Source organism: Durio zibethinus, chromosome 23 (assembly GCF_047325235.1).
Source record: "Durio zibethinus cultivar Kanyao isolate XHJ-2024 chromosome 23, ASM4732523v1, whole genome shotgun sequence".
NCBI lineage: Eukaryota > Viridiplantae > Streptophyta > Magnoliopsida > Malvales > Malvaceae > Durio > Durio zibethinus.
In genome coordinates, this window is record NC_143184.1 from 5,075,153 (window position 1) to 5,214,589 (window position 139,437).

General features: G+C 34.0%; 16 protein-coding genes and 6 pseudogenes across 29 annotated transcripts in view; 5 read left to right on the plus strand and 17 right to left on the minus strand.

The window, feature by feature from the left end:
• Positions 1–3,408: 3,408 nt before the first annotated feature.
• Positions 3,409–4,513, minus strand: LOC111313425 (transcription repressor OFP16-like). Its single transcript, XM_022914103.2, has one exon. The coding sequence runs from the start codon at positions 4,382–4,384 to the stop codon at positions 3,635–3,637; it is 750 nt and encodes a 249-aa protein (XP_022769838.2). The 5' UTR covers positions 4,385–4,513; the 3' UTR covers positions 3,409–3,634.
• Positions 4,514–27,250: 22,737 nt separating this feature from the next.
• LOC111313075 (late embryogenesis abundant protein D-34-like) lies at positions 27,251–28,654 on the minus strand (annotated as a pseudogene). Its single transcript, XR_016332373.1, has 3 exons — positions 28,247–28,654; positions 27,804–28,094; positions 27,251–27,691 (listed from the first exon to the last, which is right to left on the minus strand). The product of XR_016332373.1 is annotated as a late embryogenesis abundant protein D-34-like (transcript).
• A 1,686-nt stretch (positions 28,655–30,340) lies between these two features.
• Positions 30,341–30,997, minus strand: LOC111313076 (late embryogenesis abundant protein 3-like). The gene is made up of 3 exons (XM_022913797.1): positions 30,722–30,997; positions 30,457–30,597; positions 30,341–30,415 (listed from the first exon to the last, which is right to left on the minus strand). The coding sequence occupies exons 1-3, from the start codon at positions 30,995–30,997 to the stop codon at positions 30,341–30,343; spliced, it is 492 nt and encodes a 163-aa protein (XP_022769532.1).
• A 1,718-nt stretch (positions 30,998–32,715) lies between these two features.
• On the minus strand, positions 32,716–33,706 carry LOC111313077 (late embryogenesis abundant protein 3 pseudogene; annotated as a pseudogene). The gene is made up of 3 exons (XR_016332374.1): positions 33,647–33,706; positions 33,200–33,481; positions 32,716–33,100 (listed from the first exon to the last, which is right to left on the minus strand). The product of XR_016332374.1 is annotated as a late embryogenesis abundant protein 3 pseudogene (transcript).
• Positions 33,707–38,919: 5,213 nt separating this feature from the next.
• LOC111314235 (flocculation FLO11-like protein) lies at positions 38,920–41,874 on the plus strand. Its single transcript, XM_022915387.2, has 3 exons — positions 38,920–39,193; positions 39,320–41,392; positions 41,490–41,874. Exon 2 carries the CDS (start codon positions 39,690–39,692, stop codon positions 40,323–40,325), a length of 636 nt encoding a protein of 211 aa, XP_022771122.2. The 5' UTR covers positions 38,920–39,193; positions 39,320–39,689; the 3' UTR covers positions 40,326–41,392; positions 41,490–41,874.
• A 2,180-nt stretch (positions 41,875–44,054) lies between these two features.
• On the minus strand, positions 44,055–46,163 carry LOC111314237 (FCS-Like Zinc finger 8-like). Its single transcript, XM_022915388.2, has 3 exons — positions 45,398–46,163; positions 44,484–45,311; positions 44,055–44,367 (listed from the first exon to the last, which is right to left on the minus strand). The coding sequence occupies exons 2-3, from the start codon at positions 45,257–45,259 to the stop codon at positions 44,298–44,300; spliced, it is 846 nt and encodes a 281-aa protein (XP_022771123.1). The 5' UTR covers positions 45,260–45,311; positions 45,398–46,163; the 3' UTR covers positions 44,055–44,297.
• A 5,881-nt stretch (positions 46,164–52,044) lies between these two features.
• Positions 52,045–55,224, minus strand: LOC111314239 (uncharacterized; annotated as a pseudogene). The gene is made up of 9 exons (XR_016332347.1): positions 54,819–55,224; positions 54,538–54,701; positions 54,240–54,420; positions 54,100–54,153; positions 53,940–54,010; positions 53,526–53,604; positions 53,361–53,420; positions 52,867–53,029; positions 52,045–52,544 (listed from the first exon to the last, which is right to left on the minus strand). The product of XR_016332347.1 is annotated as an uncharacterized LOC111314239 (transcript).
• Positions 55,225–55,453: 229 nt separating this feature from the next.
• On the minus strand, positions 55,454–58,553 carry LOC111314238 (F-box/kelch-repeat protein SKIP30-like). The gene is made up of 2 exons (XM_022915389.2): positions 58,321–58,553; positions 55,454–56,751 (listed from the first exon to the last, which is right to left on the minus strand). The coding sequence occupies exon 2, from the start codon at positions 56,664–56,666 to the stop codon at positions 55,629–55,631; it is 1,038 nt and encodes a 345-aa protein (XP_022771124.1). The 5' UTR covers positions 56,667–56,751; positions 58,321–58,553; the 3' UTR covers positions 55,454–55,628.
• A 1,569-nt stretch (positions 58,554–60,122) lies between these two features.
• Positions 60,123–61,255, minus strand: LOC111313426 (non-specific lipid transfer protein GPI-anchored 26-like). The gene is made up of 3 exons (XM_022914104.2): positions 60,728–61,255; positions 60,554–60,601; positions 60,123–60,417 (listed from the first exon to the last, which is right to left on the minus strand). Exons 1-3 carry the CDS (start codon positions 61,059–61,061, stop codon positions 60,284–60,286), a joined length of 516 nt encoding a protein of 171 aa, XP_022769839.1. The 5' UTR covers positions 61,062–61,255; the 3' UTR covers positions 60,123–60,283.
• Positions 61,256–62,404: 1,149 nt separating this feature from the next.
• On the minus strand, positions 62,405–63,782 carry LOC111313427 (non-specific lipid transfer protein GPI-anchored 5-like). Its single transcript, XM_022914105.2, has 3 exons — positions 63,396–63,782; positions 63,197–63,310; positions 62,405–62,751 (listed from the first exon to the last, which is right to left on the minus strand). The coding sequence occupies exons 1-3, from the start codon at positions 63,712–63,714 to the stop codon at positions 62,621–62,623; spliced, it is 564 nt and encodes a 187-aa protein (XP_022769840.1). The 5' UTR covers positions 63,715–63,782; the 3' UTR covers positions 62,405–62,620.
• A 1,701-nt stretch (positions 63,783–65,483) lies between these two features.
• On the minus strand, positions 65,484–70,291 carry LOC111314240 (non-specific lipid transfer protein GPI-anchored 15-like). 3 transcript variants are annotated; one of them, XM_089752613.1, is made up of 7 exons: positions 69,817–70,291; positions 68,728–68,777; positions 66,861–68,235; positions 66,647–66,770; positions 66,109–66,447; positions 65,923–66,012; positions 65,484–65,796 (listed from the first exon to the last, which is right to left on the minus strand). In XM_089752613.1, exons 5-7 carry the CDS (start codon positions 66,419–66,421, stop codon positions 65,678–65,680), a joined length of 522 nt encoding a protein of 173 aa, XP_089608739.1. In that variant the 5' UTR covers positions 66,422–66,447; positions 66,647–66,770; positions 66,861–68,235; positions 68,728–68,777; positions 69,817–70,291; the 3' UTR covers positions 65,484–65,677. The 3 variants fall into 3 exon arrangements, with proteins under 3 accessions (XP_089608739.1, XP_089608740.1, XP_022771126.1); XM_089752614.1 differs by lacking the exon at positions 68,728–68,777 and having other exon boundaries at positions 66,647–68,012; positions 68,084–68,235; XM_022915391.2 differs by lacking the exon at positions 68,728–68,777.
• LOC111314241 (non-specific lipid transfer protein GPI-anchored 16-like) lies at positions 67,051–68,481 on the plus strand. The gene is made up of 4 exons (XM_022915392.2): positions 67,051–67,435; positions 67,543–67,569; positions 67,942–68,007; positions 68,119–68,481. Exons 1-4 carry the CDS (start codon positions 67,108–67,110, stop codon positions 68,340–68,342), a joined length of 645 nt encoding a protein of 214 aa, XP_022771127.1. The 5' UTR covers positions 67,051–67,107; the 3' UTR covers positions 68,343–68,481.
• A 2,571-nt stretch (positions 70,292–72,862) lies between the features above and the next one.
• On the plus strand, positions 72,863–75,232 carry LOC111314245 (uncharacterized). The gene is made up of 5 exons (XM_022915394.2): positions 72,863–73,052; positions 73,143–73,238; positions 73,325–73,428; positions 73,516–73,652; positions 74,934–75,232. Exons 1-5 carry the CDS (start codon positions 72,993–72,995, stop codon positions 75,014–75,016), a joined length of 480 nt encoding a protein of 159 aa, XP_022771129.1. The 5' UTR covers positions 72,863–72,992; the 3' UTR covers positions 75,017–75,232.
• A 239-nt stretch (positions 75,233–75,471) lies between these two features.
• Positions 75,472–78,360, minus strand: LOC111314244 (anamorsin homolog). The gene is made up of 8 exons (XM_022915393.2): positions 78,180–78,360; positions 77,738–77,882; positions 77,265–77,431; positions 77,103–77,192; positions 76,463–76,622; positions 76,218–76,354; positions 75,865–75,939; positions 75,472–75,746 (listed from the first exon to the last, which is right to left on the minus strand). The coding sequence occupies exons 1-8, from the start codon at positions 78,180–78,182 to the stop codon at positions 75,708–75,710; spliced, it is 816 nt and encodes a 271-aa protein (XP_022771128.1). The 5' UTR covers positions 78,183–78,360; the 3' UTR covers positions 75,472–75,707.
• Positions 78,361–78,419: 59 nt separating this feature from the next.
• LOC111314243 (pentatricopeptide repeat-containing protein At1g03100, mitochondrial pseudogene) lies at positions 78,420–83,377 on the plus strand (annotated as a pseudogene). Its single transcript, XR_016332425.1, has 2 exons — positions 78,420–82,091; positions 82,623–83,377. The product of XR_016332425.1 is annotated as a pentatricopeptide repeat-containing protein At1g03100, mitochondrial pseudogene (transcript).
• Positions 83,378–90,494: 7,117 nt separating this feature from the next.
• Positions 90,495–95,892, minus strand: LOC111313078 (type I inositol polyphosphate 5-phosphatase 4-like). Of its 2 annotated transcripts, XM_089752909.1 has the most exons (13): positions 94,815–95,892; positions 94,630–94,717; positions 94,153–94,221; positions 93,909–93,996; positions 93,720–93,824; positions 92,987–93,614; positions 92,706–92,899; positions 92,454–92,562; positions 92,189–92,337; positions 91,728–92,029; positions 91,563–91,648; positions 91,139–91,206; positions 90,495–91,048 (listed from the first exon to the last, which is right to left on the minus strand). In XM_089752909.1, exons 1-10 carry the CDS (start codon positions 94,842–94,844, stop codon positions 91,804–91,806), a joined length of 1,686 nt encoding a protein of 561 aa, XP_089609035.1. In that variant the 5' UTR covers positions 94,845–95,892; the 3' UTR covers positions 90,495–91,048; positions 91,139–91,206; positions 91,563–91,648; positions 91,728–91,803. The 2 variants fall into 2 exon arrangements, with proteins under 2 accessions (XP_089609035.1, XP_089609036.1); XM_089752910.1 differs by lacking the exon at positions 94,815–95,892 and having other exon boundaries at positions 94,630–94,723.
• Positions 95,893–97,932: 2,040 nt separating this feature from the next.
• On the minus strand, positions 97,933–103,192 carry LOC111314247 (uncharacterized; annotated as a pseudogene). Its single transcript, XR_016332735.1, has 9 exons — positions 102,934–103,192; positions 102,732–102,845; positions 102,360–102,639; positions 102,148–102,261; positions 101,587–101,659; positions 100,544–101,445; positions 99,967–100,010; positions 99,743–99,854; positions 97,933–98,694 (listed from the first exon to the last, which is right to left on the minus strand). The product of XR_016332735.1 is annotated as an uncharacterized LOC111314247 (transcript).
• A 554-nt stretch (positions 103,193–103,746) lies between these two features.
• Positions 103,747–108,057, minus strand: LOC111314249 (homocysteine S-methyltransferase 2-like; annotated as a pseudogene). Its single transcript, XR_016332375.1, has 12 exons — positions 107,879–108,057; positions 107,759–107,781; positions 107,452–107,516; positions 107,316–107,379; positions 107,089–107,157; positions 106,898–106,980; positions 106,532–106,645; positions 106,258–106,471; positions 105,957–106,082; positions 105,506–105,713; positions 105,002–105,073; positions 103,747–104,299 (listed from the first exon to the last, which is right to left on the minus strand). The product of XR_016332375.1 is annotated as a homocysteine S-methyltransferase 2-like (transcript).
• Positions 108,058–108,371: 314 nt separating this feature from the next.
• Positions 108,372–112,470, minus strand: LOC111314248 (serine/threonine-protein kinase 52-like). 2 transcript variants are annotated; one of them, XM_022915396.2, is made up of 7 exons: positions 112,081–112,470; positions 111,437–111,750; positions 110,626–110,747; positions 110,131–110,339; positions 109,873–110,047; positions 109,551–109,685; positions 108,372–109,231 (listed from the first exon to the last, which is right to left on the minus strand). In XM_022915396.2, exons 1-7 carry the CDS (start codon positions 112,155–112,157, stop codon positions 109,028–109,030), a joined length of 1,236 nt encoding a protein of 411 aa, XP_022771131.1. In that variant the 5' UTR covers positions 112,158–112,470; the 3' UTR covers positions 108,372–109,027. The 2 variants fall into 2 exon arrangements, with proteins under 2 accessions (XP_022771131.1, XP_089609037.1); XM_089752911.1 differs by lacking the exon at positions 112,081–112,470 and having other exon boundaries at positions 111,437–112,072.
• Positions 112,471–124,763: 12,293 nt separating this feature from the next.
• On the plus strand, positions 124,764–132,892 carry LOC111314250 (protein NETWORKED 1D-like). Of its 3 annotated transcripts, none has more exons than XM_022915403.2 (5): positions 124,764–124,905; positions 125,214–125,302; positions 125,416–125,638; positions 126,062–130,307; positions 131,011–132,892. In XM_022915403.2, the coding sequence occupies exons 3-5, from the start codon at positions 125,536–125,538 to the stop codon at positions 131,111–131,113; spliced, it is 4,452 nt and encodes a 1,483-aa protein (XP_022771138.1). In that variant the 5' UTR covers positions 124,764–124,905; positions 125,214–125,302; positions 125,416–125,535; the 3' UTR covers positions 131,114–132,892. The 3 variants fall into 3 exon arrangements, with proteins under 3 accessions (XP_022771138.1, XP_022771134.2, XP_022771137.2); XM_022915399.2 differs by having other exon boundaries at positions 126,062–130,302; XM_022915402.2 differs by having other exon boundaries at positions 125,214–125,242; positions 126,062–130,302.
• A 107-nt stretch (positions 132,893–132,999) lies between these two features.
• On the minus strand, positions 133,000–135,044 carry LOC111314253 (protein ANTAGONIST OF LIKE HETEROCHROMATIN PROTEIN 1-like). Its single transcript, XM_022915406.2, has 2 exons — positions 134,691–135,044; positions 133,000–134,333 (listed from the first exon to the last, which is right to left on the minus strand). The coding sequence occupies exons 1-2, from the start codon at positions 134,836–134,838 to the stop codon at positions 133,261–133,263; spliced, it is 1,221 nt and encodes a 406-aa protein (XP_022771141.2). The 5' UTR covers positions 134,839–135,044; the 3' UTR covers positions 133,000–133,260.
• Positions 135,045–135,262: 218 nt separating this feature from the next.
• The window catches only part of LOC111314251 (sulfate transporter 3.1-like), a 5,228-nt gene continuing 1,053 nt past the window's right edge, over positions 135,263–139,437 (minus strand). Inside the window, exons 3-12 of one of the 2 annotated variants that reach the window (XM_022915404.2) lie at positions 138,941–139,112; positions 138,256–138,321; positions 137,786–137,899; positions 137,198–137,314; positions 136,789–136,915; positions 136,372–136,658; positions 136,075–136,265; positions 135,867–135,952; positions 135,685–135,761; positions 135,263–135,581 (exon numbers count right to left, since the gene is read on the minus strand). In XM_022915404.2, coding sequence (XP_022771139.2) covers positions 135,396–135,581; positions 135,685–135,761; positions 135,867–135,952; positions 136,075–136,265; positions 136,372–136,658; positions 136,789–136,915; positions 137,198–137,314; positions 137,786–137,899; positions 138,256–138,321; positions 138,941–139,112 — 1,423 coding nt within the window. In that variant the 3' untranslated portion in view covers positions 135,263–135,395. The remainder of the gene's footprint in view (positions 135,582–135,684; positions 135,762–135,866; positions 135,953–136,074; positions 136,266–136,371; positions 136,659–136,788; positions 136,916–137,197; positions 137,315–137,785; positions 137,900–138,255; positions 138,322–138,940; positions 139,113–139,437) is intronic. The other variant, XM_022915405.2, reaches the window with a different exon arrangement.

Here is a 139,437-nt window from a genome sequence, read left to right on the forward strand (position 1 = left end):
CAATGAAGAACCAACTCACTAAATTTATTCCGGGGCCAAAGAAATCACTACTGAAATGGAAGAAATTAGATGAAGCTAGCTAGCAATGATGAAGTTTGCACTAGAATCGATGGCTTAAGCGAGGAAATCCTCCACTCAAGAAAGTCCTGCTATCGTGAGCCGAGAGCTTTTCCTAATCATGCACCTAAAATCAACTTTTTCCCTTCATTAGGGTTTCTCTCAATTTTAATTTTTGGTTGAATATAATAACTGATATGATAATTTGACCTTATTTTTGCATTTAATCAATCAAATATTTCCCCCCTCCCTTTGATTGATAGATAATTGGTTGGATATATAATTTATTGTTAGAGTGTAAACGTTCTTAGCATATCCATGCAAATATTTTTTTCCTATCATAAAATTTTTTTTTTTTTCAGAATGCACTCTATGAATATCCAATCTTTGATAAGAAAGAAAATGTGAGCAAATATGGAGGGAAAATGTAAAGGAAAGTACAATATAAAAGGACAATCTTGCTCATCATACTACCTTCGATTAGGCTGATGCCTTCGTACAATAAGCCGTAATAACGCTAAGCCCCAGAGCCTAATAAACCAAAATCCCAAATTTCTCTCTCTCACACCTATAATACCCAAAATTTGAAACGCCATGGCAATGACTTTCCAGGTTTCTATCTCGATATTGTAATACAACACCGTTTGGACGTTAGGATTCCGTTCACTCTGCTGCATTGGGGGTAAGGTTCGTGATCACTTTATGATTTGATTTGTACGACTCTTTGGTATGTTGTTTTCTTTTTTTTTTTTTTTTATTGTTGATTTCCTTTGGTTTTCAAATTTTTGGGTTTTGGTTTTAAAGTATAGTGAGATCCTGCTGAGTAGTTTGGGCAGTTAAATATTTTTGTGGCCAAAGTGAAACCAATGGGACTTGTTTACTTGTTTTGTTTTGATATAATTCCAGTGAGATGATTTTGTGAGCCAAAAAAAAGGAGTATCGTTTTTGAAGCTAGGGTTTTGTAAGAGATGGGAGGGGTTTTGGGATCCGGCTTTTTGCAGGTGAAACCTGAGGAAGATGAGGTTTTGCCAAGCCAAGACACTGAGGAAAACAAAGGGGTTGAGTTGAAGCAAAAGGTTTTTGATTTGAATGACGACTCTGAAGTTGCTTCTTTGAAAGAGGGTGAGATTGAGAAAAAAGAGGAGATCTAAGAATGTTGGGGAGATGGTGAGGTGGGAAATTTAAAAGTTGGTGAATTGAATGAGAATGAGAAGAAAAAGGGTAGTATGTAGGACAATGAAGATGATAAAAAAGATAAAGCGTGAAGGAAAAGGTGAAGGAGGAAGGCTTTGAAGGTAAAGTGCAGTTTGCTGGCATAGTTTGCAGTCAAGATTTGCACTGAAAAATGGGAGTGAGAACGGAGGTGATAAGGGTGAGATTGGAGGTGATAAAACCGGTGATAGCAATAGTTGTTAGAAGAAAACAGTTGAGATGGTTAAGGAGGAGAGTGATCACTCTCACAGTGAAGCAAAGGAGATGCAGAAAAAACCTGGGAGGAGACCCGGAATGAAGTGCAGTGACGGGGATGAAAAGAAAGCTGTTATTGTAGAAAGAGGACAGAGCAATTGCTCTGATGGAGGTAAGGTGGGTAAGATGGTAAAGTGTAAGCGTGGAAGACCACGCAAGTTTAAGGGGAATATTGGATTTGAGAAGAAGACAGTTGAGCTGCATGTGGGAGAAAATGATTACTCAGATGTTTAGTATGATTTTGAAACTTTATAAAAAAAAGCGTTATATGAATTTATTGTACATTCTTCCATTGTGTTACATTTATATCTCGGCTTCATCAGTTTTTGGATTTTGACTTTTGGCATGATAGAGAAGGCGAGTTATCAGCTGCGGAGCTTCAGAACCTTATGACTACGGTTGCATGCGAATCCAAGACAGTTGAAAATCACAGATTAATTTCTCAACTGGCAGAAAGATTAGGGGGACGGAAAGTATTCTCAAGTTGTCTCCAATGGTATTGGATATGATACGAAGCTCTTATTTTGAACAGCTCTTTTACCAATTTTGTTCTTCTCATAATATGTATTCAATTTGCTTTATATGTGCTAGTAATTATAATAATTTCCCTCTGATAATTGAATAGGAAGTCAGGAACTACCATGGTCTTCCGTCATCAGTGGGGCCTTCGGGTGCGTGGGCAATATATATACCAAAATGTCCAAGACTACTGGCCTTAGGGGTAGACTGTTAGTGTCTCCAAAACCCATAACTGGATTCCCCACTGTCAGTTTCTCTGTATTAAGTTTGTTTTGATTATCAAGCCTAAAGGGAACGGATAAGAAATGTCCATTTCTAGTCGACAAGGCTAACTTCCGTTGGGTCTTGAGGTGTTACTGCATTGTGGAGAATTACGTTTCGGCTGGAATATTGAACGTTGGCCTGGTCTGGTTCACAGTAGATGGTAGCAATTTGACATTGGCATTCTTTTTTTTTTTTCCGCTGCAAGTGCGTGGAGAATGGAAAAGGCGTTTGCTTCGTTCATTAGGCCCAGCTCTTTATAGCTTCGGACATTTTGATGGGTCTGTCATACACAAACTTGGGCCACTAACTTCCCCTATTATGCGAGGGAGTAACTTAATCTTGGCTTTGATGCAATTATGCAATAATTCGTTGTTTAAATCAAAGTCAGATGTTGAAAACCAACTAACATTTAAAGCATTGTTTGCTGTGTTTGATAACTAAAACAATAACTATAGCTACGACTCTCAGGACATCCTTACCCCTTGGGTGTGACATGACATGAACATGTGATCACTCATTAATTCAAAATTCTAATCTTTGGTGCAAGATGGACCAATGTTCGGTCATCATGTAGACAATTATGAAGCACCTAGAAAAAAATATAAATCAAAGTTGCAATGGGACAAGTCATCATGTCCTTTTACGGGAGGGAAAAAAAAGGGACAAATTCAAGATTCCCTGGTCCTGTCGGTTTTAATGGTAATTTTTTACTGATTCCAATTTGGTTTGGTTATTTTAATCCAGAAATTGTCTGCATTGAAAGGATTCTTATAGGGAGGGTCCTGGAAACTTGTTAAATGATGAAATTTTTTGGCTTCATCTCAATCACACTTGTAAAAGACAAAGGACTCTGCCTCCAAAAATTTATCTACTGTTTAATCTGTCCATTTGACGTAATTCTACGAGCCATTGCTATCCATTTATGATTTTGTGCATTAGACCAACGTTTCTGATTCCAAGCTCACATGGAATTTGAGGTTTTTTAATCTTATAATTATAATGTACGTTCTCTCAGTTACTTCGAAAGAAACGACAGGCGAGGCGTGCATGCAAAAGACAAAAGGCATGGCTAAAATTTAAAAGGAACATAGTAAAATTCAACCTAACTATATCAATGAACCGCAGATAAATTGCAATGTTTTAAGCACGGACCGAAGGAACACAGTGTAGAAGATAAGGTGATAGAATTGTGGAAGTATAGAAGACAAAAAAAAAAAAAAGGGACCAACTTTTAGTTGCCCTTATGTCTGTATTACTAGATTAAATGTAACAAGATTAGATAATCATTATTTTGATTGGAAACCAAATTGCACATTTTTTACTTGCACTACCCTGGAATCCTACCGCCGGTAATCTCAGTGACGTTTCCGTCGTTGCCACCCCCCTCTGCAGCCATTAGGCTAACAAGAAGATCAGCAAATGCTCCTATAATAAACTTGTGAGTAGCTTTGGGATTCAATGCAAGATAACACAAAAGAAGCTCACGCAAGTATTCCCAGTTAGCCTTGACCTCGATTAAGTCGCGCGCCTCCACCATCTCCTGCATGGATCTCCTGAAATCCATGTATGGGTTAGGAGAGAAAGTTGTGACAGCTACACTGTTTTTAACAGTCGTTGAAGGGCTACTATGTCCGTGACTCGGTTGATCACAGGCACAACCGTCTTTTGAGGATTGATTTGCGGTACTGGTGGGACTGGAACTGCTGGCCACTAGGGTTTCTGATGAATCCGGAGTAGTCGCAACTGATTTCGGGGTTGGTTCAATGATGGAGTTGGAGCTGCCTGGAGAAGTAAAAAAGAAGCGCTGTGAGGCAAAAACGGTGGCAAAGTCGGGTTCGGATTGGGATTCAGGCTCAGGCTGGGGATCAGAAGAGAAGGAGTTGGAGGTTGAGTAGTCAAAGGAACTGTCATAGAGGGAGTTGTAGCTTTTGAAGAGGAGTGATGACGCGGTGGCGGTGGAGGAGGGCAGCAGACGGCTGTTATCATCTGGGGAAGAAGAAGAAGATTGGGAAGTTAATGGGAATTTCATCTTGGTGAAGCAGAGATTGAGGTTTTTTCCTAGGCTACTGCTTGGCATAATTTCACCCAAGTTGTGATCAGAGACAGAAAAGGAAAATGAAGTGCAACGCTCCAACTTAATTCTGTTTGTATAGAGAGAGAGAGAGAGAGAGAATGCGTACAAGGAGAATGAAGGTGAAGCTCCATTAATAGATTTGTGAAGTCAGGGAGACAGAGAGAAAGTCCACTAATGTCTACTACTGATGGCCAACTTCTTACAAGTTCTCGATAATGCCCATCATTTCAATTCACGATAACTACTACCACGTGGTAAACAATTTGATACATCGACCAAAATTCATATTAAAATATCCAAAATAAAATCAATTGACGATGAATAAAAAACTTAATGTGAATATAAAATCATTAAAAAAAATTCAAAATTTAATAGATGCAAAATAAAATTAATTACTTAAAAAAAATAAAACACAAACAAGGCATAGTAAAAACGAAACCCCTACATATGGACAAAAACACTTCAAGATATTGTTTAATCATTTTTTTAACATGCTTCAAAGAGAAGAATTTAATTAAAATACTAGTTTTTCTTTACATAAATATAAATACTGTAAGATAAATAAAAATTAAAAGTTAAATTTATGTTTTACGTAAGGTGCACATGCAAACTATATATCGTGGGAGGCATGGCAGAATCAGAGTTTTGGGTTTCTGTGCAAAATCACTTTAAAGAAAGAAAATTAAAGTAGTATTTCTTTTACTAAACACTGATAAATTAAAGCTAACTTTGTGTTTTACGTAAGGTGCACATGCAAACTATATATGCAAAATCACGTCAAGGAGTAGTCATGATAGGTGGAACTGTCCTCTGATTATCAAATAAAAAGAAACTGATGGATCAAATGTCTTGGCTATGATTATCTTTGTTTTTGGGTCCTACAATTTGCATTGTTAAGTGTTACAAGCAGGGTGCAGTCCAAGGATAATTTTGGTAATTTTTGCTAGCCAAGCATCTCTCGTCATTTCATATTAGTAAGTAAGTGGTGATAGATAAATTCATTTCTCTCTTGAATTAATTTATTTTCGCAATTTTCAACCCACCCATCCTGATAGTTATGGATGCCAATTTCACTATACCAGATCGGACCATGAGTGAAAATATGCGTTCAAATTACAATAAATGTTTTATTTAACCCTATGTTTTATTATTCGTATCAATTGAAATTTTAATTTATTCCTAATAGATGTTCAATAAATAGTATGGGGAAAAGGCCCTTTTGGTTACTGAATGGAATGCTGGGTACAGAGAAAGGGAGAGGTCAGGTAGGCTACAAGGATGGTCCAACTAATGTTAAAACGACCACAGCTAGCACATGGTGGGGAGCCCACAGGTCAACCAATCCAACAAACCTTTTGCTTATGTTTGCGTCCAAATGACACCCAACCACCGGTTCAGGTAACGGTATGCATCATCCAGTAGTTTTGAAGCTAATATACGTGTGTGTATATATATATATATATATAATAACAGCTCCTAATTCAGGTTGCCTAGCCCCTTCATATGAGTTTATCCCACGTTATATAAGTTTTTACTTTATTTTAATGTCTATGAAGTTTGTTTGATTTCAACGTACTTTGTATGTTTTACTTGTTATAAGAAAGTAACGTCTGACTTTTTTGCAATGCGTGAATTCAAATCAATTGAACCAAAAACATGCAATTTCCTTTGGGAAAGCTGAAGCATGCACATGCAGTGGTACTGTTGCTGTAGTATTCAGAGGAAATTGCAACAGAGTGTCCAGTATCCACTGCGAGATAAGAAAAGTTGTGAGAAATCAACGTCAATTTTTGCGCAGATGACCAAACTACTTCTTTGTGTAATGACCCAAATTTCAGTGAAACTAAAAAATGGCCTGACCACTCAATCGTCTAGACTAGCCAGTTTTATCCTGCTTTTTCCTTCTTAAGGCTAAGCGCAGGGGGTTTGCCGCATGAGTTCGTTCATTAAGAGACAGGCATGAAAATAGCCATATGCAATATGATAACATCGGAGACATCAAATTTATCCGATTTTTAGTTAAATCTCGTTTTAAAGTTTATCGTGTGTATTGAGTTTTTAGGCTCATGATTTTGATTTGACTGGGCCCTAATCTCGATTTCATCCTAATACCTGAGCCCTTCATCCTAATCCCTACCTAACTAGCTAGAGCCCAAACCAATTCAACCATCCACAAACCCCTACACGTACCATCGACCTCCCACATCCAAAGACCCATACACACAAATACCCAGCCACAAAAGAAAAAAAAAAATTTAACACAATCCTCCCATAGGGAGGAATCCAACGTCAATGAGGTACTTGTAAAAAAAAATTTAGTTTCGATTTATTTAAAAAAAAAAAAAGAAGACAAAAACTTTAAGCCCTAATCTACTTCAATCGGGGCTGTTTCTGGTTTAAAAAAATTAGATCTAAAATGAGGACGATGAAAAGAATCTTTTGAAACTTTTTGGTATTTTTCGACCACCAGCGATGACCCATACGACGGTCGACGCAGTGACAGTACACCGAACTCTGATGAAGCCAGAGAAAACTTCTGAACTAAAAACTTTTTTTTCTAGAGAAGTGAAAAAATAAGTTAAAAAAAAGTTGGCTTTTACATAAGAAAAACAAAGCCCAAAACGAGGTTGTATTGGACCTAGGAAAATCCGCACGTCTACCCGAACCTGACTCAATATTTGCGTAATCAATCAGGTGACCCGTCTTTCAACCAACCTTGAACCGGTTCAGTCGAACTGCCACTCAACCGAATTGCTTGTCAAACCTCCCCTATTTTCAGCCCAGCCGAACCGTCGTTGATCGGATTGGTTCAGGTAAAAAAAATTTTTTTTTCAAAATTTTTTATTATTTTTATTTTTATATATTATTTATTTATATCATTTTTAACATTATTATTATTATTATTATGCATGCTTTAAAACTTTTAGAGTTTATTAAAATAAATACTTTTTGATTTATGGTAATAATTAACAATAATAATAATTAAATGACAATAACAATAATAAAATTCAAACGTTTTTTAAAAACCTTTTAATTCCTATTAATTTTTTTAATAATCCAAATATTAAATAAAAAACAATAAAATATGCATATAATAATAATAATAATAATAATAATAATAATAATAAACTTTTCCCTACCTAGATGTTGGAGGGAATATAATTGTATTTTAAATAATGATAATTTCACCTAAATGTTGGAGAATTATTATTAAAAATAATAAATAATATTAAAACTAAATAAATTAATATTAACTATTCATAATAAAAATTTATTTTCTTGAAAATCATAAAAATTGAACTTGCTCTAAAAGTTCGCCTAAAGGTTGAGGATTTTTAAAGATGTTCGTGTTTTTTTTAACCCTAAAATTCAAAATCTCAAACCCTAAGAGTCTAAACCCTAAATTTAGCATATACCCTCTAATCATTCCCTAAAAATTATGCAAGCCCTAAACCTATAGACTAAATCTATTTCGAAACTTTAAGGATACGTGTGAAAATCTCACATGAAATGATTTGTTCCCGAATACTATCTAGATGATGGGGTATTTAGGAAACTTTATTTCATTAAGTTTTTTTTTCACACGAATTCTTAATTCGCATTAATAATGAGATTAATAAATAAAAAGTATAATAGTAAATTAGGATTTTAAATATAAATAGTCGCACCTAAGCTCTGCCTAAATGTTGAAGAGTTAGGGTGGTCTCATTATACTTAAGAACCCAACTTTAAAATTGCTTTTCATCATACATAATATTCATTGACATACATACATTAGTATGTTATCGTTGGCAGTCATTTGCATTCTTTTGTCTTTAATTTTTACTATAGGATGATAAAGTATTTTATAATAAAAAGAGACAATACATTCTTTTAAAAAAATATTTGTGATATTATAAAATAAAATAAAAATAATATTTCGAAGAAAATAATTTTTGGTACTCTGCCTAAATGTTGGAGAGTTATCAACAATTATCTTCTATAAAGAGTGTTATTTCATTTTAAGGATTGTTGTGTTAAATCTTAAGCAAAAAAAATTATTTTAAATTCTACCTAGATGTTAGAGAATTTTAAAATAATTCTTTAACTTAGAGATTTTCTTGATACTCCTAAATAAAGAATTTTGATAAAATTAATTTAAAAAAATAAAAAAGAATTTATATTATTAAATATCAAATCGAAACCATTTCATCCAACACTGAAAATAGGCATAATTAAATGGTACCAGTTTATGGGCGTCGTAGGGGTGCTAATCCTTCCTCACACATAATTGACTCCCTAGCCTAACTTGATTTTTTGAAGATTAAAAACAATCTTTTTGATAAACTTTAAATCCGATTTTATAGTTTTATTAAAATGATAAAGTTTTGGGTGGCCAATCACACCCTAACAAAGATTGGTGACAAACTCCTTTTATTTTTTTTTATTTTTAAAATTCTTTACGTCTGGCAGTCTCAAAATTGTTACGACAGTTTGGTGACTCCGCTTGGGAGATTTGAGAGTCAAGCCAAAATTTTAATTATGCGCTATTGACAAGGGTTGGATTTAATTGGTTTTATTTTATAGTTAATTTAATTCATTTATTTCATTTTTTAAAAATTAATGAATATAATAAATTGTATGTTAGTTATTATTTTATTTTGATTTTGTGTTATGATTTATTTATGTTATGTTGATTAATACATCACTTTGCACACATTTTGCATATTCATTCGCATGTATGAACTCTAGACCTGTGCTCTGTTCTTTCTAGGAGGAAGTGAAGTAGTTATGCTTTTGTGAGATGATAACCTTTGCATTTGCTAGTGAAACGCTTTCACTCAGATTGAATCTTTTCCATTAGTAACCTATAATGGGTAAGGATCGAGGAGTTTTACTAGTTTATAATAGACAATAATGTGAAGAATAGTTTGGGAACCTTTAGATATGTAAATCTTAACCCAGTATATAGTGAGCCATAAGACTTAACCTTAGAATAGAGCCATGCCATCATTCTTTAGAAAATTACCTAAAATTAGGATACTATTTATTCTATTCTGTCACATACTTGTTTGTTTATTTATTTACTTCTTTATTTATTTGTTTTATTTACATTATTGATTTGTTTAATTCTTTTGTTGCCTTCAATTTTGTTGCATGCATCATATAAATATCACATTTCTTAAGAGGGTATTGTTTTGGATCAATCTTTAGCAAGAAACACTTTTGAGAAACCTACGAGATGTCATCCGTGTGTAAGAGTTACTTAGAGGTTAAAAGCCAATCAAAAAGTACTCAGGAGAAAGAAAGAGATTGTTTAGTAGATGGTTATATAATGTCACTATCGTAGTCAGTGCATATGGATCTTAATCAAAATGACACATTAGAATTAGAAGCTATCTAGAAATAGTAGGGAACAAAAAAAAAAATTTTTTTTCAAGAAATATAGGGATGTGGCACTACTCATGTTAGTAAAGATTGATGAACAGCTGATTAGAGCAGTAGTATAATTCTGATATCCATCTTGTTGATGCATTGTGCTCAACCAAAAAGATTTGGCCCTTACAATTAAAGAATATTCATCTTTATTTTGGATAAAGTTTGCAAATCAAGATAAGATTTATTGGAAGGAGCATAAAATCACTGGATATAGAAAGAGATTAGCCAAGATCATGCAAGTAGGGGTTGAAGAGATAGATAAGCACAAGAAAAAAAATGGGGTTGAAACTATTCCATCAATTTTTTTATTTGAGTATATAAAAAAGTATATTGATACTGATCAAGGGTTGGATGCATTTGTTTTGTTCGTGTATGGATTGATAATATTCCCTAAGGTGTTAGGACATATAAAAGCATCAGTGGTTGACTTTTTTGAGCAATTGGATAAAGGTATAAACCTTTCACTAACTATTTTAGCAGAGACTGTTAGATCACTTAATTTTTATCAAAGAAATGGTGAAAGGTGATTTATAGGGTGTGCTCAGTTACTTTTTGTTTGGCTCAGAAGTCACTTCTGAGAAAAAAAAAAGATATCATTTTGGTCATTCTTCATTCATTTCGTCTCATCAAAGAGTTTGTTACTAAGGAATGAAGAAGGGATTGGATAAAAGGTCAGTGGATATCATTCTTTCTGAAACTCACTAGTGAAGATATAACATAAAGGGCACCATGGATGTTTTTTATGGGCATCTTGTATAGTTATGGAGACGAGTCATGGGTACCCTTGTTAAATGATGAGCAGTGAGTTATGCACCTCTTATGGTTCAAAGACACTCACTGCAGTTCATTCTTATAACCTATAGACTCAGTTCACTTGAGTTTGATTATGGGGCACCCAGTGAAAAAGGTTCGTGAAATCATCAAAGCATGAAAGTAAGTCAACTGAATGAGCTTAGCTAGATTTACAGATAATGTTATAAAAGGTTACCTTGCTTGGATGATAAAAAAGGTTAATAAAATTAAGCCTTTACCAGTCAATATTTTAAAAAAGTTACCAACTTCTATTTTAGTACTGGTATTATCGGTTTTTGAGATTACCCAATACGAATTTGAGATTGAAGGAAAAAATTAAAGAAAGAAAAAATGGCCATGATGGATCAAGTTAACCGACTAAGACATGATTTGATGATAAAAGATGATGTAGTATAGAAGTTGACCAAGAAACGAAAGGTATTGAAAAAAAATTTGTAAAATTTACATCAAAAAAATAAGAAATTAAAGTTGGACAGTAGACCTTTGAAGGGATTCAACAAGGATATGAAAGAATTAAGAGATATGATGAAGTATTAGAAAAATAGAGCTTGAGAGAACAAGAAAATGATCTCTGCACTCATCAAAGAATAGCATGAATAGAAAGAAAAACTTTCAAGAGCTTCTGAAAAGGTAGCCAGGTGCCAAAAAGAAAACAAAAAGCTAAAAGTCAAACTAAGAAATGAACAGAATAGGAACTTTGATTTACAAAATGAGAAAAAGATTTTAGAGCAGAAATTAATGAGCTTAAAGCTTCAGTTGACAAGCAATCAGAGTCACATAGATAAGATTTTGGCTGAATGACAAGAGAGAGAGGATTATTGGGCTCGCACTTGTAATACAAAGGTGGATGCTCGAGAAATGAAAGATCTGAAAGTTTAAGAAGACAGCAATACATAGAACATTTGATCGCTCAAATTTACAAAGCTATCCGAAAAGTAAGCTACATGGTCAAAAAGATGAAAGCACTGAAACATGAGATTATACCGATATAGTCAGAGACTATTAAACTTTTTGTGTGAAGCTAGAGAACAATATGCTTAAATCAAATGTTTTTATGGTTTTAATGTAAGGATGGTCGGATGATGTATAAAGATTTCTATGGTTAATGAAAGTTGCTTTTTGTTCTGATTGATCTAAAGTAATACCCACAATTTACATATCATTCATTCCATACATGCATTTTAATAAAGGTAAATACTAACATTAATAAGCAATGATATTATATCATGCGTTCTAATTCATGATTAATAAACTAAGGTTCAAGGATAGCAAAGCTGAAGAATCTAAGTCAGACAATCTCGCATAGATATAATACTCGTTCTCAAGCTCGAGTTATGAAAAAAAAGAACGCAACCAGATTTAAGAGAGTAAAAAAGGCACAAGAAAAAATAAGAGAAAAAATGATAGAGATACAATAAAGTATCGAAGTCCTGATGGTTGAATTAAGACAATTACGGACTGGTTCATTGAAAGATAAAGAAGTTACTAGAACATCAAAGATAGGGGAAAAAGTTAATACGAAAGAACCAATCTATCCTTCGGGATTCACTCCACTTCAAGCCTAAGCTCAAACCTCTCATGGCATACACATACGCCCACCAAGTGTGCAACCATACCTTTATGTCAATCATTCTGCTAGCCAACAATCAATCCACTTGAATACTAATGTGGGGCTTATCCCAGCTGATCCCACTATAGTATCAAATCTTGATGAACCAGTTAAACAAAAAAAATCTTGTGAAATGTCGGAGCACATTACAAACTCAAAAATACAAAACAAGTATGATCAACTTGAAGAGAGGCTCAAAGCAGTGGAAGGTAATGCTATCTACGGGGTCATTGTCGCTAATGAGCTGAGCCTAGTACCTAATTTGGTTATCCCGACCAAATTTAAAACCCCAAACTTTAAGAAATATGATGAAACAAAATGTTCTTCTACTCATATTACCATATTCTGTCAAAAAATGACAGGTCATACCTAGAATGATAAACTCCTGATATACTATTTTCAGGACAGTTTAACCAAATCAGCAGTAAGATGGTACATGTAATTAGATCAGAGCAAAATTCATACGTGAAAAGACTTAGCCAAAACTTGTATTACTTAATATAAGCATGTCCTTGATACAGCCCCTGATAGGCTGTCATTACAAAATATGAAGAAAAAATTAATGAAAACTTTCAAGAAATATGCATATTGGTGGAAATATACAGCGACCCAGGTCCAACCACCATTGATTGAAAAAGAGATAACTGTGTTATTTGTCAACACACTGAAAGCCCTGTATTATGATAGGTTGGTGGAGAATGCCACCAAAATTTTTTTTGATATGGTAATCTCAGGAGAAATGATAAAAAGTGCTATCAAAAGTGACAAAATTGAAGGGCCCAAAAAAATAGCAAGTTAAAAAAAAAAAGAGCATGAGACATATATTGTCACTCTAAAAAATTTTTCGCATTATCATTTTGTCCTATATAATCCAAACCCTCCATACCCTCCTTACTACCCTATCACTAACCAAATTTCTTAACAATCATTTCATTACCTAGCACCCCAACAACCACTTCACAGACTGAACTTTAGTCCTCAATCATCTAATTATACCCCTGTACCTCCAACCCGACCATTCACCCAACCAACCTACCAAAACAATAATCAAAGAAACCCATAAAATAATAACAATCGAGAAAGACCTCATTTCGATCCAATTCTCATGTTTTACTGTGTTATTTGTATCTTTAATTGGTGAGAGGCCACCTTATCGCTCATTCTTATGTGAAACCATTAAAGTCACCTTACCCGAGTTGGTATATCCCTAACACTAAGTATGATTATCACATGGTGTTACAGGACACTCTATTGAAAATTGCATGGCATTTAAACATAAAGTGCAGGGTCTGATGAATGATGAGCTTTTAACTTTTGACACTAAATTCAAATCAAGTGTCAGTAAAAACCCTTTGTCAGATTATACCGAAAAAAAATTAATATGGTGGGTAAGAGAAAAGATATGAAGATTAAAAGATGTGTGGATGAAGTAAAGATGTGAGACAGACATGATTCAATCGCTATTTTTAGATGATAACGAAAGTTGTTAAGACCCTGATAGTTTTGTAAATACCATAGAAGAATAGTTAGACATTCGATCCAAGTTTGTGAAACCTTTAGATGAATATTATAGAGCTTGATGGATGAGGCCATCATTGAGTTTTATGATGAATGTGATGAAAGCAATGTAAATACAATGGGTAGCGAACATCTTGGCAGGTCTTTTATTCTTAAACCTCTCACTGTCTACTATAATGAGAAATTAAAGCCTGCAGCTGAGAAAACCATTTCTTCTTTTAGGACACCAATGACTATTTATGTCTCTGATCCATTTCCTTACCAAATCGATAAAGCAATCCCATGAAAATACGATTATGATGTTGTGATGCGAGGGATTGATGTGACTTTGAATGATTTAGGTATAAAAAATGCTGTCAACATAACAAAAGTAGGAGGAATGACTCAAAGTGGTCGAATTTACACTTTCAATATGTCAGAAATGACCAGAAAGGGGAAAGGTAAAATAAGATAAAAAGACATAAAAAAAAGTCAAAATTCTCAGCTAGTAGCAAGCCTAGAAGTACAGATCAACAAATCGATCAGAGAAAGAAGCCTGAGTTTTTAAAGATCATCAAGCATAGTGAGTACAGTGTGGTAGATTAATTGAATAAACTACTAGCTCGTATTTTTTTATTATCATTATTTCTGAATTCAGAGCCACACAAGAATGCTTTGTAAAAAATACTTAATCAAACTTATGTCGAACATAATATTTTTGTTGAAAAGATAGATTACATGATCGAAAATATTATAACCCTAAATTTTATCTCCTTTAATGATGATGAAATACCTTTAGAAGGATGAGGTAGCGTTAAGGCCTTGCATATTACTGTAAACTGTAAAACCCACACTATGGCCAAAGTTTTGATTGATAATGGATCTTCCATTAATGTCATGCCTCTAATGACATTGACAAGACTCCCGGTAGACTCTTCTCACATGCGAAATAGTCATATAATTGTAAGAGTGTTTGATGGAGCACGAAAAAAGGTAATTAGTGATATAAAAATCCTATTATAGATCGATCTTTATACTTTCAATGTCTTATTTCAAGTGATGGACATAATTCCTGCATATAGTTATCTACTGAGAAGATCTTAGATTCATACGATCAAAATTATACCTTCATCTTTGCACTAGAAGGTCAAATTTATCATGAAAGAGAAACAAGTCTATGTAGATAGTGAGGATAATTTATTAGTGACAAAGACCTTGACCACTCCTTACATTAAGACTGTAGAAAAAGTAATCGAATGTTCATTCAGAGTTTTTAGAGTAGCAAATACTATTTATGTCAGAGAGGGATCAAAGATACCGATCCTTCAATTATAAAAAACAACAAGTATGGTGATCAAACAGACTGCTGGCAAAGGTTGACGAGCTGGGTAAGGCTTAAGAAAAGCTTTACAAAGAATCATAAGAGCACCATGCTCAGTGAAAAATAAAGAAAGATGGGGGTTATGCTATAAGCCTACGGCTAATAATAAAAAGAACATAATGTTAAAAAAGAAAGAAAGAAGAATGGCATGCCTCAAAAGGCAAGACTCGATTGATAAAAAAAATTATGTTCCTTTATTTGTATGAAACATTCTGTTACGGCTAATAATAAAAAGAACATAATGTTAAAAAAGAAAGAAAGAAGAATGGCATGCCTCAAAGGGCAAGCCTCGATTGATAAAAAAATTATGTTCCTTTATTTGTATGAAACATTCTGTTCAGGCAAGCATATCTATCCTAGATCAACAGAGGTTGAACAGAGGGAACCAGTAATGAGATTAGAGGAAACCTTTTCTCGATCTCAAATTAGAACAGATGAAGGAGTCATGTAAGATAAAGAGATCTTTTTTTTTTTTTAAAGGTTAAGAGACTTAAGAATGGTGTACCATTTTTGTTATCCTTGAACCTTTTAACTTAAAAATTCTAATTACTTTTGCCCAAGAGCATGTGGAGGTTAAATGTATGGGCTTATTTTCATTGTTTTAATAAAATGATAGATGTAATGCATTTCATGTATACCATGTTCTCTATTTTTCATTTTTCATTCCTTTTTCATTGCTATCCTTTTTGCCCTTACCAAGATTAGTATATATGTCTTTGTAATTATACCTATTTTTAGGTTTTCTAATAATGAACATTATGGATGACCAAGGCAATAATATCGGGTTTGATTTTGAAAATTCGATTCACATTAGCGAGCTTGATAATGATGTTGATTTAGAAGACTCTGATTTACCTCACAATCTGCTGAAATGGATGAAGCAAGAGGAAAAAATTATAGAACCCCATCAGGAATTGACTGACATGTTGAATTTGAGAGACGATAAGAATAAGAAAGAAATTAGGATTAGTACTTTATTATCACTGATTGAAAAATAGAAACAGATGAATTTACTACAAGAATATGTGGATGTTTTTGCATGGTCCTATCAAGATATGTCCAGACTTAGCACAGAGGTGGTTGAGCATAGATGGCCTTTAAAATCAGAGTGTCAATCGGTACAATAAAAGTTAAGATGCATCAAGCCAAAAATGTTACTAAAGATAAAAGAGAAAGTAAAAAAGTAATTTGATACTGGTTTTTTAGAAGTAGTCAAGTGCCCTGAATAAGTAGCCAATATAGTTTCAGTTCTTAAGAAAGATGAAAAAGTTAAAATATGTGTGGACTATCGAGATTTGAATAGGGCTAGCCTAAAGGATAATTTTTCGTTGCCATATATTGATACCCTTATGGATAACATTGCTAAACACTTCATTTTTTTATTCATGGATGGGTTTTCTGGCTATAACCAAATCAAAATGGCTCATGAAGATATGGAGAAAACTACATTTATGATCATGTGAGGTATATTTTACTATAAAGTCATACCTTTCAGGCTAAAAAATGTTGGTGCCACATATCAAAGGGCGATGGTCACTCTTTTTTACGATATGATGCATAAAGAGATAGAGGTATATGTCGATGATATGATAACTAAGTTTCAAGAAGGTTAAGATCATGTTGTTAATATTAAAAAGCTCTTTGAAAGATTACAGAGATACCAACTCAAGTTGAATCTAGCTAAATGCACCTTTGGTGTTAAATCTGAAAAGCTTTTAGGGTTCATAGTCAATGAAAAAGATATAAAAGTAGACCCTGATAAGATTTAAACCATTCAAAAATTATCGGTGTCGTACACGTAAAAAGAAGTGAGAGGTTTTTTGGGGTGATTGAATTATATTTCTTGCTTCATATCTCAATTCACCTCAAAATGCGATCCAATCTTTAAGTTGTTTCGTAAAAATAATCTTGGTGAATGGGACGAAGAATACCAAAATGCCTTTGAAAATATTAAAGAGTATCTGACAAGCTCATTAGTGCTAGTACCACTAGTTGTAGAAAGGTCGTTAATTTTATATCTAACTGTGCAAGAAAAATCAATGGGATGTGTATTAGGGCAAATAGATGAAACTAGTAAAAAAGAGCGTGTCATTTACTATTTGAGTAAAAAGTTTATGAAGTATGAGGCCAAGTATCCCCAAATAGAAAAAATATGTTGTGTTCTAGCTTAGACTACTCGTAAACTCAAACAATGTATGCTCTATCATATGACTTGGCTGATATCAAAATTGGATCCCCTCAAGTATATTTTTGAGAAACTATTTCTATCAAGTAGGATAACGAGATGACATGTCATGCTCTTGAAATATGATATTGTGTAGTGACACAAAAGTTCATAAAAGGGAGCACAATCATTAATTTTCTTACGGATCGAAGTATAAAATTTACAAGCCTATGAAGTTTGAGTTTTCAAATGAAGACTTGATGGTGATCTAGCAAGATGAAAATGAAAAGCCTGTAAGAAAAGTGTGGAAGATGTTTTATGATAGGGCATCCAATATAATAGGGTATGGCATTGAGGTAGTGCTAATATGCCCAAAAGGGAATTATTATCTTTATACTACGAGGTTAGATTTCAATTGCACAAATAATATTACTGAATATGAAGCATGTGTCATGGGGTTACAGATGGCCATTGAAAAGAAGATTGAAACACTATAAGTATATGGGGATTCAACCATAGTAATTTATCAACTAAAAGGTGAATGGGAGACTAGGGACTTAAAACTAGTGTTATATTAAAGGCACATAATCGGTTTGATGAAATATTTTAAAGAGATCTAATTTTAGCATGTTCTTTGAGAAGAAAATCATATTGTTGATGCTTTGGCTACTTTGGCAGCAATGTTCAAGTTAAATGATAGTACATGAATCTAACCCATCAGAGTACAAATGAAAAATTCACCAACCCACTGTTCGAAGGTGGAAGAAGAGGTAGATTGACAACCATGATACTATGACATTGTACAGTATATCAAGTGTCAAAACTACCCGAAACAAGCTTCAAAAAATGATAAAATGATCATTCAAAAATTAACAATAGGGTTTTTGCTTGATGAAAAAATTTTGTTAAAAAGAGTCGAGACCAAATCTTGCTAAGGTGTGTAGATGCTATCGAAGCAAAAAGGATATTTGAAGAAGTACACGAAAAAATTTGTGAAACACATGCTAATGGGTATATGATGGCCAAACAAATTATGAGAGCAGGTTACTATTGGTCTATGATGAAAAATGATTGTATCAATTATGCCAAAAAATGTCATAAATATCAAATTTATGCAGATAAAATTTATTCCCTTTCAGTTTCATTACATGTCTTGGTGCCACCATGGCCTTTCTCTATGTGAGGAATGGATGTGATCGGATTCATAATCCTAAAAGCTTCAAATGGGCATTGTTTTATCTTTATGATAATCGATTACTTTACCAAGTGGGTAGAAGCAGTTTCGTATGCTAGTATTACATGATCAGTAGTGTGTAGATTCATAAAAAGAGAAATAATATGCAGTATGAGCTCTCAAAAACGATCATCTCAGATAATGTTAGCAATTTAAATAATAAATGATGAAAAATTATGTGCACAGTTCAAGATAAAGCATCATCATTTAGCATCATATCACCTAAAAATGAATGGTGCAGTAGAAGCTACGAATAAGAATATCAAAAGAATATTGAGAAAAATGACTGATACATATAGAGACTGAAATGAAAAGTTACCTTTTACCCTACTTGCCTATAGAACATCAATTCGAACCTCCATAGGGGCTACCTCATTTTCGTTAGTATATAGGATGGAAGTTGTACTACCGATTGAAGTAAAAATTCTTTCTCTGAGAGTTTTAATGGAGATAAAATTGAATGAAACAGATTGGGTTCGAGATCATTTTGAGCAACTGAATCTTATTGAAGAGAAAAGGCTCTAGGCACTCAGTCATAGGCAAATGTATCAAAGAAAAATCATGAGAGCACATGATAAGAAGATACAACTTTGATGTTTTCGTAAGGGTGAATTGGTTATGAAAAGGATTTTGTCATATCAACATGACAATAGAGAAAAATAGACGCCCAATTGGAAAGGTTCATATGTAGTAAAAAAGAAATTCTCTGGCAAAGCTCTGATCTTTACAGAAATGGATAATGATGAATTACCAAATCTTGTGAATTCAGACACTATCAAAAAATATTTTACTTAAAAAAAGATGCAAAAAAAAAAGAGATGATTCAGACTGAAAACTTGAAAAAAGGTAGTTTGAACCAAAAAAAGTCATTTAAGCTGAAAACCTGAAAAAATAGTTTAAATGAAGGTGAAGCTAGGAGAAAATCTTTCAAAGAATGAAGAAGTGGCACCAAATGGATGAATCATCATCAGAATTAATAGAGATGACTTTTAGGGGGCAAGGTCTCATTAGTCACAAATATGGAGCAAAGATTGGTTGCATGAAATCAAACGTGATAAGATCGCAAATGTAACGAGTTTTTGGAAAAGATCTGGTCTGAGTAGGCCAAAGTTGTTCAAATGTTCATTATTTAGGGAATTGATATTTGATTCTTGAAATACTTTTGAGTTAATTATTTTTTGTGTCTCAAAAGGCTTATCCTTATCTTTTTAAACCCAAAATACCCCATTACTGACCATGTTTCACACTCAACCTTGAACCTGAAATCATTGCATTTGTCATTTAAAATTAAGATAATGATTGATAAAGTTCATAATATACCAATACATCGCTCGAAAGAAAAAAGAATACAATATAAGGATGACAGAAATAATAATACAGGGTCAAAAAGAATGAAATGAAATTGATCGATCATTGAAAATAAAGAAAAAAGAGGAGATAAAAAAAGAATTCAAAGAAGATTTTAGAGCAACTAAAAGCCAAATGGGTCCATCAAAAGATGAAGATTTCTGGAAAAAAATTGAAAGACTTAGAAGAAAAAGACTAATGGAAACGACTTTTAAAGTTTGAAAGAATTGAACCAAAAATTGAATTAACTTGGATGAAAACACATGATATAATTTGTTGATTGCATCTTTGTCTTTTCATTCATCATAATCATTGCATACATCTCATACCTCTTGATAAGTTGCATAAAAGGTTTCTTTATGAGACATCAGGAAAAATAAGCATTTTTCTTTTTTAAAACAAAAATGATGGCCTTGAAGATGATATGTTATCTCTAGCACGATTCTTAAAATCGAAACTATCAATCAATAGAGTGAGCAATCCCTTACTTTTCAACTCACAGCTTAGTCTTGGTCACATTTATTCTCTCAATTCATGGTATAATCCTTATTGTCATTATTTTTTTGACTTGTAGTTCAATCCCAGTCCTTGTTATTCTTCTGGACTCGCGGTTTAACCCCAATCCTCATTATTCTTTGACTTGTAGTTTAATCTCGATTGTTATTATTTTTTTAACTCATGGTTTAGTCCCGATCGTCTTTATCCTCTTGATTTACGGTTTAATCTCAGTCCTCATTATTTTTTGACTTATGGTTTAATCTCGATCGTCATTATTTTTTTGACTCGTGATTCAATCCCAATCTTCATTATTCCTTAACTCATGGTTTAATCCCGATCGTCATTATTTTCTTGACTTATGGTTCAATTTCAATCCTCGGTATTCCTTTAGGCTCGCAGTTCAACCCAATCCTCATTATTCTTTGACTCATGGTTTAATCCCAATTGTCATTATTTTCTTAACTTGTGGTTTAATCCCAGTCATTTTTATCCTCTTGACTCTTGATTTAGTCCCGGTTGTCTTTATCCTATTGACTTACGATTCAATCCCAGTATTGTGATTCCTTGACTCATAGTTTAATCTCGATTATCATTATTTTCTTGACTCGTGATTCAGTCTCAGTCGTCTTCATCCTTTTGACTCGTGGTTTAGTTCGATCATCTTTATCCTCTTGACTTGCGGTTCAATCTCAGTCCTTATGATTTCTTGACTCGTGATTTAATCTCGATTGTTATTATTTTCTTGACTCGTGGTTTAGTCCAAGTCATATTTATCCACTTGACTCGTGATTTCCCGGTCATCTTTTTCCTCTTGACTTGCGGTTTAATCTTAGTCCTTATGATTCATTGACTCGTGGTTTAATCTCGATCGTTATTATTTTCTTGACTTATGATTCAGTCCCAGTCGTCTTTATCCTTTTGACTTGCGGTTCAATCCCAGTCCTTGTGATTCCTTGGCTTGTAGTTTAATAACAGTCATTATTATTTTCTTGACTCGTGATTCAATCCCAATCATCATTATTTCTTGACTCGCGGTTCAATCTTGATCTCTTTACTTCTAAGTTACGATTTAATCTCGATCCTCATTATTTTTCTGACATGTGGTTTAATCTCAATCTCTTTATTTTTTTGACTCATAGTTTAATCCTGATCTCTTTACCTCTAAGTCGCAGTTTAATCTCAATCCTCATTATTTCTTTGAGTTACGATTTAATCTCGGTCTCTTTATTTTTTAACTTGCAATTAAATCTCGATCTCGTTATCTATCGACTCGCAGTTAAGTCTCAATTGTTTTAATTTTCTGACTCATGATAACGAAAAAAAAAAAAAAAACAAAACAAAAACAAAGCAAAATTTTTTAGCTTCGGATAAAATTGGCATCTTTATCCTTGCCTTATTACTAATTCTCAATAATGTGCAAAGAGAGACACTTATGGACACCAAATTTGTTTAATTTTTAGTCAAGTCTCGTTTTAAAGTTCGTATTCTATATTGGGTTTTCAGGCTCAGGCCTGATTTTGATTTGACAAGGCCCTAGTCTCGATTTTGGCTCAACTGGGCTCCTGGTTTAATTTTCACTCAATTAGGCTTCAGGCCCAATTTAATCCAACTAAGCTTAAAGCCCAATCTCATTTTTTAAACCCAAAACATATTTATATTTTATTTTATTTTATTTTTTTACTTTAATATTTATTAATTAAACAAAAATATAATTAATAAATAAAAAATAAAAAGATAAAAAACAAAAAATAGGAGGTTGGTGTACGACGCCGTTATCTAGTCCCATTAGACCAACCACCCCAGTCCCATTAGACAAGCCACGCTTGTGACTTAACTAGACCAGCCACCAGACCAACCACGCTTATGACCTAACTAGACCAACCACTCCTATAAACACCTATAGCCACACCCTACAAACACTTATAGCCACCCCCTACAACCCCTAGACCACCCATTATCTCGAACATATACTCGGCCTTATAAAGAACCCAATTTCTTCCTCTTTTAAGCGCTTGGACACGCATACACAGACACCCTGCTCTTCCGAAACACCAAGCTCCTATTCATACCCAGAAACTAGCCTCTTTAGAGCCTGAGCCCTTCACCCTTATCCTGTACCCAACTAGCTAGAGCCCAAACTAGTTCAACCCTTCACAAGCCCTTGCACGTACCACCAACCTCCTACATCCAAAAACTTATACACGCAAATACCCAGCCACAACAAAAAAAGATAAAAACTAAAAAAATTCAACACAATCCTCCTTGTAGGGAGAAACCCAGTACCAAGGAGGTACCTGTAAAAAAAATTAATTTTGATTTATTTAAAAAAAAAAGAAGATAGAAACTTTAAGCCTTGATTTACGTCAATCGGGGCTGTTTCTCGTTAAAAAAAATCAGATCTAGAAAGAGAACATTGAAAGGAATCTTTTAGGATTTTTTGATGTTTTTTTACCACCGATAGCGACCCATATGGCGATCGGCACTGCGACAATACACCAGACTCCGGTGAAGCCAGAGAAAGCTTCTGAACTAAAAACTTTTTTTTTCTAGAGAAGTGAAAAAATGAGTTAAAAAAAAGTTGGCTTTTATATAAGAAAAACAAAGCCCAAACGATGTCGTATTGGACCCAAGAGGATCCGCATGTTTATTAAAACCTGACCTGAGATTCCCGCAACCGATCTGGTGACTCATCTATCAACCAACCCTGAACCGGCTCAATCGAACCACCACTCAACTGAATCGCTAGTCGAACTGACACTCAATTGAACCACTTGTCAAACCGCCTTTGTTTTCAACCCAGTCGAATCACCGTTGATTGGATCGTTGATTGATTCGATTCAGGTAAAAAAAAATTTTTTTTCAAATTTTTTTTTATTTTTATATATTATTTGTTTATATCATTTTTAACATTATTATTGTTTTTTATGCATGCTTTAAAACTTTTAAAGTTTATTAAAATAAATACTTTTTGATTTATGGTAATAATTAACAATAATTATAATTAAATGACAATAACAATAATAAAATTCAAATGTTTTTTAAAAAACTTTTAATTCCTATTAATGTTTTTTTAATAATCCAAATATTAAATCAAAAACAATAAAATATGCATATAATAATAATAATAATAATAAATTTTTTCCTACCTAGATGTTGGAGGGAATACAATCGTGTTTTAAATAATGATAATTTCACCTAGATATTGAGAAATTATTATTATAAATAATAAATAATATTAAAACCAAATAAATTTTTATTATGATTAACTCTTCATAATAAAAATTTATTTTCTTGAAAATCATAAAAATCAAACTTGCTCTGAAAATCCATCTAGATGTTGGAGATTTTTAAAAATATTCGCGTTTTTTTGAACCTTAAATTTGAAATCCTAAAATCCAAAATCCCAAACCCTAAGAGTTTGAACTCCAAATTTAGCATATACCCCACAATCATTCCCTAAAAATCGTGTAAGCCCTAAACCTATACCCTAAATCTATTTCAAAACTTTAAGGATACGTGTGAAAATCTCAAATGAAATGATTTATTTCCGAACACCACCTAGATGATAGGGTATTTAGGAAACTTTATTTCATTAAGTTTTTTTCACATAATAATTGGATTAATAAATAAAAATTATAATAGTAAATTGAGATCTTAAATATAAATAGTCGCGCCTAAGCTCTGCCTAAATATTGGAGAGTTAGAGTGGTCCCATTATACTTAAGAACCCAACTTTAAAATTGCATTTCATCCTACATAATATTCATTGACATACATACATTAGCATGTTATCATTGGCAGTCATTTGCATTCTTTTGTCTTTAATTTTTACTATAGGATGATAAAGTATTTTATAATAAAAAGAGACTATATTTTTTAAAAAAAAATATTTGTGATATTATAAAATAAAACAAAAATAATATTTCGAAAGAAATAATTTTTGGTACTCTGCCTAAATGTTAGAGAGTTATTAACAATTATCTTCTATAAAGAGTGTTATTTCATTTTAAGGATTGTTGTATTAAATCTTAAACAAAAAGAGTTATTTTAAATTCTACCTAGATGTTGGAGAATTTTAAAATAATTCTTTAATTTAAAGATTTCTTCGATACTCCTAAATAAAAAGTTTTGATAAAATTAATTTTTAAAAAAATAAAAGAGAACTTATATTATTAAATATCATATCGAAACAATTTCATCCAATACTAAAAGTAGCGCATAATTAAATTGTATTCGTGGAGGTGCTAATCATTTCCCACACGTAATCGTCTTTCGAATCTAACTTGGTTTTTCATAGATCAAAATTTATCATTTTGATAAATTTTAAATCCAATTTATAGTTTTCTTAAAAGGATAAATTTTTTATGATCAATCACACCCTAACAAAAATTGGTGACGACTATTTTTTTTTTTTAAATTTTTTACATCTGATAGTCTCAAAACCGTTACGACAAACAATAGTAATAGAAAGCAAATGACTGCATCTGCAACAAGCTAAAGTTACTTTGACTACTGAAATTGTTGCTTAAAATTGTTGCTTCCAACTCTTCGTTGTTGCTAAATGTGACCTGGAAACTTATTTGAATCTCTCAATGAAAATCGATCAACATTTTTGTAGTGACTTTCCTAAATCATTTTCACTAATCAAAATTCAATAATTTAACGACTGATAATTAGAACATGAGGTTGTTATGTATGTTCACTATGTATTCACTTAATTGTTTCCCCTACGATTAATCGATTTTGCCATCACTCAAAGCACTTGACCTAAGCCCATATGAACCTGGTTGTTGCACCTTCTGTTTTAATTAACTTCATATTTCTCTCTCTCTGTCTGTTGTTAATTTCGTCTGGGAGCTGTGAATTCAATAAAACTGAAACGCAGAGAACCCGGTAGAACCATCTGGCAAGGACAGAGATGTATATCTCAGTTGCGCGTAACATCAGATGGTCAACTTGAGAAACGACGTTAGCCTGTTCCAATCTCAGAAGTTTCAAAGCCATAACACACGTAATCAGGGATCATAATGATACAGGGGGGATTGTTCTTGTTGCTTGCTTAACCCATCGTAACGTTAAGTGGCCAGTTCGATATCATTTCTTAATGAAATATATGCAAGAAAACACCAGCGTATACAAAATGACTAATCATTGACCTATAAAAAAAATAGCAGGAAATAAAACCCTTGTTTCTCATGCTTCCCATGTGTGTGATGCAGTGATTAGGTAAAACCTAGAATGAAGCCAAGAAGATTATATGTGGCAGTGCCAATTCAGAGAGCATCCTCATCAGGTTCAGATCTCACAGATGAGCTGTAGAAATTGTCCTGTTTGGGTATCTCTGCCCATAAGCCAGCCAAACGTGTTTAGTCAGTGATACTTCACCTATTGTTGTGTGCTGCAAGCAGGCAGGTTCTGCAAAAGTATAGGATACAGTAGTAGTATATTTTATCAAAATCAAGTTCATTAACATTAACTATTTGTGGCCTCGTCCATGGTTCTTTTATGGCTGCTGTTTTGATTCCCAATGAGAGATTTTATGCAATTACAAAAAATGGGGAAAACAAAAAAAAAAAAGGTTGAAATTTGGCAATTTTGATGATGCTTGAGAAGGTTACTAGTAGAAGAAACCTAGCTCAATGTATAAAATAATAGAGCGTTAATTGAACCAATGGTTACAAATTACTTACAATTACATACACTGTGCTAAATCCAAGACAGGATTCGATTCGAAACAAGACCATGTTCTGGAAGAGTTTCTTCCTTATAGAATTGAAGTGGCCATATAAGTCAATAAAAATATTTTTAGAGAAATGATCGACCAAGCACTAAGAAGGAAAAATAAAAAAAAAAATCATACTTTCCGACCGAAGAATTATCGGGCCGAAAGCCCAATAAAACCAAATGGATGGCAGCCTCTATTTGGGACCAACCTATTTTAGCTTGACGTAGAGTAATTTCCTTTTTAAAAAAAAAAAAATATATATATATATATATATATAACAGTTAATTTATCCCTTTTAGCTTGACATTTTCAAAGTAGAGTATTTTTTTTTTATGAAAAAAAATTATATAAAACGGTTAATTTATCCTATTTTAGCTTGACATTTTCAAACTAAAGTATTTTTTAAAAAATTATATAAAACGGTTATTTTTTTAGAAATATAAATAAAAAAATTATTTAAACATGTCATGTAATCACATTTTATTAAAATAAATTTAAAATTTTTTATTTGGCGACTGCTTATTATTGAAAGATATAAGATAATAAATAATTCATTTTTAATACTGTAATATTAAGAAACTTTAAGTTTATTTAGGCGCAACCCGTGACACGAACCTAATTTTGACGTCCATATTCGGTCCACTTTCAAAAGGAAAATAGAGTTATCCAACCCTTCTCAAACTTACTTGTATTTTAATTAAAAAAATAATTTTTATAATAAATATTAATTATAAGAAAATAAATAATAAACAAAATAAAATCTAAAAACTGATTGTATTAATTTAACGAATTTAAAATTTATTTAAAATTTAACTTCAGATCCATTTAAGGGATAAATTTCAAATCTCTCAAAATTTTGGAGGAATTTTCGAATTTAATCCGACCCTTCTTGACAAAGTCTAATAGAAGGAATATTATTATTATTTTTTAAGAAACAAAATTTAAAATAGGTGCTCATATTAAGACAATCAAATGATAATTTAAGACAATCATATAAAAAAAAAAATTGTAACGTATTTAATAATTTAAAATAATTAATAACAAATATTTATAGATTTACATTTAAAATAACTTCAAATTCAAACTGGAATTCAAAATCAAAACGTTTTTATTAAAAAAAAATCATATTAAAAACAATTTTTATTAAAAAAAATAAATCTTAATTAATTGCGTCAACCGGAGACGTACTATTTTTCTAAATCAGAGACAGACAGAGTCCATGAAGAATTATGAGATATGACAGGAACAAACAGATCAAAAGAAAACAGAAACAGCATTAAATATGAGTATTTCGAAAGCATCTATAGCACATCTAACATAGTTACTATGCATGTTAAGTCTTAAGGGTACTACACATAAGTAAAAATTTAAATTAAGCTTGCAAATAAGACATAACTTTCTTTCAAATAAAAAAAAAAAAAAAAGAAGCAAACCAAGTTGTAAGTATTAGCCAAAGATTTAAATTGTTGAATTTCGATTACGCCTAGCTGCTGTACCCATAGCAGCCCCCCACTCCACCAGGCGTGGTAGTCCTGTCAGGATTATTTCTCAGCTCCCCAGCTACCACCCTGTCAGCATCTTCACGAGTCACTGCCTTATCCTTAGGCAACATAAAAGTAGCATCCTGCCCAAAAATTGAAATCTTGTTATTAAAATGAAAATTAAATTTCAAATCCAATAGGAATTTTCCTTTTTGCCAATCAAAACCAATAGTCAATTCGGTATGAAGTTATTACTGATAAAACGTCCGACAGGGTAGCTTCATCTTCAAACCGCATGGTTCGTGAATTCCGAGTGGCAGCAGACTGGGCTTCGAAGGCGATGCCACCAGGCAGTACCTCGTTGCTGCGAGTCGCTCTCATTTCAGCAGCTTGAATTGCGGCTGCATCGCTATGGTCAACCGGTTTATCGGCAGCAGAAAAGGCTGCCGTCTCTAAAGCCTCTCCAACAGTAATTGGATCAGGAGCGAGCAATGTTTCTGGGGTAGTGACCGCTGAAACTTCTTGTTGAATGTATTGACCGACAACCTGTCTCAACAAAAGAACAATTTAAAGTTGTTAAGAGTTAAGACGCATACTTCTAGAGCATAAACTAAGACAATTAGTATAACTCCTAATAAAGTGACTCGATTTTCACAATATATATAAGAATTAAGAAGTGATATGATCCAATATTTGACCTCTCCACCAACGGCTTCTGTGACCCAAACTTCGCCATCTGCGTCGGACTTAATTGCCGTGGCGCCTTGTTCTCATGCAACATCAGCTTCATCGTGGCTATCGAGGCCTGCTCTTTCATTCGCAGTCGATGCAGATAGCATGACAGCTGCAGGACCATTTTTTCGTGTTTGTCCAAGGACCAATGTCTCAGCCGACTGCATGGCTGCGGCATCCTGTGGTCCAATAGGTTTTGAAGCCAGCTCACCAGTGATGTTAAAGACATCACCAAACTTGATAGGTTCCTGATCAGGGGGTTGATCAGCCCAAGGCCTTCTTGGTTTTTGTTGGCTTATAGTTTCGTTGATCGGAGGTTGTGTAATTGGGTGGGATGGACTGAAAAGGAACCGGATAAGAGCACTGTGGCCGGTGAAGGAGGTTCATGGGGTTCTTTAAGTACAGAGCCTGTGGTGCGGTGCCCCGCACAGCCACGCATAGTCATATTTTTGACACGTGGCTTGAAATTACAAGTGTTGGCGTCAAGGAGAGACTTGTGGAAGCGGAACCACTACGACAGATGGCATAGGAAATGGAGTCAAGACGTACGTGGCTCGGTCACAGGGACCAAACTTAAAGGAAGTTTATGAAATTTTTATTTTTATAAATAATTTTAATAAAAATTTTATTATGGTTAATTGGAATGGGTTGTTATACAATTTTTTGATAAAAAAATAAATAAAAACTGTGACCTAGTAAGCCTTAATCAAACAGCCGCTTTGTTTCTATTTATTAAAATTGAGTATATATTTGTGCTTTACTTTTAAAAGTATTTAATTACTTGAAAATACTAAATTAATATTTATGAAAAAAGCTAATATGTACTATCGTTGTTTTGGTGAAAATATTTGAAAGAAAAGACTCCAATCTTTTCTTTGGTCTCTCCTCTCTTGAAAATCGTCAGCTCTTCTCTTAATTTCTTAAAGTTTGCCCAAATACTTAATCAAGAAAAAATCTTTTCTTTCAATGCTTTATAATCTGCAGGATAAAATTTAGAGAAATAATTTTATAAAATAATATTTAAACCACATAAATTTATATTTTCTTTAATTCATTTAAAATTAAGCCATATCTTTTACCTTCCGTTCATTTCCAGTGAAACATAATCAACCCATTTTTTTCATAAAACTTAAGATATTTTTTCTTTGTATTATAAAAAATATATTATAGTAATTTTAATATATTTTTACTAACTTATTGGGACCAATTCTGAAGATTCAAATTTCAATCATTTGACTTGGATTTGACCAACAGTAATAACACAAGGTTTTGAATTAATGACCAATTTGTAACCACATCTAGTCTATTTCTATATGTCCTTATGATATATATATATATATATATATAATTAACTAAGAAACTACTTTAATTTTGAAACAACTCTACAGCTTCATGCGTGGTCATGGATAGGAGTATAAACGAGTCGAGTCGAACAGTGAAAAGCTCGAGCTCGAGCTCGACTCACAACTCGAAGCTCAATATTCGGCTCGAGCTCGATCGAGTTTTATTTTTCAAGTTTGAGCTCGATTCGTGATCGAATTCGAGCTACTCGAGCTTGCTCGATTAAACTCGATTAATATGTAAAAATAAGTTCGATTCGTATACTCAACAAGAATTCGATTATTCATACTCGAATTCAAACTCGAACTCGGACTCGAAATATTTTATTAATTAAAATAATAAAAATATATTTAAATTTAAAAGTTCGATTAAGCTCGCGAGCTACTCGAGTCAGATATAAAAATACTCGAATTCGACTCGATCGATAAGTCGAACTATTCGAGCTCGAGCTCGACTCGATAATAATCGAGCCGAATTCGAATTTTTTTCGAATCGAACCCGAGTAATTTGCGAGTACTAATGTATTATTTATACCCTTAGTCATGGATAGTGTAAATTCTATATCTTGGACGAGCAAGTTTCCTATCAGAACTCAGAAGGCTATTTTTATTTTAACATAAATGACGATTACTTTTATGAATTAACACTGCTAAATTACTGACGATACGGCTCTAAGACATAATGACACATAAATTTAATTCCATAAAGAACTTTATATGCTAAATGCTATTAACAACAAAGTTGCTCTGCCCGTTATCCGTTATCTTAAAGCCTAAAGCCTCCGATATAACTGCCTTTACTCTCAAAAACGTCATTCCCTCTTATTTCGACTTACCCTAGCAGCTGAAGCCATCGTTGCCGCCACCCCACCAGGCGTTGTACTCTCAGCAGGCTTGACCGTCCGCTCTGCCCGTATTACCTCTTCAGCATCTTCATCTGTCGCAGCTTTATCATGGTGCAACCTTACAGAAGCATCCTGTCAGCGAAGAAGATCACATTATGAAATGAATTAAAAGTTGGATAAGAAAAAATATATATTCCATTAATTATTCTAATAATCTAAACTGAGGGCTTTAAAACAATTACGGAGTTGTAATTACCGGTAAAACGTCAGAGATGGTGATCTTATCTTCGTCTCGCGCTGCACGGGCATTGAAAGTGGCCGCAGACTGAGCAGTTGCGCTTAGGCCACCAAGTTGTCTATCACAGCGGACAGTTGCTCTCGTCTCAGCTGTTTGAATTGCAGCTGCATCACTTGGGTCAATCGGTTTGTCGGCAATAGATAGAGTTGTTGCTTCTAAAGCTTCTCCAACGGTGATGGGTTCCTGGTAGGAATATTCGTCGACCTCAGGCTTTCTTATCTGTTCCAGGCTCATTTTTGTGCAGAAAAAAGTCTGAATATTGAGATTTGAGATGGCTTAATGTTAGAAGGTTTATAACCAGCCAGATATGTTTAAAAGCATATATATAGCCACATTATAATGTAAGTTTACACGTTTTAGCAAGGTAGCGGGACATTTGGAAGTTGCATTGCCAAGTGTTGGCGCCATTTCATGCATGGCTTTGGTGACCCCAAAATTTGCGAGACATATATACAATTATATCTATACATTATATCCAGATTATAAAATTTTAGTATGAATACTTTCCGAGAAAAAGATAAAGATGAATGAGCATGAATTTGCCGTTGTCGCAAACTAGGCAAGGTCTGAGCAACTGAACTAAAAAAGGAGTAGAACAAAACTCTCTTTCGTTCTCTTCATCTTTCAACTTCTTCTTTTTAGATATCTTCATTTCTTGGGGGTAGGGTTTCGCCGTTTTGGTACTAACTTTGCATTAACATTTGTACCATTGTTAATAATCGATGAAACGGAAAGCAAACAGCAACTATGGATAATGCAAATTAATTATCTTAACTTGACTTGTCAGCCGCAAATTCATTCATATTATACTTAACTTAAAGTAGATTCTTTTCCTAAAATGGTAAGTGATTCGGCAAAGATCTAGTCATTCGCCGTTTTTACTTTCAACCCTAATTTTAGTTAGTACTCGATTTCTTCGCTCATAAATAAAATGATTGGTCGTTTTTCTATAAGCAAATCAATTTTGGTTTTCTAGTAGAAAACATCTAGAGTAGGTAATTACCTTTCAATTTTTTTTATCTTAATTGATGCAATACTAAACATTTTTTGCCAAAAAAAAAAAATTTCATTGATATTTGAAGAATATTACAGCTTTCATTATTATAGTTGATTTATCTTATTTTTCTCAGCCTATTATTACAACTCGACCGTCTCTTAGATTCAAATTTGCAAACACATATATATGTTGTCACCTTTTTACAAATTAGAAAATTAAAAAATAAAAGCTTAATACTCAAATGTATCCTCAACTTTTAGTAAAAATAGAATTAAATCATTATTTATCATTCATTATTTTAATTAAATTTTACAAAATAACTTAAAAATTATTCTAATTGGACTTTTTAATTTTTTTTTTTTAATTTTGATTATAATTACAGAAAATAAATGATAATATTCTTATTTACGTACATGCCCTTCACCATTAAAAGAACTTTTATGGACCTCAAAATTGGAAGAAAGAAAAAAGTCTCATCCAAATTTCAAAGGTCAATCCTTGAATATAAGACGTTTAATGATCTTTGTTGAAGACATCAGAATTCCTGAAATTTCACTTATTATTTATTAATAATAAACATAAAATAACAATTTCAGGTGATGAACTTGATAAAATTTAGAAACCATTTACCTTTTTAGTTCATCTTCCCCTTTATCAAGCTAAAATATCATCGACTTGAAATATTAACAATTCATTACGGATTTCTAATTTCTTAGCTCGGATCCACTATGGATCCATATAATTAACCAGTAAGCAAAAAAAAAAAAATCCCTTTTTATTCTATTGATCATCGAGGGCTGAGTGCAAACAATCTCAACTTTGATTTTTTTCCCAGTCAAAAATTGGGGCCTCATTCGTCTATAACTCTTTATAGTGAGAGACCAAGCGCTATTTTTTGGTTTAAATCTTAGTTTTTAATTAACAACTCACAAGAATTTTAAATTAGTTTATCGATCGGAGATTCTACTTTGGACAGCAAGTTTTGAAGAAAAACACCACGACAGTTTATTAATGATTCAAAGGAAACTTCAGAACAGGACCAAGATACCATATATAAATTTTTCGTAGTATATGCATGTCATTTTGTCTGCATGACAGACTCCTGGACTTGCTACAAATTTTAAAGTTATAAACATGTAACAGTGCTACTATAAATTAAATGCATAAAAGCTTCACGCGCTGTCATCTTGGAGGTTTACGCTAGCAGCTTTTGCCATCGTATCCGCCACTCCACCAGCCGTGGTAACTGCTTCGGGCTTGCTTCTCAGCTCCACACCTCTCACCTCTTCGGCCACTTCACTTGTCGCCGCTTTATCTTGAGGCAATTTTCAAGCAGCATCCTTTCGGAAAGAAAAATCCCATAAAAGAATTCATTTACTTTTACTAAATATGCATTCTAAATGAAAGGAAAAGATTTGTTTGTGGTTTCTTAATATTACCGATAACACATCAGAATTTGTTATCTTAGTGACGTCCCGGGCTGCACGGGCATTGAAACTGGCTGCAGCTTGGACATTGGCGCCCAGCCCACCACGTTGTCTATCGTCACAGCCGGCGGCTATCGTTTCTGCGGTTTGTATTGCAGCTGCATCACTTGAGTCAACGGGTTTATCGCCAACGGATATAGTTGTTGTCTCTAAAGCTTCTCCTATAGTAATGGATTCCAGGTCGAAATATTGATCGACCTGAGGCCTTCTTGGCTGTCCCTGGCTCAGTTTTGTCTAGAGAAAAGGGCGTCTTTTGATTTATTCAAACCGAAAATTGTAAAGGGAGACCGGTGAATGCTTTGTAGGGTCATTAATTAGTGGTCTATAAATATACCGTTGCTGGACTTGCGCCCGGTATTGTGAGTGTCCTGTTCATTTAATTTTGACGTGTAAGTTTACACGCTTTAGCTTGGGAGGGAGACGGTTGGAACTATCGTTGGCAAGTGATGGCAGTCTCATGAATGAATCCTAAATGCAAGCTTATTGAGATATGAACAGCAAAAACAAGTTTCTAAGATGAATTATCCAGAGTGTTGGGATATGATTCACATATGACCAGAGAATTCTACATCATTAGAAAATCTAAATTAGATATTTTATATATGCATGAATGATCTAAAAACCTAATAGCTTCTTTTGAGCTCAAATTGTGTCTAACATGTATATATGGACTTTCTGGTGTGCTTCCATAGGCTTCAAATGTGATTTATTTCTCCAACAAATGGTATTAAAGTAAAAAAGTCATGGATTCGAGCCTTAGTAATATTATTGGAGAAAATTATTAGGATATGGTTCACATGTAAATAGCTTAAACTTTTGGACTTTAGTGTTATTTAACATGTATGTATGAACTCTCTGGTGTACTCATATGGGCTCCAAGTATGGTTTATTTCCCCAACAGAGAATTGACCATTTGCTGCCGACTTGGCTAGACCTGAGCATCGAAAGTTTCTCTCCTTTTCCTTTCCTTCTTCTTTCTGTTTAGCTTCATTTTTTGGAGGCTTTGCCAATTACAGGTAATTCTATATATTATTTGAAGATTCATCTCCCTTTGCACATACAAATTATAAATGCAATGTTAAACTGATTTTCATTTTTCAAACTAGATGTAATGTTGTCAACTATTGCATAGGATAGTTTGAACGTTTTGATGTCCTATGCTTTGAAATTTAACTTCTTATTGTCCACCAAAAGACTCATGGATAACTAATCTGAAAGAGATAAGATTTATTTATTTTTTATACAAACATCATAAGAGAAAGAGAGAGGATAAAGACTTTTAGTTAAAAAGAGAGACAAGGAAAAAGGATAAGAAATGAAGAAATTAGTTGAGAACTACGAACCTAATAGTTTAAGTTTTGGGCTCAAATGATGTTTAATATATATATATATGAGTTCTTTAATATGCTCTCATGAGCTCTAAATGTGATTTATTTTTTCAATAGAGAATTGGTCATTTGTTGCTAATTTGGCTAGACCTGAGCGTCAAAAGTATCTCTTATCCTTTTCCTCTCCCTTTTCCTTCTATTTAGCTTTATTTTTTGGAGGCTTTGCCAATTACAGGCAATTCTATATATAATTTGATAGTTCATCTTATTTTGCACATGCAAATTATAAAATGCATTGTTAAATTGATTTTCATTTTTCAAACTGGATGTAAAGTTGTCTAACTATTATATAGGATAGATTTGAATGTTTTGATATCTATCTATACTTTGAAATTTAACTTCTTATTGTCCATCAAAAAACTCAATGATAACTAATATGAGAGAGATAAGATTTATTTATTTTTTATACAAACATTAAAAGAGAGAGAGAAAAGATAAAGACTTTTATTAAAAAGAGAGAGAGGGAAAGAGAATAAGAAATGAAGAAATTTATTGGGGATTAAAAACCTAATAGCTTAAGTGTTGGGCTTAAATAATATTTAATATATATGTATAAATTTTTTAATATACTTTTATGATCTTCAAGTGCGATTTATCTCCCTAACAACTAAATCTGAGCATCAAAAGTTTCTCTCCTCTTTTTCCTCTCCCTCTTCCCTTTATTTAGCTTCATTTTTTGTAGGCTTTGCCAATTACAGATAGGTCTATATATAATTTAATGGTTTATCTCCCTTTGCACATGCAAATTATAAATGCACTGTTAAACTTATTTTCATTAATTTTATATACAATTTGATGGTTCATCTCCCTTTGCACATGCAAATTATAAATGTACTGTTAACTTGATTTTCATTCTTCAAATTGGATGTAAAGTTGTCAACTATTGCACAGGATAGATTTGAACGTTTTGATGTCTTTCTATACTTTGAAATTTAACTTCTTATTATCCATCAAAAGACTCGAAGGATAACAAATCTGAGAGAGACGTGATTTATTTATTTTTTATACAAACATCAAAAGAGAAAGAGATAGGATAAAGACTTTTAGTTAAAAAGAGAGAGAGGGAAAGAGGATAAGAAATGATGAAACATGTTGGGCCTACGATTTGAATGAAACAACATCTCAACCGGTCAAAATATGCAAACAATGTTTTTGTACTTATATGGTTAAATTAATTAGATTGGAAAGAAGCCAACCAGGTATTTTACCTGGATTTAGGTTGAAGTTTTATCGTGTGGATTTGATTATTTAATTAAATTATAATTTATTAATTAATTATTTAAATAATATAATATTTAATATGATTGTAAATATAATTTCAAAAAATAAAAAATTAAATTGAAAAAAAAATCTCAATTATATACTTTGCGCAGTCTGCATAACGTATCACAATCTCATTTCAAAAAGTTTCAAAAAATATTTATTCCAGTAATTTGAATCAGAGACGTTAAATCTAATTTTTTTAAAATTTATATTATTTATTGTTTTGTTGGAAAATCATTTCTAAAATGAATTGATTGCTTAATAATTGAGAAAGTTGTTTAAACATTAAGTGAAATTAAGTAGTGTTTGATTTTGAAAAAAAAATAGAGGTATTTTATTTATTTATTTAGAGAATAAAAAATAAAAGTAAATATATATTTAGTAATGAAAAATAAAAAATAAAAATAAGTTTAAATATAAAAAAATATTTTTAATTATAAAAATAAAGAATGCTTATTATTTTTAACTTATATTTTACAAGATAAGAAGTTGGTTCATATTTGAATACTTTTGAAAGTTACTAATTAATAAATATATATTATATATTTATAATTAGATATTATTAATAATAATAATTTTATAATTATTTTTTATTTTGTATTATTAAAAATAATTTTTATTTTTATTTTTCAAATATATTATTTTAAATAAAAAATAAAAACTATTTCCCAAAAATTAAAAAACAATAAATATTTCTCAAACAAAAAGTAATGTTTGGTTTTCACTGTGTAACAATCTTACTCTTTATTGTACTATATTAAAATTCAAATGATTTTTTTAAAGTTTCACAATAAAAATAAAATTAGTAACCTTTTAATCAGAGAGAGGTGGCGAAGTCAAAGTGATTGAGTTGAAGTTCTAGATTGTCAGACAATGTCTTTCAACAATTTTTTTACATATTTTATGGCAATAAACAAATAAAATAATCAAAACTCATCAAAGCAAACGTCTGTGGGATCCCTCCGTCATGTGCGCGCAATGATAATTTAGGTGCATATATCAGTTTATACACGTTTTGGGGTGAATAAAAGTAGATTTGAATAGATTAAAATTAAGTAGATTTGATTGATTTTATTTGATTTATTTGATTTTAATTATAATTAATTTTTTAAATTAATTAAATTAATTAGTTTGATTAATTTTTAATTTTTAAAATGAATAATTGAATTGATTAAATTAATTAATTTTTTAATGAATAAAAATAAATTTTGAGATAAATATTTTTATTTATTTATTTATTAAATATTATTAAAATTATTAAATTTTTTGTGATTTAATTTGAATGATATTTGAATTTTAATATTATTAAATTAAATTTATAATTAAATAATTTTTTATAATAAAAAAATTAAAAATTTTAATTATTTAATTAAAACAATCGAATCAAATCGATTTTGATCAATTTGATTATAATTAATTATTTAAAAATTTTTAATTAATTTAATTATTTATTAAATAAATATCGATTAAATTAATTATTAATTTTTTCAAATCGCATCAACTAATTACTTACTCTTATAGGCATTCAAAGCCAAACACCGTAAGATCATATTTCAATAAATTGCTTAATAGCACCACTTTTTCTAATATATCATTATAAAAAAAAAAGTCTATGCTTTAGGTGCGTATTAATTATTAATTAATCACAATGAAAGAAAAGCTTGGAAAGAAGACGGTAGTTGTCACAATAAAAAAACCCCAAATCTGACCTTCAAAAAATCATATTCCATAAAAAACATTTACAAAAAAAAAAAAAAAAAAATCACAGAAAGAGGGTATTATGCATTTCAAACTATTTAAGCAGGAGCATTAATAGTAATGTTGAATAATTGGATTTAATTTAATATTAAAAGAAAAAAAAGTAAAGTTAAATGGCAATCTATAAAAGTAGGGAGTTTGGCATAGGCTTGGGCACAATGCAAACCAAAAGTCTCAATTACACTTTTTTTTTTTTTTTCCCTTAACCAGCTTTTAACTTTTTTGACCCAACAAACAAGGAACCACTTGATGCTAAACTCATTTTTCTTCAAAATTTTGATACCAATAGTACGCTTTTGATCGGACGTTGTATAGTAAAAGAGTGGCGTAGATGGACGCCCCAAGATCGGGCACGTGTTAGTTGGTGAATAGTAATCAGGAATCAGCGCCCTTCTCCCACTACACTCCAACTAACCGAGCTTTTTAGCTTTATCTTTTGTCGGGACCAACTTCATTGCCTTCAACTTTTATGCGTCCGATTCCGACATATAAGTCCTTTCATTTTTACTGAAATACCCTTGATTTTTTTGTTTTTTGCATTTTCCCCATCTAATAATGTTCCATTAAATGGGACAAACCTACTTACCAAGTCTTAACGATGTGATAAATGCAGGGCAGCCTAAATTACTGTAATATCCTTTTTTTTATTTGATGGAATAATAACTTAAGTGCAAATCGCATAAAAATAAATTAAAATTTTAAAAAATTTGAAGAAAATATCATCCCAATAAGTAGTACATTTTTACATAAGTGTGAAACTATTTATGTAGCTCATTTTGTGTGGATTTTTTTTCATGTAGCTCACTTTGTGTGGATAGAAGAAAAAAATTATTTTGATAGGAAAATTAAATGATTAGTTTTTTAAGGAAAAAAACTAAAAAAGAAAGTATCGCACTTGAATTTTAAAAAAATTTATATTTTCACAAGTCAATGATATTTTATTTTTATTTGAATAAAATAAAATATTTAATTTTAAATTAAATAAACACTCAAGTGTTTTGTTTTAAATTGATTTTTTTTTGGGTAAATTGAACATTTAATATTGTAAGATGTAACTATATATTTTTTTATAAAAAATTAAAAATGATTTCGAGGGTAAAACAGACATGAAAAATGTCATTATTTTCTTTTATGTCAAAATCGTAAATAAGGTCAAAACGAGGCCCACTTTTCTAAAAAAAAAAAAAAAAAAAGAGTTAACGGAGGTGCACGCAGTACAAGTGTGATATTTAAATATAACTGTGAGGAAGTCATCTAAGATCCGTGGGATTCTGCTTCCTTTGTGTCTCTTATCCTCTACAAGGTCTCATTTTCACGGCGTTTTGATTTGATCCCACAAAAAAAAAAAAAAAATCCTCAAAAAAGTAGAAGCCAAAAGAAAACAAACAACGGAATAAAATTTTTCATGACCTCATCGTTCACCAGAAGAAGGAAGAAGAAGAAGAAGAAGAAGAAGACGAAGAAACCCTCAGTCTTCAGATCTAACATTATCAGATCACTTCACTCTTAACATTTCTGAAGGGCCAAATTTTTTCTGGTAATTTTTCCACTCCCAAGTTTCACACGAGAAAATGACTGTCAAATTTCTGTTTGTTTGCTCTTAGTTTAGGATTCAGGGTTTATTCCATTTCTCAATTTTATTTTTTTCCCTTTCTTTGTACAGTTTGATGATTGATGCTTGTGATCTACGAAGATCTTGTCTGATTCGAGGCAAAAGAGTTGTGGGTTTTTATTATTACATGATTTTCTTTTGAATCTACTGAGTTTCTGATCAGTAATTCGAGACAAAAAATAAATCTTTTTTATTTTGGTACCATCTTGTTGGATATACGATGGCGAAGATATAGAAGTTCAGTCTCGTTTTGAGTATATTTTAGCCTTAAAGGTTTGACCTTTATTATATTTCAGTGTCCTTTAACGAGGATTTAGTGGATTTAGAAGAAGTTGGGTTTTTTTTTTTCTTTGTTGGGTTATCAGAGGACCGACTTGAATCGTTGAATCTGTGGGTTTTTATTATCAAAATTAAGGAAAGTATGGAGACTCTTGTTGTGGTGGCGCAAGATAAGAATCAGTACTGTAGCACGGTGAAGCCACATGGGCCAGCCCGATTTGGGTCATCACCATCTAGAAACTTCAGAGGGATTAACTGTAGGACTTTTCAATCTGGAGCAGGATTACTGCCAACCCCGTTTAAGTATGGCTCTACTCCTATAACCAAACTCTCATATTCCCCTCCCTCTTCGTCATCATCATCATCATCTTCCCCAAAAACACCTTCTACTTTTGCTGATGGAACACACTCGAAAACTACCAGGAAAAGCTCTCCTATTCCTATTAACAACAAAAGAACCCCTAGAAATGATAAGTCTTTTAATGAGATCTCGGGGGAAGGTTTTCTGTACTCTGAGCTTTGGGCTGGACCTGCTTATTCCAATTCACCGCCCCCTAGCTCTTTGCCAATACCCAAATTCTCACTTCGTGCGAAGAGGACTGTGTCCCTTGATTTGCCTGCTGCTAACCCTGTTGTTGATGTTCACCCAACCGCCAAGTCTGCACCTGCATCTCCTACCAGGGAGCTTAATCCTTCTGTAGCTGAAATTTTTCGTAGTGCTGATTCTGCGACTAAGACTTTACGTCGCATTCTCAATCTTGACAACACTGATGACTGAAAAGAGCAAAGGAGCTTTCAGCTCCTGTAAATAAGTTTACTCTGCAAATTTGGAGTTAGTTTTAGATTGTATATAGATCGAATAAGATGATTGGTAACATGGGTCAGTATGAGTTTGTTTGGCCTTCTTTGGTGGTGGTATGAAAAAAAGTAATGGCAATGGTAGGTCGACAGTCTCCAGATTTTGCTTTATGAATTGATGGTTTGTGAGAGTATGGTGCTGGTTGTGAAAATTTTGATTAACAAGATGCACAAGGTATGTGACGTGTGGCTTTTGTACACTTGGATGGAATGAAAGATGACTCAAGCTGTTGAGGAAGCTGAAGGGAGCTTACATTAGAATCAAAGTTCGTCTGCTCTCCTTCGGCATGAAATTGCACAGATAACTGCCTTCTTATCTCTTGGGCTTGAAGAAAATTATGTACTTGTTAGTTGAAAACTCTACTATATCAAGTCCTTGGTGGTTAGTGTCAGTTCTGTTGTTGACTGTTAGCTAATTTCTTCCTTTAACATCAGATACAATGTATATACTGTAGTCTGTAGAATCTCCTCTGAATTGCTTTCCCAAATTCCTTAGGTTTCTCTTTTATTCTTTTTCTCATCATCTTTATTTCCTTGGTCTACAATCAGTGTCCTTTGTTTCTAAGTCTAACTTTGATTAGTCCCTTTGTTTCTTTTTTTCAACCTTGCCTCAACTAGCCTGCCTAGATTATCCTTTGTTTTTCTTGCAACTTTTTTACTTTGTCCATCATGGCGTGAATTGTCAGCTTAAATATCAAATATCCTCAATATACTCTTCTTTTAGTAAGGATTTCTCTACTCCGCACTCTGTAAGGGTGTCATTCTCTCACCATCTTTTTCTGTTTTTTTAAAAGAAAAAGTGGGAGGGGGAAGTAAAGTGGTTATTTGTCACTTCTGCTTCTGAAGCTTGTTAGGTTAATCAACGTCGTCATGCCCAGTTGCGAGTGATGTTTATGTCTTGTTCATCCTAATGGGTAATGCCACTCGGTCGTGTTCATAGAGCCCATCTTTCTTGGAGATTGTTGACTGTGCCAAGCTACTTAAAAGGTATTTTCTTTTCCATGAAATTTAGTTTAGATTATTATTTTAGTTTAAAAAATCATTGTTAACCGTTACTAATTATATGCTCTATACATTTCTTCAGGGAGCTGCTGGGATAAGTATTTCAGGAGGCGTTTGTTAAAGTGGATTTGTTCATGTTGGATATAGTCTTTAATGCAAGTCTTGTAGGGACCATATCTGCGTCTGGCACGTCTCCGAAATGTTTGATGTCAGTGTCTTTGCCTTCCAACGAGGTCTTTAAGCAGTAGCTTATGTTGGACCATGTTTTTCTTTAGTGCCATGTTAATGTTCAGACTGCAATAGATATATGTTCTTTTGTACTGGCGTTAGTGCAATGTGAATGTTCGGAGTGCAATAGATATATGTTCTTATGTACTGGTTTTTTACTTGTATTTATCCGTTGTGCTGCGAAGTATGCTGGAATATCAATTTATTGGAATGTTAAATTATGGTAGTTTCTCACTTCAGCCCTGGTAACTTAAGGCCTGAAATGCTCATATTCTTTTGTCAAAGTTCGAATTTTGGAGTGAACGAAAAAAGAAAAAAAAGGTAGTCAGTGCTAGTGCTTCTTTTAGCGGGTGGTGGTTTAAGGAGGAACATTTTATTAACTCTAAACACGACGTTGTTGCATCCCGGTTTTGAGAGAAACGTAGTTGGCTTGGTCCCAGCCTAACAAGCCAGTTACCAAATCTGGTGGTTACGGTAAGTGAGGAGAAGTTGCTAATCTGTTGGTTTTTTGGCCAAAGCATCAGAACTGGAATTGGCTTATCTGGAAATGTGGACTATAGTCACCCTTTCAAACGGTCTCCAGCAACGGTAAACTTGTGGGTTACGATTTCATTGCTAATTGTATCTTTGCAGAGGAAGTAGCCAACACATCAAATGTTCGAAAAACTTTATCCTAAGATTTACTGGCAACTGAAGACCGTTCCTCACTTGTCACTGCCGATTACTCAGCCATTACACTAGGAGCTCCATCTCCAAAGCCTTTAAAGATCATGGATAAGACCGGCTTGCACTCTCCTTCCCGAGGGCCAAGATTGGAGGAGGATGCTCCGTAGGTGTATAGCAAAGACCAGTAACATGAAAAAGGAAAAGTGATATCGGATCATCAATTAATATAAAAACTAAAGTTGAATGAGTTTTGAACCATAGTCCATACGTGTCGATCTAATAATTCTGATACATAATGAGCGACAAGGCATGTGTAGATTGTAAACATTAATGCTCGTAAAACGAATCGGACCACCTTTTGTTATTTTGATAATTAATGTTTAGCTTGTCTAGTTTCGCCTGGGTGACTTGAGTCCAAAATTGATCTACAAGAGTTTGTCACGTGTATATATATTGCCCTTTTTCTTTCAGCACGGATATTTTGCATTTTGATAGTTGAAATGGAGATGGTTTAGGAGGCAGAGTTAAACGGCTGTTAAAGATGCAATAAACCTGAAAATTACCGCAATCGATGGTGTCTTGCGTTTCATTAGATTATGTGGAGAATGGGTTTAACCTAATAATGGTTTCCGGGGACGACATTGATGTTATACACCTTTGAAAAGATTCACATGAAAATGCAATAATGTTCACCTTTTTCGGAAAACCTAAGTTTACCTGTATAAATTAAGCAATCTAGCTGGCAATTTTCTGTTTTCTCTGAGAGAAGCAATCTTCTGTTGAATATATTTCTCTGATGCCTTTTTTTTTTCTTGATTGTCATGTTTTAGTTAGAGTTTCTCAAAGCAGTGCATTTGTTACAATCAAGTTGCATTTCCACCCAATTTATTTTAGTTACACCTTTGAAAAGATTCACATGCAATGTTCAACTTTCTCGGAAATGCCAAGTATACCTGCATAATTTGGTTTCAATTAAGAGCAAGTTGATAGCTTGTTGGAGGTTGGATAGCATTTATTATTTCTCTTTTTTCCTTTTCCTGATCCAGCTCCTCTCCAACTTTTCTACTCTTCGTTATGATAGTATCTGATTCCATTACAAACCATACTTAATACAACAAATCATAGTATTTTACCCAATTTGCCAACGTTTCATATAGGAAAAGTAGGTTGTTTTCTCTTAATTTGCTTAATGCAAATTATCAGTACTGCTATTACTGTTCTCACATTATTATCATCATTACTAGGAATATTATATTTCCTTTTCCTTGTGAAAGGATGGAGCAAGAGGGACCTGGCATTGATGTGGGCTGATAACTCATGTTGAAAAAGCTTCTTTGTTACAATTTTTAATATTTGGACTTATCTCTGCACAAATGATCAAAGTTCCCCACTGCTGCTGATATTTAATTGGTTTACTCCTGTAAGTATTGATCTAGAAAGAGACTAGAGTTTGGATCTCTTTCAGTGAAAAAGTCAGTTTTATATATTAAACTTCCATGATATTCCTTGAGATGTTTCTTTCTCAACCAAAATTGACAAAGATGGTTATGATATGATCTCTGGAAAGTGATAAGAAACACAATGGTATAAGAATCTTCACCAGTGAAACAATTGGCTTCTCTGTTGAAATTATTGGTATGATATTGATGTGAATGGAAAAAAAAAAAAAAAAGGAAAAATACAAAAGAAAGAAAGATAAGGCTAGTTTTCAATCATGCATCATCACCTATTGAAAAGCCAACGAAAAAAACTATTGTGAAAAAAGCCCATTGGCAATCATATAAATTACTCGAACAAAATTAATTCAAGTCTACATTATCTCATCCTCTCTTATGTATTTATGCAGGGGAGAGGGTTAAAAGAAAAAAAAAAAAAAAAAAAAAAAAAAAGAAAGAAAACTAAACACCGTAAGAAAAAAACTGGCAATTTTGGTTTATGGAATCAATCATTTGCAAATTGCAATTGAAAACTATTTCTCCAAGAGGTAATGAAATTCTTAGTTCTCCTCTCCATCCAGGAGCATTTCTTGATAGCGGCACTCCTGACTGCAAAAGGCTTTCTCACCTCTGCATTACAGTGTTAAAAATTATCAGACTATCTATTTCAACTTTAAACTAAACAGAATCCGGTTTTATCAGACAAAAAAAAATTGGATTTCAGGGAGAAGAAAAAGGAGCCGAACCTGTAAATGTAAATGTCAATTTTCTGTTCAAGATTCTTCTTGCATGTGTGACAAAAGCTGAGGAAACTCTCTGGTGCAGACTTGGACTTATCCGATACACTGCAGTAGCTCTTGACAATGCAGTTATCAAATATATGGGTGGTTTTGGGATTAGGCCCGTGAGATATCACGCGTGTATAATCCTCAGAGAGCTCCATTTCCCTAACAGGAAGACATCCAGTGTAGACACGAGGAGAATCCTTTGTATAGATACCAGAAATGGGAGATGATAAACGTGAATTCCTGGTCTTGATTCCAAAATCAGTTGGAGATTTTGGAGAATTAGCGGGAGAAACTGAAGGTGGGAGGGGAGGAATCTGAACTCTGAGCTCGGTCCCGAACAAAACCTTTTTGTTACGTGTCTCGAAAGAACTCTTATCCTCATTTGGCCTATCGTTGAGAGTATCGACTATAGCAAGACCAATACCTTTTGATTCAATTTTTTCAGGTGAGTGCTGTTTGTTATCAGGTGAGAAAACTTTTTGGGATTTTGGCTGGTTTTTATCATAACCAAAGGGGTTACTAAAAGGAAAGAATGTTTTGTTGTCAAGGATTGCAGTAGGACTCTTGACAGCTTCAGTCTCGGTGAGACCTTTTGTGGTGAAAGCTTTAAATCTTGGAGAACCAAAGAAAGATGGGATTGGTCTATTGCAATTCTGGGCAGGGGATGACTGAAAGCTGTGATCAGCCATCAAAGCTTGCTTGCTAGTCACTGCTTTGGACCTATTTCTCAGCATAACTACCTCTTATCAGGTGTATATCAGCCCCAAAATTTGTAATATGAAACAACTGCAGCAATAAAGGAAAGAATCAGATTAATTAAAGGAACATGAAACTGAAAGGCGAGAGATGGGTCAGAAAAGGCATGAACTAACCTGGGAATGATTAATGTCACACTACCATGAATTGCTGCTTGCGCTAGTCACACAAATCCACCTTCAGGCGTTCAAAAGTAGGCAACAGAAAATTTTTAAAAAAATGAAAACGATTTCTCTGTTTATCTGCCGAAAGTCTAGTGGAAATCCCTCTCAAACCTTACACACAACTCCATGCAAGTTCTTTTATTTGCGAAAAACAAAAACGCACCCTGGGAAATTGAAATGCTTCCCAAATCTCTGTAGCCTCCATGACAGAACAGTTAAAAAGAAACAAATTAAAAAAAAAAAAAAAAACTGGGTTTCTCTATTTCTCGTCTTTTGTCTCAGTTTCTTCGATGAACTGCGTCAACAAGGACAAGAATCGATACCCATCATAATAACCCGCATGCAAAGCACATGATAAGAGCAGGCACGATCAACTACTCTGCCCTTTTTTGTACTGCAAAAGACCTGTATCTATCAACAGTCCTGGGTGTTTCGAGCAAATATAGTATAAATGTTTGCTACTCCCTATGAAATGAAAACCATCGTCACCATCATGTAAATATGAAATATTGAAAGATAAGCCTCAGTACTTTCTTTCTCTCTGATGTCTGTAGTTTTACTTTCTCTTAGTGGGCTCTCATTCTTGACATCAATTCACTCTGCCAACGTCTTCTTTATTGATCAGTTTATTCAGCCCTGCAAAATCGCCAGGAATTTGCGATACTTTGCAAAAGAGAGAGAAAAGATGAGGAGAAAAAAAGCTTTAGCTTAAAAGGGTAGAGTTTTGTTGTTGGGTGCGTCTTTTAAAGAGAGAAAAAGAGAGGCCTATGCAACTACGCATGAGAAGTAGTGGGTTTTTACAGTAAAAGCCTGAAAACATCCAGCGACAATTCCTTTTTTTTTCTATCTATAGAAACTGAACTGAGTTTTGTCGTTTTCTGGAGTGAGTTTCGATGTCAAGAGTTAATTGTATTCTGTCCTGACTTTCTTGTTCTGCTGTTAATCTTTCACTGTGTTCTGCGGTTTTCCTATTCAGAAATAAAAGCACGCACTCGAAGGGAATGATCATGATGTCACAGCTGAGCAGTAAAAAGCTTTACCGTGTCAGGTTTTCTAAGTATTTACAGACACTTTCTTTTTCCTTCAATCAAATTCAAACCCACTGTTGCCATTTCAATTTTCAAAGACAAGCCAACGTCTTTTTTTTTTTTGGCTGAAACCAAGTCAATATTGCTGATATTTGCTATGGTTTAGTCCATTTATAACCGCTGGAAAGGAGAAGAAAGAAACCATTGAATGACATAAGCCTTTTTAAGGATTGTTTAAGTACTTTAAAATTGGGAGGGGATTAATAATTTTGGTTGTTTAGTACTAAAGAAAACCTGTTTTCTCTTGAATGTCCCTCTGTTATTTTTGGAAATGTCATTTGGTTACTGAATGTTTTGATAAAAACACAAGTACTCTCAGAGCACAAATGAGCTACCAAAGTTCAGCCTTATAACAGAGTTCCATATATAGGGTTTGTGGCAATGAATATTGCTTTATATACCAAAAACAGATTATCTTAGTTCTATAATCTTAAATCTCAAATCTACTTCTCTTTCCAAAGAATGAAGCAGTGAATAAATCATCTCATCTGTAATTTTGTTGCATTGTTTTCTCCTCTATCTCTCCTCTATTTACTCTTCGCTGTTTTTTTTTATCTAAACTCTCATGCAAATGAAGAGTAGCTGTGAATGACAGACAATGGAACCTGAAACTGCACCTTGTTTAACCATGTAATAATAAAAGGGGTTCTGTAAGTTCCTGTGTCTTTGTCCTCAAAGCATTCATTGATGGGTCCAAGTAAGGTTGGATAGAAGAAGGGGTAACTTTATTTGTTATTCTTTGACTGTACTTAAATCTTCATAAATCATAATATGCTTCACTGACTAACTCTCTTTCCAATGAAAGCTCAGGGCTTTGGATAAGTATCAAAAGGCATTTTTAAATACAGAGATTGAATACCTGAAAGATATGGCATTGGTCATTCCTTCAAGGGCCTGCCCAAGGATAGCCTTCAGTCAAACACCAACAATTGGGCTGGTCAGGTCAGGTCAGGGGAGGTGATTATGCCATTGTAATTAAAGTTGAGTTACTTATACCGGTTTTCGGAACTAGTCTTTTGCTTAGTTGATTGTACTCTCCTTGAAATTGAATTCTCCAGAGAATCAAGATTGCTTTAATCATCTTTCCCTTTTTTCTTTTTTCTTCATCTTCTTCTTGTACCAATTACTCAGTTGATCCTAACCGTAGCGAAAGAAAATTGTTTAGCTGCAGGGGAAGCAATAATAAATGCGTTATAATTTCTTCAAAAACCTCCATTGTTATGCTCAACTTCCATATAAAGAATAAATTCAACGAGTTTTTTATTTTTAAAAACTGCAAAACTTGAAATCTGACAATAAAAATTAAAATTTTAACACTATTAATAATTAAATATTTGTTTGTAAAATCAAATTTATTTACAAACAAAAAACTCTATGTTATGCATGTAGGATATATAAGATAATCGATTTTCATTACAACAAAAAGTAAAATTCAATGTATCAATGAATTCAATGATATAAAACATGTACAAAATTACTCATATATATATATATATATAGATATCAAAGGAAGTAACATAGCATAAGCAACAAAAAAAAAAAAATGAAGGGGTAACATAGTTGGGCGTTAAGCGTAATTGACACTCAACGACAAGAAACAATGGTCTTTTTTTTTTTTTGGCCAAAGACAAGCAACAATGGTTAATGGGGCCCTTTAGTGGAGGTGGTGGGCCCTGCGAAAGTATCGGTAGGAAACTAAACGCGCCTTTATAATTTTCTGCAGAGAAGCAAACTTGCTGCCTTTTCTTTTTTATATTTTTGTCAAGTCAATTTCATCGAAAGTGGGACCAAGATTGGACCCTACCTACAGCCGTAACTCAAACCTTGGGCCCATTTTCTATGGGCTACATGACGGGAAGATGAAGATGGTCTGCATGGCTTAGCCTTTTTTTTTTTTAAATAATATCATTAAATAAAAAAAAAAAACAAAATAGAAAGAAAACAAATACACCGTACACAGTTATTTTCCTGTTTGTTTCTTTCCTTCTAGACTTGTATACTCTTAGCCTACGAGATATACATCAAGAACTAAGTTTGCAAGTCATGTAATCTCATCCCTCATATTTTGCACTAACCGATTTATGGATATGAAAGGAAACCCTTTATTTATTTATTTATTTTAAATTTCACACTTTTAATACTAGAATATTATTAACCATTTATCTTTAAATAAGCATTCATAAGTTTCTAATTAAAAACTCACTAATATATAACATTGACAACTGAAATGAACCACTATAAAGCTTCCACTTTTACACAAAAAGTGTAAACCATTTTTGTACATTATGTCTATTTGATAGTCTATTTGAGTAGAAACAATAATTTACATTATAAATCAAATTTCAAGAAAATTATTTTTTCTTTTGCATCTACTCAAATAAAAATATTAGATTAATATGAGATTCTTTTTGGTGTAAATTAACATGAATTTTAATTCAATTGATTTATATTATTATTTTTAAAAATATTATTCAATAGATTTAATATTTAAAATTCGATATTTTTAAATTTTTTATTTTTATAAAAAAATACAATAATATATAAGACAAAAAAAATTACCTACTTTAACATTATTAGCTGATCTAAGAAAAGTTTGAATAAAATAATTAATTGTTGATGGTGGGTTTGCTCACAAATCAGAATTCATCAAGAGATAATTGTGGGAGTAGAATAATTAGAGTGGCATACAAGAGAATTACTCTATTAGAAGCTTGACAAATATGCTCTCATTTCTATTTAAATTATGGGGCCTCTATGCATAGTAAATGATTGCAGTATCATGATTATTACCTTGAGAAGGGTAATTAATTAATGATAAGACTTTTGATAAGATAGAAAAGAGAAACGTATTACTACTATATATATATATATAAATTAATAATAATAGTAATTATAAATATTTTAAACTTTTAATTTAGTGATTAAAAATATATTAAAATTTTGATTTCAAATTAAGTTTAATTTTTTTATTTATATTAAATTTTTATTTTTTTTAATGTAAAAAAAAAAAAACAGTTATAAATAGCACATAAATTTTTGACATTAATCATTATAAAGTGTTAAGTATCATGGACTGACTTATGTGAATTTATGGTTAAGGTAATTCATAAGAAAAATTAAAATCATTTATTCTAAAGTGGTAGATTAAATTTTTTATCATTTCACATTTGCTGTGATTGGTTACAATGTACCATATTATTACGAATATATAAACTTTCAAAATTTTCTTCAATCTTTTGGTGTGGTTTGAACTTCGAACCAAAACTCTATCTTAAGATGTTCTATTATTACATTTTTATTACCTTCTCCGTTTTAAATTATTTGGATGACATTGATTTTCATGAAGTTTAAAAAAAAATCGATTTTAATATATTTAATGTTAAATTAATTTTTTTATAAAATTAAAGTTTAATGGTTGTTAATGTTAAAAAGGTAAAAAAAAAATTATAAAAATTAATTTCAAAATAAAAAAAAAGTTTTAAATGTTCAAATATATATATATAATTTTAGGATTTTTTTAAAACTAAAAAAAAAAAAAACAGAAAAAGTACTATGATTTAAACTATTTTCTCCACTTTGGTTAACAAAAAAGTTTTGAGAAAGGCATAAAACACACTCATTTTATGAGACAAAAAGTAAACATTACCTACATTCCTTGGCACTATTCCAAGATTCTTTTAGCCCATTCAACCAACACAATATATATTTTCATGGTTAAAGAGGATCGCTATAACCTTTATTCCTGTGGGAAACTTTGATAGATATGGAGCATCTATCCTGTTAAAGATCTCATAAAAAAAAAAAGCCTCCCATGTCCCTTTAGAGCAACAATTTAGTATGTTATTTTTTTTATATATAAAAAGATGGTAATTTAAAAATAAAAAAATTATAAGTATTAAAATTTAAATATTTATTTAGTATTATTTTTTAATTAAAAATAATTACATAAATTAATTAAGTTAAAATTTGAATTTGAATATACTAACTTCATAAACTAAGATGCTTGGTTAAGTCGGTAACATGAACTCATGTTCATGTCATCTCCCGTCAATTGTATTTTAAAGTTGAACACTGTTGATATTTACAGTACACTTTTCGGTTTTCAAATTTTTCTTCGATTATGAAAGCTTTAAATTATATATGACATTAACAGAGATTCAAACGATTCCACAATTTTGAAACAAGAAATAGTGATATAAATTAAAATATATGAAAGAAACATTATCTTTCACATTTTTTGTTTTGATGATTAGAAAGTTACAAAAGCATGTTGTATGTTTCGTGTCACCCATGAAAACCTATTTTTCTTGGACACATGTCACTAGCCTTATCTATTTCATGAATTTCTTTGACGGCACAGCCACATCCCTTTCAATTAGAGCCCAATTATCTAAAGACTTTAGGTGGCATGATTCTACTTGTCGGCGGTGCCATTTGGCGATAGGCGATAGGCAAGAGAGTAAAAGAGGACCACTTCTTCACTTTGAAGTTTCATTGTCAGATGATCCCACCTCCATTCCGTCCCAGCTGAAGTGGTAGAACTCTTTAATTCTCTCTCCCCCAAATTTAGTTTGCAAACAATGATTTCAGTTTCAGCAGATGGGGGGATATAATTTGTTTATTGACTGAGGCGCTTGGGCAATCCCACCACCCAGCTTTTTGATTGTCCACTCTTGTAATAAGAGATGATGACAAATGACAATGGTGATGGCATTAGCTAGGGCCCTTCAATTGAGTGGATTGTTGTTTTGTCTGGCCGAAGACAATTTAAAAATCTTTTTATTCAAGTGTCAATGGTGATTATATAGTAGCCTTCATGAAATGAGGTGCCAAGAATTGAGGTTCCATTACGACAAATCATCTTTTTCACAAATGAAGGGAAAAAAAAAATGAAGTTTTTTCCAACAAAGGGTAGCAGGGATTGATGTATAATTATTATTAAAAACTTTCCTCCCCTTAAATGGGCAAGTCAGGTAAGTGATGGAGGTATCCAAATTGAAGAAACCATCAATTAAAAGATTACGTAGGCAATTCCCACACGGTTTTTCCTGTTTCTTTGAGACAAATGAGCCACCAAATTGTCCGGTCAATAATAAGCCCGCAAAGCACAAAGCAAAATTAGACCGTCATCCCCCTACACCTAACCTCCCCAATTCCCATGACTAATTGAGAATCTTGTCTCTTTTGCCTAAACTATTGCGTTATCAGATATTTGTCCTCCTAATGCTACTGTTTTGATTTTGTTTTCAGTTTGCAAGAGCCAACTCTTTCCATGTCATTCAAGATCAAAACAGGGGGCTAAGAAGCAGAAACCCAGTAGACGTTTTCGAATTGTGATATATCTGTTGCGTAATCTTTTACCAAATTGTAAGCCTTGGCCCATCACTCCTGACCCTGACAAGTGACATTGTCTTGTTGGTTGTAAAATGGTAATGGACTAAGCCATGAACAGATCATTAATTTAACATCTTCCAATTTCAATATGAATCATGCACATCAACTTCGTTGATATCTGAGAAAACTATTACGCATTTTCTTCAATAAATAAAATAACTAATGTTACAAGTACTCTGATATCATTCGCTCACAAAATTCAATTATAAGGAAAAAGCTGGCAAAATCCAATTCACTGCTTGATTTTCTTATCGTTTCTTGTTTTCTTTCTAAACTCTCGTTTCTCAACAGAATATTGCTTCTTAATTAATAAATTGCACATTGCTGTTTTCACAACATCCGTAGCTGCCAAGAACACCTTTTCATCAATTGAAATACATCCTTGCAACTTCTCAGGCAGTTTTGCTCCACCAGGTACTTCAGTATCCGCCAGAACAACTGGCTTCTGTTCCAAAGAATCCGGATTTCTTTTTTTGAAACCAGAGAACTTTTTCTCGTGATAAAGAGGAAAGGTCAGAACCACGCAACTTAGAGGCACCTGTAATCATCCACAAGAATCCTCCAGAAATGCTACTGCCAAGGCTTGTAGGAATGAAATTCTCCCCAACTGAGGCCACCTGTCAAAATCAGAAGTTACAGGAAATAGTAGTTACGCATGCACTTCACTAAGCATTCATCTGCATTTAACCTCTTCTGATTTAACCAGAAAGTTTGGTTAATTCAAGGAATATCCGTATCATATTATAACAAGACAGAAATTGTGCACACTGGAGTCAGGAAAAAGGCTTGACGGAGCAAGGCTGAGCTGGATATGCAAATGCATATGAGTATGATGTCAAGCAAAGTTAATAAAACAGGTCTCCCCAAGGCATGCAAGCTAAACCGTCCTTTATGAGAGTTGATAACTGTTTTTATTGCTGTTAAAGTTGTAGTCTTCACCTTGGCAGCAGATAGAGTCTGAGATGGAATATCGCAGCTCAACAACATTATCCCCCGCAAACTACATGGAACACAAAGAATGTTATGATAATTAACCTAACAGAAGAACCATTGAAGGTGAAATAGATCTAAAATACTCAGAATCAGTCTTTAACTGCCCTGCCTTCAGTAAGGAAGTAAAAGTAAAACCAAGTAAGATACAAGGGCTAACAGAAAACTTGAAATAAAAAAGGTGGCCCCCAAGTTTTCAAAATACCGACTGCCTTTCCTTCAAATGAATGGCAACCCAAAACTGTGATACCAGATCATGTTCTCTTTGTATATTTGGGAAATGGAAAAACAGTCATTTAATGCAATTAAAGAATTTTTTTTTTGGGAGAGAGAGGAGGAAACCAGGGGGATCTACCAACAACAGAGGTGAATGGTATTTTTTTCCAAGAATAGCACAATAGCAACAGTAATCTCCAGAAATTTTCATAACAAGAGATAGACACCTTGGCACCAACTTCACAAGTATCAGGGAGGGATCCGGATATCATATCCCACACGCAAAACTGAAGAAGCAATACTTGTTGATTGTTCACCAACATTTGCAACTTGAAAAAGCAGAAGACAAAAACAATTTTGCAGACTAATGAAACAAAATTCTTAATGCTCACAGTTGAATCACCACCTCCAGACACAAGAATACCCTGCAAGCAATCTGCAGTGCAAATGAAGGCAAGGCAGGAAACAAACCTGCAAACAGATTAATTTAAATGAACAACTATCTTCAATTATAGGAATAGACATGTATATCTTCACAGAGAAAGAAAGGGATACATATCAACTCTGCTTATTAAAACAAGTGTTTTGCACAGGTAGATAATCAACTTACTTGAGTCATCGACTAGAGAACAAGCAAGTTTGGGCATGCCTCTGACCTATAATTCAGCACTATTATTTTATAAGAATTCAATACTAAATATTTCATAAAAAGATGGTGTTTTAAACCAAGCAATAGCATATAGTACCCTTTCGTTATGAACAATAACAAATCAAGGCAAGGGAAACTTTTGATCATAAAAACTCACTCTGTATGACCAAGACAAAAGCTTTGAATCTCATGAGCTCCATCTAATGACTTCTTAGGAAAGACTGTAACCTGTCATAATAAAAGTATCACATAAGATTCGTGCCTTATCAAGCGATGAAATATCATGGTTGTAGAGAAGGTAGGGCATGATGGTTTACATGAATTCTAAAATCTCTGTCAGCACTGATAATAAACCGTCCATCTGGTGAAAACTCCAGTAAATAAGTCATGTTAATAATTGGTAACTAACAAGATGAATATCACAAATAAAATTTCACATTGAAAGTTAAGTAATTACCAGGCTAGTAATGATACTACAATAATGAGCAAGCAATGGCACTGCCTTCTTGTTAAGAGGAGCTTCAGTTCCATCAACCCCTGGAAGATCCACCACTCAAACCACTCCAAATTTGTCAGCAAAATAAACATGAAAACCATCATTGCCTTCAGCCACTGCACTCACTTTCCTCTCAGAACACCTGTCATACATCATATTCATCATTTATCCCTAAAACAAAGTAAACTTTCTACAAATAAAGACAGGAACTAAAACATGAAAGAAAGAAAAAAGCTCAATTGGGTGTTTAAGAACTTACACAGTAGAAATACAGCGCCAAGACTCGGTAGACCAAACCTTGACAAGTTGTCATCTCCAGCAGATACAGAGAGCTTTCCATTTGCTCCGTATTTAATAGGTCGTATTGAATCATTATGAGAAGCCCCGCCGGATTCATCCACCAAAGTCACAGCGCAATCTTTGCTACTAACGCTCAATTTTAAAAATAATAAAATTAATTTCTTTAAGGAATTTGAGTGAGCAAAACTTAATTAAATATAAAAGCAGAGGAGGGGGGAAAAGGGGAAGAGAAGAGCTTACAGGAGATTGAAGATACGACGGTCGCACCTGACAGCGACTGCAACGGAGTTCTGGGTCAGGTGGACAGTAATAAGGGCGGAAGCAACCTGCATGTTCTTGTTGTTTTGTTCACTTTCCTCCATTCAAGTATCTTCCTGTGTTTTGTTGTTGTTGTCGTCTTCACACTCTTCAACCCGAGGATCCTCCATGCTTTACTCCTCCCTTCGAAACTGAAAGGACCGAGGTTCCCGTTTTCTAGGGTTGGAGCTTTCTGGTGGGTTTTCAAATCAATTTGGCTTTTAAGTTCTTAACCCATCTAGCTGTTTTTCTTTTTGTTTTTTGGAAAGAAATATAATTTCATACAATCATTACCCACAATAGATCAGGACATTCTTCTTCAATCCAGTACATTTCCTCGTATGTGTTGAGGGCAGATTAGGTTAGGACATGTATACTTTATCTAACACATTTGAAAAGTCCTCATCAAAAGAACCTGCCTAAGCTTCTTCAATTTATCAGTTGAAGAAGAAAGTGTTGTATAAGCAAAGGTTCTCCATTACAATCCTGGGAGAGGAAAAATAACTGTTCCTCATTTCAATCTAAAGTCATTTTTCAAGTAGCTATATTTGATGCATAGGAATCTCCCCGGAAGACTCTTAAAATCAAAAGGGAAAAACAAGTATAAAACAAAATTAGGTAGCGAATAAAAACAAAAAAAAAGATCATTTCTCGTCTCCAATAGGAGGAATTCAGTGCCTCAACAAGAGTACACTGTTCACAATCAAACCAACAAACTATTAAAAGAGAAAAAAAAAAAAAAAAGGTGGAGACCTAAATTCTTAGCTGCGTACAACCAAAAATTGTTCCTCGGCACTTTGTCATTGGAGCAGACTGACGCCATGTAGGTCTCTCACCCACAACCGTCAAGATATCAACATCAGACATTGGTTTGATATCCCAATTAAATCGATCAGGGCCGATCACCCCTCCAATTACGTAAACTTCATCTCTTAGCCCTGTCATTGCAAACCCGATTCTCCTTCGAAACTCTGAAGCAGAAATCACAACCTTTCTCACTTCCTTTTCCTGCTTGAAAATAAGTCCATGACTCATCACGTAGAGAGCTCCCTGTACAACTGCCATTGGACCCTGGAGCCAACCATAATCCTCTACTGTCCACCCAGACCCCACGTGGTCCAATACCTGCACTGTAGACAACCCCTTGTGCAAGACATGCACCTTTCCTCCGATGACTAATCCTGAGCATGCTGAATTGTGAGTGCGGTGGAGATCAGGTATTGGAATCCAGACATCCTTCTCAGGATCATACATTTCTGCTTGAGATACAGATTTTCTGCAGCTGGTAAAGCCACCAGCAACAATGATCTTTCCCTTCAAAACACAGCATGCAAACATGGCACGAGGTAAGATCATAGATGCACGTTGAGCCCACCGACGCGTTATAGGGTCATATGACCAGACTTCATCAGTTGCAAAACTCCCATCTTGGTCACCAGTTGATGGGTCGACATCATCACTCCCACCTCCAAGAACAAACAACTTTCCACCAGTTGAGACGACACCAAAGTGGGCAAGGTGCCTGACCTTAGAAGGAAGGACAGGAAGAGTAATCCAAAGGTCGTGGAGAGGATCATACATCTGCCATAAATTCTCTGGATCAAAGGCACACACACATAGAAGTTCCTCTGCTGAGCCAATCTCCTGTCGAGCTTTAAACAGCTCAGGGCTACGAATGGCAGCTCTCCAGGAATGAGAGACAAGCTCCAACTTAGGATATAGGTAGAAGGGAACCCGTGCTAGACACCTAAGGGCAACAGCGTCTGGAAGACCTTCAATTAATCCAGACATACTAACCAAGGTTTCATCGATTCCCCAACGATTCTTCACTAAAAAAATTTGTTCCTATGCCAATCAAAGCAATGGAATATGCAATCTGAAAGAGCAAATTTGGAACTTGCATGTTAGAACCAATAGTTTTGAATTTCAGAAGTAATATGTTAATTAAATTCAAGTTGAATCTTGATGAAAATGGAATCACCGTATTTGTGTTCAACAAGATTGCAGCACAATTAGCATTTTTTTGGGGGGAAAAGGGGGAACATTATCATTGAAATCATTGGAAATCACACTGTTAGGCACCGTCTCAGTCTCACTAACGTTGGCAAAAAAGGAAGCAATCATGCCATGAAAAAAAACCTAACACTTATAAAGGAGACAAAGAAAGGATATTTTTTAACAAAGGGATGGAGAGATGGAACAGGAGAATAAACCAGAATACTTACAAAGGAGACAAACAAAATAAGTGGAGTGGAACGAAACAAGCCTTTTGGAAGAGTTCAAGAATTGACAATGAGTATACTCAGACATAAAATTTGATTTAACTTGGATTTCAGAGTTCCAGCTTTATCCAAATTTTTACAGTTAAAACTCTTTCCAAACAATTGTTTCTGATTGAGAACTTAACTCAAAGTCCCAAACTTCTGAAACACTAACACTGCAGGTTATTGTAAACTTTCTATCATTCAACTCATTTCAGAGCACTCACAAAAGCTAATATGTTGAGAAAACTAAGCAAGAATCTACAAGAAATAAAACAAAGTCGAAACTGAATTCCTACCCCTATAATGCAGCTGTTAATGCTCATCTGCACAAACATGCAGATAAGTTACCATAGCTGAGAACCTGAGACTGTAATGGCTGACAAACAATCTTTTTTCTTCTCCTTAAGCAGACTTATATAACAAATGACAATGCACTGAACTCCACAAAGAATAAGTAACTTATATGTATTTCATGAAATTTTGCTCAAACATAAAACCACCATATAAGACCAGAAATGATATTGCAATAAACCTCTAATAGAAGCTATGATTAATATATATATATATATATATATATATATGAATACGAAAACTTTAAAGATCTAGTATACTATCTTTATATTCTTCAAGTATCAAAATTTATCTAAAATACAAGCAATTTCAAAGAACGAAAGTGCAACCATTTCCAACATTAAAACACGATCCACACCAAAACCCTAACTTTGTAGTACAATGGACACGCATCTCCACAAGTAACAAGCACAAGAATCAAGCACATTTACACACAAAGATTGCCCCAGAATACATTTCATTGCCTCCAATCGATTGAATGTAACCATCTCAGACAAACACATTTCTAATTCACTTTATCAACTTATTAATCCCAAACCCAGAAAAAATGAAACTAAGGAAACACATCAAATTGAGAACAAAACCCTAAAATTTCAGCCATATAAAGAAAAATGAACTTCCTATTAAAAGACGACTACAACCAACGTTCCATCACTTTCAGATTAAACCCACCTCTAATTCAGAAAAGAGAAGAAAGGGTATTCATTAATTTCAAAATTAAATCCAAAATTTAAGGAATTGCCAACAAATATCGGTTAATAATGGACAAGTAAAGAAAACAAGGCTCTAATTCTAAAGCTTCTCAAGTGAACAAATAAAAGATGTCTTACCCGAAAGCCAAGACTCCGCAAAGAAGAAAAAAGATTTAAGCTCCGTTGTTGACAGAGAAAGAGAGAGAAGAAACGGCAGCGTTTAATTCGCCTGAGAAGAGAAGATATGCTACGGAGAGAGAGATACACAGAGAAAGCTAGAGAGACTTTACTAAGGAAACGCTGAGTTAAAACACAATTAATTTTTTACTAATCTTATATTTTATTTTTAATGTTGTTTATGTGATTGAGCGTTAAAAATACTTTCAGCCGAAAAAAAAAAAAAAAGGTTTGTTTGGTTTTATTTTTTTTTGGATACCTTTAAAAAAGAAAAGTACAATGAGGCGTGCGGATATTCCACTTGGGATGCCATTTTCCCTGCTGCTTAATTTCATTCTTCCTTCACTCGTAAACGGCGTGTAGTTGAAACATGAACCTGCGTGTTTTTTTAAATTTGTTTTATATATTAATAATAAAATTCTTTTATAAACAAAATTTAAAAACTGTCACATATTTTATTTTTTTATATTATAAAAACATGTCTCATCTTATTAATTTTGATAATAAAATTTTAAATTTTCATTATCAATTAATATGATAAATTTTTTATTATACTTTTTTGCTTGCTAACCAATAACTCTTAAGCCTTATGAATCTAACCATGGAAAAGAAAAATAAACTAAATTTATTAATATTTTTGTAGCTATTTTGCAAAAGTAAAAGGGCTAGCAATTCTCACTCCAAAATAAAATAAAAAAAAATGGGATATATTTGCACCCAGAACCCTTTTTTTTTAGAATTGTGGTTTTATTATTATAAAATAATAACTAAGCGATAAACAATTGGGCAGAGAGGTCATACTCGAAGCATAATAGTCCTTGTAAGAATAAAAGAAAAAAAAATATTTTTTGCCATTTTGATAAATGCAAACGCACCAAACGTGAGTAGAACATACATTCGACCAAACAAAAAACAAGTCCCTAAGTACTTAGATTTGATGAGTTTGGTAACGCAGTTCCTTTAGTAAATGTAATAATAATTAGTAAAGGGGTTTGAATTTATTGGAAAACATATATTTAAGGATAGCTGAATATGATATAAAAGAAAAATGGGCAAGAAATGCAAGAGTAAATTAGTAGTAGTAAAATACATGGATGAAGCAAATTTACACCAAAAGCAAACAAAGTTAGTATTAAATTTGTGACGTTAATTAACATGTACTGATGTAAAGGGGTCTTGCAGCATCCAGCAGCAATGCTGTAATGGGTAGACAAGAACTCTCTTTCTATGTGTTTATGAATTAGTATAGCAGTAACAGTTAGGTGCGTGCATGGGCTTATTTTCTTGGTTCGCCCCACTATGATTAATGTCTTTGTTGCTGCTGTTTGAATTGTGATATTTGATTGATTGATGACTTGACCAAACTGATCGATCAAAAAGTTAATTTTCGTTTAACCCCCTTTTGTCTTCTCATTTATATAGTGTTTGATATAGCCTTGGGGTTCATATTTGCTCGACCCCAAATCCTGGATCAAACCCTGACTCTTTCGGAAACAAGGACAGGCCGGGAGTCACCTTTGGACCACAACTTATTTAACCTTGCTAAAGTTTGCTGTCAATGGGGATATAATTTCTTTTTTCCCTGATGGAATAAGACCAGCGACTTTTCTTGAAGCTTATCAACATGTCTTAAAGCATAAGTTTTGCTTAATAAGTGGATGCGACCATTGACAATTTGATATTATGATTTCGATCTGGAATTGATGCTTCTGGTTAGTAGACCAGTGATAATTTACTCTGAAGCATATGATATACATTATTTATGAAAATGGAAAGCATCTTTATTAAAAATCTGAATAAAATCAAGTAATAAACCAATACATTCCACAAGAAATTATTCCTCCGAATAATTTAATAACACCATGAAAATCAATAAATCAAAAACTGCAATCCTTCTGTATCTACTAAACTGTGACAGAGTAGCTTAGACGGCGATAAAGCTTGAAGCCTGCGTCGACGCGATGAAAAGCAAGAAGAAGAGCATTGAAAATGACAGCTTAGTGGAGTTCCCAGCTGATGCGCCATCACCTGTTGTTGGAACAGTCTTAGAACCACCACCTGTACCAACAGAAACAACAGTAAAGTATTAGTCTAATTTATAGAATATATAGTAGCTAATGCTAATTAATTATATTTATAGAAGATACCAAGTTTTATATGTTAGTAAAGTTAAAAACTCCCTTGTAAGTTGTACCTGAAGGAGAATTTGATGTTCCTGATGGAGAGCCGGAGGGAGAAGAAGCTTTAGATAAACACAAAATCAATCGATCAGAATTTGATAGTTGAAAATAATAACGAGCAAAAACGTTTGGAGAATTTTCTTTCATTGCAAAAAAGAGTACTTCTAAAAGAAACTTATTTTGCTTACCATTGCACTGGCTAGCAGGGGGAGTTTTAACATTGCAAACTGTTGGGAGAGCCATTGCCTGAGTCCGGTTAACATTGACACCAACTGATGAGGCACCACCGTTGAGGACCTCGCAAAGGCACTGAGCCTGTGACCTCACAACATTAGCAAGCTGAGAGCAGCATGAAGAAGATGGTGTTGATGAGTTTCCTTGTATGTAATCCAAGCACGGAGACATGCTAATGAGCACACTGGTGCAACTTGAACTTGATTGTGCCACAGCTCCTGTCCATAAAGTCGCTGCAACTATAAAGACCGCTGCAAGTATTGCTCCATTCATGCTTCTAGCTGCCATTGATTGTTGCAGGATTTGCTCTTGATAACTTGAAGTTTAAGTCTTGAACTGTTAAAATGAAGATCTGAGTCAATGGACTATTGTATGTGGCTTGTAAAGAGAGGACAGGCGATGTGGTTTATAAGGGGGAAATGTGACAAAAGGGAGGCAGCTTTGCTTTATATTGTTCACCAACTTTTCCTACTTCATAACAGAATCTTTGGTAAACAACTCCAACTTTGGAACACTAAAAGGAGTTTTAATAAAGTCAGCCCTAGGTGGCCTTCTATTTTATTCAGATTGTGAGTTGCACTCTCATAAAGAATCCATAATGCATCATAAATAAAATCCTTGATGCTTTCTTTGGGTTGAAGGAGGCTGAAAGACTTTATACCTGCTGCTTTTTTAAAATGCAAGGCTATGGTGAGAACCTCTTTCCTGAAAGGAGTATAATGAAATGAACACGTGGAAGCTAGAAGTTCCAGAATCCACCAATCAACCTGATAAAGGTAACATAGACATTTCTTTTCCAAGATATAAATTCAGCAAAGAAAAAGGGCTCCTTTGGAAGGTCGGTTGTCTTATGTTCATTCGGGTCAGAGACTTGAATCCTACCCAGATCCATTTCAGCATTAAAAGCATGAAGTTCCTTTTTCTTTTTCATTTTTTTTAACTCTACTTTTCTTCAGTTACTACTCGTGAGTTATTTTATCATAATCAACTTGTTGTTTTTTGAAAAAAACTCATTATTTCCAAATTACAGGATCATAGCCCTATTGTATCTTTTATAGGTACAAAAGGGCGTTATCCTATTTTATGTAGTCAGTGCTTGAAAGTAGAAATCACCTTGATTTTCTATCACATTCACATAAATGGATAAAAAGATCGCAGGAATGGTATATTGTTGATGCCGGATGTCGCCTTCTATTTGAAGAAAAAATGAATAATTTCTGGTTTGGTTTTGGTGTAAATGCATAAAGAAATAGTAGTTGTTTTGCGCAACTTCAATGTCAACCGACATGGTGTGTGATCGATGTTCCTAAATTTGTCTAATTTCAATCGTCGTTACCGTATTTGAGGTTATTTTCGTGGTATTAACCTTACTTTCATACATACTATAATGGTATGCAATATTGATGGCTTGGATTTTGGAACAGCAGTGCCTTCTTCACTTTAGTCATTGTCTCTAATTGTTTCTATATGATTATTTACCTCAAGGATTCATTGAGTCCTTATTTTCCTCCAATACAGCAGTCAGGGGCCGAAAAAACACAACTGTGGCACTGAAGAGATTTGCCTGATGCTGTTTTAAGGGGTTGATATCTACTAGTTAATGAAGTGATGTCATGTAAAAATCTATTAAAATGATAGTGCATTCATGAAAAATTTTTTAACCACCATTTGAGCATCAATGTTAAGGTTTCATTTTAGATGATGGAAACAACAATAACAACAATTTACTTTCATATTTTCATTAAGCATACATCACAAAGCAGGAATACAACCCTGAACAGCAATAAGTGGGAACAACTACTGCCTGATATGTGGTAGGTAAAGAGGCTCCTAGTATTCATGAATGCTCAACCAAAGGTGATAAGCGAAATGGATGAAGCAATGAACGTGGTGAAGAGAGTGAGAGCAAGCGGCATTTTCAGGATACTTGCATTAGAAGTGCGGACTTCTGTTGTAGGGACTGTTTTAGACCCAGTTCCTGCATATTTTTCGTGGGTTAATAAAATAAACCGTCGGAAAAGAGAAATCAGAATTCCTCGTAGATTTCTGATTGGCATCACTATCAAAGCAAAGAGTTTAAGCAGCGATTGTAATCTAGATTTTCACATTAATTTTGGGATTAATTTAAACAGACATTCCTGAAATTAGAAGTTCTTTACTGTTGTTTCAGTTCTGCCAATAAATAACTCAATTTCAGTAGGGAATTTGTCAGGTAAGACCGGCTGAAAAAATGATAATTTGTTTAGTGGTTCTATATATGTTTTTTTTTCTTTTCTTTTGGACGGAAGTGGTTGTACAAAAGTAAAACAGTAAATTTAGTTGACATAGCATGCAGCAGAAGGTTTCATCACAGGATTACTTGCCGTTTAACCAGAGCCTGAATTGTACTTAATTATATGTGGGACTTTTTAAGTTCTGTCTACCTGAAGGAATGCTTGGCATTGATGATGTGGCTGGAGTATCAGGTGTCTCATCTGAACTATCAGGTGGAGGACTTAACCCAGAGCTCAATGGGGGAGCTGCTGGACTATTGGCAGCTGGTAAATAATCAAAATAAGTTTTTCAGAATGCTTACATTAGCTCTCTTGGGGAATGTGGGTTATATGTTTAACTTGACCTTACCGTTACACCTGCTAACTGGTGGTGTCTGTACATTGCAAGCTCCGGGGAGTGACAGAGCTCGAGTCTGATTGATGGTAATACCCAATGATGAGCCTCCCCCATTGAGCGCTGAGCAAAGACACTGTGGCTGTGATTGAACTACGCTAGAAAGCTGAGAGCAGCAAGATGATGTTGGGGTCATCGAATTTCCACTAATGTAGTTTAAACAAGGGGCTAAACCCAAGAGCACGCTGGTGCAACCAGACTGGGCTGTGGCTTTATCACAAATCATGGTCACAAGAACCATGGCTAGACCCAACTTGACATTTTCTAGAGCCATTCGGAGGTTGAGTGATAGCAGGAGTTGCGGCAATTAAAGCTCAAGTAGCAAAAAGATGGAATTCTATCTCCTCAAAGCGGAATAGATGACGCTTATATAGCACCTTACATTGGCAAAAGATCATCATATTAGTTACATATGGATGGCCAACTTTTCCTAAATCAGGAATCATTTGTTAGAGCAGTTTAAGAACCTCAAGCATTCTTCCTGCCAAGCGTTCCAAGTACCATTTACACTGCTAACAGTCATCTAGCTTTAATTTCTCAAACCAAGGCAAAATAATGGCAATCCAAATTTATGCCAATTGGCCAATGGGTTGACGTTAAAATTTCCCGTTAAAGTAGCAAAGTGTGATTTTCACGCAAGAAGTCTAAAGAAGTGCGTATTGGCTCTTTCTAAGATGATACCTATAGTCAGTCACCCACTGACCAAAATCTTGATTTATGAGTAGCCACCTATTTCTACCCTCATGGTTTTTATGAAGTTCTGATCTAAAATCTTCTTTCTCTTTTTGACTATTCGGTGTAAGTTTTACAAACACAACACTTAAGGTCAATAAAATTTTTAAAATTTTAAATGTTAAATATATTAAAATGTATTTAAAAATAATTTATTTTTATATTTTTAGATTAATATTTTTAACAATCATTTTTTCTTTTAATAACAATTCATCTTATTGTCACCGTTATTTTTATATTTAAATATATATTTTATCATTAATTTTAATATTATCGTTATAGTAATTAATTTTATTATTATTATAATTAATCTTACTTTTATCATTGTTTTCAATCTCACTAAAATTAATTTTATCTTCAATGGATCATTAATTATTCTGCAACTTTGGTAATTTTAACAGAAGTTCTTTGGTATTATGTTATTATTATATTTTAAGATAATCGGGACAGTGCTAATGCATCATACTTACATTGTGACAAGTAATGAGCTTATACTCCCATTAGAAACCAAACTCGATGATACGGAAATTCAGAAAAAAAACTGAAGTTTATATATTCCTTTGCTTTTTCAGGATCCCGATAATTCCTTCCTGTTTTAATTCAGTCTTGACATTTGTAGACAAATAAATATCGTTCTTGCTTTAGGAAATACTTAATATCTTCTCCGTCATGACAAAATGTAATAGAACAGCATGAAAGAGAAAATTGACCAGGAAGATTCTCTGTTTAGCTTCTGCAAGTGATACATTAATTGATCAGCCTATTTCTCGCTTTTGTTTTCGCTCTTCTTTTTGCAGTCCATTGTTTACCCAATTTTAATACACACAAGCTGCATAACTTCATGTTCTAAACGCACCAGACTTGTATCTTTTTTTTTTTTATCATCCATGGACAAAATTTTGCCTCAGATTAATAAATCATTTAGGGGAAAAAATATGATTTCTTTTTCGCCCCCCCCCCCCCCCCCTTTTTTTTTTCTCCTTCTTCTGAATGGTATCCTTACGCCTTTGTAACATTGAGAATCGCCTTAGTAACTTTTTAAACATTCTTTGCAATCTTCTAATCCTTTCATTATTCGGCCGATTTGAGAAGGTAATAATCATTTTTCGTCAAATGTCCAAACACATGATATATTAACGTTGTCAATGTATGGTTGGCCATCGGGCATAAATTCTTGGACATCCAATGGAAGTATCTATACTTTCTGTGGAATTGTATCAGAAGGTTTCAACTAAAGTAATTATTTTTGTTTTGGCTGCTGAGTAGCTTTGCTTGATCCACACTTCGGAACTTGGGTTAGTTAAGCAGATATTTTGAAAGAAATAATAAAGCGACCTGAGAGAGTCCCTCATCCCACAATAATTTATCATTAAACAACTCAAACAAAGTAGTACAACAACATTCCTATTATGGGAAACAAGAATCATATCAGGAAACAAGGGATAAAAAGAATCATCATCACCACCATAACAGGCAACAATTCCCTACGGAGGACCCTTGCTAACTCAGAATTTGGTGAGGGTTGCAATGAAGAGAAGGAAGAGAACAGAATGAAGGGAGGCTTTTGCTATGCTTGCATCCGATGATCCCCCGTCAATCGATGGGATAGATTTAGATCCTGTTCCTGCATATTTATCCAAGCACCATCATGAAAGTCTGTCCCTCAATCATATAGTAATGCCTGAAAACTTTATACATAATTTTGTTTTCTTGGGTCAGCTTAGGTGACCAAAACAATTTAAATGCGTACCTGAAGGAATGTCTGATGCTGGTGGTTTAATGGCACCTTCAGGAGTTGGAGACGCTGCGGCAGGAGTTGAGGGTGTTCCTGATGTTCCACCTGTGAAAATTTAATTCAAGTTAATAATAAAAACATCTCCTTTTTACAGACAAGCATGGTAAGCACAAGCATAAATGAAAAGTTAATCAAGCTTACCATTACATTGGCTAATTGATGGAGTTTGCATCTGACAAGCACCAGGTAGTTGCATGGCGAGAGTCTTGTTTATGGTAATTCCCAATGAAGCGCCGCTATTAAGTGCAGAGCAAAGGCATTGTGGTGATGATTGAAGGACGTTCTTTAGCTGTGAGCAGCACGACGATGATGGGGTGGATGAATTTCCTGTAATGTAGTTTAGGCATGGGGCTAGGCTGGTGAGTGTCGAGGTGCAGCTTTGGGCGTTGGCCCCAGCCCAGAGCATTCCCATCAGGACTAGGATTAGAACAATCTCAAGTCCTCTCGAAGCCATTTCCTCCGGTCGGAACTTTTTCCTGCCTACAATGTTCAGAAAGGGGGGAGGGATGCAGTATGCGTGTAAGAATCAGGGAAGTAGAAGTCAAAATTGTTTGATCTGATTTGGAGACTTGGGGTTTGAGTGAGAAGGAGAATGAAACGACTGGAGTTATATAGTAGTATTTGAGGAGAATGACAAATTGATTGATATATTTGGATGGCCAACTCTTACTAAACATACCACAGAAGGTCAAGGAAGTGAAACAACCACAGGTCTATTTTAGAGTTGACAATCCAAAACTTCACCTGTCAAAATTTTCAAAAAAAAAAAAAGAAAAAAAAAGCCAAGGCAGAGCAGCTACAGCCTACAATCAACCGAATTATATATCATCATAATTAAACAGGAAAATAAAATGGTAAATCGAGAGTTGCAACTAACATGCCAAACTACCTACCTTGAACTGCTTGTGATTTCCTCATACAATAAAAATTGTGGAAAATATTTAAAAAGATAGCTTTGAGTGTGGAAATTAGTTAAAAGTAGTTGAACTCCTGAACCACTTCAAAACTGCCTGGTTTTTTCCTTCAAATTGCTTGATCTGCTCTCAAACTATAAAATTTACCTTTCCATAGCATACTTGATCCAATAAGAACTTTACACCCATTTCATTACCCAATACTCTTCCATTTCACTAAGAAGTCATGGAAGGCTTCAAGGTTTTCCAACTCATTGCAATATTAACAACTCTTTCAATCATTTCTGTTAGAGGACAAGTTTCTACGGCCTGCACAGCCTCAATGATCACCAGCTTCACCCCATGCCTAAATTTTATCACGGGAAGCACCAGCAATGGCTCATCACCAACTCAAGGCTGTTGCGGTTCATTAAAGTCGCTCATGAGCAATAGCATGGATTGTGCTTGTCTTATAATTTCTGCAAATGTACCTATTCAACTGCCCATAAACAGAACCCTGGCACTTGGTCTCCCCCGAGCTTGTAACATGGGTGGCGTACCACTGCAGTGCAAAGGTGGACCTTAATTTGTCTTGGTTTTATTAATTAGTCTGCCTCATCTAAAATCCTTCACTGTTCCCCTGATTCCAGAAACTTAACGGCCCATTTCATGTGTTTTGCAGCTTCTGGCACTCCTCTACCAGCTCCAGGTAACGTTTGCAATTGAAACAAGTACTGCATTTTTCATGAGTTTTTTAACCTTGGGGGGAAACTAGGATCTAACAGCTGCTATCTGCATGTGCTGTGTTTTGATTCAGAGCAATTCCTATATACATTAGTTCGGAACTTTGGATCCCACATGAAATGGGGAAGTGCTCCAAAATAAAAGGGGCGCAGAAATAGCATCTCTCCTGACAACTTTGAGAAAACGTCACTTAAGTTTTAAAAGTATTGTGGAAAGTGTATAACTAGGGATGCTTTCTCATACTAATCATTAATCAACCATACATTCTTCGGTGAACAAACAATGTGCATTAACATTAACTAATCCAAAGAAAAATGTTAATAAACTTTTTTGGCAGGCCCTGTTCCCTTTCTACTTCCGCCAACCGTTCCACCAATGGCGGCGTCTCCTTTAAGTCCAAGAGGTAATCTGCGTCAATATTTTGATTAACATAACTTACAATCTAGCATTACAGTTTGTGCAATATCATGAAACCAAACCTTTTTTCTTTAAAAAAATTTATTTTTCTGAACAGCTTCCAAAGCTTTAGCAGAAGGTCCAGCAACACAATCTGATACTCCACTGGACTTGACGCCTGCATCACCACCAGAAGGAGAAGAGGAACCAGAAGCTCCCTCAGCCACAGTAAATCCTGAGATTAAACCAGTATTACAGCCATCGGCATCTAATCCATCTTACATTTCTCCTCCATTGGTACTCGTACTATTGACTGGAATCACAATTTTCAAGTACTATTGAAGTCTAAAGGGTATTCTACATTTGTTCTTCTAAGTTCTAGATCTGTGAGCTTAATGGTGGGCAGCTTTGAACATCACATTATTTGTATCTTCTACATCAGATAACATTAGTCAATTCATTTGATCTATATTGATAAGCATGCACACAATCAAATTTTTATTTATACGTTTAGCCTTAAGGATCATGAGCCCATACTTTAAAATCTAAAGATTAAAAACATTAGTAAACAAAAAAATCCATGGACCATGGCAGGTTAAGTAATTAACTTGGAGGGATATAAATAAATTCAATTACCAGGGAAGCAGATCAAAATCGTGTAACAATATCATTAATGGATAAAACCAATGGCAACTTAATCTACAAGGAACCAGATAGGGGACATAACCTTAGTAGGGAACACAATGGAGGTGAGCACTCACATATTCAACAACAATCCTGTTAGAGAAGATTCAAAAACAATTGGGACATAATACTGCACAAAATGATTTAAAAAATGCCAATAAGACATTGTAAGTTTAGAACACCAAAGTACTATTTAATAAAGTAAATAAGTCAGTAAGGTCATGTTTGGTGTATAGGATGATGGATAGGGTAGGATGATAATGATCATATACCATGTTGATTTGTATCTAAAGAAGAAGATAAGATTGTAAGGATGATTAATCATTGTATTGGCATAGAATGATTCAATCCTCTCAAAGTGGAGAAGATTATTTTTAATCCATGGGATTGAACTTGCATATCTTATTATACTCTTAAAAATTACATCAATAATTTAAATTGTATAAACTTGGAGGAAGGATAAGTTTGACCAATAAATAAAATTATCCCATCATAATCCTTGCACACATCAAATGCAAGATAGGATAAGATTATTTAAACTAATCTTATTCATAATATTATCTTATCTTATCATATCATAATCTTATGCACTAAACAAGTGCTAAATTCTTAATCAAGGTGCAATTCAAGTGAGTATCTTTCAGAGAAAAAATGAAATGGAAAAGGATACTCTAACTATACTCAAAAGGTTCTTAGGCTGTGACCAATCCAGTATCCTTTATGGATTCACACGCCATGAATATTCTCCTTTGATTGCTGAATAAGAACACCAACTTCAATATCGATTTCACTTCCTTCCACCAATTGTCCTATGCAGAATCATATACTAAAGAGAATCACTAATTTTTCCCTCCAAACCAAAGCAAAATATTCAATTCCATAGCCGGATTCATAATAGTTAAGAATCCCGCAGGTACTTGTGGGAGGGAAAGTGAAGTCCATGGACGCACGCCAGAACACTGGGATGCTATAAATTATTACCCAACCAAAGAAAAAGTAGAATATGCAATCAATCCGATCAACTTACAGGGGTACTTAGAATTATCACAAAATCTTATCAAAAAGCTATCAACGTACTAACAAAAAAAAAAAAAAAAAAAGAAACAAAGAAATGGGTAAAAATGAATAAAACCTTGCGCAAAGCAGTGGCAAGCTATCTACGAGTAAAATTGGCAGCAGCGGCACCGGTCAACGGGATTCCATTATGGAACTGATACAAGGCTACATTCTTCTGTTTATATTCCGAGAACTGACCCCTATATGATTTTCAATTTTCAAAATAAAAATATCTCTTTTTTAAAACAAATTATGCAAGTTATTAACATCGGAGTCAAAGCTAAGAAAGAAAGATCAAAGATATATATAGAGAGAGAAATCTGCCACCGCTCTCGCCACTAGCAGCCAAGAGCTTGTGGGAATCGAGGACCATGATCTTTTGCTCGTCGGGTTTGTAAAAGGAAATTCTGTGCACCGCCGATGTGTCGGCCGCCAAGATTGCGAATCCATCACCCACTATTCCAAAAATGTTCTCCATCTCTCTCTCTCTCTGTGTGTCTCTTCTCCTCGAATGGAACTCACGACCTTTTTTTTTTTTTTTTTCAAGTGTTAGTCAACTTGCTATGCAAGAAAGATCTTAAGAGAAAGGTGACATTCATTGTGCAATTGGGGTTGCCTTTTTCGTAAATTCCGTAGGTTGATGGCTCATTCTCTACTTACTGGGCCAAACTCTAAAGATCGATGTTCGTATCCAGCCTCTTCGATGAGCAGACACCTGATTGTTAAAAAAAAAAAAAGAAAAGACATAATAATTTATATTCAGATTTTGCTTGTGAATTACTAAGCCATATTCATAAATTTATTTGCTAACTAATTTGTTCTATTTAGCCTTTTATATCAATTCATTTATGAATTTTGAATTTCAAGAAAATAAAACTTTGTATAAACTAAAAACAATTTCAACCAATATATAATATGTTTATTATTATAAAATTAAAGATTTTTTGAATTGGTTTTTAATACGCTATAGTATAATTTTTTAACCTCTTAAGCAAGGTTTAAAAAATTGTCACATGCTTTACTTTTTTAATTTTTTATTATAAATATATATCACCTTATTAATTCAGGATGTTATATTGTTGGAATGAAATATGAATACTTGTGTTTAGGTAATAAAATAAGTTGATGTTGAAAAAAAAAAATTATAAGAGAGGGTTTTTAGCAAATGATAATCATCCAATCCTTAAAACATAAAAAAAAATAAGTTTGTTAATATTGTTGCAACCAAAAGCACGAAAAGGTCGTTCCTCCCTTGAAACTTTTCTCACAAAATTACAAAATTTTGGTGCACAACTAAGCAATTCAAGCATAAAAACCACCTATTAATCACTAGAATTCCCCATCTTGCGGATGACCACCTAAAATAAGCATTTCCTGCCTCGACAAATACCTGAACCCATCAACACATTTGATTAGCAAAAAGCGAAATATCAGTGACAATATGGCCAACAAGTTTGTTGCAGGGTTTGTTCTGGTGTGCATCGTTCTTGTGGCAGCAACAACGTGCGTGCATCGGGCCCAGGCTGAGGACGATCGTTTCAAGTCGTGCTTCAGAAACTGCGAGCAGGAATGCCGCAACGATGGTCATGGCAACACCCACTGCGAGATGAAGTGCGATGCTGATTGCGGGGCTAAGGAGGTTGCAGCCAAACTCAATATTAACTTATAGGTGTTGCCAGCCTAACATTAGTTTCACTCCAACGGTTCTTAATAGTGTTAATTAATGCTCATTATTATGAAATAAAATTTGACCTGGGTTACATGGTCAAATCATTTTTTTTAATCCTTCGCAATCTTTGTAATTTCCTTTTTCTGTTCAACATTTAGATAAATGATAAGATGAAATTGAAGAGTTTAGTCTTAAATTTTATATTAAAAAAAATTTACAATATTTTTTATTTTTTATTCACATGATATCAGGCATCTCCATAAAGTGAAAATTGGGCTTCACATTAAGTATACGGAATAAATTTTAATTATTTGGAATTAAAGATATTATTATTATTTTTTAAGATGCTAAAGCATATTTTCTTAAATTTTATTGTAGTTGCATATTTATTTTCAATTTTTATTTTTTATTACTTATTTCACAATAACTTTAAAATATATATAAATATTAACATTTATTAATTATATTATAATTAATTTTTTAAATACATTATTACATACCTAGGCATCAACACGAATTTAAAATTAATTAATCATAAGCTCCAATATTGTATAGAATCTAAATCCCAACTCAATTAAATCTTGAATTAAATTTTGAAATAAAAGTTAAAAAAAAAAAAAAGCAAACTTTTTATGGGGATTTTCTTAAAAGTTACTTCTAAACTTTAAAAAATAATAAATTTGTACCTAAAAAAATAAAATATATAATTTGCATCATAAACTTTTAAATAATGAATAATTTACACCTTAAAACGTTTAAATTATATATTATATTAACTCAAGTTATAATATTACTAATCATATCAACTTATATATACAATATATAATAAATATTATCAAATTATATGTTCATCACTTATATTGTATAATTTTTTTAATATAAATAAAAAATATTTTTTAATTTACTTGAATTGTAAAAATGCCTAGGACTAATCAATTATTTTTTGTTATGTAAAATTCACATTAAATTTTTATAAAATATTTAAAATTTTTATTTAATAAATAACATGTATATAATAAAATTAGACTAATTGAATACTATATAAGTAAGTTAAGTTAATAATATTAGAATTTAGATTAAAATGATACATTATCTTAAAATCTATAGTATAATTTATATATTTTATTTTTTTAGATGTCAATTTATATATTTTTAAAAGTTCAAATACTAAAAATATAATTAATTTTTTTAAGAGAGATAAAAATTGCCATTATTCAAGAAAAAAAATATAAAAATATTGAATTGGTTATGCTGTGGAAAACGTGATGAATTTTGTTACGAGTACATTCGTAAAAAAGAAAAAAAAGAAAGCAGAAGCGGGCTTTTTTCTAATAAGCCCAATTTAAAACCAAACGGCCCGACAAAGAGTTTGAGATATTGGATAAGAACGAGCCCAAGTCCAAACCCAATAATCCGTTAGCCTAAACCCTAAAACCTGACATCGAAAGAGCACGATCCAGATCGTCTACAGCCTCGTCAAAACACATTGCTTTAGCGCTCTAAAGTACTGTCTAGGCTTCCCTTTTATTCCTTTCCTTCCGGTTTTTGTTATAAATTTGTGAAGCTTTGGTTAAAGATAAAAAATGGGTTGGAAAGCAGCCGAGAAGCTGATCAGGCACTGGAAAATTCTCAGGGGTGACAATGTAAGCATCTGATTTTAAAACTCCATTTCCGTTTTTAATTGAGTTATTCGAAACCAATTATATGCTTTGTTTCTTATAAACTATTCACAGGTGATGATAATCAGGGGTAAAGATAAAGGTGAAACTGGCATTATCAAACGCGTTATTCGCTCGCAGAATCGCTTAATTGTTGAAGGGAAGAATCTGGTCTGACTCTCTTCGAAATTTGAGATACGGGTCTTGCTCTTTTACTTGGAGGGGTTGTTTTACATTTCTGTTTTTCTATTTTACAGGTAAAAAAGCACATCAAGCAAGGTCCAGGTCATGAAGGTGGCATATTTACTGTTGAGGCTCCACTTCATGCCTCAAATGTTCAAGTTCTCGACCCTGTTACTGGGTATTGGCTTTAATTCTGATTTTATATTTTGAAAGATAGTTGTTGTATCATTATTATATTTTAACAAATAAAGGATTATTGATGTAGGAAGCCTTGTAAGATCGGAGTTAAATATTTAGAAGATGGAACTAAGGTGAGAGTATCAAGAGGTATAGATGCATCTGGGTCTATAATTCCTCGCCCTGAGATCTTAAAGATAAGGACAACACCAAGACCTACAGTTGGTACTTTAACATGCTTATGCTCTTCACCACTTTGAGTGGAATGTTGCCGTTTTTCCCCCTTTCTCCAACTCCATGCAGCACATATGACTAGTATTTTCATCTTATTTTTAGAATTTGAATAAGGAAGAACTCTTTTCATTAAAAGAAGTATCTCTGTATTTCCATTATTTTTTAAAAAAAATTTAATGAATTTAAAAATTTGCTCGTTGCCTGTAAAATAGTCAAGATAATTGTCCTATCAAAAGATTTGGTAACTAGAAATTGTAAACGTATTTAGTTGGTTTTCAGTTCAGTGATCAGTGAACTGGTATTGCAAAATGTTAACATAGAAGGCTATAGATGCAAGTTAAGACATTGAAAACTGGTCAAAAACTCAAATTAACTATAAGCTAAAATGTAGTTCTTAAAGAAACTAGAACTTAGCTTTTTCCCATCTGCAACAGTATATGCTATAATCTAACAATTCCAGCAACTAGGCTTCACTAGTGACTAGACACTTGGAATCTATATAATTCTAAGGTAGTAAGTTTGTAAAACATTCCTATACGTTCATACTTGGTTATCTTATATCTTTTGTAATTTAATTATTACTCAAGTGAACGAGAATGATGTGCAATTCTGCTTATCATTGCATATTACTGTTATCATTCATTGTATACTCATCACCATTCTGTATTACCAATGTTGTAAAGTCTGGATGCATTCGATGTTGAGGGAAGAAATTAATTGATCACTTGGGAGTAGTTTCATGGGATTTGATTTTAATTCCCTTCTTTTAAGGAATATTGGAAGGCATAAAGCATCATGTTGCCAACGAATGGGGTAACATATATCAAAGTGAAGAGTAAAATTGTTTTTTTTTTTCTTCGTTATGGGGCCTACATTATCAGGTGCAAATGAAAAATATTACACAGATTTTTGGAATTGTGTGCATATATGTGATTGGAATTGAGAAATGTAATGCTTTCTTTTGTAGTTTTCTTATCCTACCATAGTTGTTATTGCTTGTCAGTTCTTTTGCTGTGTTTTGTTTGTTCTTGATATCTTCCCTTTAAGGTATCACGTGCATTTGCTCTTCCTAACGGTCATTAGTAAAGGGCTTTTGTTCATAAGCATGTTAAGATGTAGTTTGTAGTTCCAATTTGTCTATGGATTGTGGTGTAATAAGTGGGTTACAGATAAGAAACTTGTCCAGAACGGTGATGTAAATTTGTTATAGCAAATATTTCCGCGGTGCCCAAGTTCTGCATGCAACTTATTTCGGCTGTTATTGGTTTTCAGCTGGTGTCAAGGATACTCCGATGGATCTTGTGTTGGAGAAGACATACGATCCTAAGACAGGGAAGGGCATGCCTGACCTTTGAAGAACCTCTTGATCTCATATGAGGCATCAAACATTTTGAGCAAAGAGTCTACAGAAGTACGGTCGATGGATCAGGCACATTTGCTGCCATCAATGACTAATATTCTTACCAAGGTCAGCATCTAGAATGTAATATGGTTGGCAGATGTTGCAATTAAAATTTTTGGGTTGTATTTAAACGTCCAAAGTTAAACATATTATGAATCTAGTTTAGAAAGTTATGGTGTGTTCTTTTTTTGCATGGATAACCATTCACCAATTCCTTGTGCTTCTACAACGCATCTGTCAAGTTTCTAGGGGATGAAAAATGAATACGTACGGCAGAATCTGAGGTGGTGTTTTTGAGGAATTATACTATACGAAAGGGATTTAAAATTGGCCAACTCATTATGTTTGAGTTGCTGGATGATACTCATAATATCTTTTAAGAATTAATGGGGCTGAGTTGCATGAATCTTCGTCAAATGAATCGGGATTTAGTGCTTTCTTCACAGAAAACAGAGATTTTACCCTCACCAATAAAAAACAGAGCATGTTCTTTCACACTCGTCAAGATTCAGCACCGAATTTGTAAACAATGGATAAAGTGCAGATTTGCAAACAGCAAATAAAATAAAACCAAAAAAAACTCAACAAGACTGTTTTGAAGTATCTAAAATCTAAAATTTCGCCCAAAAGCCATCCCTTCGAGTTCAAATGTCCGCTGTTAGAAAGTTCCCTGATAGAGATACCTGAATGGAGAAATCATTCTATGTCATACTTAACCGGATACAACGTCAAAAATCAGTTTACAGTGCATGTACAAGAATGCGCGCCTGAAGCCAAAAAAAAAAAAAAAAAGAAACATACCTTCTCGCCCAGCTTGAATGGTGGAAGACCCTTATATGGGCAAGTACTGCAGCGAAATGCATCACCTAGTCCACACTGTTCACGATTTCAAAGAGTAAGTTAAGGTAAAAGTATTAGTCCACACAGCCCACGGTTTCAAAGCATAAGCAAAAGTGTTAAAAGGGTTAAAACTTTAGACTCTTTGTTGATGCGTTTACTACTTCTTTTTTTTTTTTTGTTTTCAAAAAATTGGATAGAAAGGAAAAAGAACCAGTCCATGGCTGCATCCTAATCATCACAAATATATCATAATAATAAAATCAGTATAAATAAACCAAACCAAACCAGTGATACAAGTATAGAACAAGATATACATTGCCACAAGCTGATTGAGGATTGTTCAACTGATCCATAGTCAGTTCCAGCTTCTGCACTTTCTCCTCTTGTTCGGCCCTTCCACAAGTGCAGTTTTTGCAGGCTTTCCTTGTGCTTCCAACTTCACAGTCACCAGCTGAAAAAAAAAAAAATTTAAAATTATGTAATATAATACTCCTAAAACTTTTCACATAAAGGATGAAAAACCAGTAAGTATGGGTCTTGTCAGGTCTTCAAATCTTACCAGGTGGTAATTGGGGTTTCTTCAAATCCTCTTCAGTTAAGAGGGAATCTTCATCAATGAGATCTGAATCATCATCAATCTGAATTTTCAATGGATTTTTCTTGGTCTTTTTAATAGCAAAAGAAGACCCAATCTTCCAAGACGGCTTCTTAGCCTTAACCTAAAAGGGGCAATGATTTCAATAGCTTTATTAAAAACTCCTACAAAAGGAATATAAGGCTCAAAAGGGTGAATAAGCCTTGCACTCATTTCAATAGTATAATGTAAGACAAGACCTAAAGCAGCATTACTCCATCACACATTTTAATAGGGGGAAGAAGACTAACTAAAATAACAAAATATCAAATAATATATTTATTAAAATAGAATTCATAAAGCCATTAATTAACTAACATCAGACCAGAAGGATTTTTTTTTATGAGGAAGGAGGGATTCAAACCCAGTTCAAAAGAGCTAGGGGATATATGCACCTATCAAAAGGATTAAGCCCATAAGGGTGAATAAATTTTGCACTCATTTACAATAGAAGATGCTGCTTCCGTTCTTCATTCTATTATTTTAATATAACAGTCAGAAAAGCAAAAAATAAAGTTAACTGGCTAAACAAAAATATTGACAACAAAAGCGGGGAAAAACTCACCCCAAAAGACTGAGCAACTGATTTTAGTTGAAAACATTTTCCTTCTAAAAATCCTGCCAATAGTAACTTGCGCTCAATAGCAGACATTACCTGCAAGAAACACTAGTAAGTTGCCTTACTACAACTTAAGCGCATCAAAGCCACAAACCACAAAACATTTACCATATCTGCTTCATTTGTCCCAGACTGCAAAGTCCCGTAAACCACCAGCATCCCACCAGGCATCAAAACTCTAAAGATTTCAGCATACAACTCATCAACAGGAAATTCATCTGACCTAGAGATGAAAATGACCATGTCTACATAGGATGATTCTAGTGGCAGCCGAACTGAGATAACCCCCAAGAACCAAACGTTTATTCAAACATGAGTAATGAATTTATCAAATAAAAAAATCAAATTAAAAAACAAAAGGATTATAGTAGAAGAAAACTAACAGGGGATATAGATGCTGAAACTATTCAATTAAGAGGGATGGAGTATGATTGTTGCTTTTACAACTTGGTTTTTGCTTCGTAGTAAAATCATACATTTTAGATATCCATAAAAAAAAAATCAAAATTTTTACTTTAATTCTTCAAAGACTTATATCTATTAAAATGAAAATTACAAAATTATAAGTAACAAAGAAATACCTAAAGAAGAAGCTTGCATAATAATTAGAGGGTCGAAGCGTTTGGGGTCTTCGTTCTCAAAGTCCCAAATTGCATTTAGCGAACTAACGGCGTTACTTGCATCATCCGTAATAGCCAACACAAGGCTCCGCTTCGATTTCGAATCCTATAAAGGAAAAAAAAAGAGTTTAAAATTAAACGAAAAACCAAAACTGCAGCAAACGTAATCATCAACTATGTTACAGAGTCCTCAATTTTAAATTTTTTAAAATTATACATAAGAAAAATTTCAGTTCCCGAGCAAGGATGATGAGAAATCAGCCTATTAAAGAATGTAACTTTTAACGAACCAAGATATTTCAGCGAAAAAAGTAAAAAAAAAAAAAAAAAAGTAAGGACAGAAAATTTGAGTACAAAAAAGGAGATCTGTAATTAAAAACAAATAAAAGAAAATGAAGCTCACCATGTCGATCAGGGTTCAAAATCGTGGGAAAAAAACCCTAGAGAATTTACTTCTTGATATTTCGGCTGCTGTTTTGGTTTGATTTTCAGGAATGTGCGATTTCACACTGTGCTTTGACCTACCGACCCTTCCGCTATAATTTTTAATTTTTTAGGGTGAAGTAAGAGAAGAAGAAGCCGGTGAGAAAGAGGGCGACGATGTCTGGATTTTAACTTAGGGCAAATAATCAGGTGTGCCAAAGTTCATGGAATACCAAACCGCTGCCCAAGCCACGTGGCATTTAAACATATACTCTGGGGCTCCCACGAGCCCACCCCAGCCCAGCCCATCTTAACTAATTTTTCCCCCTCTCGTTTTTGCCGCTTCCTTGGAAGAACAACGCGTAGCAAACTTGTCCGGTCCGTCTTTCCTTTCCACTTCAGCTACATTATATTTCTCTACGCCAATTTTGATGACCCTTCGCGCCAGCCAACTTCACTTTTACACTGTTGTGAGTTTCACTTTTCCCCTTAAAAATGAAAATTAGAGTTTTTTCATTTGTCTTTTCCATGTCTTTGCTTTATTTGATAAAATGTCTCACCGAGGATTGGACTGCTGCTTGCTAGCTTCTCCTTGTTACTACTACTTTTTTTTTTTTACTCTGAAAGTTATTTTTAATAAAATCGGTTAAATAATAAGTGATTTTGTCTGCAGTTATCAATGCTTATTGTCCCCTGCTATGTTGTACCTTTATTTGCATTTTAACTCTCGTGTAAGTTGCACTTTTTTCAATCTAATTTGATGTCTGGAAAATTGCTTTCCATGAGGGAGATGAGACGTCCAATTATGGTCCTCTCCCCTTCTTTCTTGTTTGCCGTACTTTCTCATAGGCATTCTAGTGTTGATAGGATTTGGAGACGCCAGTTTCCTGTTTATTGAAGTCACAGGTCGGTATGTGGGATCTCTGACTCCTTTTCGAACTGCTTAAAGATACTAAATGCATCTTCAAGTCTTGAGAATAGGATGATGCTATTTTCAACAATGGCTGGTGCAATCTTGGTCCAGGCTTGAGACCCACCTAAACTAAATATGGAAATACTAAATGCAATTGATGAGTGTAGATAATAGATATATTGATACAGGGAAGCTGTATAAACAGCACATGCGGATGGAAGGGTTTCCTCAAATCTGTTGTGAACAGGCTTCTGACAAGCCTTTGAGGAGAGTAAACAGAACTTGTTGGAAAAGGAGCCTCTGATTTATCTTTCTCTTGGTCTTGCCAAATGCAGCTTGTCAGTTCCTGCATCAACCATTCTGAGAAAATTGGTAGAAACAGAAAATTTTCCTCCTGTGACTGCATGGTCAGCCATCTTGGCCCACGTCACAAACGGTTCCTGAGGCTTACCTAGCTGCTGCATTGATACTTGAGATAGGTTTTACTTATTCCAGGATGGGAGAGTGGACCCCCGTAATAAGAGTAATGCACCTTTGATTGCCATGAAGCCTAATACTACTGCTTTCAACACTGCTTTGGCTGGGTGCCTCTTGTTTGGGACAACAAGGAAAGCAGAGTAGCTCCTTGACATGATGCCTCGAATTGGTCTAAAAGCTGATGCAAACTTACCGATTGTAATGGCACATATATATATATATATATATGAGAGAAATGGGCTAAGAGAAGAGCCGAGGAAGCTTCAGAGGCACATAGATGAAGCTTGTAACTTAACTGATATTCAGTTCCAGCAGTTTTATAATTATTTGCTTACATTCCATTTAAAATTTGGTGATCTTGATTCTGCCTCCAACATGGTTTTGGAAATGCTGCAGAAAGCAAATGACACACAAAATTCTCTTGCTGCTGGAAATGATAAGAGGCCCCTTACCACACACATTTATGGCCAAATTGGAGCCAACAACAACCAAATGGCTCAGATATCAACAGTTAATGAGAATCAGATTATATCTTAGGATGAGTTCTCTAGAGATAGGAATTTTGTTAAATTTGGAAATGAGGCTAAGGAAGTACTTCTTACTTTACTAGCTAAGCTGCAGACACAAGTCGAATTGATTACAACTGAACATGGGATTCTCCAGCCAACAGACAAAATTTATGTGAAATTGGTTAAGGTGAAGCAGGGAACATCAAGAATTTGGCTCAGTTTCTTATCAAGGCAGAGAAAGAAGATTTTCCAGTTTCCAATGATGATCCAGCCTTTGTTCATGTTATCAAGTCTTGCATTTCACATGGGCGGTTAAATCAAGCACATGACGTTTTGGATGAGATGCGTTTTGCTGGGGCTAGAACTTATTCTTCTATATATGCCTTCCTCCTTTAAGAGCATGCTGTAAAGCAAACCGCTCAGGAGAAGTCACATCACTTTTACCAGATGCTCAGATGGCTGGGATCCAACTAGATTCTAGCTGTTATGACACATTGATACAATCCCGGGTGCTTGAGCAGGATACTCAAGGAGCCCTGCATTTATTCAAAGAGTTGAAGGAGGCTAAGATAACCAGAGATGGTAATCAAGAATTTGAGAGGTTAAGGGATGTGCAGGCAATGGTGAAGCAGGGTTAATGGCAAAGCTCTTGGGAGAAATCAGGGAAGGGCATAAACTGGATAGTAGAGTACACAATTGGAATAATGTCATCCCTTTTTTCTGTAAGAAGAGGTTAATGCAAGATGCTGAGAAAGCTGTGGTGAAGACAAGGAGTCTGGGGCATGCTCCAAATGCTCAAACTTTCCACTCTATGGTCACTGGATATGCTGCTATTGAAGGAAAATAAATAGAGGTAACAGAGCTTTGGGGTGAAATGAAATCATTTGCTTCTTCCACCCCAATGAAATTTGATCAGGAACTCCTGGATTCTTTGCTTTATTCATTTGTAAGGGGTGGATTTTTAATTGGAGCAAATCAAGTCCGACAAGTCGTGGATATGATGGAAAAGGGATCCTAGAGAGAATTGACATTGTTTATCATCCATGCTTGCTGCCCATATCCTAAAGGGGAGAACGCCGGCTGTGAGGCGTGAGAACTTCAATTTCGTTGGGAGCATCATGAAATTGATATCCGTAACGTGTTTGGTCTGATAACCCATACAATTACAGCAACATGTGTACATTGTACTTTTAATGTTTTCGTGGTTAAAAAGTTTAGATGAAGTCTTTCTTTGGGGGGTCAAGATTGTTAGAATTTTCTTAAAAATTAGTAGTACTAATATGAATAAACATTTAATAAATAACTAAATCATGGAATAAATTACGTATGATTTCTTTTTGGAAAAATATGATCATCATATTTTACAAGTACATGCCTGCCTAAATCCCAATGGTGGTAGACCAATTCTTTAACGACGCACCATACCGCAGAAGATCAAATTCGTCTTCCTAAAAAATAATTTTAAAAAAAATAACTTTGGTTGCCCCGTTTAAGTTGCGAGTGGGGACCACAGTATCCTATATAAATCCGCCACGACTCCACCCTTGCAGCCAAGACCCCTCAACACAGGCAAACAGTCTCAGCTAGCCTGTTCCGTTGTTGCCGCTCCAAGGCCACCCTAAAAAGCCTATCTTTTCCCCTCTTCTTCTGTTGGCCTCTTCCTTTCACACCCTCGACAAAGACAAGAAAAAAAGAAACTGCACACCAACATGAAGCGCTCCCGCGTCAACCGTTCCACTAGCTTCGGCAACATTCGCGTCGTCAACCCTCCACCAGCTGCTGCTTCTGCTTTCCGTTAGAACCCACTCGCCAATCCTGCCGTAATCTCTGCCCATGCGCCACCTCTGAAGGTTTGGGAGATGGCGAGGGTAGGGATTTTGACCGTGTCGGCGGCGGAAGTGGCTGCGGGAAACGGACAAGAAAGTTATCTCTTGGACAAATGCTTCTTTTGCAAGAAGGGGCTGCGCCAGGATGATGAAAGATTTATGTACAGGTATGCGTGTTCATGTTTTATGCTTTTATTTTTACTATTTTTATTATTAAATCTTTGACTTTCTCTACTGTTGTATATTATCGACTGATCTCTGTTTGGCTGCTGAGAAAGAACTGAAAAATAATACTAGAAACTAAATATAAGAAATTGAATCTTTTTTATTAGTTCTTTCCGACATTTCTCCATTATCTGTGAATGAAGCATTTACATGAAGGTGGTTTTTTTTCTTTTGTTTAATGTCTCAGTTTTTTTTTACTCTCTTTTACCGTTTGATTCGTGGGAAAATTATGCGAAGAAAAATTAGAGAAATGCCTTTGAGTTTTGATTTTCTTTGGTTCCCTCATTTTTTTAATCTCTGAAAATGGTGAAATTATCAATTAGACTTAAGTGTACATTTGCATTGCACATGCTTACTATCAATCTTTGAGAATTATAGAACTGCTTATATAAAATACTCGATGCTGTGATTGTAATGTATTGCATGTTTCGCCTGTGCTTTTATTCTTTCTTACTTACGTTTGTGTTCGTTAGCCCTTTAATTGCAGAAATATAAGTGCAGAACTAATGGAGGATTGTATTCTTCAATTTTTACCTCTTTGTGTTCCTGTCCATGGTTTCTTCCCACTTTCAAAGTTTCACAGTTAAAGTTTCTTGTTCTCTTCTCTGCATGTCTAGTTCATGTCTTCACGTTGGAGTTCCGTTAAGCAAATTATTGACGCCAATTGCGATTTTGGATAATTGGACTGAACTCGATTGTATGCAGTGACTTTCGTGCATTTTGCACTCTTGAATGCCGCACTAAACAGATTACTGTTGACAATGAGAAGGAGAAAGTTTCTAAACAATCAACTGGAACAAAGACAGAGTGTAGTAGGAAGAATGACTTGAAGTGTCAGTCTGGTGCTCAACGGGAAAAGCATGCATTTTGACTGTTTCTTAGTTCACTAACTCTGGTGGTGCACAGCTTGTCAAATTTTTGAGATCGGCATGCACTTATTCAGAAGATGGCATCATGGCTGGCATATCATCAATCTTGCACAGTTGCACTAGTTGGTTAAAAATCACCACGTTTTTGGAGGACTGGACATTTTGTTTCAACTTTGAAGCATATGATGCCATCATATGATTTTTTTTTTTTTTTCTTTACAAATGTTGTGGCTCTGGATGGTAGTTTTTTCACTCATAGATCATCTGATTAAAGTTGCAGATTCTTCTCTACTCTCTTTTTATGCATTTTAGTGATATTTTCTATATTAAGAAGGTGAAATTTCAATTTTTTTTCTTCATTTGTTGTTACTTTTATGATTCAGCCTTTATCTTTTCATGAACATCCTACCTTATAATATGACTAATTCAAATATGCATGATGTATGACAATGACAATTCTTCATTTGTTAGACAAGTGTACTGCATGTGCAAAAATATTGTCTCAAAAAGAATTAGCCTAACACTGAATAACTCTCAGTTAAATTAGGCGGAGCTTTCATTCATCAGAATTGGGTTTTTAACATTAGTAGAACAATTTACTTATTTTCAAAATGACTAGAGCTAACTTCATCTTTTGTAGCCTGGAATGCTGAGCACCAAAAACGAATTAACAGAGTGAAACATTGTCATATCGCTGTCTTGGATGCTTTTTTTTTTTTTTTTAATTTATGTTGTAGGTTATTTGGATGTTGTGCTATATGTGCATAACAAATTCTAGTCTGCTGAACCTTTTATCATTTTAGGAGGTCATGGATTGATGGATGTGAGATTGGATCAACCTACAGAGTGAGATTTCTTCAAAGTTTCTTCAAGCTATGAAAAGATCACTTCTATGATCAAATCTCTTCTCCCAGAAAAAAATTAAAAAAAAAAAATGATTTCAATTTTAGATCCGAAAGAAAGAGCTGGGTAGGAATCCCTACCGCCCAAACTAGCAAAAGGAGAAAAAACTCTGTTCTCCAAACAGCTCTTGTTCGTGTGAATTTTTTGCTCATTCACTGCATACGGGCTTAGAATGTTTTGTTAAGTTTGACGTAGATTCTAACAATATGGCCCATTAGAATGGGCCAAAGAGCCCAAATAGATATCCATACATGCATTCAATCGATGATGTAGACTTGGCTCTCAACAAGCTAGCCAATGAATTACCTTAGATGGGAGCAAGAGAGTAGGCCCCCAGACCAGGCGGCCCGTCGGTTACCTTATAGCATCCTCTTTCAAATATGAAGATACCCTTTAACTTTCTTCGATAGGCTGGGTGAATCCGAAATGCTTTCAAACCCGAGAGTCGAGTTCTAAAGAATACCGTCGAAAACGAGGGTTGACTGTAGCAAAAAAAAATCCAAATTATTGACAGAAAGAAGTGTAAGGTTAGTGAAAGGGATCTGCACGTCGACATTCCATATATAAACGAGCATGACACTAGGGATACGCCAACCATGATCTAATATTTGCAGTCAGTTTCAGAGCGAAGAAGATCGCGTTTTGCCTTGTTTGACTACCCAAAAAAAAAAACGAAATCCACAATCATTCACAGCTCCAACAGTCGAGTGCTTCCTCTTCATCGTCCTGTTTGATTTCTAATTACTGGTTTTCTGACCACTGACACCTTGTTTAACAAGCAACAATCTTGTGTCGATAAACAGCTTAATATGACATCACTTCAATCTAATCAATACTCAATTTGGTACCCTGCACGCTATTTCACTGTAAAAGCCTTAATCTCACTCTCCTTAATTGTTATCCATATCGATTATCGGTTCTATTCAATCTCAAGGACCATGAGCTATTTTCCCCAGATACGTTTTTCTATTTTCTGAGGAAATCTGCTTATCTACTGGCTTGTGAGTTTCAGCTTTTGCTTTCTGCATGCAAGAATTTCACTTCTCTGATCTGTAACCTTAGGAAGCAAAAAACTTTTTGTTTCCATTCCACGTAAATCATGCTTCATTAAAGACTTTTCTCATGAGGTAAAGATGATGTATGGATTAAGAGAATTACCGTAAAGATGAATCTTCTTTTTTTTTTTTGGTTCTTTTATTGTTTCAATTTTCAAAAATTGATTGGAGCGAGTGGTGCATGGAGGAGGGGTCTCTGCATTGAAATCTTGAGGATAGTACAGCAAAAGACCGAGCCGCTGTTCTGTTGTTTTCAAACGTGAGGGCACTTTGTCAGGACATAGAAAACTACTTATGCGGTTCATTTTGTGTAAAATGATATTTCCTTTGCTGGAATGCAAAAAGGTTAATTTATTTTTAAAACGATGAATCAAAATTGCAGCATGTTACTATATAAAATTGAATAAAGTTGGTTATGCGGTCCAATTTCTCTTCTACAACCTGGATTGGATTTTTTTATTCTAATAGAGACTCACATAACCCAAACATGGATAGACAGTAATGAGATTAAATGTAAAGAGGTAAATAAATGTACATTAATTAAGTAGGCTTGCTTCTGCATTTAGTGAAAGCTACTTATTTGAAATAGCAATTTCCCATGCACACATGCCCTCCTGCAAGACTTTCACGCATAACATGATTATGCACATCGCACATGCACCCTCCGCCCGTGTTCTTATTTTCATGCCAAAAATGTTCAAATTCCCAAACTGTACAGTCCCAAAAGAATTCCCGTTTTGCTTTCTCTCTCCAGTTCCTCAGTGGCTGACGTCACGTGTCCATCACTTGCCAGAAGGAAAACACCTGCCACGCTCAGGGATGTCAACAGCATGCGTAAGCAACCAGTACGGAATGACTCAGAGGTGTGCTTTTGCCTCTGGATTCGCTTTGTGTCCCTCGAAACGTTGGTACCCTCAAAGTTGCTAGGCTTTAGGAGGTGCCATCTGTTGGCCATGTCCAGCCAAACTTTAAGATGTTCCATAATTTATCAAATTTACCTAAACAAGAATAGGATATAGGAGAAAACTAATTAAAAAATTTAAAAAAAAAAGAAGAAACTGACAATTTAACGAGAATAAAACACTTTGCTGAGTCTCTATCTAAAACAAATTTAAAAGTTTTGCAGTTTGTACAAGATTTGCTGAAAACCTGCAAATGCTGCCATTTGTCTTAGCAGAATAATTGCCGAGAGTTGGTCTCTTAAGACTACTGAACGGATTAAAAAGGGTTAGATTATTTTATCTTTTTTAATTTATAAATTTAATCAAAGTTTTTGTCTGTTAACGGGGACATGATTAGGCTAACATGACTACATGAGACAAGTTTAAGGAACCGTCAAAACCCTTTCCAAATGGCCCAATTGTGTCCAAGACAAAGTTCAAGCTGGCTATACCGTCCAGATTTGTATAATTTATCCTAGCCATCGTTTTCATTTTGGGAGGCCGAATGGTGAACAAAGTGGAAAAATGGAAGCACTTAAATCATAATTAGAGAAATGATGTAGTGCTTATGCACCAAATCTTTGAGTGTTTGTGAGGCTGCTTGAAGGATGATAGGTATTTTAGTAAAGTGAAAGGAACCTTTGGAACAATTTGCCTACTCGATGAATAAAAACGCATTTATCCAAAAAAAAAAAAGAAAGAAAACAGTGGAATTGAACAATTTGGTTTATTCTTTGGCTACAGCCCTCCAAAATCATTGATCTGTACCATGAGAAAGCTAGCAGACCAATAAGCAATACGTAACCCAACGCTGCAATGAAAGCGCATTATTGGAAAAGTAACTCAAATGTTGGGAAAACGAAAATGATGTGGGGGGTGGTCTTATTTATCCAAGCTGTTAAAGGGACATATATATTTTGACACAGAAAGAGCTCTCCATGGCACTTACTTTCAGTTACTGCCCTTTGTCTTAGATAGCGACTAGGCAGAAGACAACATGGAGGCATATGCAAGGAAGTAGATTTTAGGAATCTTTAACTTAAGACATCTGTTTCATATCAAACAATTCTGGCATAGAGAGGACCATGGATAATCATACTAAAGTGTTCGTTTTGCCCCGAGTGAACTTTTCTTCTAGCTATTTTTCCTTCAAATTGAGAAGCAATTGGATTCATCATCAGTTTAGTCATTTTATGGAAAATACACATATATATGTTATGGCAATTAAATAGGAAATATACAAGTTCAGATTTGGCTTTAGTTGACCAATGACTATGAATCTTCTTTCCACTTAATCAAATTAATTAATCATTGTGATTTACTCCAATCATGTTCATCATTAATATGGCAACCAAATCTCGTATGATTTTGGTACGTAAGCGAATTCTGCCCCGGACGAAGGATAGGACATTTTCATTTTGCACGAAAGAAGTAATAAAAGTGAAGAAGCAGCGAACAAATTATCCAATCCCAGCTAGCTGCTACATTTATTCACTATTTTGCCAAAGAGAATAGAATAAATATGTACTAGTATGAAAAAAAAAAAAAAAAAAGATAAATACACCCTCCAATTGAAACAAAATCTCTCCGTCAAAATCTTTGCAATATTAGCGGTACCTCGAAGTCAAGAATGTTATGGAGAAAGGTCAACTAGTTTGGAGTTAGGTTGATATTGGGAGGATGAGCCCCCGCAGCACCTCTCTTCTCTGCCTCCTCCTTTCCTTTTGGATTCATCATCACACAATCACATTTGTCTTCGATTGCCGAAACATCCATGTCCTTTAAAGGCAGATTGATGGAAAATTAAGGAACAAACAATACTAAAAATAAGAAAAAGAAGGGTTAAGCAGGGCATGGGGATACTCGGGTCCCCATGCATAAAAGTGCTTGCCAAATGTCATTTCTGTCTGTGTTGATCAGGCTTTATGTTATGGGATTCTTTTTCAACCCGTAAACGTCCAAAACATGTCGTTTGATCACACACACACACAAAAAAAAAAAAAACCACCATTGCATTGCTTGTGCCTGTCAATGCAGCCTCACAAAAAACCTTTTAACTTACTATTCCTAGAGATTTGTGCACCCAAATCAGTTTTCTTGTTGTTTTTCTGTCGATCCCCTTCTTATTGTCTATTTCACATAATTCAACATTTATATATCACGCAAGTTCAAGCTGGAAAATTCCCCATTTGAAAGCAACAAATGCTACGTACTCGTAAGCTAGTACGTATAGTATAGTCTGTATAAGATCACAAATCCAGGTATGAAAATCTAAATCCTCAGATTCTGGACAAGAAAAAGCCTTTTCCTAATTTCTTTTATCCCCTCAAAACTAGGACCCCCACCCTTTCCCAATGTTTTTCTTTGACACCCAATCCAAACTGGCCCCTCCTTATCAACCTTCAAAACCGATTCTTTTGATAGAAGTCTTCGTTTAAATTATTCCTGTTTCCAGATCGAGTGGCTAGCTGGCTCATTCAAGAGCACCAGTCATGATCAAGTTTTTCTTTTTTTTTTTATTTTTCCATTTTTTATTGCAAATCCGTTGAATGTCAACTGATTGCAGCAGTCAGCGAGATCTTGCAAAGTTTTGAACCCCTTTTAAGAGACTGACTTACAACCAGTCCAATCAAGTTGAAAAGCATTCAATCTATGGTTTAATTTTCTCAAGCCACGATTTACGTACCAAATTTCATCATGTCGTGACATCCACACAAATTTATTTCCATGTGGTTAATGCTATTTAAGCCACTTTGGTGAGCCAACCCTATACAAACGTGCAAAGCACTAAAGTGGAGTATTAAAAATAAAGGAATAGAAACTATAAAGAAACGAAAATAACGGAAAAAAATCAGCTTGAAATGTTGGAAATTAGCAAAGGAGTCCATGTTGTAAATTTTCTTCTCTAAATTTTCCTTGATCAAATGAGTGATAAAATTCCTTCAATTATCATTAGATATTTTTTAATAATATTTAAAATTATAAAAAAAATTAATTTTTATCATAAAAATAAAAAATTCAACAATTTATCAACATAACACACTTATATTACTGTTGATTAATTATCATAAAATATTATCCACTTATTAATCATCATTTAAAAGTGGTTGAAGCATGTTTAATTGTTTATGGCTCTCAGGTACATGCACCATCAAAACTCCACCTATTTCTTACATTTTCTTTATAAATCGTAAGATTTTATCAATGGTATTGATTTGCATTTCTATGCTACAATTTTTGGGGTACCAAAATTACCATCAAAACTCAATAGTACTATCAAATTATGAATTTTCATTTCTATAGCACAATTTGATTTGCATTTCTACGGTACTATCAAAACTCAATTACCAATATGAATTTTATTTTATTTTAAATTACTACCAAAGAATATCAAGATGCCACTTGGCAGAATTTTATTGGACATGGCTAGCTTTAATTGGTCTCATGAAAAAAGTGACCTTTTACTGTTTCTTGGCCGTACCAAAATAGAAAATCTACCACATTTCTTCACGCCCCTTTAGAACGCGTTTAGGACACGATCAGGACCACCTTCCATATTGGAAAACACGTGCACTTAATGCGGTTACGAGAAATCAGAACAAAGAAGGTATTGTGGGCTCAGAAAGCGAGAGAGCGAATGACATATCTTCCGGACAAAAGCCGTCGCCTAGAGCGGGCGTTGTTTTCAGTTCCTTTTTTATTTTTAACCTTTTAAACTCGTTGTTTGGTTAAAATTTCCTAACCATTTGATGTAACATTTGCTGTTGATTTGTTGCAGTGTCGCGGTTTTAAGAGTAACTGTTAATAGTAATACTAGAATTTTTGTTAGGTACAAAATCCAGCTCCTCACGATCAATCTTGCTTTTATTTTTTTTTTAATTTAAAGGAAAGAATGTTCTATTCATTGTTTATCTAGCTGCTTTCAGGAAAAAATAATAGAACTTTAAAATCTATTAATGTTTCTTTAGTGTGCAAAATGTTAATTGAACTGAATTCTGTCGAGATAAAAAAATCTTTAACTGGTTGACTTTGATTGTTACTATATATGTGGGGGAGGAGTTTTGGACATCGATGTCTTTATTTTACAGTGCAAGATCAGTTGGCGTTCCATCACTAGCGCAAAAGTAAAACATAAATAGGACATAGCTTGAGAAAGACTGGGTTGGAAAAAAAAGAAAAAGAAATGATCACAACTTCGGTTTCATAAATGCCTTGCTTCTGACAGTTCCCAAAGGGTTAGTTGGTCTATGAGTAAAAAACCCAACCATGCACAAAATAATTGGCAGTAAGCAAGTAGAGCTACCATAGCAGAAAGGACCACATTGCTTCAAGTTTGCACCTAACTAAATTTCGCATTCACAGTTGAACAGGGCTTTAATGCTTTTCGTGAGTCGGTGATGCATCACCTTTTTGTGTTGTGTTGACAATAGCTGAAGCTGGAGCTATTGAAATTTCTAACCATAAATTTTGCCTTTTATTTTTCTTGAATGAAGTAGGTTTTCAGGCTTTATTGGGATTCAGGTTTTCTTTTACTTTCAGGTTAGAATTTGAGATGTGAAAAAAAAAAGGGCAGAGGTAATCAAACAAACTAGTTTCTCTTTATCAGTAAAATGGTTAGGAGAAACAGAAAAAGAAGGTTCACAAAAATAAAAACTTCTTGTATTTATCCTCTAGGCTCTAGGCACTAGTAATGAGTATCCATCACATCTCCGGGCTTTATGTGATACAAAAAAGAAATGATAATTGATTCCATTATCTCTCTCCTTATTTTTTTAAGAAAAAAGAAAAAATGAAACTGATTCTCTTTCTGCTGTAATTTACAAAAGGGATTTCTGATAGAAGCAGACCAGCAGAAGACTTGGAACAATGGAACTTCTACACTCCGAAACTGATCCCACAAGGCAAAATCTCATGTTGAAACTTGAGAGGGAGCTTTTACCAGGTATGATGGTAAAGCAAGCCATGCCAATCAGTAAAGGTTTCAATGGAATTCGGACAAGAACAAACTAACAACTTGTCTTGTCAATTATCGCTAAGTCATGAATGCGTTTTTGAAGCTGGATTTGTGGTGAGGCAACCGAATGCTGAAAACTCCTGGGGTAAGGAATTATAGTCAATATACAATTTTTACCTGTTGCAACAGGGAAAAGTCATGTAGCGAATTAGACAAATGGTATTAGGATAAGAAATTACATCCAAACTATCAAAAGGGGGGGCCAACCTTCTTTTGGACTGAAGCAACAATGTCTTGTCGCCACCTCGGTGTAGTTTCCATAGGGCAGTGTCCACCTGTAAAATGGTAGACCAATCAGTAGATAAGACTATAAACAAGCAAGTGATTTTCTCAAGTTAAAAACACTTCAACGGGGAAAGAAGACATGATTTACAGCAACACTTTCAGAAAATATTCGAAGTTCACCTTCCATTTTCTACAGGAGAGTAAGACTTGACTAGAAAACCCTTTTTTTAAGCCAAAAAGGCCTGCATATTACTTGGTCCATGAGATATCAATCATGGTAGGGAGAGCACTAGAAAGCTGTAGGTACATTTCAAAATAGCATATACTTTTCTTCCTACAAACAAGACAAAATGGGATCGAAATTACTCTATTTTATTTAGGGCACACATGAAATAAGTCAAACTACCTGACTGATTCAGGAGAGAAAGCAGGGTTAGATTCCTGAAGGAATCGAACTTTCTTCATGAAACCCTTTATGTAGTATAAGATATCCTGTTAACAGCCCAAGAGAAATAGCTTTAATTCTAAGGTTTGAAGGAATCAGTTTAATTCCCTGGTAAAGACAAATTACCTTCTACAGCCATGCACTTAATCCTGTTTCATTTTCCTCAAGTGTAGCATAGAATATGGATGGTTAAAGAATCCTCTCAAAGAAAACTGAGTTCATTATATCCATGTGACTCTGGCAACAGCTCTTCAACCTCAATCCTGGCGCTGGAACAACTCACACTTTTCCTGATTCTACTGCGGTTAATAGACTCAACCTCCGCAGAAAATACACTATAAACAGGCCTATGATCCGAGAACTTTGACTCCCCACGAACATAAGATAACTGACGGAGACCTCTTCCATGCCACAGTATACGATCACACCTTCACAAATATCAGCTCACTTGCTTGTATTATGATTATTAGATCAACAGTTCTTTACAAAAGCAAAATCATGTGACAAGTTTTTCTCAAAGACATAAATTCCATAATTATAATTTCCCCAATTACTGAAAAAAAGTACTAGGTAAATAGGGAGATTACCATGCAGGAGTTCTTCGCTTCTCTTTTGGGTGCCTATCCTCCCCAGCATATCTGTCTGAATTATTTGAGTACTTGTACGTAGGAGGGAAATAAATTTTTCCTTCACTCCATCCCTCAAAAACACGGCCTTGCCTCTGCTCTATCCGAAGCTGGAAAACAATCAAATTTTCAGATTCTCATAGGAATTAAGAGCAGCACAAAGCTCCTTCAAAAATGAAAACCAAAATAAATATATAGAATGAATTGAGAAAGGATAAGAACATGCCTGGTCATTCTCTAACAAGGCCTTCCAATTGCGCATCTCAACCAGAGCCTTTGCAGAACGGTATGACAGAGCAATCCGATAATTCAAATCTCCAAGCCAGATAATACGACTGTGCCAAGACATTCAAAACTTAGAATTTTATGCCAAATGCTAACGCTAAATTTCTAATAAGACTGGAATTTCTGGGAAAATAATGTGGTATCTTATTCTGACATGCATTAATAAAGTCAAATTAAACATATGAAGGCTTACTCATGCTCTAGAATCGTTTGGGGCGAGTTCTCATCTCCCATATCATTAACCCTGGGAAACCTTGTCTTTTTGAGGATCTCCATAACATCAGAGTTTCTTCGAAGCTCATCACCCTCCTTTTGCCCAGAGGTTAAATGACTACAGACGAAGCAAAAGCTGGTTTGATGCAAAGACATGCTTATTGAAATGGAACCCTGGAAAACCCAAGACATGAGTATGCTTCCTTATTCCTAGTTCAACAAAATCTCTCAAATCAGAGGGTTTCATAGGCAAAAATGTACCTTGTTTCCAAGATAACCCATCAATCCTCTGCCAACACAAGACACTTTCATGTTGCGAACATCATCTCTAAGATCACTCTTCACCCATACTGTTAGAAATATCCCAACCATTTGCTTGCTGGCAACCAAACAGTACCTTGACTGACCCATTTGTCTGTTGGTTTCCTCCATGGCAAAAGATCCTCCATACGACATTGGAGAATATTGCAAATACTGAGAGTTTCCTGGTGAATCCCCAGGTCCATTCTCATCATCAGAGGAACCCCATCTGAAATTAGGGTCATAATCACTTGGTCTATGCCCGGAGATAACACGATCACAGACACTGAAGCGCCGATCAAGCAGGGGATGTGGCATTGCCATGTCGTTATCCATTCTCATGCTACCAATCAAGGATTGAAATGATCGGCGGTGAAAGAAAGATGAAGTTTTCCGCCTTGTTGATCCTTCAAAGTCTGCATCCAGTTCAACAAGCGGATAAGGGATTGGGGAAGGTGTGTGGCAACCACCACTTGTTCCGGGAAGACTATTCAGAGCCTTCCTAATAAGGGCTAGCCATTTCCTGGCCGGTCCATTGTCTTCGGTGCCCAAAACATTACCAGCATTTAAAGGAACAATTTCTTGAAACCTAAAATGCCAAATGAAGGTATCCAAGAGGCTTCTGTCAATATCATAAAATTTGTTTGCTTAAAAGAATTGAGATGTAGAAGAAATCAGGATTAGTTTGGCATACCCGAGAACATAAATGTCAGCAGGAAGAGAGGTATGAAGCCAATCTTCAAGATTCAAATAACTAGGAGGAGATTTTCCAGCCACATTCCATGTAGCTACAAAAATCCTGCGCCCCATTTGGAAACAAAAAGCGCACTTGAAACCAAATCCTATGCAGCAAAACTCTACCCCAGAAAGCAATTAAAAATACCTATAATTATTTAAATCTGTAAACTGCGAGCCATCAAGATCAATTTTACTTCGTCCAACTCCATCAGAATACCTCTTGCTCAATCTCTCTAGCATCCAATCCAGGTAACAAATTAAAAGTTTGTGGAGAAGAAACAATATTAAAATTTTAATATTGATTTAATTGAAGTTCTGAAGAGGTGAGAACTGAAATAACAAAGAGATGTGGTCCAAAGCAATCACTTTAGTGGCGTTTGATTCCGGACCTGTTTTACTTTTCTTGATGGTGCATGCCTCCCTCTCTGAGAAGTTGTGCCTCCAATCTTCATCAACACCTGAAAAGAAAAATCATAAAGTTGTTAAAGCTGCTCTCTCTCTCTCTCTCCATCAACAGAGAATCATTTTCACTTATTCAAACACCATGAAAAACAAAACACTAAGGATTTCAGAAAACAAATTCCAGATCTTGAGCTGCAAATGGCAAGTACCAAACCCCTCATAAAAATTCAAACCAAAATAAATTTTCGTATAACACAGAGTGAAATTATAGAAGTATAATAATGTAAGTGTCAAGGATCCAGAAGAATCTAAAATCAAGATAGTTTTCGCTTTCAAAAAAAAAATCATATCTTTGTTCTTGGTATATAAAAGGCTAAAAGATTCCAATTCTAGAACCAAATTTATAGTCTAAAACACATGCAAGAAAACAGAACAAAAAAGATTTTAAAAATGAATCAAATCACCTCCATAATCAACATCATCAGCATGAAAGTCCTCAGTTTTACTCTTGATATTGAACCACTTCTTGACCAATGTCTTGGGCCATGAAAGCTTCATCAAGGAAATACACTTAGCATAATCAGCAATGTCATACTCTACATAAAATGACACAAGAATCAAATGAGTTTCTGGCTTGTCTTAAAAAAACCTTGCTCTTCTTGGAGTTCCCATCTGTCATTGTTTCACAACTTTCATATAGCCTATCCAGATTTGTAAGCAATGATAATGATTTTGTTGAGTTGCTTCTTTTGGCTTAGCTATGACTTAATATTCTCAGGTGTTTTTGCCTTTGATAAAATGTGAACAAAGACAAATACAAAAAAAATCTCGAAAACAGGGCTTTTCAGAAAACAAGAGGGAAAGTTCAAGTTTCGTGCTGAAAATATTGGGAGAAAAGTGGGTTAATTTTGAATGATAGCAGAAAAGAAGAGAAGGGTAGTCCTCTGTTCCCTCAGGATATGAAGAGAAAACAAGTGGGGGAACAAAGGAAGTTCCAGTTTTGAATCAGCATTACTATTTTATTTTTAACAGGTGAAAACCGAAAACACCCAGTTGGGCATTTCCCTTTTTTTTTTTCCTTTGGTCTTTCACTTATAAGTCTTTTCTGCTGGAGAAGTCTAAGAGAGAACAGAGGGATAAGAAAGGAAAAGTGAAGGAAAAAGAGAAACTGAGGAAGAATTGAAACGGAAAACGAACAGAGAGCGTCAACAACAAAAGCGTGGAAGTAAGACTAAAGAGATTCTGAGGTTAGAACAATACAATGTAGGAAAGAGAAAAAGAGCTTTTTTTTTTCCTTTGAGTTGGCTCTGTATTTAAACAAAAAACCTCAGTGAGGGAACAGGGCAAAGTATCGAATTTGAAGAGAATAAAGTGCAAAGAGAGCTTGGGTTTCTTCTCTCTCTTCTATTTCAATGGAGCCTTTTTTTACCCCAAAATCCAAGGCCTAGCAAAAAAAAAGGTAAAGCTTAAGGGCAAACGGGCAATGGAGATATTAGTCACCACCCACGTCCAACCCCTGCCCGGATCTCTTAAGTGTTTGTCTCTGCCCAAGGCGAGCAAAGTTTGGCTTGATCTTAATCTGATACGCCCATTCCTCATTTAGTCACCCCTTAAGGGCAAAAAAAGATGTTAAAGAAGCAATAAAAACATAAAAGACAGTGCATTATCTAAGCATGGAGACCCTGCTTCCCTCTCTGACTTCTCCTATTTGAATAATCTTATTTTAAAGTTGGTTTGCAATTATATTTCCAAGTCCTATAATCAAATATATTTCAATAATTAATCCTAAATTGACTCAATTGGCCAAAGTATTGCTCCACATTAATTCAAATTTTGAGTTATTAAAATACTTAATAGCAGTTGGTTTGTTACGAAATATGAGCCTAGGGGAAGTCTTAGGAGGAGACTTTTGTGAGGGTCAAGACTGTTGCTGAAGCGTGGGTTTTGGGGCTTTCAGACATTTCAGACATCTATCCATCTATTATAGGTGTATGGTATAGTATAGTATATTATATGGGGGTTTTGATAGAGGGAGTTTCTGTGCCAAGGGAGGCTGCATCTCCAATGTGTGCAAATTGTTGGGGTGTTTTTAACTTTAGAAGCATTGAATCTCCTCAAAACCTTCATCTTTGTTGCTTTTTAGTAGTCAATGTGTTAAGCCAGCTATCAGATTTGGAGACTTTTGACTCAATCTAGACTTGTGTCCATGAGAAACAAAGCAGTATGGTGCTAATTTTTTTTAGCTAGTTGGTAATTTTCATGTTCCATAAAAACATAAACTCATGTTTCAAGCATAGATTATAACTTTGTTTACTTGTAAATAGGATCTTGTTGGGCCATTAAGAGTCCCTAAAACCTAATCCAACTTGCTTCGATGACCCGCGCGATTTCCTATAGGAATTTGTGTAACTATCTACTGTTAAGCTTAAACAAAAGTAAATTCTTGGATTAATATTAAAAACAGATGCTACATGTGGGAGACTGTTTTTTTGTTAATTAAACTAATGAAGCTGACGGTAAAACACTCCAAAGGAAACCCTGCCTTTTTCTTCCAAAATAGGAATCCCTAACAAACACCATACAAAATCCATTAGTCTAAGCTACAGGGAAGCTTCCATTGTTGTAGCCATTTGGTTCCAATTATAAGTTGTCGAAAATTTGTCCCAAGTCATATTAGTGGAGCCTAAAGGCTCTCTCGACGTGGCACCTATTTAGCAATGCTGGGCGGTAAAGAGTGAAATAGCTTTTCATTTTCTTCATGATTGCCATCTAATCAAGCAGTGACTGTCATCCATTTGTGGAGATTTGTCCTTTGTTTGTGTCTCTTTTGAATTCGTCTTAGGAAACTAACTACCATGTTTTGGAAACAACAAACGTTAAACCAGACATAAAAATAGTTCATCAAAGCTATTAGAGATCAGAACACTTGTCCGGTTCACTGAGGTTTTTATCCTTTTTAATTTTTTAATAAAAAAATCAACTATGTGATCGATTTATAAAGTACTAAAGTTTTAATTTTAGACTAGTGATCAAAATTTAACTTTTAATAATCTTTAATATAAAAAATTAAGACAAATAAAATAATTTACATACAAATTTATCCCTATAAAAATTGAAATATTATAAAATTTAAATAAAACCATAGTGCCAAAAAATGCCTTTTTTTTAATTAAAGAATATCTAAAATTAATGGGTTAATTAATTAAGGAAAAAAGTAAAGGACAATATTTGGGTAATAATTGTTTAAAGTGGCCACAAAGAGAAAAAAATGCCGGGTGACTATAGAAACATTAAATCGATTCTTGAAACAAACCATATATTTCCTAATTTTTTTAACCTACCAAAAGGCTGGTAACTTTGGTAGCTGGTGCAAGCCGTTTCACCTTAACCATGCAATCGCCAATCATGTATCATTAAACAAATATATGAAAACCATTTATTTAATAACTTGATTAGACCGCTTCAGATGGAAACCCTCAGTCTCTATCATGTTTATTACTGAAATAAACATGATTAAATGGGACATCATAGATATTTAGTAACGAAGCAGTCAAAGGATGATGATAGCCAATTGTTTTTCGATGTACTTGTTTTCAATAAGCCTATGAAAGATTTAGATTGAGCACTTTGGAGAATCATCCTTCAAGGGGAAAATTGTAGTGATCAATCTGCATAATTATTGCCAGTTCCTCTTTTTTCATGCATCTTTGAATAGAAATTAATTATATCTTAATTCAATTTCAGATGCATCCATATGGAGAATACAATGATCAGATATCTTTACTCTTTAGTGCCAAAAATAAGAAGAGGCAAAACATGGAGATGTTTTCAAATGTTTTCCCACAACTATACCCCAATCGGAAATAGAAAGAAATTGACTTGTTTTATATTGATGTGAAGCTTTCACTTGAAGGTTAAAATTAAAAGAGCAGTTTCGCCCAATACTTCAGGCCTTATCTACCTTCAGTGACCTTAGGCAAAGATATTGTCACTGTCTTTCTTGCCCTCTGTTTTCCATTTCCCTAGCCTTCCCCCAACCCTGAATTTGACGTTACGCCCCATCAAATCACAAGTGCCACCTGGCCCACCTCCGTTTCATCACTTATGAATCAAGCCCCCTCCATCTGGCATTCTTATAAGCTTCTTTCAAGTTTTTACAGCATACATTTTGCCACTTTATTTTCAAGCCAGTTTATATATTTTTTCCAAGTAAAAATGTATAATAAAAGTGAAGGAATAGTTCATGTGGATCAGCTCTCGAAAGGGTCATGATCAACTTATATAAATCTTGAAGAAGTCGCTATCTTGCAGAAGCGGTTTTACCTACCTTGCCATACTGAATATGGGTGATATCTTGACTATCTTCTTACTATATTGTCTTTTTTCGGTTCTCTCTTTCTCCTCAGCGTTAATTGGAGTGTGCAATACCAATTTATCTACCACATCTTCAAGCCTCAATGGTGATTTGGTGAGAGAATTAGGATGAGATGCCAACTGTGTGAACTGGCGTTGAACTTTTTGTCTCCAACCTGTCATCAAGAGATCAAGCTTTCATTGCACGACCTGCTAAAGCATCAAAATGCTTCTTAGGTAATCAAACTTTTAACAGCCTTTAACTCCACAAAAACAAACAAAAACCACGAGCTGGATCCCGACTGGATATCTTTCTCCCTATTTAATGGGATTCTTATATATTGGTGTCACTTCAAATTTCTTGCTAGGCATGTATATTTAATTGCTAAATTTGGCCATCTGGCAACCTCTTTGACGTTTGATGTATCAAGTACTTATAGAAAGACTGGTGTTTAAACTTCAAACAAAGTTTGTAAATCAAGTTAAGCAAAGATGTTGCAGAAAGAGAAGACACTGTTCAGTACTGATAAAAAAAGTTATAGCAAACGGCTCATTAATATAGAGACCAGACTGAAACCTGACGTGATGGTAGTAAAAACTCAGAGCAGTATTTCCTAAGCAAACCCCTTATCAAGGAAGATTAATGGGACTGAGAACCCAAAATGACCATTTGTATCACGTTGCTTTCATGGTTAACCGATCCTCACATGTTCAGGATAAAAAACTGTGCTATGGTGCTGTTCTAAAAGTGTTACTCTTAATTGCCCCTGGTATCTCATTATTACTGAATACAAAGTGAGTGGAGCATCATTCTACCAGCCCATAGGCATTTATAATAACTAGAAAAAGAACCCCAAGAAGCGAGTTGCGATTTTCCACTTGAAAGACTGATATCAACTTCAACCAAATGCATGCCATTATTTATAACTATTCAGCAAAAGCAATCAGTGCTTGACTACAAATTTTAAAAACTATGGACTAGTAAATGAGGTATTTCTTCAACATTTGTCATGGCTTCCCCACATGAACAATTCATTTGTTGCAATCAACATCATTAACTAACATGCAGTAACATGTTTTATTTTTATGATTCTTAAAAATCTAACAACTAACAACCCTTGAAATCAATCCATTTTTGTGAAAGGAATTTCAAGTGTTTCACAAAAGGCACTACAATCCACAGCTGCTAACAACGGTTGGTTAAGGAGAAATTGACTACTTTACCTTTTCTATGCAGTGATGCAGGCCAAAAAGTTCAGCAGAATGGATGTTAAGATGTTGCTTTCAGCAGATTTCACCAACGCAGCAATCAAAGCGTGTGATCATAATCTTCTAACTGCATCCCCAGTAAAACAATTAGAGCAGTATCACCTAACAAAGACTACAAAAATGTTAATATCCTAATTATGGAAATACAAAAGAAAAGTAAAGTAAGAAGCCAGCAATACCATATCATGAGATTGAAACCAACAGAGGCAGCCCGCAGCTTAATCTGCAAATGGGTTTTAACAAGAAGAAAATAAAAAAGAGTAACTAAGGTAGGAAACCAAGCATGTATCTAAACTTTGTTCATAGCTTCATTACATATTCCAATTTCGGTTATTCATAAAAGCATTGCCATCTTCTAAAACCACTCCAAAAATTTATACTACCTTAAAGGAAAACCCAATTTTTATGATTTTATAGTATACACCTAAGTTAATTAAATTTGATGTAAATATTACCCGTGATCCGTACACAAAGAATAAATTGCATACTCCGTCAATGAATCCCATAGCCAAAAACACACCCAAAAAAAAAAAAAAAGGAATTACAGCATATTGTTTCGTCAAATGTTTTTAAAATATTTATTTATGAAATTTTATTTTTATGAGTTGATTTAGTGACAATACATTGTTAGGCCACTGCAATTCGATTCACAACAAATTATGCATTAGGGTTTATTACAATTATATTAACAAGGAACCTAATTAAAATCGAAAACAACCTTATCTCAATCTAACTGCTATTAGTTTTCATTTTTACCTCAAACTTACTGCGATCATTTGTATTACGTAGCAGCGTCGACCCAAGCTGAGGCAATCCTACCAATGCAAGATCTCGGCTTTGGGGTCTCTTTCAATCACAACAGCAGAAACGGTAATCTGCAGTCCACCTCTGTAGCTGGTGGTGGTGACCCTGCGACGCACTCTGGCGACTTTCCCAATCTGGGCATCTAAGGCCAAACGTTTGGCCATGCGGGAAACGAGTCCAACGGAGGTCAGTTGGCGAAGCAATAGATAAGGGGGAATGAGGTGGCTGAGCCAGAGGACGCAGGTGTCGCAGGAGGCACCGGCCGTCGCGCATGAGTTTGTTGGGTGTCAGGTTGCGGAAGGTGACAACACCAGAATTTCGGTGCGTGAGATGGGTGAGATGGGTGAGGCGGACCAATGCTATGAATAATGAATTAATGGCGACAGAGTCCAATACCACTATTGCTTAGCCCATAATAGGAGCCCCAGACCTAGAATTATAGGAAAGTAAATGGTCCGAGTCTACCAAAACCTGGCCCACAAAAGACCCACCATCTTAGAATTGCTGTTTTTAGCCTTACATCTACGCTGTACCCCTACAAATGGCAAGTCGATTCGAATGACTGCTTTTAGTTATTCCAAAGCTAATTGGAATACAGCATTCAGAATTGAAAGCCAGGGGCCAACCTACATGATCCCAAGTTGATATAAGTCATGTATTTTGTACACCATGATTAAGGGCACAATGTTTTTCCAAACGTGTGCATTACAATTGCAATATATGTAAAAAAATATCATTTTAAACACTTTTTTTTCCATTGCATTAACCATTCTTTAACAGATTTCTCGTACTTCATACCCCATCAATGATAGTGGCTCAACCAACCATGGTGCGCTTTCGGCCCCTTTGCAGCACTGCAGTTCATTGTGAAACAACAAGAACACAAGAATGCGATTAGAGATGGTATAGTGTATGTTGAAGGTAAAGGCCCTGCTAAACCTAAAAAGGGCAAGAAGAAAGAAAGGTTCACAAAATGGAGCAGAGAGACATAATACCTTAAGCTAGCTTGTTAAATGTTGAAGACCACTGCTCCGATGATTTCTTTTATGCAGCAAGTACGCAATCCATCTATGCAACCAGGTCAGCAATCATAAGATTTTACTCTGATTAGAATTTGAACAAGACTTTGAGAGAACGATCTAAGTTTACTATCTAGGCCTACAGGGCAACTTAACAAAAATTTCACTGGAATGACTCCTTTCAGGATCTTCACTAAGAGTAGATTTAGAATAAATAAATTCCATAAAAACTTCATCCACAATTCGTTGGGATTTCAATAAACTGTTGATTACAAATTCATCATCAAACTGAGCCACATTAAAATTGACAAACATTACAAATGAATTCCACAAAATGAACAGAAAATGCCTTTTAATCCCTAAAATACTCCCTTGACATAGTATTTAAAAGATCTGAATTTTATTTTCATTTGATTCTTCCAAACATAATGTTTTCATTAAGAAGCACAGACATGAGATAGTTTTGACTTTCCGAGAAATCAGTAAAACTAAAACTAAAACGTATTAAAGTTTATTGTCTTAATCTTTACCAGTTACCACATACCCACACAAAGAATGCATCAAAATCAAGGCTCGTTCCAGAACATATAAGTCAACAGATTTGTCTTCTCGAAGCGTTGATGTAAAGCTCAGACCAAAATCAATAAGGTCCTAACCAGAAAAAAGGAAAAAGCAATTCAGAATATGAAAGCTGATTAAATTTAACTAATACAGATCAAAAGCTATTTAACCAAAATATAACGACTGACAAGCTGATTAGTTCCATTTCTGATTAACATATTTGACGTGGTGAGGTCACCGTGAACAAGTCCACCGTCGTGCAGTTTACCAATTGCGTCGCCAATCTGGGTGGCAATATCACGTAGACGTTCTTGAACGACGCCGGTTAATCGGAATTCAAGGAAAACATCTTTAACGGAAGGACCATCCACGTACTCAAAAGTCAAGAGTATGGAGCACAGGGTCCACGGCGTAAAGAACCGGAGTGGAAACGCCAAGTCGCCGAGCCTTTGTCATGCACCTAGCTTCCTGCTCCAAACAAAAGAAAGCACAAATTCAATTGATTTTTATAGAAAAGGCGAAAAAGAAGGAAAATTGTTTTGGGACAAAGAAAAACTAACCGCGTTTAAACGCTTGAGAGTGAGTTTAGAATCAAGGGAAGGATGCCTGTATTTCTTGGAGAAACGTTCTTTGATGATGGACCTTTTCCCCACGAATACTGACTCTAAAACTCTCTAATAAGAAGCAATGAATATAAAAAGAAATTCAAACAGTGTTCTTGTTTAATCTGTGCAAAAGAATGCTTTTTTTTGTTTTACTTACAGCTTCAGCTCCTAGCTTAACCAGAATGAGGGAGCCATTTTCAGCATCAATAGTCGTGCCCATCTCCATCGGGAAGGATTATGGTAACGAGAATCAACAAAACGGAATCTTCAATTCCCTGCAATGTTGGAGCTTTAGCGGGGGTGAGGAATTTTGGGTGTCTCTAGGGTTCTATTTCTAATTAGTAAGCACCAATCAGGCACGAACAATCGATTTTGTGGGCCCAATGATATACAATCCATATTTGCAGTAACCCAATAAATTTGGGCTGAGCTCGTAAAACCCCACTAACCCACAAAATCCCGTAGTAAAAAAATTACAAAAATCTAAATCAACAAGAAATCGAGATAAAAGGAAAAGCATCAGATTGCTAAATACAATAGTGCCTTCCAGAACTCTTAGCCCAAAGATAAGAAATTAGAGAGAACTGCGCTATTGGTGCTTGGTGGTGGTGGAGACCTATTAATTCTAAATCGATTAATTTATTAAACGAGCTCTAAATTTTTGTTTGAAATCATTTATTTGCCTTATCAAACGAATATATCTGAATCTGGTCACGGCTACAAAATGTACTAGTTCATTTACACCATTACGCAAAAACTTGAGTGTTCTTTTGTTGATAAAAATCACTGACCCAAACTTCTTCGAATCACGTTCTTTAGTTTAGTTGGTTGCCTACATTGGAGGGAAGTAGAAGAACAAGGGAGATTACTTTATTCAACTTATACCCTCTTATTTCAGTTTATTCTTCCCTAAATCAAATCATATATAAAATTAAAAAATAGGCACCAGCTTGCAAAATGAAAGAAAAAATTTTGAAAATGAAAATACCAAGGTCTCCAAAGGATAAACACCACTTCATTTAGAACTGATTTCCATTTTTTTTTTTTGGTCTATTGGATTACAAGGGGGAAAGGAGTGGCGGGGTTAGAACCCACGCTCACATGCTTTCCTCAAAGCTTCTTGGCCAAGTTGAAGGCTAGAAACCCTCAGATTTGTTGCCGCTTCTAATGCCCCAATATCCAAAACACAACCCCATACAAGCTGCATGACCTTCAGGAAACCAAAATCTCAGCAGCAATTCAGACCAGATGTTAGGCAAAGCTTGTGACAGGTATTCTCTTGAGACTAAAACTGGGAAAGAAGTTAGAAACTTAAAGTTAAGGCACCTCTGGTTGCAATATAATCAAGCTGCTGTAATTAATTGCTGAATGGGTGCAGCAACCGATCTATGCGAAAGTGTCCTGTATATGGCTCTGATAGTATCCGGAGTAGTTCTACAACAACCTCTTACAAGGGAAGCCCCAACCTCACACCATTTGTTTACGTAGGAGACAAAATCTTCATCTGAGACTCCGGTATTTTCCTGTCACAGAAACAATGATGCAGATAAGTCTGGTATGGCATATTACAAAATAAGACCATGGAAGTTTTCCTCAAAAATAGAGGACTGAAAGCTTTGGAGACACCACAGCTGAACATGAGAACAAACGAATTGATAATAACAACATAATTCAGCCTCCTTTTTTTTTTTCCTTTACAATTATTTTGCAATTTCCTTTTCCCTTCATTTTCTTTGCACCAAATAGAAATAAAAGTTTGTTAGGCTTCATTTGGTAAACGCTTTTGCTTTTTGCTATTTATCTTTAGTTTTCTATTCAAGCGTTATTTTTTGCCTTTTACTCGCCATTCATTTTTTGAAAAAAAAAAAAAGCAAAAGTGTTTATCAGACAGAGCCTTAAGTGTTGTTTGAAGTTGAAGAAAAAGATCAGGACACAAATCGGGATTGAAAATTGAGACTTCACATATCTAGCTATCATAACCAAACAACTTGAAGAAAGTGGCATCACTTTATTTCGTGTTGTTAAGTTTATAGTTAGCAATTAAGAGATGCTTCTTGATATCATTTTTGGCAACAACTTAAGATTCTAGTTAGTAATGATCATGTTTTTCTTTAATGAGTCCTTTTTGATTCAACTAATTTTTTCCTTCAGAGTTAAGACCCTTTAAATTTAAGGAAGGTATGTTTCATGCCTTGTAGAGGAAAAGAACAAGAAAACAAGCTTACCTCGCATTCCTTCCAATATGCATCATATCTCTCGCCACTATTGGGATATATAATTATTGGTTTAGTAGTGATCTGCACAAATTTGTTAACCACATAAGTGTGAACAATCCATCAAAATTTCTAGACTACAGCATTACAGGAACAAATTCTTCAAAACATATACAAAGAACTAAAAAAAAGGAAGGACCCGGTCTGAACAACTCAGCATAATAGGATGTATCATGTTTGCATTAGCATCCATCACCATACAATATTCACATTCTAATACTATAATCATGAAACATATCACTGCAACTGTCCTGTATTACAAAAAGCCCAATACAAATATCGTAAAAAAGATCACACGATGAAAATTTCAGCATTAGAGAAGAGTAGAGCAGTTAGAAATGAATAAATAGACAGCAATGTGCACCATATCCAACTAAAGGGTGAAAAAAAAAAAAGAGTATAATAATTCTACTAGAATGAATATTAATAAAATAACAGAATAGCAAAACCCAAAACCTTCTTAATTGCTAAAATCAGCTCATGACTAAATCTAGGTGGCGTGCAGTTGATTCCAACGGCAACAACTTGCTTGCATGATTCAGCAATTGATGCACATTCAAGCAAAGAATCACCACTAACTACATTGATGCCATCTTTTGAGTTGAAAGACAACCATGCAGGAACCTTTATGTTTTCTTCCTCTAAGAGTTCAGCATAAGCCAGCATGACACCACCCCCCCCCCCCCCCAAAAAAAAAAAAATTGTTAATATTAAGAAGAAACAAATTAAACAATAAAGTAGAAATTGAGCATTGAATCAATTAGCAGTCACACTAGTCAATTCAGGAAATCTTACGGGCATGCAAGGCAGGAAGTAATTTAGCAACTTGGATTTGTCCCACACACACCCTTCTTACTTTTATCCTAAAGAAAAAGGTTTCATTTAGAACCAGTTCAGCAATACCCAAGCTTCTATCTTGTTCGGAACAGTTTCAAATGCTATTAGGTCAGGACCTGCTTCTGCCAGGACCTGAACCCTTCTGCGATGAAATTCTTTCAAAGCTTCTAGTGTCATTGCATCACCATAGCCCCCACTGGTATAGAGAATATAACAACACAGAAAGATGGAGACATGTTAGCACGTACTCCAAATTTAATAATTTTCATTTACAAAAAAGGATAACAGATCATGGCAGAAAGTCTGGAAGCAACAAAGTTGGATTTGAATTAAACATTATTTAATAATATTTCCATAGATGGTTGACACACCTGTACTCAGACCCATCAGCCAAATAAGCGCCATAGCTGCCTACAGATGCTGCAACTAAGATGGGACGAATTTTGAATATCTTACCATCTATTCCATCAGTATAACTTCATAATACAAATCCCTTGCCTCAAGGGCGATTTCCACAATTTTTTTAAGCAAGGTTTCACTTTGTTCTCTAGAAAAGCCTTTTGCTTCAAACCCCTGAATGGTGGCCTGTTAAAGATACATAAACTCGCCAGTTGGGGAGAGAGAGAGAGAGATTATTTTTAATACCTGATAGGATGCTGTGATAATAATATCTGCACCAGATTCAAGGTAGTCAAGGTGTACCTGCTCAAAATAGTTTGGTAAATGATCTAGAGAAGCATTCTTAACATCCCATGTGGTCTATTCCAAAACCATTACACTTTTAGGAGATATTGAAAAGTCATAGAAACACTAGAAATTCAATTATTGGAGTTGTTCGTTATGAGCATATAACTTGAAATAACAAAGTTTTCAATCAAATGATGTTACAGTAACATCAATATATATATATATATATATATATAATGGATCTTCTGATCTGGCCGGATGAATCCCAGTCAACCGAACAAGTGCAAAAGAGAAAAGGAATAATATGGCTTGCTTGCTCAACACCTCAACTTTTAACCATCCACAAATTCTTACATTATTCTTGTTTATTGGGACTTGCATACTTATTCTATTCAGGTCACCAACTCCTAATACATTTAATAAATAGATTAGTATAATCAATCTTTAAATTGTGTTGATTAAAGTAAACCTAGGTTACTGGCGAAAAGAATAAAAAGAAAAGGTAAACCCAGGACTCATCTTATTTGAAAGAAAACTAGCAAGCACTTTTTGGTCATGGAAACTTACTACATGGTTTTCGAAGCCTACAAGTGAACTAAGCTTCTCTTAAATAAGCTTTTAAAACATCCCAACCCCAATATCCTCTTTACTACTTTTCCCTTTTTATATTTTCTGAGAGAAAGAGAAAGATCCAGTACAGATATGAACTACAAGCTAAAGAAAGGTCAATTCTTTCACTAACCGATATGGTGGCCCAAACTCAAGCATTTAGTTGTAACATCTAACTCATTTGAATCAGTAAAATTCTAATCAAAACAATAGAAACAAAAACTGAATCATGACCAATAATAAGTAGTTAGAGTTGCCCCATCCCATACCTCACTCCAATTCCTAAAATTAAATCTAGAGTAGCTCGTATCGAAACTACTTTCGTTAAATGTCACTGATCTGACTCACTAGATACCACCTCCACACTGTGGTCCAGTTTGCTATACATATACCCAAATCAGATCACGTTTCTTTTATTTGAAAATTTATTGCAATTAATCAGAGCATAATTCAATTCCATATAAATAAAAAGCCAGAGCATAACAGTTCAAATTACTAAAAAGACCTCCTTCAACCACTCCTTTTTCACTTCTATGCCATTCCTCTTCTTTCCAACAAAATTCAAAACTTACTTACATTCACATAAAATTAATTCCATACTATAACCACACAAACATTGACATGTTATAAAGAACCAAAATAAAATAAAATCAAGGTTAAAAAAAAGGGTGTTGAGAGAGAGAGAGAGAATTTTGCGGAGTGAATGAGGTGAGGAGAAGTGAGGAGGCACTTGGCACTCCAGAGGGGATCGTTGACGTCAGCGCCGTGTCATTCCAGCTCCGTTGCCAAGCACCGTCGATAACTGCAGCGCCTCCCGCCTGATGGAGGAATTCCCTCATCAATGATGGCGGCGTAGGGATGTTGCGAGCTTCCATCTGATTAGGAGCTTACCGTTTAGTATGGGCACCATTGCTCTTTTGACTTGTCTTGCTTCTGTTAGATTTGTAAAGGAGATATTCGTATTCTCAATAATTCGAATATGATTCAATTATTATCACGTCATAACTCCAACAATTCGAGTTATTAAATGAGTCAAATTTAAATATTTTTCAATGCAAATATTTTATTTCAATTAAATCTGATATATTTCAAAATAATATCATAAGAATTCACAGGATCGGGGTATAGAGTTAAACAGGTAAGAATTTGGCTTTGGAATTGGAATCTGTCTCGTCCATTACCCTTCAAGTGCAGCATAAAAAATAAACTCATCATTTCATCGACAAGCAAAGGGATGACATATTGTTTCTTCTAGTTGCTATCCAGGAAAAGCGAGCAAGGTTTCTTGGCACTCAAGGTTCCAGTGGAACATCAGTATCTGCATATCGGAAAGTTCTGATTCTGAACATTACCAATGTTCTAGTTCATGCATCTTATCTACATCAACTTTTATGCTCATCCAGAAGGTTATTATTCCTGGCGCTTTTTGCCCTCCTTCAATGACAACCGATTTCTCTTCTTTTAGCTTTGCACAAAAACTTCCCAATGACCCTGTTGGATTCACCAGTTATTGCGATGATTCTCACTGTAAGAAAAAAAATCTATTGGAAGAAATTGATGTAACTATTACAGTTTTAACTTTTATTGGAGCCCCATCATTTAGGCATTCATGCCACTAAAATAATTATAAACGAAATACAAACATACTATGCAACAAACAATGCACTGAATTGAAGGATTGAACCACGGGTTCTACATGGTGTTTAATACGGTTATGCTCATGTGCAATATAGAAACCAATGACCTCGTTATCGAAAGACGAGCTAGAGGCAAACAATGAACTGCTTCAGGTTATCTCTCAACTAAAGAAATGTAGGACAAAATAAACGAATGTGCTAAAACTTATCAAGGGCCACGGGGGGTGAAACAGAAACAGCCAGGAGCTTGGTCATCGGGTATCATGCCACCTCCCTTGCTTGTATCTACTGCTTCTAGCAATCTCACCACCTCATCCATGTTAGGACGTCTTTCAGGGTGTGCATCCCAACATTTTCGCATGATGCTTGCCAATGAACTTGGGCAACATCTAGGAATCTCTGGTCGTAAATTCTGCAAACAACAATCTCCAATGTCGTTAACACAAAGTATCAGAGGCAGGGTACAGATTCAAGTGCAATAGTCCACTGATTTGGCTACACGTTCACATTGAAGCCCCATTTTGCATAGGATACGAATGTGATGTGTCAATTTATCCATAATGCGGGTGCAGCTAGGATAATTATGCTACAAAGGATGTAAAGCTAATTGAAAGGCAAATATATGGAATTTGGAAATATCATAAATATCACTTATGCAGAGGCCATGACAAAAGATTGATGCTCCAAGCTAGATTAGTCAATAATGTAAGATTTGAATTTTTAACTCATACCTGTCGCACTACTGCTGATGAAACTTCAGCGAAACTAAGATCAGCATAAGGCATGTCACAACAGTATATTTCCCATAAGCATATACCAAAGCTGTAGACATCACATTTCCTATTGTAAGGCTTCCCATCAAGGACCTAGACGAGCCATTGCATTAGATTCTCATTCTTCAGAGAAAAGGAACAGATAGCCAGAAAAAAAAGGGAACTTTTGGCACTTTGTTAGTCCAATTGTTGTTGTAGTTAACCAGAAAAGTTTGTATCGTTATTATAATTATTGGAGAAACAAAATTATACAGTCAATGGATCTCCAAGGAGTGGATACCTCTGGAGCCATGTAACCAAGAGTGCCTGTTTCCCCAGTCATGTCTCTTGGATTCTGAGCTTCAACTCGAGCAACACCAAAGTCAGCAATTTTCAAAGTTCTATGAGCATCTAGCAACATATTTTCTGTCTTGACATCACGGTGTACTATATTTTTGGAGTGAAGATAGCTCAAACTGCAAAAGTTGAAAAAAGGGATATCATTATTTTTTTGAAGAGAAAATGTTGGAAATCCTAATATAGCTGAAAAATTCCTCACCCTCTAGAGAGGTCCAAAGCAATTTGAATCACAACCTTAAAGGCAAGTTTCTTCCTCCTGTTTCTGATCAAAAAATTCTTTAACGTCCCACCTAGAAGGTACTCAACAACAACACAACATGCTCTGGAAGGAAAAGAATTATTATTCCCACTTGCTGCACCATTGGTCGGGATCTTAAGATTGGAAGTTCCCATTGAAGCTCCAATAAACTGCAAGAGGCCTCTTATTCACGATTTGAACATTGAAATTCCAAAAATTTAAAGAAGTATGTAATGGTATTGCAAGCATAACAATGATCACAACATTAGAAAAGCTCAGTAAAAAGGAAAACAAAAAGGCAGATCCATTTTCCCATACTTAACTCCACCCTATATAAGATGTATAATGAAATTGCTCCCCACCCAGCATGTGCCCAGCCATTGACATGAGAAATAACCCAATCTTGACATAAAAGAAACCATACGCCTAACCTAGCTTATTATAAATTTATTTTACCTTTGTAACATTTGGATGGTCAAGCTTATGCCAAACAGCAACCTCTTGCCGGAATGATGCCCGAAGAGCAGCAGCTTCAGCAACTGTGGCGATCCCATCCTCTCCCCAATCCAATACCTTCACTAAAAAAAAAGAACTCTTTGCAGTTAGGATATCAGCAGGTGAAGCATGATTATTTTTACTATTGCAGTTGAGTTAGATGTTTTCCTGGGAAACCAATCGGGACAGCATGTAGGCAGAAAGTGATATAGAGAAAATTATTTGACGTTACTGCACCTTGACATAAATGTTAGAATGAAGCATCACAAAGTAAACATGATTTAATGAAGTCATGGCACTAATATAGCTACTCCCCATTACTATAGATTAAAGACCCCTTAGAAAACAAATATTTGGCATTCAAAACAACTCAAATTCAGAAGGTCTGAAGTTAATTCAAAAATTAAGTAGTGACATCTAAAGAACTCTGTAAAGAGAAAGCGATTTTGAAGCTCTATGGCAACTCTGCATAAACTAGATATACCAAAAATGGAAATGGAGCAGTTGTTCTCGACTGAAAGTTTCGTAGCAGAAGCAAGACATTGAAATCAATATTAGAATTTTCTAATTCAAAGTGAAAAGATAACGGTCCTACGGCCTTATCACTTGCACACACAAAATGAGCAAGTTACTTCATTCAGACAAAAAATTCTCATCTTGGGAAAAAATAGCAAGATAAAAAAGATGATTTCAGAATTTTGGCAACATATTATATATGTGTGTGTGTGTGTGTGTGTATATATATATATATATATATATATATATGTGATACCTGCAACATCTAGGCTATCATAAACGCCACGGTACACGGTGCCGTAAGTCCCATGAGCTATAACATGCCTTATATCAAGTTTAGCCAAATCAATTTCCCACTCTTCCTTCTTTGTCATAATTGAAATATCTTTGTCCCTAGACCAAGCCCTGCTCAAGTGCTTATCCAGTTGCAAATCCCAGCTCTTGAAATCTATCTTATCTGCTCTTAGAAACAAGTCCTTATTGTTGCCAAGGTTTCCTATAGGCCCCAAGACCTTCTCCTCCGTTGGAGATGTCTCTGTTTTTGCTACAGCTTTATCTCCCTCATCATTGCTTGTTGCCATTTTTTTTATGAGAAACAAATCAAAACCCACAGAATAAAAAAAATGAAATTACCAAACCAAAGAAAAAGGATCAACAAAACATTGGTTTTGAAGCAGAAAAGGAGAAAAGAAAGAGAGGTATTTTATGAAGTTAAAAAAAAAAAGTAGGGTTTTGTGGAGGAGGAAAGCAGAAAGAATTTTATTTATAAAAATTTCAAAAGAAGGAAAAAAAAGAATTGGAAGGAGGGCTTGGTTTTGGTTTTCCCTGAATTGGATATAAAAGTGCAAGACTGTTTCAAATAATAAGAATCGAGAAGAACAAAGATACGCAGTTACTTACCTGTCGATTTTAACGGATTTACCGGTATTACAAGATCGTCTGTGGATGGGAATATCGGTTCGTCTCAATTTTACCATATTGCCCCCCTCACTTATACATCAGCACAAGATTTTGAGACCTTTTTACTTGTGGCTTTAATCACAACTTGTTCTTCATTTTTAGTCATTCTCCTCTTAAGATATCCAATTCAGGGTAACCAAAAATCTAGTATTTTGAAAAGGGGCTTTTGATCAAACATAATAGTGGTAAATGATTGTACCTAAAAGCAAAAAACTTGAAGCGGCAAAGGACGGCGTTGGTGCAAGGGGTGTTTTTAGTAAAGCGAATTCAGTCATAGCAGTAAATCCACAATACTAAGTAGAGAAGTTCTATTTAAAAAGTAATAATAATAATAATAATAATAATTTTTATTATTATATTAAAAAGATAAAATCTTAATATAAGTAAAGAGAAAGAGAAAAATTTAATTCGAAATCAGACTTTTGATATTCACTCAAACATATTTTGTCACTAGACCAAATGCTTGGGACAATAACAACATATTTGATGCATAGGAATTCAAAACAACAAAAAAACCTCCATTGATGCCATAAATAGGAAAATGACTTTTGTTTAGAGCAACAAAAAATTACTTCCAATATGTTTGATCAAAGAAAGCTAAGAATTTTATCTTTTCAAACACGGCCTCATACTTGGATTCCATTTCCCATCAGAAATTAGAAGTAACAACTTTTACAATCTCCTTTTGGACGATATCAAGGACGAATATTTGTACAAGAAATTTTTTTCCAAAGAAGGGAAAGTATTTATTAAAAAAAATGATGAACTCTAGCACCTTTGCTTTTCATTTTATTTTGACTAATTTGTTCTTAGGGTCTGTCCTTTGAAGTAAAAATTCCCCCCCACCGAATGTTAAAGAAATCAAAACCCTTTTCTTAAGCTTCAATCTATGTTGGCCAAGCGAGCTGTGATTTTTGTAGTAGAAGAAGAGTATACGATGGTTATAAAAGTATACCTTACAACCATTCTAACAATATGATTTTCTTTGCCAAATTAATGGCTTCTTTTCTTTCTTTCGTCAGAGTTCAGACCCCACAAAACTTTGAATATTTTATAGTTTATAATAATCTACTTTAATATGATTAAAAAAAAAAGGGGGGAAGATATCATCATAAAATAAGTACAAGAGACAAAAGGAAGATTCGATGTCCAAGTGGGAAGCAGATTAGCATTATTGCAACAAATCACTATTTATGTAGGAGGATTATGCAATTCCACATCCCATTATGCTGTCAGATTGGCTCAATTTTGATATAATTAAGTTTATAAAAAAAACATCAAAGATGCTGGAAATGGAAAGTTTAGAACAAAAAAGAAAACATTGAGCACCTGCATAAAGCACAAAATCCCGAATATGTTACCAGAAGAGAAAACGATTTCTTTTCTGATCATAAGCATTCTCTTTCTGTAAAGAATTAATCTGCAGCATATACCAAGATTAAAACAACAGGAAAACCTACGATGAAGTACTTATTTCTCTTACCAAAAGGAGTGGTAGAAGTTTACCCACATGGTTTTAGTCAAAATAGATGCTTGTGCACTTTCCCTGCTTTGTGCATGTGTGTGTGTGTGTGTGTGTGTGAGAGAGAGAGAGAGAGAGCATTGTCAAGCATGAGGCACAGGCCCAAATCAGGCAATTTCTGCAAACATACAGAAACAAATTATTTCCATATCAAATGTTGTTCACGTCTTGCAAGAGGTTTCTGCTTGTATAATGTGGATACGGAATGTTTTTGTTCCATTCTCTATCTATTTCCTTTTCTATGTTTGTCAGTGACACAGAAACTTATTGTAACTTACTTTCCCTACCAGAGGACCGTATCAGCAGCTGAGAAGACTTATCTGTCTAACCTTGGACTAAACTTGCTTAGGCAAGATATTGTATAAAAACCAAACTTCAAGAGGAATTCTACTCATTCCTGGCCAAGAACACAATAGTTATTCAAGAGGAATTCTACTCATAGGACGCCATGATCTAATACGAGGAGAGAACACCACATTTATGGATACACAGTACTATAATTGTATGCAATTAGTTGTAGAGATATGGGTCACAACAAGGAAATAAACTTATCAACGTAAAAAAAAACATATTTCAAAGTAAAGGAAAAAACAAATCATCCAACCAGATTTAAAGTTTTCCTAACAAGATTAAATTCAGAAATTTCCACAAGCTCTTCTTCCTGTTATTGAAGCTGTAACAAGTAGGCAGAATAAATTTTATATTTTGCTAGCAGTAATGACAACCAACAACAAAAGACAAATAATTACATGGTTGACTGATGGACAAAACGTAGCAGCACTTTGATGCATAAGCATAAAGGGAAAGTTGCAAGTAAGTCCCCCGTAGTTTAAGAGTCAAAACCTTGAACTTGTAGATACACTTCAATGTGCACCCACCCTCAAGCTCAACCCCCATTGTCCAGATCAACTTTCAACTGGCACAGATATTCAATTATTTTATACAAATTATCAAATAAATGTAAAAAGTAAGGGGACAATGAAATGAATTTAATAATTGGGGTCTTTTATGTTCAAATTAAAAGTTCAGGATCCACTGTATCATACTTTCAGATCTCCAGAATAACGTGGGAGGTGAGTGTAATTTATCTAAAAACATAAGAAGTCACACAAATACAGCTAGAATATGGTGTCGTTAAAGCTAAAGCATGTAAGACTTGAAAACTCCTATAGAACCTTGCATTTGCAATATAAATGTACTATAGCATTTGCGACCTACTATCATAAATTTCCAAATGTGTAAGCTTCAGAAGAGAAGAAAATAACGGAAAAAAAAAAGGCAACAAACATCCTGCTAGCTGAAACTGTAGCAGATAAGTTAAAAGATTGGAACTCCTGCATCATTTAACAATATGATTACGCAATTGTGTGAGTGACTTTGCATATGTGTGTCCATTTTCTAAAATAGGAAACAAGCCAATGATGTATGTTTTTCTTTGTATTAACTTGTGCAGAAGCTTAAGAATAAAGTAAAATATAGGAGAAAACTGGTAGAACAAGAGGAGGAAGCATCGTGTCAAGTAAGACTCCAAGCTGCAAGGAGTAACGAGTGAAGGAGTGCAGAAGTAAAATACCAGTGAATGGAATGTGTCTAAAAAAGGAATATCATCAAGGAATAGAGATAAAAAAAGGGTTAGAGGCCAAAGAACATACACAAGCGGAGATTATAACATATTATCCTTAGAGATGCATTTCCTGATAAACAAAATATTGAACATAAAATCAAAAGGAGGTAAAGAAGAACGTAATATGACAATCAACAAAACTTCAAAGACTGCTAGTAAAGCCAATAAAGCAGGTGGACACTTCTGTAATAACAATAGAAACAATGATTATTTGGAAGAATGCATCAGAAACAGACTGGAAACTTCTGTAATAAATGCTGCAGATCCGATTAATAGGGCATGGTATTCTGCCCCTCAAAAGACTATGGGATGCCATTTTTCTTGGGTTCATATTATAATATGGACAACTGGCTTAACCACATGAAAAGAAAAGGCCTTTGACACCTGAAATTTCCGTTATTTTTTCAGACATAAATGCAGAAGATGCATACGGAGATATCTAAGTACAAGCAATAAAAATATATATATAAAAAAAAAAAAAAAAAACCTAGCTGGTTAACCACATCAACCAAACGTAGATGATTGTGCTATTTCAATTTTTTTTTTTTTTAAAGGATTTTGCAATAGGAAAATCCTTAAGAAAAAGGGTATGCCCCATTCAAAACTTCGATTAAAAACAAAGTTGATCTAAAAAAACATCAATTTAGGGCAAAGAAACCTCTTCAACATAATTGAATTAACCAAAATGGTCAGACCTGTGCTGAGGCAAAATCCATAAGTTGATCATAGGAGATGAATCGTAATCATCCAAAGTTTTGACATTTATAAGAGAAACTTAGCTAACCTGTTAACAAAAGAGTGATCACATTTAATGCTTTCCAAAATGAAATTGACTTGGTCTGTCATTGATAAATTGAACTCTTGTAGTCAAAAGCAAATTTAATCACACTGTAATGCTATCAGATCCAAAAATGTAATTAAATTGCAAAAAAAAAAAAAATCACAGAGCATAATTAATTGATGCATTATAGAGGGCAGTAAATCAAATCAACATTCAACGGTAAACATGGAGAGAGTTGAAAGCCATTATTTGGGAACCTGCAGAGATGAAAGAAGGTAATTGTGAGGGAAGAATTTTACTGGTTTTTTTGTTTTAGGTTTCAATGAGAATGGGCTTTAAGTGATTCCGGAATGTATGGACACATTGTAACCGACAAATACAGCTCAGCCTTGATAAAGGGCTACCTTTCAGTTGACGCAGAATTTGGCATATGGATTTTTGAGCTTTATGAGCCCAAAAAAATTCTTGAAATGGCCCAAAGTGATGAGTTTTTTTTTTCAAATTTCAAAATAGACATGGTGCGTCCAAAAGTATATTATATGAATGTTTTTATTTTACCTATAAAACCAAAATAAATATTACAAAAATTATTTTTATATTATATTTAATATAAAACCTAATACGTCAAAACCTTAAACGAAGAATTTAATAGTTATCTAAAAGTTCAAAAAAGGAATAATATGAAAAAGAGGTGCTAAACTAAAGAAAATGATGAAGTTAGATTATAGGATATTTATATATAATCTAATTAGACAATCATGAAAATAAGGCATTGGAGGCTTAAAATTGCGAAAATTATTAAAAAATATTTTTTTACATAATTTTTTTTTACAATCTAAATCCAAATTAATTCAAACTCGAATTGATTCAAACTCAAAATGAACCAAAATCGAAATAACATAAATTCGAAATTGCCCCAAAAGTTAACTTGAAATAACCAAGATTAAATCAAGTACAATTTTATTTAAAAGCATTAATCTAATAAAAATAATAAATATAATATTAATATAAATATAAATATAACACAAATGATAACTTATTAAAATTATTGAAAATATCAAATTAATATATATTTTTAATATCAAACTAATATAAATTATATATGTTATGTTACTTATAAAATTTCTTATAATTTATAATATGATTTAAAATAAATTACATATTTTAATTATCATGGTATATGTACATATCAATGTACCATTTAGAATAAATCATATAATCTCTTATAATTATGCATAATATCAATTCTCATGTGATTGAGAATAAAATTTATAAAATAAATTATGATTTGTGTATATAACCTATGTTTTTGTTATTATTATATTATTAATTTTTAATATTGTAATTTAAAATAAATTATATAATGGGCTACAATTATACTAAACTCCAAAATAATAAGCTATTAAACTAAAATTATTATTTATATTATAGTTATATTATTAATATAAAAATAATTGCATATTAGATGTGTATAATAAATAGATATTTAAAATAATTTTTATATGATTATATTAAATATGTAATAGTGTATTATAATTAAAAGTTATAATACTTTTTATATATTTATATTAAATTAAAATAAATTTAAATTTAATAGGTTTTTAAATTTATTTTAATTTAATGTGTGTACTTGTATGATATGATTTAATTAAATGTATTTTTTGTGATTTACAAATTTTAAATTTTGTGTCGATATGATTAAATATGAAACACATTTTTCTAAAACCTATACGATTTTTTCTATATTTTAGTGTCATATTATCATTTCATGTTTAAATTTATCAAATACAATAAAATCATATTTTTGTTTAATTTATATAAAAAAATAACTTCAATTTAAAGCATACAAATTATAAATTTTATATTTATTTTTAATTTTTTAATTTTTATCTTTTAATAAATTATAATAAATTTTGACTCGAAATTGATCAAATAATTTATTTAACTTTAATATAAATTGATTATAAATAATAATAAATTGAATCCGAAATGACTTGAACCCAAATAATTCGGATATTAAACCTGAAATACTTAATTGAAATGATATGAACAAAATTAGCCTTAATAAAAAATAATTTAGAACTAAAATGATCCAATCCTAAATTAACCTATTTTTTAACATGAAATTACTCAAACTAAATTGATCTGACTTCAATCTAACTTGACTCGCCTAATTGAGAGGCTTAGGTGTTAGTATATGTTGCATATTTAGGAGTTTATCCATCACACACACACACACACACATATATATATATATATATATATATATATACTTTTCATCTTCATTTTAAAATGTTATAATGATAAAATCATATAATTTTAAATTTGTAAACCATATTGAGCATGAGGTTGGCACAATTTTTCATATTTTCAACTAGATAAATTAATTAAAAAATATATTTTTCATCTTTTTACTTTTTTCATTTTCCTAATTTTTCATTTCTTAAAGTTTTTATTACCCTACCAAATAAAAGCCTTAAACCAATTTAGCAACATATATATAACAGAAAAAAAAAATTTTAGGTAAAAGTGTGAGTAGCTTGCTCAAAAATGTATTCATTAATTAGAATTGTGAGCAGAGATGATAATGGATTGAGTCGAGACGAGTTTTTACTCGTTTTAAACTTTATCTGATTTTATATCTATAATATAAACTCAACTAAATCCAATATATATATATTTTTAATATTTGAACCTGACCTAATTTGATTTATGTAAATTCATATATAATATGATCCGAAATTAATAAAATATTATTTTTAATATAAATATAAAATTAAATAAATAATTAAAAAATAATTTTTTATATATATCAGATCGGGTCAATATAAGTTTATTTAAAATTCAATCCTATTTTATTCTATAATTACTCGACCCAACCCAACTTGAAACTTGAATTAAAAAAAAAAATATTTTAAAGATCAAATTAAATCAAAACTTGTTGGATACAGATTGAACTACTATCCCTAACATATTCAGTTTCATTTATTTGATTAACTTGAAAGGTAGAATACAACATACACAACACAATGCAAACTTTAAGCATTGAATACACCACATGTTTCTATCCATCTTCGTTGATTGTTGAAAACCCTTTTCCATAAATCTTGTTACCTAACGGCCAAAGCCATCTTGAAGTTGCTAATTGCCTTATTTGGAGGCGGTTGAGGCCAAATTTTTTGTCAACTAAATTGATATTTGATGTATGAAATATGCGTATTTGAGTATCCGTTCCAACCCAAATTCTTATCTTATCTTCCCATCAATAATTTAGGTTCAAAGTGTTGTTTTCAGCTTGATGAAGAGTCCATAAATAATACTCTCCCACCATAATCAGACATTTGAAAGCAAAAAAAAAAAAAAAATCACAAAATGCCAAATTCTCTTCCCTTTACATAAAAATAAAAAACGGCTGAGTATACATTTGCATTTCTTTACTCTGTCAACCCCGCGTTATCTTATTATAGTGTTAATATATTCTTAAGAAATCTTGGTAAACAGAAACGGAATTTTTAGCAAATTGATTGATTTTAACAATGAAATTCTTTTATTAACACAAGATGTAATTTTTTAATTAAATTAAAAATTAACATCAACAAAAAATCATCAATAAATTTAAATTCGTACATTTTATAATGCAAAGAGCACATTTAATGAATTGAGTCAATCTAAAGTTTTATTTATTATTTACTACTATCAATCTTCCAATAAGACTATATTATATATATTTTTCATTAATAATAGTGTATATATTAAGTGCTTTTTTATATATTTATCTTTTTTTCCTTTGTAAACTCTATAATGATAAGTAATGCTAAATTAATTAATTAATTAAAAATAATTATTGCAAACGTTTATCTCATGCAGAGGTCATCTTTCACGTGTAAAATGCTCATCCAAATAAAAAAAAAGTCCACAAAAATGGCATTTTATATTTCAGATAAAGAAAATGTATGACCAATGCAACCACTACATCATCAATCGTAGGAATGATAAGCGTTTATGCTAGGCTAATTATATTCATGAATTTACAGTCTTAAACTGAGAACATTCATGCCCACGAAACATTGGTGCATTTTTTTTTCTTGATGAAGGTTAAGGGATGGAGTTTAAATTGAAAATTCAGCAGGTAGGGTTAAATTTTAATTATCATCAATTAAATTTAAATATCAATTTTAATAAAATTCATTTAATATAAAATTTTTATTAATTATAATTATAATTATAATTTTTTTTTAATTTTATTAAAATCAATTTCACTGTCTGTGTAAACGAAACCTTAAAATTTGGCCCAAGAGCAAATAGAAAAAACAGCCTCTCGTGTCAAAGTGGCTTGCCATGGAACGCTTGGAAAAAAAAAACCATTTACTACTATTTTATTTCCGCCTAGAATAAAGTCCAGAAAAAAAAGCGCCTTTTTTGGGAAAAAGAAAAAAGCTTACACTACTATTTGTTTTTACAGGTAGTTTCCAACAAAAAAAAAAACACTTGGTCATAATTGTTCAAAGGAATTTCTTAGTCGAGTGACGAAAGACGGCCCGCCTTCGGCCACCGCCCAAAGAATGACACCGTGTCATACTTGTAACCTGCCTATCATTCATGATTCTCATTCTTCACATTTACCAAAACTACCCTTTTTCTTTTGGATTCGTATTCTATTTTGTTTCTTCTTTTCTTGTATTTAGTTTAATTAAGAGAAAAAGAATACCAGTATTATTTTAAAATTTTTTTATTTTATTAAAATTATACTTATTAAACATTAAAAATAAATAACTAAAATTCAATTGAAAACATTTACTAAAATTATCTTTTCTCAAATATTTATTATCAACTCATCCATATAAATTTAAATAAATATTTTTATAAATTACATTATTCAATAAAAAATTTACAAAATATGAAATACTTCATTATTTTAGAGTTTTAATTATAATAAAAAAAATTTATAATTTTAATTTCGTTTACTAAAAATTCAATGGACTTATTTTTATTTTTAAATAAAATTTAAAGATTTATTTTACTAAAATATAAAATAAAAGTTAATAATCTTAATGATATTGGTGGTAGCTTTTTATCCCCTCTTTTTTTTTTCCTCTTTCCTCAATTGTTTCCGTTATTTTTTTAATTTAAAAATTCAAATAATTATTATTTTCTTTTTTTACTTTTAATTTTTTATAAATGACATGTTATTTTTTAAAATTCAAATATTTAATTACAAATTTTTATTATTGAGATATCAATTAATAAAAGTAACATAGTATAAAGATCAATTGAATATTTAACTCATTACTTGATTATGATTATACTTTGTATTAATACATGTAATTTCATAAAAAAATTTATTAACTAAAAAATAATAATTTGTTACAAATAAACCGATGCGGAATCAGTGGATAAACACGTCATCTTTGCCTATATCCACAGGGCTCAACATAATCTCATCATCATCATCCTACAACCCTTCGGATTTTTGCAAAAGTAAGTACTTAAAAAAATTCAACACGGGTCTTTATTTTTTTTAATTATGATTGAAAATATTATTTGGACTCTTCATTAAATTGGAGAAAAAAAAATCACACTGTACTAGCATCAGGGTGTTTAGTACTCCAACAATTAGTCTTAATTTTAATTTAAAAAATATATATATATTTTTAATGTGTCGTAAGTGAGAATTGTTCAAATCAAAGAATCAATGCGGTTTTGACTGTTATGGTAGCACAATCTCTTTTTTTTTTTTATGCAAAACAATTTAGTCACTAAATTTAAGTAAAACCTTTGAAAGTCAAACATAGAAAAAAACGAGGAACAACATTTTTGAAACCTTTACCCAAAGGGACAAGCACGTCATTATTGCCACCAATTAATATTTCCATTTCAAAGTTCATTTTTTAAATCTTTTCTAATTAAAACCAAGAAAAAAATTACTCCCTTTTTATTTTTTATTTTTTAAATAAATAAAAAAAAAACTTGCACAGTATCAAATTTCATTCTATTATATTGTAATACACATGGATTCTAACAAAATACACTTTTATTCAAAGAATTTTTTAGGGCCAATTTAGAATACATAGACATTTAGTGATGGTGTAATTATTATGAAATTTTTTTTTAAATTTGAAATAAATAAATTATTCAATTTTTAAATTAGAGTAAGATATGTCATATTTGATAGTCTAAGATAAGTGACTGTAAATCGTATATTCGAGATGATTCTAATAAATAATCATCAATAAAATTTGAACTCAAAATATTTTTATTGAAAAAAATAACTTTAATCGATTGAATCAATCACTTATTGATATTATTAAAAATTATATTTTTAGTAGTTTTGATATTCGATGCTACACTACGGGATTTTCATCCTTTGCTCAGTTGGAGATATCCCAATTGGAATTTTATTTTATTTTTTTCAATTTTCTCTTCAAGTCAACAATTTTTATTTATTTATTTATTTTAAAATTTTTCCCCAGATTTTGAGTTTGTATTTAAAAATTATAAAGTAATTTTTTACTTTAATATAAAAATAATTTTTAATTATATAACAAATTAATTAATACATAATTTTAAATTTATTTATTAATACAACTATTCTTTGATTTTACAATAATTTAACAAAAATTAATTATTTATTAATTTTATAAATATTAAATAATTTCAAATGTTTTATACAAATTTTAATCGATGATTATTTTTAATTTTTATTATAATTTATTTCATCATCATTATTATTTTTATATCTAAACACCTATTATTTATTTTAATCTCATTTTTATTTTATTTTTAATCTCTTTATTTATTCAAATGAACCCTTACTCGTGCGATGAAATATGACCGTTGTCAGCTACCGCCCAAATAATGAAAGAACCCAGCCTACTTCTCTTTTCAAAAGAACGATACACTGTCATACCTGGGTAGCTACCATGCTCCTTACTCTTCACATTTTCCAAAACTGCCTTTCTAACTTTGGATTCGCATTCGATTTTGTTTCTTCTGGTCAATTTAATTAAGAGAAAAAGAATAGTACTAGTATATTTTTCAAAATTTTCAATGAAATTAAGATTATAAATTTTTATTTTATTATAATTATACTTATTAAATTTAAAAAATGAATGAATAAAATTTTACTGACAAAATTATTAAAGTTTTCTTTATTCAAAATTTATTATTTAGTTCATTCAAATAAATATAAATAAATATTTTTTATAAATTCATCACTCGGTAATAAAATTAACAAAATATGAAATATTTTATAATTTCAAAGTTTTAATATAACAAAATAAAAACCATAATCTTAATTTAATATAAAAAAAGATCAAAAGCTTTATCTTTTTGAGTAAAATTTGAGAATTAATTTTATTAAATATAAAATGAAAACTTATAATTTAATTTTATTGGCGATAGCTCCCCTCTCTTCTTTTCTCTTTCCCTCTCGTTCCTCTCCTTTCTCATTTTCTCTTTTGGATTTTTTTAATTTTTTTAATCTCAAAAATAAAAATCAACAAATATATATTTTTTTAAATTTTTAAAATGATATAATATTTTTGTAACTTATCATGATTTTAATAGTATTTCTTCGAATTATCAAAGTGCTTGAATGATTAAATGTGTAATTGCGAATTTTTATTCACTAGATATTAATCTAACAACAGTAATATAATACAAAGGTAAAGTGAATATTTAACAATTATTTAATTATGATTATAATTTATATTGATATATGTGATTTTATAAAAGTAATTATCGACAAAAAATAAAAATTTGTACAAATATACCAATGTGGGTTCAAATGATAAGCATACTTTTTTTTGCCCAAATCCATATGGCTTAACATAATCTCATCATCATCATGCAGCCCTTTTGATTTTTCCAAAAAAGTATGACATTATTAAAAAAAAAAAAAACTCAACATTATTTGAAGTTATATATATATTTTTTATTGTGATTGAAATATTATTAAAGAAAAAGCCAAATTCTACTAACATTTACATGTTTAGTATTCCAATAATTAGTCTTAATTTTAATTTTCAAAAAATTATTCTTTTGTAATTTCATTTTGTTTTAGTCCTAAGGTGAAATCAACTTATAACAATATAAAATTAAAATATTTTATATTTTTTAATTATTGATTTTAATATATTTAAAAATAAAATAAATAAATAAATAAAATATTTTATTTTATTTTTGAATATATTAAAATTAATAATTAAACAAATATATAAAAGATATAAATTTTTTTTATTAAAGTTAATCCTTCATTTTTCTTTTTAACATGAGTTATAATTGAGAATCAATTAATTAAAGAATCAAAGCTGTTTTGACTGTTATGGTAACAAAATCCTTTTTTTTTTAATATGGAAAACACAAAGCATCAGTAAATCTAATTAGAACATATGAAAGTCATATATAAAAAAACGCGAGGAACAACCATTTTTGAAACCTTAACCCAAAGAGACAAGCTCGTCATTTCGCATCCACCAAGTAATATTTCCATAACTGAAAATATTTTACACTATTTTTCTTTTCTATTTCAATTTATATAGTAATATATATTTTTGGTTTGATGGTTTACTGTTTTAATGGTTTTATGGTAATATATATATTTTTGTTTTCTTTCAGTATTTCTCAAATAACACCAAAACCGAGCACAGAAAAGCATCCAAAAACAGATTAAAGAGAAAAATAAAGAAAGTAAAGGAGAGTTGCACCAGAGAAAGTTCATTCAGAAAAGGGTTGAGAGGGGAAAATGCAAAAATCAAGCAGCTGTTTTTTTTTTTCAATAACAGCTGCTAATAATCAAAACCCAGAAACCATACTTTCAATTTTTTAAAAAATTTTATGGTAAGCTTTTTTATTTCTATTCTACATTTCATGTTTATTGAATTTAATGGCTCTGCATATCATTTTTTTAGTTCATGATTTATTTTTCTTTTATTTAGTAAGCCCTTTTCAGGTAATTAGCTGTTGAATTATGCTTAAGTTCATAAATTTTGACTAATTTTATTCTGAACGGATGATTTTTGATGATTTCTATGCTATGTTGTTGACTGTGAATCTGGAATTCTATTAAAGCATTTTTTGTTTTGATTGATCAGATTCTACCTTTACCTTAATAATCACCTGTTTTAATTATGTGTTTTCTTGATCAGGTAACTTATGGTAGTTTTGGAGACAACAGGTACCGGTTACTAGTTGCTCTTTTATGTACATATTTGGACCGTTGGATTATCTTGATCAGGTTATTTTTGTGCCGTATCTAATTGATCTTTTGATGTTCCTGACCATGTGATCAAGTTGTACTTTTCCTTCATGTCAAAACTGAATTCTTTGGTTTTTGTTCTTTGATATCAGGAGTTAAGCACAAGGACTGAGAGATTTCAAGACTTCATATTATAATCCACTCCATTTTTGTAATTAAGAGTTGTAATCCGCAGTCAGAATCAGGAAGTGTTGGTGTTGAGGACAAAGGTCATGGCAACTGTGAAGCATGCGGATTCTAAAGGCATGTACTCATGGTGGTGGAACAGCCACATAAGCCCTAAAAATTCAAAATGGCTCCAGGAGAATCTCGCAGGTATCTGATCAGTGCTACAAAATTGGAAGTGCATCCATATTATTACCATTGTAGCGAGTATTCAAATGTCACAAGAAGCAATAATATGATGAGCTGTAAACAGTTGAGTGATAAAGTTAATATGAGTTAAAATGAGCATTAGAACCATGGTTTAGAAGCCTGATAAGTTATGTGATCCTGTGTTGCGCCAGTGCGCCACAAGGTAAAGTGTGTAATCATCTTTGCTTAGTAGCTTTCGTGAATCACACTAAGTTTTAAAGATCTAAATTAATTAATGAAAGACAATGAGATTTTGCCTGGTGGTATTGAGCTTGCTTTTTCCTTTGGGGTTTCATAATTATGTGTGATTGCATGCAGCATTGAAAATTTCAATCTTTCTCTGCATCCCTGTATTTTGACCATCAATATCTTCTGCTTGAACAGATATGGATACTAAAGTCAAGCAAATGATCAAGCTCATTGAAGAAGATGCTGATTCCTTTGCTAGACGAGCAGAGATGTATTACAAGAAACGCCCAGAGTTAATGAAATTGGTAGAAGAGTTTTATCGAGCATACCGTGCATTGGCTGAAAGATATGATCATGCAACTGGGGTGCTTCGTCAAGCTCATCGGACCATGGCAGAAGCATTTCCAAACCAAGTTCCCGTGGTATTTGCAGATGACTCACCAGGAGGTTCTGCTACCAAGGTTGATCCCCGTCCACCTGAGATGACACCACCTGTACATGCATTATTGGAGCCTGATGAGCTACAGAAGGATGCTGTGAGACTTTCTTCACATTCTATCAAGAGGAATGGAGCATTCACAGAAGAATCTGAATCTTCAACGATCAGAAAGGGTCTCAAACAGTTCAATGATTTTTTTGGTTCTGAAGAAGCTATAAACCATGTCAAGTTTGCAGACGGAAGGGCAAGAAAAGGCCTCAACTTTCATGATATAGAGGAGAAAGAACAAAGTCCACAAAACAATGGGGGCCTTGATCTCATGGATCGAGTCACATCTGAATCCAAACGAGTGAGTAAAGCAGATGTGGAAATTTTAACCTTGAAGAATGCTCTTGCTAGATTAGAAGCTGAAAAAGAAGCTGGCCTACTTGAATACCAGCAGAGTTTGGAGAGATTGTCTATTCTAGAGAGAGAATTCTCTTGTGCACAAGAAGATTCCCAGGGGCTTAAGGAACGAGCAAGTAAAGCCGAAACTGAAGTTCAGACTTTGAAGGATGCCCTGACCAAATTAGGGGCTGAAAGGGAAGCTAATCTTGTTCAATACCAGCAGTGCTTGGAGAAGATAAATAATCTTGAGAATAGTATTTCTCATGCTCAAAAGGATGCTGGAGAACTGAATGAGCGAGCTACTAAAGCTGAAATCGAAGCTCAAGCCTTAAAGCAGGACCTTGCCAGAGTAGAAGCTGTAAAGGAGGATGCTCTTGCTCAATACAAGCAGTGTTCAGAGACAATAAGCAATCTGGAAGAAAAATTATTGAATGCGGAAGAAAGTGCCAGAAGGATGACTGAACGAGCAGAGAAAGCTGAAAGTGAACTTGAAACTTTAAAGCAAGTAGTTATCGAGCTGACCAAAGATAGGGAAGCAGCTGCTCTTCAGTACCGGCAGTGCTTAGAGACGATTTCTAGCCTGGAAAACAAACTTGCTTGTACCCAGGAGGAGGCTCAAAGGCTCAACAGTGAGATAGATGATGGGACTGCAAAGCTAAAAGGTGCTGAAGAAAGGTGTAGTCTGTTGGAGAGAACTAATCGGAGTCTGCATAATGAATTGGAGTCTTTCGTGCAGAAGGTGGGGGATCAAAGTCAAGAACTAACAGAGAAGCAGAGGGAGTTGGGGAGACTTTGGACCTCCATTCAAGATGAACACTTGAGATTTATGGAGGCTGAAACAGCATTTCAAACTCTGCAACATTTACACTCTCAATCTCAGGAAGAACTTACAGCTCTGGCCATGGAGCTTCAGAATAGGGCTCAAATTTTACAGGACATTGAAACTCATAATCAGGGTTTAAAGGATGAACTATTGAGAGTCAAGGAGGAGAATAACAGCTTGAATGAACTCTATTTAAGTTCAGCAGTGTCCATCAAGAGTTTGCAAGATGAGATCTTAAGCTTAAGGGAGACTATAGCAAAACTTGATGGAGAAGTTGAACTTAGAGTGGACCAAAGAAATGCTCTTCAGCAAGAAATTTATTGTTTGAAAGAGGAACTCAATGACTTTAACAGGAGACACCAGGAGATGACAGGGCAGCTGGAGTCAGTTGGCTTAAATCCAGAAAACTTTGCATCATCTGTGAATGAATTGCAGGATGAGAACACAAAGCTAAAAGATGTCTGCAAAAGAGACAGAGATGAAAAGCTGGCCCTCCTTGAGAAGTTGAAAATCATGGAGAAACTTATCGAGAAAAATGCTCTTTTAGAGAATTCACTCTCAGATGTGAATGTCGAGCTAGAAAGTGTTCGGGGGAGAGTAGAGACACTGGAAGAATCCTGGCAATCTTTTTTGAGAGAGAAATCCACCCTTGCTGCAGAGAAGAACGCATTCATTTCTCAGTTACAGATTGCTACTGAGAATTTGGAGAAGCTTTCAGAGAAGAATAACTTTCTGGATAATTCCCTTTTTGATACTAATGCCGAACTTGAAGGATTGAGGGTAAAATCAAGGAGCTTAGAAAATTCATACCTGTTGCTTGGTGACGAGAAGTCTGACCTGATAAGACAGAGAGAAGGTTTGATTTCTCAGTTGGATGTCAGTCAGAAAAGGCTGGAAGATTTAGAAAAAAGATATCAGGGATTAGAAGAAAAATATGTGGGTGTGGAGAAAGATAGAGAATCAACACTTCGTGAAGTAGAAGAGCTACAAAAGTCACTGGAGGCTGAAAAGCAAGAACATGCTAGTATTGTGCAGTTGAATGAAACCCAAGTAACTGCTATGGAATCTCAGATCCATTTTCTACAAGGGGAAAGTCTGTGCAGGAAGAAAGAATATGAAGAGGAACTTCACAAGGCCATGAATACTCAGGTAGAAATTTTCATCTTGCAGAAATGTGCACAAGATCTGGAAGAGAAGAATTTATCCCTGTTGCTTGAGTGTAGGAAACTCTTGGAAGCCTCCAAATTATCTGAAAGACTTATCTCTAAATTGGAGCTTGGAAATTCTGCAAAACAGACAGAGATAAAGTCCTTGTTTGATAATATTACCATAATGAGGGTGGGGCTTTATCAGATGTTGAGGACTCTTAAGATTGATGGTATCCATGGTTATGATGATGAGATCAAACAAGACCAATCAGTTCTTGACCATGTATTTGGCGGACTCCAAGAGATGCAAAATTCACTTCTAAAGTCTCTGGATGAAAATCAGCAATTTGTAATTGAGAATTCAGTTCTTATTGCACTGCTTGGGCAACTGAAACTAGAGGCAGAAAATCTTGCTACAGAGAAGAATTCACTGCATCAGGAGTTGAAGGTTCAGTCTGAGCAGTTTCCAGAGCTGCAGAACAGAGCTGAAAAACTTGCTGATATAAATGAAGAACTGAGATCAAAAGTGATAGAGGGAGGCCGAAGAGAAGAAGTTTTGCAGACTGAAATAGGGTTTGTTCATGGGCAACTGTTAGTCTTGCAAAGGGAATATCAGAATTCATTGGAAGAGAACTGCAAGGTGCTGGACGAGAAAAGGTCTTTGATGAAGGAAGTTTTAGACTTGGGCAAGGAGAAAGATAATCTAGAAGAGGAAAACTATGCTGTCTTTGCTGAAGCAATATCTGAAAGTAATATTTCTCTTATTTTCAAGGATGTTATTGCTGATAATTTTGAGGAAATAAAGCATCTCAGTGGCAAACTGGATAAACTCAAATGTGTCAATAATGATCTTGAGGGAAAAGTGAGGATAATGGAGAGAAAGTTTGAAGATATGCAAATGGAAAACTCACATCTCAAAGATTCAATGGAAAACTTGGAGAATGAACTGGTTTCAGTTAGATCTGTTGGTGATCAGTTAAATGATGAAGTTGCGAAGGGAAGGGATCTGCTGGGCCAGAAGGAGAATGCACTTTTGGAAGCAGAACAAATGCTCAATGCGAGTAAAGAGGAGAGAGCCCAATTGCATAAAGTTGTGGAGGATCTAAAGACTAAATATGAGGAGATCAAGCTGATAGGAGAAGATCAAAAGAAGCAAAATTTGAAACTATCTGGAGACTATGATCATCAAAGTAAGGAGATTGAAAGTATTCGCCTGGCTAATCAGAACTTTGAGGCTGAATTGTCAAAATTGAATGAGGAACTTGAAGAAAGGAAACAGAGGGAGGAGAGTTTGCGTGTTGAACTGCAAAACGGAAGAAATGAGGTTGAACTTTGGGAAACTCAGGCTGCTGCATTGTTCAGTGAGATACATATTTCTGCTGTCTGTGAAGCATTGCTTGAAGAGAAGGCTCTTGAGCTCAGTAAGGAATGTGAAGTTCTTGAAAGTAGAAGTAATTCCAAAGCTATGGAGGTAGAAGAGCTGGAAAGAAGTGTTAGAATCTTGGAACGTGAGAATGGAGAACTTAAAGCTCAGTTGGCAGCATATGTTCCAGCTATTGTTTCTCTCATGGACAGCGTGACATCTTTGGAGAGTCGAATTCTCTGGCATCCTAAACTTCCCACAGATTATAATGAAGAAGTAAAGTTAATAACTGTTTGTTTGCTTATGACTTCATGTCTGCTTTTTAAATTTTAATAAACCAAAGCAATATGGCCTTGTTCATGCTATTTGGTTGAATGTACTACTTGAGTGCTAATCCAACCACGTGTCTGTGACCTGTATGAGCATCTAGTGGTTTATTTACACAAGAAACTGATATTGCTGCTTTCCATTCTTTTAAAGTCAGTTGTTTTTTAATTCACTTTCAATTTTGACTGCAAATTTAAGTCCCTAGTTCTCCAAGTTTGCACCAGTATACATTGACTAGCATGGTCATTTTTGAAACTTCTTGCTTATGAGAAAGGTGTTTAGTATTTTTTTTGAATTAATGTTTGTCACCGTTGTTTCTTAGACTATTTAGGGACGCATTAGCTGTTACCATATAGTGAATTTCAAATGCTTTTTTAAGTAGTTGTTGTCTTGATCTTTGTGTTAATGGAATATGTGATTTGTGGTTGTTTTACTTCCGCAAGGCCTAGATATTTCATGTAGTATTACCAAGATGTTTTGCAATACTAAAAGCATGTCAGAACTTTGTGAAAGTGTAAGCTAGTCCTGTTTAGACCTTAATAGGTTGCATACAAATGGGACCTTCTTGTCAATAAATTATCATTTTTGTTAACAGTGCTATGGATCTTGGATGGTTATAGCTGTGATTCTTTGACTTACAGTTGTCTTGTTTTCCAGGATTCCAATCTGGGGACTGAAGTGCATACTGAAAACTGTCAACAAACAAGTGAAGATCAAATTGTTCCAGATCGTTTTTCTGACTTGCAGGATATCCATATGAGAATTAAAGCTATTGAAAAAGCAGTGCTGGAAATGGAAAAGTTTGCAATGCTGGAAACCTTAAATCTCAATTCCAAACTTGAGACTGCTATGAGACAGATTGAAGAGTTAAGATATGGGAGCAGCTCATGTCGAGAAAGTGTTAGAGCAAAGAGGCACATGAATGCTAGACAAGAAGTGGGGGAACTTGGCCATGGACTCAGTAACAATGTCAAAATGCAGAGATCAACACCTGAAATCTCTGAAGAAGACAATGAGATGTTGACAAAGGACATTATGCTTGATCAGATATCTGGGTGCTTATCCTATGGGTTAAGCAGGAGAGAAACTGCAGAGGTTGATGATCAAATGCGTGAGTTGTGGGAAGCCGCCGACCATGATGGTAACATCAACTTGAAAGTTGGAAAGGACCAGAAGATGGCCACTGCACCAGCTGACTACCGACAGATTGGTACAGTGAAGGCACACAAGGGCAAAAATCTCTCTGCAGAATCTCTTGTGAAGGTGTTGAGTATAGATAAAGAGAGCTCTAACAGATTTACAGAGCCCAACCAAGAAGGAAGCAAGAGGAAGATTTTAGAGAGACTTGATTCTGACACACAAAAGTTGGCTAACCTGCAAACTACTGTGCAGGATCTGAAGAGGAAGGTGGAGATAACTGAGACAAGCAAAAAGGGGAAAGGAATTGAATATGGTACAGTGAAAGAGCAGCTAGAAGAAGCTGAGGAAGCCATCATGAAGCTATTTGATGTTAATCGCAAATTGATGACACATGTTGAAGATGGTTCCTGGTCTCTTGATGGGAAATCTGCATTAGAATTGGATGAGAGTGGGAATGTTAGGAGCAGGAGAGTATCAGAACAAGCTCGAAAAGGGTCTGAAAAGATTGGGCGGTTGCAGTTGGAGGTGCAGAAAATACAGTTTCTCCTACTGAAGCTTGATGATGAAAAAGAAAGCAGAGGACGAACCAGAATCACTGAGCATGAAACAAGAGTTTTATTGCGAGACTATCTTTATGGTGGGGTGAGAACCAGCCAGAAGAAGAAGAAAGCGCCCTTTTGTGCATGCATGTGACCCCTGATTAAAGGAGATTGAGGCAATTACTTAACATCGGCACATAATCAGTGTAGGTTACCGGTAATGAGAATTTAGTTGCATTGTCAATAAATCTGCCTTCCTAGTTTTGTGTTTCACATATTTATTTTTCTTGCTTTCTTCTTCGTTAGTTTAGAGACCCTGCTGTATATTTCAAGCACCATCTAATTGATAGAAGCTGCTCCGTATAGCCTAAAAGTTCCCTTCTTTATACGTTTACCTCAGCACAAATCTGGATTTCAATGGAAATTATTTTTTAGAGGTCAATTAATGTTGTTTTTCAATGCGTTAATCTTTTGCATGTTGCATTGCGAGCCGTTTTAAGTTTTTTTCACTCTGGAGTGGACTGAGCTCCATTGCAGGGAAATTTTGGAAGGAAATGCCATGCTCAGAATTGTGGCCAAGTTGCTACAATTGCTATGGTCAAAATAGTGCATTTAGGTCAGATGGGTTTTGGAGGACGACACAGGACAATTATAGAACGCCCGCAATTGAATCTCCAGACTCAATGAAGAGCCTCTCGTTCCATTTGAAATCTTCACATCTTCCATTCCTGTAGTTTGTTAGTGTCTTTTTTCTTTTTTAAACAGTCCAGACTAGATGCAATCTTGATGGCACATGTAATGCATACTTAAGGGCAACAAATACCATGATGTATAAAGATCAGACGATATCTTTCCCTTAACTTTGCCCTTTCCTGTTTGAGAAACAATTACTTTCCATACAGGATTTTGTTTTATGTCAATTAGCCATTGTGATTTATGTCAATAATGCAAATTCATCTTTGCAGCTGAGCATTGCAGCCGGAACCATATCAGTAAGGAGAAAAAAAAAAATTATGATACAATTCTTTAAACGCTTATCTTTCAAAGCTAGGCATGGACTTTCCAGTCATACAACAACCAACAGCATGACCTGAACCTGCTATGATGTTTACAAAAAACAATCGTGATCTGTATGTGAAGGATGCCTAACGCATTTTTTTGCAATTAAAAAATCATAGTTTCTTTAGGGGTCCACCCCCATCGAACCTTTTCATAACACAATTGACGCTTAAATATCTTTCGAATTACTTTGCTGGAGCTTTCTCTTACTCTGCGACAAGTATTTGGCTAGGTTTTCCCGCATGGTTTTGCCTGTTAGATCAACCTGCTTACAGCATTGCTCTCCATAACCCAAGTCATGGTGACCAGATAAGGCAACATCAGGATGCAACTGATCTCCACTGTCAATGATAATATTATGAAGCAAACAACACACCAAAATGATACTAGGCAATTTTCGCTTATCAGGTCTCCACATGACTTTGTTAAGGATTCTCCAACTGCCCTTTAACTGCAAAAATGCCCTCACTGCAAGCAACCTTGCAACTTCATGACTGGCATTAAAATTGATAGACATGAAAGAGGAGAGGCCATTAATTTCATATGGAGTTATGAGCCAGGGAAGAAGAGGATATGCAGCACCACCAACTATGAATTCTCTCATTTCTAATCCTTCTGACAAAGTCCTTATTCTTCCATTCAATCGATCCCTAGCCTCACAGAGCCTGAAAAATCCTGAACATTTGAGTAATCTAGACACACTCATGCCACCAGGCCAACCTGTTACAATATCAAGAAATCGCATCTCATGGTCTACAATTCCCTGCAAGAACATACTGTAATTGCTCTCTTGGTCACACCAATCATCCGAAGTCTGAACTGCTGGAAGAGTCATGATAATATGTGTTGCATCTACAGCTCCACAACAATTAGGCAACCCAAATGAAGCTTCAAAATGCAATTTAATATCTTCCATTCTATTGGAATCAGGCCACTTAAGATGGTGCTTGGCACGTTCTTCCAATGCTTCAATAAATCTCCAAGTCACTTGAGATACAGTAGATTGGCCAACCCCAAAGGAAACTCCAACTGACACCTGAGACTCGCAGGATGCTAACCTTCTTAGGGCAATTGCAACTTGTTTCTCAACACTGAGAAGCCTTCCCTCAATGTTGATAAGCCCTGATGGTGGCCTCGACACAAGGTCTTCTCTCACAAGGGAACAAATGTAATCAAATGTCTTCCTCGCAACCCTGAAGAAATACTTGAACCCTTCTTCCTCATTTGACGGTATTGAGAGACCTGCCAGTTGGGGCTCACTTCCAATGAGATCAAATAAAAAAAAAAATCATTTCTGACTGTAAAGCAAAACAACTGAAAAACTTTTCGCTATTGCTCAAATTCAATTCCAACATTTCAGAATTCAGATCTTAAAACCCGCATGTCTGCTTCATACAAATGGCAAGGTAATGCGATTATTCAAGCTGAAAATATCAACTTCAACCTGACAATTAACCATGTTAAAGGTGGGCAATCTAGCTATGACTATGAAAACCCATTACTTTAATAAAACGAAATTAAAGCTATCTGCAAAGTGAAATGAAATGAAATGGGCAAAAGATTGGTTTATTTATTTATTTTAAAGTTGAAAGTTAGAACCTGGAGTTGTAGAGTTCTTGTGCCAGAAACTAACCCACCAATCAGGCTCCGTAACTCTGGGTTCTACAGGAACCATGCTAACGCTTTTGTTTTTCTTCAATTTCTTTGATGATTTCTTCGTTTTCTTCGATTTCTTGGTAGGAACCATCGGAAAAGCCTAAGAATTCTTCAACTGTTTTGTTTGGCTAATGCAGTATTCCAGTTAACAAGGGCTGGTTTCAGCAGAAGATGTTTGATACACGAGAAAGCGAAAGGAAGAAAAAATGGCGATCAACCGAAAAGCAAACCGCACTCTTGTCACACTTTTTTTTTTAAATTTTTTTTTATTTGGGATTTTCCAATTACTCTCACGTCTCCAACTTTTCTTAAAGGCATGACAATATTATGGAAAAACTTCAAAATTATTTACATAATAATTAATTAAATTTGTCTGATAACATTTTTATTATTGTAACCCTCAATTTAATTAAGGTAACTTAATTTCTAGCTTCTTTTCAACTTTTCCTTCCCAATTATTAAGCTTAAGGGATAGGGAAAGCTTTCTGTGAATTATTTGCCCGAGTCTTCTCCCATGGAAAAGCAAAATGAATTAGCACATCAATGGCCTTCTGTGATTCTCAGATGCGCAAGTGAATAATACATACTTGGCCTTTAATTAAAAATTAAAAAAAAAATTATGTTTCTGCTGCACCAAAATATAATTGTTTAGACATTGTTCCATGGCTGTGATTCCTTTTTGGTGGAGTCTGGTTTGCATGTATGAAGCTTGTAATTGCAGGCTTCAACTGCTTCTCCTACTGTCAAATATATCCATTCTTGACCAATGTTTTCCAGGAACTTGGATTTGTTGAGTTTCTTCATCACTTCAGCTCCAGGGTTGGCCAATACAAGCTATAAAAGTAGAAAGATTTAGAATATGGTCACCCTTTTGCTAGAGGCTGGTGTTAAATATTGACCACTTTAGAGAATGCGAAGAAATTGTAGGAGAAAATACCTTGAGCCCCCTTCTGTCAATAGTTTTCTTGACCTCTTCAAGCATGCTTATTCCACTGGTGTCAATGTTACCAACAGCTGTGAACCAAAAATGCAATCCTTGTGAGATTCCGGAATTTTATTTTATTTTATTTTATGTTAGAAATAATGTGCTGCAGTTTTTTCCGGATAAAGATCACCCACCACTCATATCAAGTATAACATACTGTAAGCTGGTTTCCTCTGTAGATTTCGGCTTGTCTTCCTCTTCGTCAATCCACCTTGAGATCCTGATAAGATTAGCAATCTCATCGATCAACATTTGTTTTATTTGATCAAATGAAGATGTCTAATAACTCTGAAATTGATTTGATACTGTCTAAGGTAGTATTAAGGAATGAAATTCTAGTACCTTTCTCTTAAATAGCTTGAGTTGGCAAAGTAAATTGGAGCATCTATCTCAAGTATAAGAACACCAGGCACATTGTCTGTTTTTGGATATTGCTCAACATTTCTGTAGATGGTGGAATTAGGAATGTTTCCAAGAACAATGGTCCTTGGTCTTGCAACAAACAGAAGCAATCTGAGCACAGAAATTGCAACCTGCATTTTGCACAAAGGATTCATTAGGTGAGGATTAGAGAAATTTGTTCTTGGATGAAAAAATAAGTTAATTTCAGCTGTTTTTGGTTCATATATATGATCGTACCGCTATGATTAAGCCAACCTCCACGCTTGCAAAAACGACACCAATATATGCACTCATACACACCACAAAATCAAATTTATCGACCTTCCAAAGACAAATGGCAGCTTCATAATCAATGAGGCCAAGAATAGCAGCAATTATAATTGCAGACAACACTACAAGGGGAGTGTAATGGAACAATGGTGTTAGGAACAGCAACGTGAACATAACTGCAATGGCCATGATAACATTCGACATTGCTGTTTTGCATCCTGCATTGAAGTTAACAGCAGATCGAGAAAATGGCCCTGAAATATATCAACGGCAATGGCACAGTTAGCAAATTAGAAAACTTATTTATATATAGTTTAATACAAAACCAGTAGCAAAAACTTCAAATTAGTGAAATTTCACTTGAATAACTTAAAAAAGATTTACCTGTTGTGAGATAGCAAGAAAAGCAAGAACCAACAATATTCATGGTCCCAATAGCTACCATTTCTTTGTTGCCATCAACATGGTAATGCTTGAACATTGCAAAACTTCTCCCCACTGCTATTCCTTCCTGTATTCACAGCAACCAACAACTTCAATCAGTCTATATTTTATCATTTCCCATAGGTCCAATAATCAAAGGAAATAGATATTCCATGGCCCATGCTGTTGTTTATTTGTCCTTAGCTAATAAAAAGAACTACTACATTTCCAGTCTTCTTGTCTTTCTAACTGCTGGTTGTTCAAAGAAATGCATCACATTTTCCCATAATTAGAAGCAATTTTGGCTATGGTAAAACACACATGGAATTGAAAATGTGTAGAGTTAGAGATAAGTTAAAATGCAACTTACAGCAAGAGCAATGATGCCAGTGATCATGCCAGTTTTCGCAGCCGTTGACATATAAGGCGAGGTAAATACAAAATCCCCAAAAGACGGTGGATTCAACCCCTTCTTCAGGTTTCCTATCTGCCAATGTCACACCACCAAATTTCAACCAATCAGAACTCTTCATCTTTCGTGACATAAAAAAAAAAAAAAAATCCCCATAAACATGTAGTAACTTTGCTTTAGAAAATGAAATACTGTGATCATTCATTTAACCAAAGACAAAAACCAAATGAAATCAATTGATGGGAGCCGCTCTTATGCAGCTAGAGGTGTGCCTAGGCTGCAGAGGTATTATTGGTGGGCCCACTAAAATTATTAGGATTGGACCAATCCAACTTATCTAAAAGGCCGAAAATGCTTCTATAATGGGTCTTGGCCAACTATGACCTTACTTGTTCTAGTGGTCCAAAATGTCGCCCGTTGGACTGTTTCGCTGCTTTTGTCCCGATTCTTAATTTTTTTTGTAAAGGTATGATTCAAGTTCAAAAGTTACGGTAAGGGTCAGCTACTACAATTATACAAGAAAAAGAAAAAGGGCAAAGCGCTTACCACTTGAACACCGTGTTTTTCGGCATGGGTGAGAAAAACGAGAAGACTTCCAAGAATGATTGATGCCAAAGGTGCCATTGCTGATATCCAAAAGAACCTAGGTCGTCTCTTGCTCTGTTTGTCCTCAAACCCATCCAATAATTTATTATTAGATTAAGTAAGATATTAAGAAAATAACATACTTTTCTCAAACAATAAGCTCAAAAGTCCAAGTTTCAAGACTTGCCAATTTGAAAATTTGACGCCAATGAAGACTGAACATCTTCACTATTCTTTCTTTTGCCATAAATAAATGAAGTGGGAGCAGGTTTAGAGCCCAAAATGGAGAAAAGTTGCATAACAAAGATTATTGTGGACAACACTTTTCTTAATTGTATGTTAAATGATAGCACTTTTCTTGAAAAGTTGTAAGCTATAAGTTTTGCAGACAATGGGCGTGGAAAAATTTTGCAGACATTAGATCTACTTACGAAATATTTGGTGATGAGAAGGAAGAAGAGGAAACCAACGCCCAACACAGCACTCTCCCATCTCCACTGTCAAATATTACATATTATGGCTGTCATTCTCAGACAATATTATATATATTAACCGCACAAAACTACAGCATACAATTTTTTTTTTTTAATTCTAACTACTATTATGAGATAAACAAAATCTTTCTTTATTAATTATTACCTTCGTCATTATCAGTAGTATAAATATATATATATATAAATTTTACTTTTTTTATAATTATATATTATACGTGCTGAAATACCTGTGATTCCTGAATAGTAAGCAATAATATAGATCACATGCCAGACACTCCTATGCTTCTTAGTTAATCGGGTAAATTGAAAAATACTATTTATGGTAATATATAATTTTTTTTAATTTCTTTTTTTCTATATTATTTTTTTATTTGAGAAAAAAAAAGGAATTCGAACTCTATCTTTTATGAAAAAAAAAACATATATTACCCACTAACATAGTCAAATGATCGAATGTTAAAATATCAATATCAAATGTATGCTTCATAAGTGAATAAAAATGTATTCAAAATTTTGATTTAATAATTAATTCATGTTTTTCTAATAGTTGGATTGAATCTTCTTCTTGAATTAAAAAAAATGGGATAAAGCCATAAAAGCAGTGAAATAAAATATAGATGACCTCATCAGTTTGGGTGAAAACAGAGCGCAAGACGGAGATAATGTCGGTAGACTGAGTAAAGTGATCAAGTCCTAGAATTCCCTTTAGCTGTTGCAAGCATACTACAGTGGCTGCCCCTGCCATGAAGCCTACTATCGTCGCATGTGACAGAAAATCCACAATAAACCCTAGCCTGCATACCCCCAGTTCAACATCAACAAAAAGAGAAAAAAGTAAAATTAATTTACCACGAAGGATTGCTGCTAATTATTCTACTGTAAAAACAAGGTTTCTTTCTGTTTCTTTTGCTATTGTTAATTTTATTATGTAGACTCGATCGTCTCGTATCCTTATTCGACAATAAATGACAATTAACCTTATGAAAGCAATGGTTCAATCGCATTCAGGTGCAGATTCTCTGTTATAGTCGTATTTCCTTTTTTTTTTTTTTAATTACTGATTGACATGAAAATTTTTTGATTGATGTAAGGACATCCAGCCAGACAGCAGGAAAGGAC

Bases quoted from the DNA above. Each gene is read 5' to 3' on its own strand.
- LOC111313425 (XM_022914103.2), bottom strand. From the start codon at position 4,384: ATGCCAAGCAGTAGCCTAGGAAAAAACCTCAATCTCTGCTTCACCAAG.
- LOC111313076 (XM_022913797.1), bottom strand. From the start codon at position 30,997: ATGAGCCTGGAACAGATAAGAAAGCCTGAGGTCGACGAATATTCCTAC. The intron at 30,598-30,721 runs GTAATTACAACT...CTTCGCTGACAG, and splicing joins CCATCTCTGACGTTTTACCG to GATGCTTCTGTAAGGTTGCA. The intron at 30,416-30,456 runs GTAAGTCGAAAT...TTGAGAGTAAAG, and splicing joins CGATGGCTTCAGCTGCTAGG to GCAGTTATATCGGAGGCTTT.
- LOC111314235 (XM_022915387.2), top strand. From the start codon at position 39,690: ATGGAGACTCTTGTTGTGGTGGCGCAAGATAAGAATCAGTACTGTAGC.
- LOC111314237 (XM_022915388.2), bottom strand. From the start codon at position 45,259: ATGCTGAGAAATAGGTCCAAAGCAGTGACTAGCAAGCAAGCTTTGATG. The intron at 44,368-44,483 runs GTTCGGCTCCTT...ACTGTAATGCAG, and splicing joins ATTGACATTTACATTTACAG to AGGTGAGAAAGCCTTTTGCA.
- LOC111314238 (XM_022915389.2), bottom strand. From the start codon at position 56,666: ATGTCTGGATTAATTGAAGGTCTTCCAGACGCTGTTGCCCTTAGGTGT.
- LOC111313426 (XM_022914104.2), bottom strand. From the start codon at position 61,061: ATGGCAGCTAGAAGCATGAATGGAGCAATACTTGCAGCGGTCTTTATA. The intron at 60,602-60,727 runs GTAAGCAAAATA...GTTTATCTAAAG, and splicing joins CCCTGCTAGCCAGTGCAATG to CTTCTTCTCCCTCCGGCTCT. The intron at 60,418-60,553 runs GTACAACTTACA...CTGTTGGTACAG, and splicing joins AACATCAAATTCTCCTTCAG to GTGGTGGTTCTAAGACTGTT.
- LOC111313427 (XM_022914105.2), bottom strand. From the start codon at position 63,714: ATGGCTCTAGAAAATGTCAAGTTGGGTCTAGCCATGGTTCTTGTGACC. The intron at 63,311-63,395 runs GTAAGGTCAAGT...ATTATTTACCAG, and splicing joins ACCAGTTAGCAGGTGTAACG to CTGCCAATAGTCCAGCAGCT. The intron at 62,752-63,196 runs GTAGACAGAACT...AAAAATATGCAG, and splicing joins AATGCCAAGCATTCCTTCAG to GAACTGGGTCTAAAACAGTC.
- LOC111314240 (XM_089752614.1), bottom strand. From the start codon at position 66,421: ATGGCTTCGAGAGGACTTGAGATTGTTCTAATCCTAGTCCTGATGGGA. The intron at 66,013-66,108 runs GTAAGCTTGATT...AAATTTTCACAG, and splicing joins ATCAATTAGCCAATGTAATG to GTGGAACATCAGGAACACCC. The intron at 65,797-65,922 runs GTACGCATTTAA...ATAAATATGCAG, and splicing joins AGCATCAGACATTCCTTCAG to GAACAGGATCTAAATCTATC.
- LOC111314241 (XM_022915392.2), top strand. From the start codon at position 67,108: ATGGAAGGCTTCAAGGTTTTCCAACTCATTGCAATATTAACAACTCTT. The intron at 67,570-67,941 runs GTAACGTTTGCA...CTTTTTTGGCAG, and splicing joins CACTCCTCTACCAGCTCCAG to GCCCTGTTCCCTTTCTACTT. The intron at 68,008-68,118 runs GTAATCTGCGTC...TTTTCTGAACAG, and splicing joins GTCTCCTTTAAGTCCAAGAG to CTTCCAAAGCTTTAGCAGAA.
- LOC111314245 (XM_022915394.2), top strand. From the start codon at position 72,993: ATGGGTTGGAAAGCAGCCGAGAAGCTGATCAGGCACTGGAAAATTCTC. The intron at 73,239-73,324 runs GTCTGACTCTCT...TCTATTTTACAG, and splicing joins TTGTTGAAGGGAAGAATCTG to GTAAAAAAGCACATCAAGCA. The intron at 73,429-73,515 runs GTATTGGCTTTA...TTATTGATGTAG, and splicing joins GTTCTCGACCCTGTTACTGG to GAAGCCTTGTAAGATCGGAG.
- LOC111314244 (XM_022915393.2), bottom strand. The intron at 77,432-77,737 runs GTATTTCTTTGT...GGGTTATCTCAG, and splicing joins TATGCAAGCTTCTTCTTTAG to TTCGGCTGCCACTAGAATCA. The intron at 77,193-77,264 runs GTAAATGTTTTG...TGTTTCTTGCAG, and splicing joins GGACAAATGAAGCAGATATG to GTAATGTCTGCTATTGAGCG.
- LOC111313078 (XM_089752909.1), bottom strand. From the start codon at position 94,844: ATGACAGATGGGAACTCCAAGAAGAGCAAG. The intron at 94,718-94,814 runs GTTTTTTTAAGA...TCCTTGATGAAG, and splicing joins GGAACTCCAAGAAGAGCAAG to CTTTCATGGCCCAAGACATT. The intron at 92,900-92,986 runs GTACATTTTTGC...TGGGTTTTCCAG, and splicing joins TGGGTTATCTTGGAAACAAG to GGTTCCATTTCAATAAGCAT.
- LOC111314248 (XM_022915396.2), bottom strand. From the start codon at position 112,157: ATGGTAAAATTGAGACGAACCGATATTCCCATCCACAGACGATCTTGT. The intron at 110,048-110,130 runs GTGAGGAATTTT...CAACTTTTGCAG, and splicing joins GCTTTGGACCTCTCTAGAGG to TTTGAGCTATCTTCACTCCA. The intron at 109,686-109,872 runs GTATCCACTCCT...TGGCTCGTCTAG, and splicing joins TTGGTTACATGGCTCCAGAG to GTCCTTGATGGGAAGCCTTA.
- LOC111314250 (XM_022915399.2), top strand. From the start codon at position 125,536: ATGGCAACTGTGAAGCATGCGGATTCTAAAGGCATGTACTCATGGTGG. The intron at 125,639-126,061 runs GTATCTGATCAG...CTGCTTGAACAG, and splicing joins GCTCCAGGAGAATCTCGCAG to ATATGGATACTAAAGTCAAG. The intron at 130,303-131,010 runs GTAAAGTTAATA...CTTGTTTTCCAG, and splicing joins CCACAGATTATAATGAAGAA to GATTCCAATCTGGGGACTGA.
- LOC111314253 (XM_022915406.2), bottom strand. From the start codon at position 134,838: ATGGTTCCTACCAAGAAATCGAAGAAAACGAAGAAATCATCAAAGAAA. The intron at 134,334-134,690 runs GTTCTAACTTTC...CCCAACTGGCAG, and splicing joins CAAGAACTCTACAACTCCAG to GTCTCTCAATACCGTCAAAT.